Here is a 122,250-nt window from a genome sequence, read left to right as displayed (position 1 = left end):
TTTTGTTTGTTCTTTAGGACAAGTGGAAACAAGGCTGAGGGCCCCGGAGAACCCTCAGGCTCACAAGCAGGCCAAGGCTGTCTTAGTTGGCTGGGCAGGCTTCACTCATGGGTCAGAGTCATTTGTACCCTGTGGACAGGGGTACAAAGAGTCAGCAAATGGGGATTAAAGAGCAGCTTGGAGCAATTAGATCACATGAGGTCCCAAATAACTCATTTATCAGGAAGAATCCAAATTTGACTCCTATTGCTAAAAGAAGAAATAAAAAGCAAGATACATATTTCTTACAAGCCAACCTGGGGGCGTTATCACGCTGTCTATTATCAGCAATGAGCAGATTTGATTCCTTTCCAAACAAGATTGGCAGGGCCTGCGGGATCTGTCAGAGTCAAGCTAATCCTCCAATCATCCGCCTGCCCTGAGACGGTAATAGAAAAGTGTTGGTAATAAGGAGGTTAACCATCTTCTTGTCTGGCGCATTAAAGATAATTCCACACAACCCAGAGGGTCTTACCCAAACAGCCTCCATGGTGTGGCTCAGCATTACATATCACCGGGTGTCACTTCCGCCAGGGCTGCCAGCTGTCAGCAGTGCAAGTAAGTCACTAGGTCCCTGCTCCAGTCAAGACATAGGCCGGGCGTTAGAGTTCCCAAAGCATCGCGGGACAGAGAATACGCAAAACTCAGCAGCTAAAACTCGGGAGATGGTGCTGCACACTGCACATGCCAAGGCATGCTCGGCGGGCTGGGAGCCCGTTAGTGAGCCCAGCTTCCTGAAGGTCACCCTGCAGGTCCCCTTCATTTCATCGTATTATCTAGATGATTTAAATGTACTGTTTTGAATAACTCATGTATACACAGAGCTAAAAAATTTTAAATAGCAAAAAAAGATACAGAGGAAAGCTTACCACTCCTTATCTCCATTTGCTTCCCCTGGCAGGTGGCTTTCCTCAGAAATATTTCATTCTTTCAGAGAGAAAAAAACAAAAACCGGAGCCAGGTTGTGGTGATATATTGTGTACCCTAATAAACTTTGGCTGAAGATCAGAAAACAGAACAAGCCACTAGATTAAACATAGATGTCAGGCAGTGGTGGCACACACCTTTAATCCTAGCACTCGGGAGGCAGAGATCCGTCTGGATCTCTGTGAGTTCAATGCCACCCTGGACTTGATGAGATTGACTCAGTCTAGGAGAGAAGCAGAGCCAGGCAGCGGTGGCACACACCTTTAATTTGGGAATCACACACACCTTTAATCCCAGGAAGTGAGAGCCAGGTAGAGAAAGGTATGTAAGGTGTGAGGAGGCAGGAACTTGAGGCTTTCCAGGCTGAGGAGTCCTAGAGGTGAGAGGTGGCTGTGGCTTGTTCCTTTGTCTCTCTGATCTTTCAGCATTTACACCAATATCTGAACCCGGTTTTTTTTTTTTTTTTTTATTACAAGACCTTTAGAAATTAGAGTTACACCAGGTAACATCTGTGGTGCACATCTTTAATTCCAGCCCTTGGGAGGCAGAAGCAGAGGGATCTCCAGGCTCAAGCCTAGCCTGGTCTACAGAGTGAGTTCCAGGACAGCCAAGGCTACAGGAAGAAACCCTGCTTTGAAAAACTAAACTAAAAACAAAAACAAACAAAAAAATCCACATTGGGAGTTTGACTGAGCCCTGTGACTTCATGTTAAGCAAATTAAAGCTATTACAGAGAAGAAACATATGAAACATTGTACTTGCTTGGAATCCTAGAGTAGTCAGATTCCGAGTAACAGCAGAATGAAGGTTGGCAGTGAGAAACAACCATCCTCACTTGGCAAGAGTGCTGGAGACTCAGAGGAGCAGAGGGAAGCTGCTTGCTTATTTTACCCCCTGCACAGCTGAGGTGTCAGCCTAGAGAGAAGGCAGGAAAGGCTGGCATGTCCAGTTTTTTGAGAACAGTGGCCTTGGTATTCTAGATGGCATTTCCCTGCTCCCCGCATCCCTTGTTGGCAGAGTTCTTCAAGGAGGTACAATGTTTCCAGTTAGCTAATGCAGGTCCCACCTCAAACTCCCCATCCTCCAAGGGTTCAAGGACCTTCCCCTTTTCTACACAAGGGCTCAGTCAACATAACAGTTTTTCTGTATCTTTCCAACTCTACATAGATAAACTAAAGTGTCCACCCCAGCAGGCGGTAGCTGTGAGCTAGGGAAGACAATGGCTTAGGGATTCACTGATGAGCTCAATATGCACCTCATACTGAGGATGGACAGAATGATTTATCTCTTACAGCAGAGGCAAGGGAAGAGATGGGGAGGCCATGCTTCATGGAAAATACTTTAAGTTTGAGAAGGGAAAAGTTCTACAGGTAGATGCTGATGATGGTTACTCAACAATATGAATGTTCTCTCTCTCTCTCTCTCTCTCTCTCTCTCTCTCTCTCTCTCTGTGTGTGTGTGTGTGTGTGTGTGTGTGTGTGTGTGTGTGTGTGTGGTAAGGGAGATCAAACCCAGGGTCTTGTGCACAGTAAACAAGTATTTCACTCCTGAGCCCTACCTCCAACCCAATGTGAATGTAAACCATGTCCCAGAATTGTCCACTTGAAAATGAGGCTGGGGCTTGGACTCAGTTGGAGGAATGCTTGCCTAGAATACACAACGCCCTGAGTTCAATCTCGAGCATGGCATATGCCGAGTATGGTGGCGTATGACTATAATCCCAGCACTCAGAAGATTGAGATAGAAGAATAAATTCAAGGTTGTCCTCAGCTACATATGGAATCCAGTGTTTGGTCTACACAAGACATTGTTTCAACAAAGGGGAGGGGGAAAAAGAACTAAAGTGATCTGGTTTGTCAGGAACATGACAATAGAAACTATGAAACTCAGATTTTATTTCACTTTCCTTTTCAGTATAAAAAATGAACTATAATTCTTGGTGTGATGGCACACACTTTTAACCCCAGAACTTGGGAGGCAGAGGCAGAGGCAGGCAGATCTCTGAGTTCAAAGTCAGCCTGGTGTACAGAGAAGAGTACCAGGACAGCCAGGACTACACAGAGAAATCCTATCTCAAAAGAGAGTGTGTGTGTGGGGGGGGGGGGAATGGAATATAATGCAATGTATTGTTTTTTCTTAGTGACAATGTCTCGGAGAGGCTTTTACAAAACAAAACAAAAATACCTTAACAAGGCTGGGCGGTGGTGGTGCACGCCTTTAATCCCAGCACTCGGGAGGCAGAGCCAGGCAGCTCTCTGTGAGTTCGAGGTCAGCCTGGGCTACCAAGTGAGTTCCAGGAAAGGCACAAAGCTACACAAGAGAAACCCTGTCTTGAAAAACAAAAACCTTAACAAAAAGCAATTTAGGGGAGAAATGGTTTGCTGTAACTCACAACTCCAGATTACAGGGGAGTCAAGGCAGGGACTTGAAGCAGCTGGTCACCCCCAGCGCCGAGAGCAGAGAGAGCAACTGCCTACTGCTCCGCTGACTTTCTCTGCTCATACAACAGGGACCCAAAGCCGGGCAATGCTGCTGCCACAGTGGACCAGGTCTTCTGGCATCAGTTAACAGAGCCAAGACCAACCTCCCACAGGCGTGACCACAGCCTAGCTGGCCCACACAATCCCTCACTGAGACTCTCTTCCTAGATGAGTCTAGATTGTGTCAAGCAGAGAACTAACACTGGCTCAGTGGTTAAAATGGCTCTCTCAGAGACCTGGGTTCAGTTCCTGGCCCCCACATCAGCCAGCTCCCAACGGCCTTGCAGCTCTAGCTCCAGGGGATTCAAGTTCTTTTTATGACTTCTGAGGGCATGTGCACATATATGGCATATGTTGCTCGAATTTCTAAAGGTCTTTTAATAAAAAATTTTAAAAAAAACCCCACAGAGCCAGAAATTTGGGTAAATGCTGAAAGATCAGAGAGACAAAAGAACAAGCCACCTCTTAACCTCTAGGACTCCTCAGCCTGAAAAAGCTTTCTAGCTGAAAGGGGTTCCTCAGCTGAAAAGCCTTCTAGTTCCTGTCTCCTCACACCTTATATACCTTTCTCCACCCAGTCATTAAAGGCGTGTGTGTGTTTCCCAAGTGCTGGGATTAAAGGTGTGTGCCACCACTGCCTGGCTCTGCTTCTCTCCTAGACTGAGTCAGTCTCATGTAGTCCAGGGTGACTTTGAACTCACAGAGATCCAGACAGATCTCTGCCTCCCGAGTGTTAGGATTAAAGGTGTGTGCCATCACTGCCTTGTAGCTAGAGAGTTTTCTCTCCGGGTCATGCCAAGTCCCAGCAGTCCCGTAGCCCACTTATAAAATAAACACACAGACGCTTATACTATTTAAACTGTTTGGCCTAATGGCTCAGGCTTCTTACTAACTGTTCTTACATCTTAAATTAACCCATTTCTATAAATCTATACCTTGCCACGTGGCTTGTGGCTTACCAGCATCTTCACATGCTGCTTGTCATGGTGGCGGCTGGCAGTGTCTCCCTCCACCTTCCTGTTCTCTCAATTCTCCTCTCTGTTAGTCCTACCTATACTTCCTGCCTGGCCACTGGCCAATCAGTGTTTTATTTATGGACCAATCAGAGCAACACATTTGACATACAGACCATCTCACAGCACTGCCTGGCTTCTGTGTTTAATCTAGTGGCTTGTTCTATTATCTGATTTTCAGGTAAATTTTATTAGGGTACATAATATATCACCATAGGCATATATTTACACAAACACATAAATAAAAATATGTCCTTGATAAAAAATAAAGGATCCCAACCACGACATATGTGTTTTAGACACTATTGCAAAACACTAGTATACATAGAGATATTCAGAATTTTGTAAATTTTAATAAAATATTCATGGCAAATCTAGGGAAAGTACCTACATGAACTGAGAAAATGATTTTGGGCTTCATAGAAGCTGGGTTCCCTATCTGATTCACACTTTTTTTTTCCTTTGAGGGAAGGTCCCATTATATAGCCCTGGGTAGCCTGGAACTCACTATATAGACTAGGTTGGCCTTGAACACACAGAGACTGACCTGCCTCTGCCTCCTGGGTGCTGGGATCAAAGGCATGTACCACCATACCTGGTTCTAAGTCAAACTTTTTTACCCTGGTACACTTGGAAAACTATTTTCACACCATACATTTTTAAAAATAAGATTACAGCTGGGAAGTTCGCCTGTTTTACACAGTCCTCAGCTTAAAGTTTGCAAAATCCAGTTTTCACTTCTTTCTCCTCTTCTTCATCTTCTTTTTAAAAGCTTTTAACTTATTGACCTCAGTATTTTTGCTACATCCATTGCTCAGATAAAATCCTTATTCTTTTCAAAAGCATTCCTTTAACCTGAGGTCAAAACCAATGTGAAATATGAGGAAGTTATAAAAAGACTAAAATCTAGAACAGCCATAACCCTGATGTACTTTATCCAAATTTCTACAACTTTGAAGTGCACTGGCTACAGAAAGGAGGAGGGTTTTATGTTCCAGCCAGAGGAATGGAGCACAAGAAAGAACGAAGCAGTATCATTTCCCAATTCTGTGACCACCTTCTCAATCCAAAATTAAAAAACAAAACAAAACAAAAACAAGTGAGGGAGCAGGCAAGCCAAGCTAACAGAAATAAACTGTTGCCACTGTTTACTTAGAAAGCAATTCCCTGAGATCTCTTTTTTCCCAAGGGGGGAAAATCATTTTCTCAGTTTACTTTCTAGAAGAGAAATTTGTACGAACAACCAACAAGTGGACCCAGACAATCCCTGCACTCGGGGCTGTTGGGAAGTGGGACCATGCTAAGTAGCTCATGGCTGGCATAGTTTACTCTCTGGCATTGTCTGATCTTGTCCGACTTCTGTGAGATTCCCGAGGGCCATGAACTGTGTCCCACCTGAATGACCCACAGTGAGAGATTCCAGTTGCATGGGTGGAGATGATTGGCTCCTGGAAGATTCTATCCAAGCATAGAGATTTGACTCTGGGTGGGAGAGTGAGTGGATGGCTGTACCCACACTGTTTGTCATAGTCAGTATGGTGGCAGACTGCCTCTCCTTGACATTGGCTTTGAGCTTGGACTGTGTCAGTTCTGACTGTAGACCTGGAGGAGCCTTGCACACTTCAGTTTCTTCTGCTATCATTCCCGCAAGGAAAGCACGTCTCATCAAAACCCACACTGTTCAGGAGGAGAAAGAAGTCCATGAAGTGTTGCCACTCAGACCTGCAGGGGAACAGAACAGTTTCAACATCTTCAGCTGCCTCGGCACGGAGCCCAGGCCAGCCTAGGACAGTCCACCTTCTGCAGATACAAGATTACATCCGCAAAATTAAACATTGACTGCAGGAAGCCCTGGAGGTCCGGAGAGTGGTTATGCTGTTCTCTGAAGCTCAGTGTTCACCCCATAAGGGCTAGCAAGGGTTGTGTTCTATATGTCAGATGGGGAGGGACATCTGCAGGGTCTAGTCTGAGCAGCATGTTTTTCTTTGGAAATGCCTCTCTGGGACCCAGGCATGGGTGTATAGTCCAATTATGCGGAATCCATGTTGGGGGTGGAGCTGAGCACTTGGTGGACATAAGGTCTCTTCTCCCCTATGAACAGCACTAAAGACAACTGTAAGTCTGACAGCATTCCTGTGTAGACTGCTTTTGGGAAAGAGTTTGTGCAGGAATAAAGTCAATACAGGAAAAAAGCGAAGGCAAGATACAGAGGGAAAAGACAGGCATCGAGCGGCAGTGTTCCTCTCGGCTTCCTGACTGGGTGCCCTGTGACAGTCGCTTCATGCCCCTGCCACCACGGCTTCTCAAACAGGATGGACTACACCATAAAAGTGTGCGCCACGTGAAAGCCCCCTTTACGTTGATCTTCTCGGGTATTTTGTCAACAGCAATGCTTCCATGTGTAGCTGTGACCAGGGGAAAGGGAGGGAAGCAGCCTGTGCTGAAAGTATGGCTTCCATTATACTCCGGCCAGAAAACTAGCCAGAGAGGCAAAGACACTACCATGTTTGAGAGTTAGAAAGCATCGCGAGGAGCCTCTGCATGGTACGTGACTGCTAAAGATCAGGAGCTGTGATCTCCACTGACCATCGCCTAGCTGTCCATGGGGCTAGGAGACATCTTTTGACCTTCCTCTCTATGGGCTCTTTGACCATGACCTAGACAGGAACTTAGTAATTGGCAGCCCAGAACTAGGAGAAAACATCAAAACCTCGCATCCAGATCCCTTGTGGCAACTAAGCGTACCACTGAGTGCAACCAGAAGTAGTCAGAGCAGAAACAGACAGCAGGGCTCTGTCACACATGTGCAGAGGACACCTGGCTTGGAGCGTCTGCTTGTCTTAAGGATTGTTCACAGGATTGTGTTACCATGCTTCCCTGAAGTCTTCGCTTGTCCCTGCCTCTTCCTTCTATGGAAGAAAAGTTGTTCTGGAATATTCCTTTACACTGTGAGAGGATGTGTCACTGTGACTGTTTAAACAAAGAGCTGAATGGCCAATAGCTAGGCAGGAGGTATAGGCGGGACTTCTGGACAGAGAGCTCTGGGAGCAAGACATGCAGGAGGAGAGGTAAAATCCACGACTCATGCGGCAGCACGCAGATAAACAAAAATGGGTTAAGTTATAAAGAGCTAGCGGGCAAGCCTAAGCTATAGACCGAGCTTTCGTAATTAATAAGCCTCCATATCATTTTTTGTGAGCTGGCAGCCCAAACAAAAATCCATTATAAGAAGTAACTTGAATTGTGTATTTTCCTGATTGTAGTGGAGTTGTCCATGCCTGTGTTTCTCTTCAAATAATCCAGTTATCAGCAGAAACTGCGTCCTTGTCCCTGTTAACCTGAAGGAGTTTGTTTAATACACCATCAGATTGTCACCCATCTACATCCAGACACCAAATTAACTATAGGAAATCCTTCCCTGGGGTCAATCCTCAATTTTGAATAAAACAGACAAAACAGCAATACCCGCCTTTGCCTGAGAAGCTCCACACGCTCCACTTGGTGACAGGCTTGGCTGAGCATAGGTCTCTTGTAGTTGGACCAAGTCCTGGGACATCGATAACTCAACCACCTCTTCAGTGACCCCAGGTTCACGGAGACGGTGGTGATTTGACCTCTTGTCCTGCCCAGTGTGAGCATGAGACACAGGTGTGAGCTGAGGAACACAACTTGGGCACCTCTTCAATCCAGAGCCACTCGGCTGTTCAGACAGCAAGTGACACAGAGAAGTGGCCCAGTGGAGACAGGTTCATTGGGACCCTTGATCTCTACAAGTCCTACCTTCCATACACACCTTCTCCACTTGGCTGGTGGTCCCAGCCCAAGTAGTGCTTGGTCAACTTTGTCTGGTCAACATCACCATCTCCTTTGATGAACGGAGACTCAATCAGCATCTCAAATGGAACCCTCAAAGGGGACTATAGGTAAGTTCCTTCCGGGGTGCTGGGGGCAAGATGAGGTACACCAGAGGCTCCCACCTGTCAGTGAGCCTTGCCTCCAATAGCTTCTCCTTCCCACAATAGTCACTTCATGATTTTGAGAAAAAGCTTCCTTATAATGTCTAGAAAATCTAAACCTAGGAAATCTGGTAAAGTTGGGATAACTATTACAATATTGTGAGGGGCAGAGGCAACTGTTTCAGCATTTTGTCATTGGTTAACAGAATTTCACATGTATTTATTCATAGATAACTATAGCAACCAAAGGTTAAATATTTGAATGTAAATGCAAGTCAGAAAGGATTAAAGGTAATTTGCCAGTTTCTCAGGGCTTTGAAAACAGGCTGCATCTTCCAGGGTAAGGCGGCCACTCTTAGGCACAGCATGAGAATCTGCTCTTCCCTTAGGGGAGTGTTTACCCACTACCATCTTCAGTCAGGCTTGGGAGGTGCTAAGCCTCCTGTGACTTGCCTGGCAGGCATGGAGGATATATTCGGGCACTGCTGGGGCTTGGAGCCTGCAGGGGTACCCTGAGGCACTGGGGCACCTGTGCCTGAGCGTTACAAAGGAGCAATTGCTCAGCCAGACAAGGTCGAATCACCCCAAAAGCATCAGATGAGCCCCAACCCAGAGTCCAGATAAGGGAAGGAGGTGGATCTCAAAGGAGCAAACACTGTCCCATCAGGGGAAATAGATGGGTTCCCCCCTCCTCCACCCCCCCCATACCGATCCATGGACTGTTGTTACACAACCAGCGCATGTTACCCACTCTGACAAATATGAGGATGGCTAGCACGCTCACCGGAGGTAGAAATAAGCCATGATGCCTGAAATGAAGTTGTGAGGAGCTTGTGGAGTCGGGGAACCAGCCTGCAGATCCAGCAGGGAGGCACTGTCAGGGCAGGCACACCATGGCTAGGCGGCAGGTTGTTTCAACTTTGTTTCCCAGAGGTCATTAGTAAGGGCTACACTGGGGGGTGAAAGATGATCCGTCTATTAGCTGGGCTCCAGCAGTGCTTTGATTAGGGCCTTTGTCATCTGAATTGATGCTGGGGAGACGAGACATGGAGCCATCGTTTCTAAGTCAAATTTCTGAGCATACTCATTTCTTTCTCCCAACAGGTCCCAAGGTGGCCTCTATCACTTTCATGTTTACTTAATCCAAAAGGGTTAAATAAATGACAGTAATGTGTAACACGAATCTTTTTTTTTTAATTTATTTTATTTTACAATACCATTCAGTTCTACATATTAGCCACGGGTTCCCCTATTCTCCCCCCTCCCACCCCCTCCCCTTACCCCCAGCCCACCCCCAATTCCCACATCCTCCAGGACAAATCTTCCCCCCCACCCAGGACTGCGATCAACCTGGTAGACTCAGTCCAGGCAGGTCCAGTCCCTTCCTCCCAGACTGAGCCAAGTGTCCCTGCATAAGCTCCAGGTTTCAAACAGCCAACTCATGCAATGAGCACAGGACTTGGTCTCACTGCCTAGTTGCCTCCCAAACTGATCAAGCCAATCACCTGTCTCACCTATTGAGAGGGCCTGATCCAGCTGGGGGTCCCTCAGCCTTTGGTAACATGAATCTTTTTTTTTTTTTTTTTTTTTTTTTTTTGATTTTCGAGACAGGGTTTCTCTGCGTAGCTTTGCGCCTTTCCTGGAGCTCACTTGGTAGCCCAGGCTGGCCTCGAACTCACAGAGATCCGCCTGGCTCTGCCTCCCGAGTGCTGGGATTAAAGGCGTGCGCCACCAACGCCCGGCGGTAACATGAATCTTAAAAGGTCTTATTAATAAAATCAAACCCGGAGTCAGGTATTGGGGTGAATACTGGAAGATCAGAGAAGCAGAACAAGCCATAGCTAACCTCACCTCAACAATTCCTCAGCTGATCCTGTTTCCTCAAACTGGAAGCCTCTGAGTCCTCAAGCCAATGGCTCAGCTGAACTGCTGCTGAAAGGCCTAAAACCTTTAAAAAAGGCTCTAGTTCCTGGTCCTCATGCCTTAAATACCCTTCTGCTTCCTGTCATCACTTCCTGGGATTAAAGCATGTGTCATCATGCCTGGCTGTTTCCATTGTGGCTCTGAACTCAGAGATCTAGATGGATCTCTACCTCTGGAATGCTAGGATTAAAGGTGTGTGCTACCACTGCCTAAACCTATGTTTAATATAGTAGCTGTTCCGTTCTCTGACCCCCAGATAAGCTTATTGGGGTGCACAATGTATCAACCACAGTAATGCCTTGTCTGCACAATAAAAACTTCATTTCCACAGTTGCTTTTAAAACACGCCCACCAGGGCCCGAGGACTGGCTCAGTGATTAACAACACTGACTGACTGCTCTTCCAGAGGACCTGTATTCAAAACCCAGCGTCCACATGGCAGCCCACACCTGCCTGTAACTCCAGTTCCAGGGGACCCGACACCCTCACACAGATATATAAGCAGACAAAACACCAATGCACACAATTTAAAAATTTGCTCCTTAAAAAATTCCTACCAAGCTTGAAAATAAGTATTATTAATATTGTCAGTTAAATAAGAATCCAAATAAGAGGTGTCAAAAACCTTGGCTAAAAGGAAGGAGATTCAGTGTCTGGACCAACAACTAAGAGATCCTTAAGAGCAGTGTCTCCAGGAAATGACAAGAGTCTCACTTTTCTCTATATCCTATTGTACAATTTGAATTGTGTGCCATGTGCAGCAACTATCTCCTCCAAGGGGAAAATAAATGAAAATTAAATATTCAGAATCTAAGTTGACTATTAAAATACTTTTCCTTAAACCTTCACGATAAGAGGGAATGGGCTTGGCTCTGAAGAGCCCTCTCTTCCTCCCCAGTGTTCCAGGTTCTATGTGCAATTCCTTAAAGGACTGAGTAAGCGTGTGTGGGAGTTGAAAACACTTCTGATCACCTCCTCCCCACACGTTTGACGGCAGTGTAGCGAGAAGGGCCATCTGTTTTGTTTGAATGAGAAGTGACCCAGCATTCTGATTTCAATTAGCCTCTTTGTAGCTTTCTGTTCGGGCTGGTTCCATGGGTAATAGCTCAAGCCAAGTGTAGAGAGCAGCTGGCCAAGGTCTGCCGCTGCTGATTTGTTTTTAACAGCTGCCAATGAACGCAGAGCAAACGCAGAAGACAATGATACTGGATGCACATTAAAGTTTTCTGGAAGCAAAACAGCATGGTCTGGAGTCTGAGGGCTGAGAAACAGTGACAAGGTTCTTTTCAGTTAAGTGAACTTTTTAAAAATCAATATTCTTATCATTTAAACCCCAATTTCAGCCAAATGTATGCCTATTATGGAAAATATATATGAAGTATTGTGGTAGGGCTCCATGTTGACCTGCTGGTAGCCATCTTGAGTTACGCATGATTGCCCAAGGAGGCACGGTGTCCTCTGGTGTTTCTCAGCACAGACAGACAAGCCCAGCAGGGTAAGATACAGAGTTTATCATCACACTCTAGAGCCCCCAGCATCAGAGATGCGCTGAAGTCGCTCATGCCAGTGCCATTCAAACCAGGACCGTTGCTGGTGGCCACTGTATGGTCCCTCACTATATGAGCCTCTCTAACCTAGGTCCCCGGGGTCTTCCCGCCACCTTGACTGTGCATCTCTAAGTCCCCAGTCACTTCGTGAGTGACCTGTGGTCTCTTGTAAGGCTGTTCGTCAAGATCAAGGCCTACGCTAGTCTCTGCTAAAAGTGGCCACAAGAAACAACAAGACTTTATAAAATAAAGTAATTCATTATTGAAAAAATCAAATAATCATTGAGTCCATGTACAAAAAGGAGAAATGGGAATCAGAGATAAGGCTGTGACTACGGAGCTCCAGCAAGCAGGCAGAAGGGGCCAGGAGACCCCCGGGAGCTAAGGGAACAAGGTTTTTTTTTTTTGTTTTTTTTTTAACTTTTAATATTTAGACATAAAAAAATACAGTTACAAACAAAAGAAGGAAGAAGGTCCTATCAAAGAAAAAATAGAAAAGCAGGGGCTAGACGGAAGGCTCAGGTCAAGTTCTCAGCAGCCAGATGGCAACCAACTCACAATCATCTGTAACTGCAGTCCTGGAGGGCCCTCGGGCCTCCTCTGACCTCAGTGAGCACCAGGCACACCCTAGGTGCTCCCAAGATGACTCGGTGGATAAAGGCACTTGCTGGCAAGGCTGGGAACCTGAATTTGACCCCTGTGATTCACATGGTGGAAGGAGAGAACCATATTCCCAAAAGCTATCTTCTGACCTCCACACTTGATATTTGATGTACCCAACACACACATAAAGTAGATAATAAAATGTGATTTTTTAAAGATTTATTTATGTACTTTATCTATATTGGTGTTTTGTCTGCATGCACATTTGCACACCAGAAGATGGCATCAGATCCAATGGGACTACAGTTACAGTGGTTGTGAGCCACCATGTGGGTGCAGGGAATTGAACTCACGACCTCTGTAAAAGCAGCCAGTGCTCTTTACTGCTGAGCCATCACTGCAGCCTCCATAATTCAGAATTTTTAACCAAAGAAGACCTGCTTTGGGGTCTTTGTTTATTGTGGTGCTGGGGTTCAGACCCATAGTCTGGTGCATGCTGGGCAAATGCTCAGCCGCTGAGCTGTGACCCTGCAGCAGAAGCTCTTGGCTTGCAGGAGCAGAAAAATGAACTCTGTTGACACAATGAATTCTTTGCTTTGTGCCTGTAGATGGTAGAACAGTCTTGCATTTAATTAACATGCAACTTTACATTTTTAAGAAAATGTTTTTCAAATGTGTATTTTTCTTCCTATAACCCAAATAGTTGGTGACCATAATCTGAGCCTACAATAAGATCAGTGAGGAAAACATGCTTTGCTTTCAAAAATACATTTATTTTTAATTTTATGTGTATGAGAGTTTTGCCTGCATGTCTGTATGTGTACGATGTGCTTGCCTGGTGATCTCAGAGGCACTGGATCCCTGGAAACTGGAGTTATAGATGGCTGTGAGCACAAAGTCGGCCTTTATAAGACTTCGTAAAGTCGACCTTTTTTTTTTTTTTTTTTTTTAAAGAGTCCTTTAGGATCTGTAATGGTGTTGTGATTGTCAGTGTTTTGTAATTTTAGACACTGTCTGTAAGGATGTCTGGACACTGTAAGGCATGGACAGCATAGCCATGGATGGGTAACCTTTGAGTCACATAACTGCCCCAGGGCGACACGTCTGCACTGCAAACCTTCCAAGTATGACTGTCTGTGCTCACCTTCCTTGAAATTTTCCCATTACCTAAATGGCACACTGTGGGGTCTCTCCCCTAATTAGAGCACTTGTATCACAGGAGACCTAAAATGCAAGAGTTGAACAGTAGTGTTAAGTCCGTCCTACTTACTGGTATTGTTTAAATTATTAGTCTAAAGCTAGAGCTTAAAAATAGTGTAACTAGAATTTTGAAGTGACATGAAAAGATTCGGAGGCATTTATTTTCAATTCAGAATGCATGCGGTTGCTCCGTGTGCATGTTGCCATGGCAACCGACATGGGCAAATCAGAGAACCCGGTGCCCAAAGAGCTTACTCATAACTTCATGGGTGGTGGTGGTGGGGGGCATCTAACACATAACTGGATGTGGTTCCACTGGAAAAGATCTTTACAATGAGGGTTTATAAGAATATTTCCAAACCTGTAGCCAAGGTTCATTATTTTAAAAAACGAGGTGGCCAGGTGTGGTCACCTTTCACCCCAGCACTCAGGAAGCAGGGGCAGGCAAACCTCTGAGTCTGAGGTCAGCCTGGTCTACTTAGGGAGTTCTAGCACAATCAGGGCTGCATAGAGAGATACTTTCCAAAAAACAAACACAAACAACAAGAATAGCAAAATGAATCAAAAAGGCTGTCCATCTGCCACAGCAGGTTGAGGGTGCCCAGCACCAAGTCCAGCTACATGAATTCAATCCAGGGAACCAGTGACCCTCTTACCTGGACACACATGCAACCCTCCCCCATAAATAAATAAAAAAGTAGAGTCCTTCCGAGTTATTTTTGTGTGGTGTGTGGTTGTGGGTTGCACACCTGTGTGTGCCAGAGGCCAGATATCAGGTGTCCTCTGTTGTTTCCTACCTTTGTAGCTAGAGTTTTCCTGCCTTGCCCACAGTCAGGACAAATCTCTGTCACCCGCCAGTCCCACAGCCGCTCAGACCCAACCAAATAAACACAGAGACTTATATTGCTTACAAACTGTATGGCCGTGGCAGGCTTCTTGTTAACTGTTCCTATATCTTAAAGTAACGCATTTCTACAAATCTATACCTTGCCACATGGCTTGTGGCTTACCAGCATCTTCACATGCTGCTTGTCCTGGCAGTGTCTGGCAGCCTCCTTCTGCCTTCCTGTTCTTTTATTTCTCCTCTGTTAGTCCCGCCTATACTTCCTGCCTAGCCACGACCAATCAGGTTTTATTTATTGACCAATCAGAGCAACTTGACATACAGACCATCCCCCAGTACAGCCAAGTGCAGACCATCTCAGACACCTGCACTCAGGCCCATGGTCCTAATCATCCTCTATGCAAACCTGCTGGGTAACGCCACAAGGAACCCAAGAAGGGCTCCCACAGGACATACATTAACATCCCACAGCATACCTTATTATTTTTTTTTAAATATTTTTATTTTAGGACTGTTAATCCTGAGATTCGCCAGAGAAAAATCAGTTTCAGCATCTTGGGCCAAATTAAAGCAAGCTTTATTAAAATATTTTATACTGACCAAGATGGGATTTTGGTCAGGACCGCTCCTGGAACTATCCCAGATGAGTGGCCCTGAGTCACATGTTGTCAGGGCTTATAAAGACAAAACCCCTAGAAGCCATACTTTCCCATCAGACTGTTGTTATTTTCAAGAACTACAACTCCCAGCATTCCAGGAAGTTACCTGGTTCTTGGGCAGGTGGAACTTAGAGGTAGTTTGTGGTATAACAATGATGTTTTGCCAGCATATGTGTATAAACCTTACAGGCATGGCTGGCACCTGCAGAGTTCAGCAGAGGGCATTAGCTTCCCTGGAAATACAACTAGAAATGGCTGAGTCACCATGGAGACGCTGGGAACTGAACCCAGGTCCTCTGCAAGAGCACCAGGAGCACTTTACTGTTGAGCCGTCTTTTTAGCACCCTACTTTATTTTTTGAGACGAGGTCACTCCCTGAACCTGGAGCTCACCAACTGGACATCCTGGCTGGGATTCTCTTGTCTCTCGTCTCCCAGCAAGCAGGGCCAGCACTCTTATGTGAGTGCTAGGGAGCTCAAGTCCTCGGTTTGTCACGGAGCCATCCATCTCCCCAGGCCCATGCTGTTGTTTTCCTTTCTGATCAATGTTGGTTATGTCAGAAGCAGGACTTCACAGAAAAACAACAGCACTCCACCCCCCACCCGTATGTGGAAACACAAAGGAGCAATCTGGTCATGGAATCAAATCCAGCCCAGAAGCCCTTGACTAGTTGTCCAGAGGCCTAGCAATGTATTATGGGTACCCATTGCCTTTACCTCTAGGTTGTTTTTTTTTTTCCTGATTTTCCGAGACAGGGTTTCTCTGTGTAGTTTTGATGCCTGTCCTGGATATCCATCTGTAGCCCAGGCTGTCCTCGCACTCACAAAGATCCACCTGGTTCTGCTGGGATTAAAGGCGTGCGCCACCGCAGCCCGACTAGGCTGCTTTTATCAGATATGAAAGCCTGGCCAGAGGAGTGCCCACCTTTCATCCAAAACTGAGTTTCTTCGGGTAGTGGTCAGGCAATATCACCGGGGAGCGGTCAAAAGCTGGGTCTGCTCTAACACCCAGTGCAATGAACAGTGTTGAGCGCTCAAAGGATGCTGGCAGCAATAACAACAAAAACCCAGAACCAAACCAAACCAAACTAAGACCCACAGAGAGGGGTCAAGACGCTTGCTGCCAAGTTTGGTGATCTCAATGACTGGTTTACAACCATCCCCAACTCCAGTTCAATCCCCAGGTTCTACAAGGCTGTCCCTGACCTCCCTAGTACTGTAGCACAGAGCCCCCTCGCCCCAAGAATAAATACAAGTAAAAATGGGGAAAGAATTTGTACATTGTTCCCCTAGACGTAGCACTATAAAAATTAAGTGTATTGTGACGGTCTGAAAAAAACTATACTTGCTTACAATCCTGGACATCCAAGGTGTGATTCCTCAGCATGGGAAATAAACAGAAAGGTGACCACACAAGAGGGGCCTCAAGAGAAGAACCAAGTCATCTACAGACGTACACCCCAAACTCACCTCATCTTGTCCGATCTTGAGAGAACCTAGCCCAATGACACCTCCCCAGCACTGAGGAAGAACTCTCTGCTGTTTAAGGTGACTCTGTCACTTCACGTCCAGGCCATGGCGTTCTATTACAGCAGTCCTATCCAACTAACACATCCAAACAAAACAGACCTGTTTGTTTTCACATCTGAGAGTAAGACTCTGGAGAAAGGCATTAGAAAGTAAGCCTTGGGGGCTGGAGAGATGGCTCAGTGGTTAAGAACACTGGCTGCTCTTCCAGAAGACCTAGGTTCAATTCCCAGCACCCACACGGCAGCTCACAACTGTCTGTAAATCTAGTTCCAGGGGATCTAAAACCCTCACACAGATATACATGCAGGCAAGACAACAATGTGCATAAAATTAAAAAGAAATTAAGCTTGGGGCATCACACACACCAAGTTCTTGACCCAAATTCTACCCTGAGGCTGTTTTTACCTTTAATTTTGAGGTAGAGTCTTACTTACTAAGTTACGCAGGCTGCCTTGAACTTCAGTAGCCCAGGAAGGCCGAGTCTCTGCCTTCTGAGGAGCTGGGATCAGGCCAGCAGCACTGGGTGCTTTGGGCACTATGAGATTGATGGCACATAGAACTTTGAAGCAGATGTGTGTGAAATGCTTTTAGGTTTTCTGGTCACCAACCCTAATGCATTAGGATAAACAGTAGCAGAACAAATCCTCGTGCTTGGAGCTGAAAGGTGGTTTAGGTCTATAAACAGTTCTGTGTGTCTCAGAATGTTCATACCCGCTCTTTTGCTACACTATGGTGAGGGCTTTCTCTAATTTCCTAAATCAAAGGGTTCATGAGCTCACATAGTCGGCATGGCTGGGTGTCACAGAAGCCAACTGCTGCACCGGGTGCATGCGCTTGAGGCCCATTCTGTGGCAGGCATCGTATGAGGAGCAAGTGATGAGCCAGCTGGCTGCAGATGTCCTGGGAGGTGCCCTGCAGGCCCCAGCGGTGGAGGGAAAGAGGGAGGGACAGACTGGGTAGCAGGCACAGACCTTGCTTACTAACTGAAGGAGTGTCCCAGTGCCCTGAAGTTCCAGCTCAGGTAGAGCAGGTGAGAATCTCCATTCTCTGCAAATGGATTAGCTGGGATGAGGCAGGTCTAGTAGATGAAGTCCATCTATATGCAAACTGAGCTTGAGGGCTGTGAGAACCATTCAGGTTGTCCAGCAAACTGGTGGCTACAGCTGGAGATGGATGAAATGGTCAAAAGCTGAAATCGAAGCAAGTGCATTGGTGAGTAGAACAGACATGGAATGGGGAAGAACATCAACATTCCCTGGGCAAACACGGTCTCCTATACCATGCACTCCACCAGGACATGAGCAGGGTTGGCCACGTCTGTGACGTTGCTTTGGGATTCTATGCGGTGTCTCTTGAGGAGCAATGCTCTTGGGACAGTCATGTCTGTAAGACCTAAGAAAACATGGACCGAGAAGTACCCACCAAATGAGGTTCAAGGGGTACTGGAGGTCTCAGCAGCACTGCCAGCAGAATGCTAAGGATGCAACATGGCAGAGGGAAGGAGGAAAAGAGAAAAAAGTGGGTCCGAGGGATTTTTTTTTTCTCAAACCAAGCAGAAAATTAGGTATATTTAAAAACTGCAAGGAAAAGCACTGAACACAGAGAAGGGACCAGTGAGCGATGGGCAGTCTAGTGACTGCCGGAAAAAGCCTGAAAAGAGGGCCACCTTTATGTAACATTGGGCAAGAATATGGACTGCAAAGAACCACCTTCATCAGTGCTCTGGACAGCCTTGCCAAACAGCTCCATTAGACATGGACCCAGGGAGAGGTTTATCAAGCACACTTCCAGCAGGAACACATCTCAGACCTGTTACCAGGTCTTTACACACCCCCGGTCCCTTCACAAAGATGTCAGGCAGGCTAGCCCAGGGATGACCCCTGCACTCTCGGGCTCCGATCACTCAGAGGTCTATAGGTGCTGTGGGTTCACCAGCACATCTCCAACAACTCACGGCAGCTCACGCGGGCAGACCTGTCAGGGCTGCAGTTCCCCAGTCCTTCTTCATCGTTTTACTTCCTTACCATCCTCTCTTCATAACGACCCCTCCATGCTTTTTTTTTTGGGGGGGGGGGGATGACACAATCTCATTCTGTACCCCAGGCTGGCCTTGAACTCACAGCAATCCTCTTGCCTCAACTCCCCAAGGGATGGGATGACAAGCATGAGTGACCATGCCTGGCCCTAATGTTTTTTTCAAGGTTTGTTGAATTATCTGTGTATATGCAATGAGTTCAGGTGTCTCCAGAGGCCAAGGGAAGGTGTTGGCTCCTCTGGAGCTGGGATTATGGGTGCTTGTGTATCTCTTAACATGTGTGCTGGGCACCAAACTTGGATCTTCTACAAGAATAGTGTATGATTTTAACTGCTGAGCCTTTTCTTGTCCTTCAAATTTTCTTGTAACACTTTTATGGGCTAAACATTCCTAATCTGAAAACCTAAAATCCTAATTTGTGTGTGTGTGGTGCTGGGAACCTAAACTGGGACCTCAGTGTCTGTTAGGCAAGCACTCTACCAGTGTGGGTCTGAGGGTTTTTTTTTCTCAAACCAAGCAGAAAATTAGGTATATTTAAAAACTGCAAGGAAAAGCACTGAACACAGAGAAGGGACCAGTGAGCGATGGGCAGTCTAGACCCCCAATTCAGAATTTCAAACTTTTAGAACACTGATAATAGTTTTAGATTTTAGACGTTGAGACTAAGCAGCTTCAACTGGATAAAGGCGATGGATGCAAACATTCTTAAATCTGAAACCTTCCCATGGGAGTGTGTGGAACGTGCCTTGTTTATAAAGAACACCAAAGGCAGACCAAAACAGCCAGTTAATTGTGTTGAATCCTGATTGTTCACTGCAGCAAAATTAAAAGAAACTTTGCTCCACTAAAGCCAACCTGGTGTCTTTGTTGATAAAAATAGACGCTTCCTGTCTGGTCAACCAGCCTATTCTATGGTACCAGTTACAGTGTAAGAGAGCACATAACTGAGAACTTTTAAAACGCTATCACTTCACTGAACTTGAAAAGCAACAGGCTGTTCGGTTATGAGACAGGGTCTCAATCTGTAACCCAGGCTAGCCTCTGCATGCCATGTTCCTGCTGCCTCACTTTCCTGGGCTGGGATCCAAGTGTGTATTGAACACACTTGGTCCAGCTGGTGTGTACAATCTCTTCAGTAAGGCCCGGCAACGTGAGTGACAGCTAGTAATCTCAGTTTAAGTTTAAAGCCAATGTCTGATGTGTTCTCATAAGTAGCCAGCAATGAAGCCCTCAATACAGAAGCCATTTACAGACAGAGAGAGATTCACATCTTTAAAACCACCTCGGTTTTCTGTATAAATAGATTCCAATTTGCCAGATGTATGAGTATTAGTGATTTCCTAATCTAGGACAAGAGTTCTTTGTGAAATCTAAATTGAACCACTGCCATCGTGGGGACGAAGGTTGCTAACTCCTGCTAATGTGCTGAGAACATGGAGCCTAACTCACACCGTGTGCAAGGAGTCTGTAATCCAGGCTGGCTTCCAACTCACCATGCAGCAGGATAGACCAACATTATCCTCATGCCTCCACCTCCAAACCATTACATTACAGAGGTGTGCCACTACATCCTGCTGACTTAAAATAAGTCAAGAATATAAACTATTAATAGTAACAATATAAGGCGTGCATTTAAGTTCTAAATGTGTCATTTATCTGACCAGACAGGCATGACTACAATTTCTATCATCCTTTCAGAGTGGAAACTCAGATTTGACAAAACCCAAAAGACTGAAATTTCACTTCAGTGGAAAGTAAGAAAGCATTATATTAACAGTATTCAACAATTCCAGATAAAATATATATGCAAATCACTCCAAACATCTGTGGTCAACAGATTTATAGTCATAGGATCTCCTTAAACACGCAACAGGGAATAATGCAATGAAGACATTTTTACAATATTTATTAAGATAACAAATTTATAAATTCAAAGACTCAGAGGCACATAGTTTAAAAGGCCAATACCATGGGAATAATGAAGTCAACACAGAAGAGTAAGAAGATATGAACAATTACAACCAATACAAGATTTTTAAAAGCCACATTCCCCCCAATGAACATGTCATAGGAATCATCCTTCAAAATTACCATGATAAAAAGTTATTTCCTTCAAAGAAAAATAATTCTTTCCACCTACCGAGCCTAGAAAATCCTATTTACAAGCAACTGTCCAGTCTTTCATCAATATTATGGCCTCCTCTAATCTGCCATTAGAAGTATTGAAAAGTTTATAGCTATTGTATTTACAAATGCACATAATATTTAAATTTGCTCTTCATTGAGAACAACTGAATATATACTTAATCCAATCACAATACAAATGCTTTAGTGTTGAAATACAACTTGTGGGTACAGGTGTGTGGGGAGAGGTGTACTTAGAAGTATGTTGTTTCTGAAGGATTACTAGGCCAATAAGTCTGAGAAAACTCAAGGTAGTCACAAACCAAGTCTTTGTTGATGAAGATTTAGTTTATTTCTGTTTTAACTGGACACACTGGGCTTCCTCAGTCAACTTTCACCACACTGTATATTTTGGTGACAAACCAAAAGCATGCAAAGAAGCCAATTGTTCCTAGAAAAGAAAAAACAAAATAAATCGCTTTCAAAAGAAGTTCATTAGTTTATACCAAAAACCAGATGTAAAATGACTGGGTCTTTTAAAAAGAACACAATTTTTCAACTTTGATGGGCCAGGAATATAACACAGCTCGATGAGCTTGTTTTTGAAGAATATGAAACCACTTAAATTCCTTACAAAACCATGTAGAATTTCTTATATTGTAAAATTACCTAAATTTTCCATAATATACATTATTTTCCTTTTTTGGGGGTGGGGTGGGGAAGAATAGGGTTTCTGTTGTAGCCCTGGCTGTCCTGAAACTCTCTGTAGACCAGGCTGGCCTCGAACTAAGAGATCTGCCTGCCTCTGCCTCCCAAGTGCTGGGATTAAAGGCGTGCACCACCAATGCCCAGCTGTTTTCCTTTTTATATATATCACTGAATTAAAAAATGAAAATATATCAAGCCATGATTCCCATTTAAGACTATTTTTATAACAAACTGGAACTGCTACCATATTTTTACCAAATTCACAGGATAATAAGATTTTTGTTTGTTTGTTTTGCTTTGTTTTGTTTTCTAAGACAAGGTTTCTCTATTTAACAGTCCTGGCTGTCCTGGAACTTGCTCTGTAGACCAGCCTGTCCTCAAACTCACAGAGATCCATCGCCTCTGCCTACTGAGTGCTGGGATGTTTTCTAAGTATAGTTGCTAGGAATTAACAGCATGCAGTGAGCTGCAGTAAGAGAATCTAGATGTCTCTGCAGTACATGCAAAGTGATATGAGCAGGGTAAGAACAAGGATGCCCCAGCAGGAGACAACAGGCAGCGTGGTTCTGCACAGCACTCGGCTGTGACGCGCACACTGTGTATGGTGAAAGGTAACTGGCACCTCTGAGCCCACTGCTTTTTGTGTTGGTGCAAGAAGGGCTTGGACACGGCCCCTCAGACATTCTTTCAGCATGACCAAAACAAAGCTCAAAGGAGTCTTGTTGGAAGTATGGCCAAAATAAAATCTACTTTCTGTGATATGACATGTGGTATTCTTTCAAATCAAAGTTGTTGAAAAGTGACTTTTATTATGACTGTGCATGTGTGGGTTAGTGTGGAGGTCAGAGGCCAACTTTGGGGCAGTTCTCTCCTTCCACCATTGGTTCTGAGGATCAAACTCAGGCTTGAGTGGCAAGTGCTTCTATCCCTTGAGGCACCTCACCAGCCACAACAGAAGCTCCTTAAACTATGGGCTGTGGCTACCTGACAGCGATTTTCAACCTGTGGGCGTGACCCCTTTGGGGGTTGCCTATCAGATATCCTGCATATTAGATATTTATGTTATGACTCATAACATTAGCAAAATTACAGTTATAAAGTTGCAACAAAGTAATGTTCTGGCTGGGGGTCAGCACAACATGAGAAACTGTATTAAAGGGTCGCAGTGTAAGGAGGGTTGAGAACCACTGCTACATGTAATCATGCAATTAGGAGTATGATCATGTAATGGTAAGAAAAACTTGGTAACAGTGAAAGGTTTCCAAATGTGTAATGAGTGAAAATTAACCCAAGATCCAACGTGAGCCGTGGTAGCAGTGCTCGTCGGTGACGTGTCACACTCCACCGCAGCCTCACACACAGTGTGCGCATAGTACCGCGTGCACATGCACTATGCCATCAGGCCACACACCACCAACGAACGCTGCCTGGACACCCCAGCTACAGCACATTTGTGAACTGCAGCCTCTTTAATGTACGTAACAGTTTTCTCTTCTTAAAAGAATGCTGTTATTTCATCGTGGAAGACAGACTTTCAATGTTTTCTTACTATTATTTCTAGCATATCATATGAGTGTATCTTTGGATTATAGCACATTAGACAAACAAGCACATCTATTTCATTTATATGCAAATTTTCTTTAAAGATTCCATTTTTATTTTTAAATCATGTGTTTGTGTATGAGCATGGATAGGTGCCCTAGGACACAGGGGAGTTGGAGCTACTTTGCAGATAGTTTTAAGCCACCTGTCGTGGGTGCCAGGACCTGAACTCAGGGCCTCTGAAAGAGCAATATATGCTTTTGACCACATAGTGATCTCTCTAGCCCTCGCAAAGTTGTTTAATCTTTAATAAATGGTTAAATTATACACCAAAGAGTTATTCTAAAAGATTGTTCTTTATTATTAATCAGTCGATGTTGATTTGTATTCCTACTATATACAGTTGTAAACTGGGGGGCCACAGAAATGCTCTCCAGGCAGAAAAGCTTCAGAGCCCCGTGTAAACCACACTTGCACTTAGTGAACCTGACTCAGACTGCTCTACAGCAGCATGCATTACACTGTAAGACTCCCACAACGTTGTCAATATTGTAAACCCGTCTAAGAAATAAATGGAAGCATATTACTTTCCTTAGGAACAACTCTGGGAAATGCCCAATAAGTAGGGTACAGACACACACATACAGGGGACCCATATGGCCCCCGTGAGAGGCTTCTGTTTAATGTCCCAACAGGTTTTCATCATTATTTTAAATATAATACACAGAAAGTATTACACTTTCTAAATCTATACACAGTATTTGGAACAGATCTGGGAAGTTATAAACGTTCCCATATCCACCCTTACACTGGGCATATGGTGAGGAGGGGTTAGGTGAAGGTTGTGTGCTGGTGCAGAGCGCTCACTATCACTTTTTGGATCACCAAAAGGCTTGGGAAAAGGTCAGGCTTAATTTCACAGACCTAATGGTGAAAATACAAACGTCACATCACCATCACGGCAAGCCTATGGGCACAATGTCCATTCTGAAAAGGACACCTTTCCTTAGTCTACAGGCAGATATGTCTGTTGTGTAAACAGACTGGCTTTACGTAAAACAGGGTCAGTGTGGAGTTCCTCTGGATGAAGCTTTTGGAGTGCACCCCACACCCTCCGACAGATCCCTTCCTACAAAGCGAAGCCCACAGGTACATGACACTGCTGTTTTAGACATCATGTAGCTGACTAGGGTCTGGGATCGAGATCTGTCTCACAGCGCCAAGATCCACACCCAAGCCCAACCTGTGTGACATATGACCTCACTTCCGTTTTCACATTTTCACTTTCCTGAGCTGCAAACACAAGCTGGCATGCCAAACGACGCTGAACCGGGCTGAGGCTCAATAGGGGTGTAAGGAGCAGAGACATTCATGAAAGAGGAATAAACTGAATAAAAACACGTAAAAAGCCACCATTTATGTCTTACCTGTAAAAAGAAAGAAGATCAAAACCATTATCATAGTATAACCAAAGTACAGGATTGTACTTGCTGTTCCGGTGATCTGAAGTTTCGAAAAGAAGTAGTGTATGGCGTATATTAAGAAATAAACCGCAGTGAAGCCACTGGTGAGGAAGGAACGCCACTGCCAGTGATAATCCTAGGTGGAGAGGGAAGCAGGGAGTGACAATTACTTCCTAACATCAACAACACAGAGCTAATAAAATCACAAAGCCAGAGCGTTCAATGGAAGCCCCAACCTAACTGCTGCCATAGTTGCTGGCCGACTGAACTTTGTGTATTTCCCACCTCATTAAAGATGCTCAGAGGCACACTCTTATTTGTGTATGAGAAAATATCCAACAGTTTATGAATAACAAAGGATCAGATTATATTTGAAAGCTCATGATTCTGAAGGAAAAACAAAGTACAAAATCCCTTTGACAGTTCAAAATTAATATTCATTTTATTCAGCTTTACAGTTCAGTCAACTCTACACAAGAGCAATTTCCTATTAAGGCCTGGTTGAGATTTACTTCCAATTATGACACATAATTCCAACAAGGTAGGTGGTTAGGACAGCTATTCTCGCTTTACATAAAGTGGTTTATAGCACAGCAGAGTATCTTTAGAAAAAGAAAACTTTCCAATCTCTGCTACAATTGGGAATATGTGAAAAAAAAAATACTGTTTTTTAAAAAGCAAACTAAGAGCTGAGTATATCTATAATCCCAAACTCAGGAGGCTGAGACTAGCCTGTCTACATGGTGTATCCAGGCCAGACAAGGCTTTGGTGAGATAATGTCAAAAAAGAAAAAAAGTAAAAACAAAACCACCACAAACAAAATAAGCAAAACAAGATCAGGGGAGAAAAGCACACACAAACAAAACTCTAACAAGATCAGGAGGAAAAGCATACATAAACAAAGCTCTACTACAGTTGATCAAGAATTCATCAATGTTTCCGAGCACTGACACCTCCACACAAAACCAGGCAAGGGCACGGATGTGCACACACTAGGCAAGCGCTCTACGTCACTGAGCTACACTCTGGCCCAGGTGTGTTTACACACCAACAATGGACAAAGGACACAAAAATCCCTAGAAATACCTTTCAAAAGGGATTTCAAACGTTTATATGCCAAAAAGTATAAAACATCATGACATAAATGACAGAAAACCTAAATAAATGAAAAATATATGCTTGTGTTTGTACACTGGACAACTTAACAACTAAGATGCTACTATCTCCAAGATAGTCTGGATGAGTGCAGACCCCACCAACTGTTTAAAGACCCAGGCCAGATAGCACAGTGCTGGCTGCACAAGCATGGAAACCTGAATTCTAGCTCTCAGAGCTCATGTTGATCTTGCCCAAGTGTTGAGCTCCTGGTTCAGTAGAAGATACTGTCCAAGAGTTAGGTTGGGGAGTGGCAGATGGCATGTGACAAGCACCTGCAAATATAAGTTCATACACAAACACCAACACACACAAACTCAAAGATCTTTTACTGTGTCAGAAAGACTGGTCTTCAAATTTCAGATGGAATTACAAAGAATGGCAAAATATACTGATTTTACACACAGCCAGAAGACTCACCTTTCTCTAGCCAAAGCTTACAATGAAAACTATGATAGCACAACAGTATGGCATAGAACACCCTACAGATGATGACAAGAGAATGGAAAATCCAGAAGTGAACTTAAACATCTACGGCCAGCTGATTTTCAGCAAGGTAGCCACAGCCAAGACCATTCAATGAGGACAGAAGAATTTCTTTATCTGGCAAGAAACGTTATCATGACATTAAAATGCAAAAGCAACAGAAGAAAAACATTAGGTAAGTAAACTGGGGGAAAAAAACAAGCCTCTTTGGAAGAATATCAGGAAAGTGAGAAGCACCAAAGAATGGAAGAAATGATCTGAAGAAGGCTTAGTATCTAGGAACTTATAAGACAATTGAAAAATGGGCAGGACTGAACAGACATTTACCAAAGATACAGTATTCCTACTCAAGGAAAGATGTGCAACACCATCAGACACTGAACACAGAAATCCAAAGGAGACAGCTCTGCATACCCACTACACAACTATGCCAAAGAGCCAAGGAGGCACAGACTGGAAGAGCTGATGAAGACTTCGAGGACTAGAATCTGTACACTGCTGGTGGAAACATGAAGTGTGGCCTTCAGGACATGAAGCAAAGAATCATCACATGGCAAAGCATCTAGAAGAGCTAAAACACACTGCAGTACTGTGGGTGGGCGTTCACAGTAGCATATGGACATTGCCAAAAGGGGGAAATACTCACATGCTCGCCAGTGGATAACCGTATACACAGATGTCACACATACAGTGGAATATTATTCAATCACAAAAGGAATAAAGTACTAAATTATGCTAGAGTAGAACCCTTAAAAATTATAATTATTTCCTCTGCTTTTACTTTTTTAGAAATTTATTTATTATTACTGTGTATGTGTGGTGTGCATGGATACCTGGGTGTGCTCAGGCACATGTGTAGTGATCAGGACAACTGTGTAGAGTGGGTTTTCTTTTTGCACCTTTACTGTGTTTCAGGGACTCAAGTCGCCAGGTTCTTTATCTGGTTAAGCCATCTCCCTGACTCCAGAATCTTTTCTGCTTTTTGTTTTTGAGACAGGGTTTCTCTGTGTAGCTCTGGCTGTCCTGGAACTCATTTTGCAGCTAGGCTAGCCTCAAACTCAGAGATCTGCCTGCCTCAGCCTTTGAGTTCTAGGATTACAAACATGCGCCATACCATGTTCTCTTTTAGAGACAGGAAGCAGACTAGTTAGTGGTTGCCAGGGTCAGGGGAAGAAGGAAATGGACAGTCAATGCTTATGGGGTTTCTATGTGTACAAAGAGTGAAAACATTTTAGACTCAGACAAGAGGAGAGAGTTGCACAAACATGCTAAGTGCCAGTCATTTTTTTTAACTTTCAAAACGTGAATTAAACTTAAATGAACAAATAAAAGCAGAACAAAAAACTCAGTTTAACAGATTTTATCTGTATAGAAAGTAATTGAAAGAATGGATCTAATGATCGGCCAGGCTGTGAGCTGCACACAGCCAAGGACAGCTGCAAATGCAGCCCTTCACAAAACAGAAAACTGAGAGGAGCAGAGCATGAGTAACCTAAACACTTGGTTCTTGGCATGAATTTTGTAGATGACACCATGCTTCAATGTCAAAAGGCTGGACGCTCTAGAACCTTACCAACCATTCTATCTCTGATACAATGATGCTAACATTGTGGTGTTGCCATGAACCATAACTCATCACAATGTAATCACTGAAACTTTTCCATGAACTTTGCTACTCCGACTACTTATCTTTTTAGAAAAAAAATGGTTTTTTGAGACACGGTTCCTCTATGTAACAGTTCTGGCTGTCCTGGAACTAGCTTTGTAGACCACGCTGGCCTTGAATTCACAGAGATCCACTTGTCTCTTTCTCCAGAGATTAAAGGCATGTACCACCACCACCCAGCTTAGAAATATTAATTATATGTGTATGTGCCTGTCTGAATTGTGTACCACCTGTGTAAAGGTGCCTAAGGAGGCAGAGTCACAGGGGCTGGTTTTCTGTCACCTGATGTGGGTGCTGGGAACTGAACCCTGGTCCTCTGCAAGAGCAGGTGCTCTTTCCACTGAGCCATCGCTCCAGTCCCCAGTTACTTTTTTTTTTTTAACCAATTTTTAGAACTCAGAAACATCCATAAGAATATTAATTTTTAAGTCAGATAGTCATAAAAGTCAAATGCAGTAAACTATAATATGCTTGGGAAATTAACATTCTAAAATCTCTACTAACAACCTTTAAATAAATACAAGGAAAAAGAATATGATCTTGATTCAATCCTAAAGAGGCCTTCTTTTGATTTGTGAATAGAGGTCAATTTCTTTGATAATAAACATGTATGTAGAGAAATTATCTCAACAACACTCAAGCTGAACTATGCCAAAGTTACAATACTGCCTATAAATTAACATTGAATACTGCTAACACGTACCTCCGCACATAGGTGGAAATAGCAAAGAAGTATAGTTGCTTCAGAACATGTAATAACCAAAATGATAAACACCAGAAACAGGAAGCCAAACATGTAATACATCTGATGTGACCTGTAATCAAACATGTCAGGACACAATGATATAAATATTTTGACACAAAAAAATGACATATTGTTCATTCTATTTTGAACTAGGAAGGTTTTCTTTTTTTTCTCAACAAATCAAACAAGATAATCTTGCACAGGTTTGGTGATGGAGAGGGCTGAGACAGGAAGGATATGGTGGCAATGCCATCAAATTCTAGCCTCCTGTTCAGGTAGACCCTGAAACCACTATTCAGGAAAATGTGGCAAGCCTGTTTACCTACTAGTGAGTCAGAAATGTTTGAGAAAAACATGATGGAAAGACACAAACTAGGGGGAAAAAAACCACATCAGCACACAAGGCTTTAGAATGTGGAAAACTACTATAATAACTGGGAAGGAGAGAAATTCTAAGCACTGACAAAGCTCCCGTTTATTTCAATTTCACGCTCCCTCAGATCTTGGCACAACTGTAATACGTGTCCATACAACTAAAAGTGATCACTCAAACACACTGCAATACAGAGGCTCAAAATTACAGTAATTTTCCATGGCATGGAGGCACATGCCTTTAACCTCACCATTTGGGAGACAGAGGCAGACAATCTCTATGAGTTCAAGCCCAGCCTGGTCTACATAGCAAGTTCCAGGCCAGTCAGAGATCCGTCAAGAAGCCCTACTTCAGAAACAACTTTCCCACAGGAACAAGAACAGTGAGTACAGGATATGAGTAACGTACAGAACTTCCAGGTCATGCTAACCACCAGCCCTTTTCCCAACCTCCAACCTCTTCCCATGAGCACTCAAGCTCTTCTCTCTGCAGCAGTACAATTACTTAGAACATGGTTAGGAAGGACCTGGGCTGAGCTTCTGCCACACAGATCATATTCTGCGGGTACAATCACTCAGCCACCCAAATCTCATTTTCTTCTCTGGAATCCTGAAAGTTATGTAAGAATTAACAAGAGTAAGAAATGTAAGCTTCCAATCAGTGTTAGCTATCATCACTGCTCCACTCTTCCCCATGGAAAGGTAACCTTTTGGTTTGTTATCAGAGCTGTTTACACCTGGGACCCATAGACACCAACAGTCCCTCCACGTACAAGGAAAATGAGGAGGAGAGGACTCTGTCCTCAGCTTACCAAATGCTATTCAGAATGAAGAAAAGCTGTATAAAGATGCAGCCGAAGGGCAAAATCCCCCCCATGATGATACCAGGCAAGGGCTTTGTGTAGAATGACTGTTCAGGAATCTGACGAGGAATTTGATTGGTTCGAACTGGGTGTTCAATGGCCTTCACAGACAAAAAAAAAAAAAAAAAAAAAAAAGGATTCATAATCAAGTAGCTATTAAAATACTCTAAGCACATTTTTTTTTTGCTCCCTTCCATATTAATACTACTTGACATTGGAAGTCTATTTAAGTCATCAAATTGAAATATGTAATTAGAAGCACTGAATCAGACATTGCCAGGTATAGTCTGCCTACTGAACAGGCTAGGCCAAAGCTTTTTCTAGTGTTTCTTTACTGACAACGGCTTTACACAAAGTAAGAAATAAGAAAAGACAATAAAAACAGCATTAATAAGGCAAACTCTGGATTTTCATTTTAATTATACACTTACTGAAGAATACTGGGAAATGGGCAAAAATACACTTATTACACCCCTGCCCCCCAGTTTACTTGTTTAAGAGTGTAAGTGGGAAAACACTGCAAACAAAAACAAAGAAACCTTATGCCTGGTGTGTGGTGCATGCCTGTGTGCTAAGCATTCAGGAGGTGGAAGTGGGAAAAAAAGCTTGCTACAGAGAACTCGCCTTTAAAAACCCAACATTCCTGGGAACTAAATTCTTATATTTTTGGTTGTGAGCCTAGCTTTTAACGGTTAGTTCTAGTTAGCACCTAAGAACTCACATTCTTCTTAAAGCCAAAGTATGCACCAATAAACGTCAAAGGCACAGATATGCAGAACCAAAGGGCCAAGATGGCAACCAGCGTGCCAAAAGGAATGGCCGCTGAAGAGCCTTCCCCCCAGAGGATTAGGTTCATTATGAAGAAGTCAGCAAACACAATCCTGAAAGACAAAAGTCAAAAACAAAATCAACAAGGGACAGTCACCTGCGATTCATGTTACAACACTAGAGAGAGGACAGAGAATAAAAAAGGTGGAATTTCTAAGTCATGGGGCTCACAAAATTTAAAACTTTACTACAAACTGCTAAATGGATTTTTCGGCTGCTCTGACCAATTTAAACTCCAACCAGCAGCTGATGAAGGTTGCCTTTCCTCATATTTTCCTCACAGTTAGCACTGTTATAACTTGCATTTCTATGGACAACTGCAGTGAGCATCTGGCCTCGCTGGCTCTGGCGTCACTTTTGCACGTGCTGGCTCGGCCCCCTGCCCACTCTTCATCTGGGCTCCACGTTTTCTGCAAAGTGCCTGTGCATTACTTCTATACTCCAGTCACTAATTCCTTGCTAAACATCACGCTTCCCCTTGAGCTTTCACTGAATTGAAACATCTAAATGTGTGCAGTTATACTTCCACCCAGGCTTTCTAAGTACATTTCTCAATTAGCAATAATTGTGCCTTGGATAAATAGCACTGCCTATGATACTGCCACTGCTCAAAGCTCCCAAGTATATTTTTTAAAACAAGGCTGTTAATCATAAAATATATTCTTTACACTATCTTTCCACACTGGGGATGGAACCTACATCCTTGTATGTAATACTTATCATATATAAGTATGTAGGTTCAATGCCCAGCACAGAAAAAAAAGGTCCGAGCAATGGCAGTAAGAGCCTGTTCTGCCCACCTCCCCTTAGTTTTTTTGAGACAGGGTTTGTGTAGCTCAGGCTGTCCTGGAGCCAGCTCTGTAGATCAGGCTAGCCTTGAATTTAGGGATCCGCCTGCCTCTGCCTCTCCAGTGTTGAGATTAAATAAAGGTGTGCACCACTGCCTGGCAAGACCCAGTCTTCTAAAACAGTATAAATCCAAGAAGAGCTGCGAGAGACGGCTAGAGAGGGACTAGAGAGAAGATACCGACAGCCCCGAGGACAACCATTTCCAGATTTGAAAGCAGGAATGCCACTATAAATTTCAGTGAGGCAATGGGAGAAAGTACTGATGACATGAGTTTACACTGCACCATGTGCGCAGGGTAAACGAGAACAGGAGTGTAGACTGTCTGCTGGGGTGGAAAAGAAATATGCACCAGCAGGAAGATACTCAGGGGAGCTCTCTCAGGAGCTGGAGAGCTAAGTGTCTTTCTAGGAAAGAGTCATATGCAACAACACAACAAGGGGAGCAATAGGGGGCGTCTGACTGAAAGACCCTGAGGGAGCAGACGGACGGTATTGGTGAGCCGGCCACAAGGTGGTCACAGAAGCAGCCATGACGAAGAGTGAACTTGAGAAGAGCATGCAGACTGGATCAGAACACACATGGCTGAGACGCATGTGGGTCTCATGGAGGTCAGTTACTAAGGGAGTGTGTGCTTCCAGTGCTGGTCTATGAGACACTGCTACCATCACGCTTGTTTCCTGGGGAACAGCCCTTCTGCCAGGCCCTTGTGTGCTCTCACCGCACTGCGTGTCCCCAGAAACGGGAAGACTGGCGCACACCAGGTGAGAACAGAAGCACCTCTCAGAAAGCCGAGGCTGCTTTGATTTGTGGCGTTCGTTAAGTTTTGGGACACGTCACTCTACATAATGGAGTATACCAAACACTGGCAATACATCTGATGAAAACCCCACACCGGCCTGTCTGGGCACCCTGCAGGGAGAAGCCCTCCCTGAGATCAGGTCAAAAGCTTTACTGCAACCTTATATGGCAACATGTCAGGACAACTGCTGCAGACTAAGAGACAGACAGACTTTCTGTCAAGGGAGGTGCTAGCTAGCCTTTTCTCCCTCATACAAAAGAAAGCAACTGTTTGCTGTATCTAAAGATAATTTTCATATATAAGGTATATGGTATCACTCAGCACAGGTATACTAAATATTCATGTTATCAGTTTTCAAAACTTAAATGCTTTCTTAGATACCTGACTTAGAGACATAAGGGACTGAAAAGGCTGGAGGAATAAGAGATGATCATTAAGAATTACTGAAAAACTCACTTACCCAGGACAAAGAAATGATGTCAACAAAACATTTGTTTTCCACTTCTCGCCCCCAAAGGCTAAGGAAGAAAACAAAACATAAGCACAGATTTTCCTTCAGAGCAAACCAGTGCTCACACCCCAGATGTTTGTCAGGCAGAGACCCTCGCACATCTCAGTGCATGGCAAGAGGCTAAGCCACCCAGATCTGCTCTAACAACCCCTATGCCAGCGTCAATGAACTGCCTGGGTGTGGAAAGGCCACAGGGGACTCTTGCCCACCTGTGCTCAGTTCTAGAATCTGTTCCACAACCCTCAAGCCTAACTTGCAACATCTTTAATTCCACAGTAGGTCTGAGTGCCCGGGGCTCTCTAGTACTGTGGTTTCTGGGGCGTGGGTGGGGAGAGGGTTGTGGCATCAGGAGACCAAGAGAAAGGGCCAGAGCTTCTGACAGAATGAATTTGCTCACACAATTTTTAACTTTCCTTTACTTCTAATTTTTTCCTTTCACTTAAAAGTATCAAATCATGAACTGTGCAGAGTAAAAAGTGACATTTCTTCTCTGTTCCCAGTTTAAACTGGGTGTGAAGAGTTCTCTTTTTTATTTGAAAAACATTTTAGTATCATTTATAAGCAAGTGTGCATACACTACTTACCTTAAAGGAAAATGACAAAATTAAATGAATTATAAAAATCTCATATGACTGTGAATTTACTGTTGAGTTCAATAAGAAACACAACTCCAAACTATTCTGTTTTTAATGTATTTTATGTCTACGAGGGCCTTGCCTGCATGTATGCATGTGCACTTGTGCTCACGCCTGGTACCAGACACAGAAGGTGTTGGAGCCCTGGGTCTGGAGTAGCAGATGTTTGTGAGTGACCGTGCGGGTGTTGGCAACAGAACCCACATCCTCTGTAAGACCAACAAATGCTCTTAACCACTGAGCCACCTCTCTAGCTCCTCAAAACATTTTTAAAGCACAAGCAACCACATAAAAAGTGGTTTAAAAAAATCCTTTTAGCATTCAGAGTTCTTCTGCCGGGGCCTATGACACCAGCTCTCAGTAATGTTCTTACTGTCTAGTGAGACTCTGACCTGAGCAGGGAGGTGTGAGGGTGGAGAGACATTAGCAGAAGGTCTAGGAGGGGTGATGTGGATGGAGAGAGAAAGGTATAAAGGAGCAGAGTCTGCTTGAGGAACTCAGAGAAGCCTCTGTGGCTGAAAATAAGGCTGGTATGAGAGGCAAGCAGGGTTCTGACTGTATCTCACATGTACTAATATGCCTAGGTGCCATGTCCTTCAGTGAAGAGCACAAGGAGATAAGGACAGAAGTTGGGAAGTAACCCTGAACCCCACCCACCCCCACCCCCACCCTTAACAGGACCCGACGGAATCAAGTCTAGCTTGAGGTCTCCCAACCCCACCCTATGGTCACCCAGGCAACTCCACAGTGTTTCACCTCCAATCTTCTTCCCATCAGCAGACCTCAGGGAACTAAAGACAGGGCTTCAGCATGCCTAGGCACAGCTCACTGCCAACCACACCTGTGGCCCTGACCCTTTGTTCTCTGGACTCTGCTTTACCTCTGAAGGGAAGAGACAGAAACTAACGACACAATGCTACTTCCTTCAGGGGCTCCCCCAAAATGACATCTTTGTTTACTTTAGTTTATAAATGTTAAATTGGTATGCGGTTTTGTTCCACCCCAAAAGCTAACACTTTCAAGGAAAAGAGAGAGGGACAGCAGGTAAGCAGCATCACAATAGCTTACGCTACTGTCAAAGCATTTGACAGACAAATCTGCAACAGCCATCCATGTAACTACGAAACCACTACCCAGGTTCCTATCTAGAAACCTGTGATATCTGCCCAGGCAGTGCCACCCCCACCCCCACCCCGTGGGAGCCACAATGGCGGCAGACTCAGCTGCAGTCCTTACGGCCTTTACTTACACTTGTAGAATCTGGCAGCAACATAGCCAGCAGGTGTGCCCAGCAACACCCACAGCACCACAGCACACGTCATCAGGGCTCCTCGGTTGGCAGGAGACAAGAATCCCAGACAAGCAAAAACTAAGAAGCAACCATTAAAAGTGGAAAATGTTATTACTCTGCTTCCTTTGTTATGAAATGGTAGAATACTTTTGTTTTTTCTATAAGAAAACAAATACAACCTCATGAAAAATACACAGCCCCACGCAGCTAGTGATGGGTGACATATGCATGAATATGATCCTGAACGGAGCTAGCTCCACTGTGGAGGCTCCCATGGGTCCAGAAGATTCCATCTAGGTAGTTCCTGATAAAACGCTAATTCAGAACAACATCCTCAAGTGCCATTTCTGGGATGAGTCCATCTTGGTTCTCTGGTGGCATCATGCTAGCCCCTGGCTTACTAAGATTTTTTATGCTGCTTTCTCCAGGCCTACCTGGAGAATACTAAGTCTAAGCAGTCTAATACTCTTAAAAATCCTATCTATCCTATCAAAGCCATCATCTCCTTAGTTGTTATTACATTAAAACAACAACAGCAAGTACTACCTAGTCTTCAGAATAAGCCTAGCGACCTGAGTGTAAAGCCTGAAGGTGTGAACTGTGGCTTTCCAATTTACTCAGATATCCGGCATTTAGAAATGTAGTTATTCCCACTACAGAATATGCAGGCAGGCGGTAGTGGTATACACCTTTAATCCCAGCCAGAGGGAGCCAGAGGTAGGAGGATCTCAAAACAAACAAGCAAACCAACAAAATAACAACAAAAAGCCATCATTTTACTGACAGAAACTTACTACTATTGATGGTGGCTCACACTGTATCCCACACTGGGGAGCAGGAGCAGGAGCAGGAGCAGGGGCACTACTGTGAATTTGAGGCCAGCATGCCTACAGACTGAGTGTCCAGGCCAGCTCAGGTTACAAAGGAAAACCTTGTCTCAAAAAAGTAAGACTAAACAAAAGACTACATACACTATTACATATTTGACCTGTAACCAAACAAGAAAAAATTTAAAAGGTCATCTGTGGATTTTGTTGGTTTGTTTGTTTGTTTGTTTGAGACAGGGTTTCTCTGTGTAACCCTGGCTGTGTTGGAACTCAAATAGGCTGGACTCCTCTGCCCCCTGCTGGGATTAAAGGCTGTCTGTGCTACCACAGCTGGCCCTGGGGATTCTTTCAGTAACAACATTTGTTACTTGCCACCAGGAGCTGAACTCAACAAGTAAAACTACGGCTTAAAAATACACACACAATGCAGAAGAGTCCATTCATAAATAGTTTCTCTTACAGAAAAGAAAAGAGTATTAATGAACCCTAGGGAGCGGTCTCAGAGTGACCTGCAACTGACCAGTCCCTCTAAGGAGATTTATTTCACCGATAAAACTTTCTGCAATAAAATTTTTCAAGATCCCCAGGTGGCTCAAGAGATGGGAATGGGAACATTGCCAAAAAAGAAGTTACTTCCTAAATTTCCCCCATGAGAAAACACTACAAAAACTCCCTTTTCACCCCTAGTTCCCTCTCTTTTCAATCCTGGATGCTGCAGATCCGGACTCCTAGCTGCCTGCTCCTTCCTCTGCAGCTGGATGGAACAGCCAGACTGAGTGGTGCTGGCTCCAGTTGGGTCTCTAAGGACCTGCATATCTGTAGCCCAGTTGGAGGGAGACACCCCATCAGCCTCTGGGTGAATCTAACCTGTCCCCAAGGTGCTCAGAGACAAAGTACACAGAATTTTAAAGTCAAAGACTCTTAGCACAGCCACTTCCCATAGGAAAACTTAATTATTCAGACAAAGTATTTTCTTTTTCTTTTTTTTTTTTTTTTGAGACAGGGTTTCTCTGTGTAGCTTTGTGCCTTTCCTGGAACTCGCTTTGGAGACCAGGCTGGCCTCGAACTCACAGAGATCCACCTGCCTCTGCCTCCCGAGTGCTGGGATTAAAGGCGTGCGCCACCACCGCCCGGCCAAAGTATTTTCTTTTTAGTCTTCATTTAAAACTTACACAGAGTGACAAAAGTCATAATTAAGATCTGTGTCCCGGATCCTAGAAAGACTGACAGCAGCATCCCCTTTCTTGGAGGGCGGAATATATCACCATGAACTAATTTCCAGCCAAATTCTTCCTGGGCGTCCTCCTACAAAAACAAAAAACTCAGTTCAGCACGTCACATGGAACATTTTGATCTGTTTACCATTGGATATGCTGCTATACACTTTTCAAACTTATGTTAATTACTTCAGTTATGAAGAACAGAACGTTAAACATGGAGTTTTAAACAGCTTTCTAGAATTGTTTCTAAAGGAATGTTATATACTGAAGTCTTCGGAAAACTGCCTACCACACACAAGGCCCTCTGTAAGATCCTCAGCACCGTCAAGGAAAAGAGACTGAGGCCGGAGAAACTTTACACAGACAACATGATTCTGTGTAAACAACGAACTGGGGGAGTAAACCTAGCTCTAACATGTTTGTACTGCACGCCCAAACTGCATCTGTCATACACGTATGTACTGAGTCAACAGCTCCCCCCGACTGCTTGACAAGACATGATAAACACAACTACAGAATCCTCATCCCACCAAGTCTCCTCTAGATGACAACACCACCTGCCAACTGCTCGGCCTCCCAAAGCCCGAGTCATTCTCCTCTTGTGCCTCAGCATCACAACATGCCCACATGTCACACTCCCTCCTCCTCTTTGGTTCAGCTACACTCAACAGGCCTGTTTCTGCGGTTGTTCCTGTTCAGCTGACCCTTAGTACAGCCGTCAGAGGGGCCCTTCTAACCAATTATAAGGAGCTGGACCAGAAACCTGGGGGTCATCCACTGGCCCTCTCTGGCTTCTGTCTTCTCTAGTACCAGCTCCACCTACTTCTTAAATACCCCCTGGATGTATCTGTCCCTCCTTTCATTTTGGGGAGATATGTAACACTCGCTGGACTGGTCTCTGCATTTCTAATCTCATCCTGCTCCAAACAATTCTCCAGGTAACATCCAAAGCTGTTTTGCTAAAATACAAACACAGCACATTGCGGCTGTTACAAATTTTTCAGCCGTTTCTCAATGACCTTTCTTCACTGCAGCTTCCTAGTCCTGTAGAACGTGCTCCACTGGCTACTTCAGCCATTCCTCTTGACAGTCCTCTAGGTTCATCTGAATCCCTCTCATAAATGCCCATTTAAACCCTCTATCCTTTTAACCAGTGGGCAGTGCTACTGCTAATACATCATATTTTTGTTTTTAGTAAACATAAAACAACTGAAACTCAATATGTCTTAGAGTTGTATGTAGATAGGACTCTAGCTCAAAATAACAGTAATGAACAAAGTATGTCCTTTTTTGTACAAAACACTTGACATGCATTTTGGTCTTACTTCCAGGACATTACACAGAATACAAAGCTGATGTATTACTAGACATACATGGTCTTTTAAGAGATTAAATAAAATTTAACCTGGGATTGGTTTAATAAAAACTGGAGGATGGGGAGGGGAGGTTAGAATCTATAGATCAATCATGTCTGAACCTGAGTTGGCAGATGCTGGGTTTACTGATTTCTTTGCTTTGTAAATGTTTGTTTAAAACATAGGTGCCGGGCGGTGGTGGCGCACGCCTTTAATCCCAGCACTCGGGAGGCAGAGCCAGGCGGATCTCTGTGAGTTCGAGGCCAGCCTGGGCTACCAAGTGAGCTCCAGGAAAGGTGCAAAGCTGCGCAGAGAAACCCTGTCTGGAAAAAGCAAAAAAAAAAAAATAAAATAAAAAAATAAAATAAAACATAGGAGGCTGAGACACACACACACCTCTTTCCAGCTGAGCTAGCGTTAAATAAAGGACTGCTTCGGGTTACTTTTTATTTACTGAATAGATACTTGGGGACTAGAGAGATGGTTCAGTGGTTAAGAGCACTGACTGCTCTTCTAGAGGACCTGGGTTCAATTCCCAGCACCTACATGGCAGCTCACAACTGTCTATAATTCCAGTTCAAGGAGACCTGACACCCATGGCAAAACACCAAGGCACATAAAAAAAAAAAAAAAAAAAACACCCTGCAATTAAAAAAACAAAACAAACAAAAAAACACAACTAAGTGTGTGTGGCACAGACCTCAAAGCCCAGTATTAGTGAGACTGAGTAAAGATTACAAATTTAAGGCCAGCCTGGGATATATAACAAGACACTGTCTCAAAAACAAAACAAAACAAAACAAAAACCACAAAACAACAAAGAACAGCTAAATTTTGTCCAAAGTGCAAGGGCTTCTTTTTCTGGGGAAAAAAAATCTATGTGACCTAGGTTCTTATTATCCCTGTAGAAACAGTTTACTATTACTTACACACACACACACACACACACACACACACCTTGCAACTTTGCTTCTTTATTCTAATACCATTTTGAAGCTTCTTTTCATGCTATATTTAGTTGGCTCACTGTTGTTATTAAATGTTTAGTATTCTACTGTGTGGATATTCCATAATTTGCCTTCCACAGGGTGCACCGCTCTGCATTTTCACTGGCCATCCAAAGTGTATGTGTTCTCTCAATCATCCAACATGGGTAAAGAAAAGGGGAACAAAGAACACGTAATGTGTGCCTTCCTTATTGTGAATGATCACCACCTGGATTTTCTAATTACAGAAATAATTGTATTACTAGTCTGTGTGTCCATGTGGAGGTCAGAGGACAGCTTTCAGGAGCAGTTCTCTCCTTCCGCTGTGGGTTCTGAGGACTGAGCTCAGTCTATCAGGCTTGCACAGCCAAGTCATCTCCAATGTTTCATTAGGGACATTTCTTATGTCCTTTGCCCAGTTACTTCTTTTCCTTCCAGAGGAATACCTATGCTATCCTAATACCATTCATCAAATAATCTGTCCATGTTCATGTCCTTTAAGCCTTCAGTTTCGAAATGGTACAGAAAGTATTTCCTTGTCAACTCTTCATCCATCTCTCTCTGAACTGTTTCCAGTTTACTGTTTACTCACAGTCTGCGAAGTTATCTCCGCAAAAACTGCTTCAGTGTAGATCTGTTTGTGGCCATGTATTTTTGTTCATAGACAAAAGCGTCTCTCAGTTCAAATAAGCAAAGAATTCATTTTATTTATATGTTTGGGAAACACTTGAATCTATGGATTTTCTGTTTTGGAAAAATTTTAGCTCTTATTTTTTCATATATTTCACATTCTGCAACTGAAGGTTTCCACATCTGAAATTTCTGTGGTATCTAAAGACTAAATGAAATGTTTCCACTTACCGTAGAGTCCATCTGGTTATACCTGGCAATATCTTTATGTAGCGTGCGTAGCATAATCATGGCTACCATCCCAGATAAGAAGAGAACAATAACCAAGGAATTCATTATGCTGTGGGAACAAGCACATCAGGATGCAACTGCAGCTTAGTCACAGAACAGTGGACATGAAAACAGCTCAATCAGGGCGGCCATGGTGCACGCCCTTAATCCCAGCACTCGGGAGGCAGAGGCAGGCAGATCTCTGAGTTCGAGGCTAGCATGGTCTACAGAGTGAGTTCCAGGGCTACACAGAATATATAATATACAAAACTGTCCACATTTAATCACACCTCTTCTCCAAAAACACCAACAACAACCCCCGCCCCAGCTCAATCAAAATAAAATAACCCCATCTCTCCATCTCTCCATCCCCCCACCCCACCCCCAGACAGGCTTTCTTTGTATAATAGGCCTAGTTGTCCTGGAACTCGCTTTGTAGACCAGGCTGGCCTCGAATTCAGAGATCCGCCTGCCTCTGCCTCCCGAGTACTGGTATGAAAGGCCCGTGCTCCCTCCCTCGATCTCTCATCCTTTATCACTCCACTCCCATGAGCTAAACATGTCTAGATGAAGAAACAGATGGCCCGCCTAGACAAACACCTCATGGCTTAAAGCAGGGACTCTCAACCTGTGGGTTACGACCCCTTTGACAAACCTCTCTATAAAAAAATTTACATTATGATTCATAACAGTAGCAAAATTATAAAGTAGCAACAAAAATAACTTTCTGGTTGGGGGTCACTCCAGCATGAGGAAGTGTACTCAAGTGTTGCAGCATCAGGAAGGCTGAAGCACTGGCTTCAAGTCAGGATCTGAACTCTAGTCTAGACCACCAAACACACTAAACAGGTCTAGAGAGGGAGTGAAATGCTCACAGGGACAAGCAGAAAGCCAAAGGCAGACTATCTGCACTCTTACCTAAACCACTGAATGTGGGTATGAGGCATAGACTCCAAAATATAGTCCCATCTAGATGCCCATCTGATGTTTTTCTGTTCCTGGAGGGGGAAGAAAGAAACTCTAAGCATCTTCAGACAAGGTACATTAAGAATCTGAAAATTCTCTTCAATAGTTCACCCTCCTATTCAGTCAACACTTGCAATTTTAACAGCAGTACCTGAGTTACTAGTGAGGATAAGGTAGTTTTAGATTTATTCAAATCTAGTGCAAACAGAATGAAACTAAGCCATGAATTTAAAACAAAAAACAAACCCAAGAGGCCTGGCAACAATTGCAGCAATAACTACATGTTTGTATTTTAAAAGTCCAGCTCTAAATTATAGCTAGTACAAGTCGATTTTCAATGCCAAAATCCAGAGCTGTATTTAATTTCTTGCGAAAATAACAGAACAGAATGAGTTCTTCTTTACACTGTACCTATGGGATAACTAACAAGACCACGGTTAGAACCCAGGTCCACTAAACATCTGGCAAACGCCACTCACACTGGGGTTTTACCTAAAAACACAGACTGCTTATTGTGCTGGCCTTGAGAGTTAAATACTACACATGGGGAACACTGAACATCACAACTATATTAGCTAGTCAAGGTAAATATTTAAAAGCAGAGGAGGAATTCTTCCCCACATTTTTGACAATCACCTTCTCTTTCGTCCTAAGGAACTTGTCCACTGACAAAAACATCTCTTAAAAAAACCTCCCAACATGCCACTCTCCATTTAAATTGATACCCTCATGCTCATTACGAAAAGGATGGTGCCTCCCACAAACTTCTAACATACCTGGCATTTCATATCACCTTCTATACCTATTTCTTGCAGCTTGTCTTACATGCATCTCTTAGTTGTAAGACACACTAAACACAATTAATTCTCCAACTTCCTCTATCTTTTCATTTAAAACAAAATTTAGTTTTAGAAATGATTATGTTGTTTGGTGCACTGACAGGCTATTCTAAAAAGCAGCTCATTAAAAGCTTATCTATTCATTAGTATTTTTAGTTAGGTTAAGTGGTACATATTTAAAACCAATTTCTGAATTATACTAAAGATTAAAAACAAACTTACCTCAAAACTAATAGAGTAAGTATAGGCAATTTTGATCTCCCCAGAAGCCTTGTTACTTATATCCATGGGGGGTCCAGAGCAGTCTGGTTTATCTATATGAGTATGTTTGAAGCTGTGGGAAGAAACATTTTGGCAAGATAATGATAAAGTTCAGTTTAGAAAAAGAGGTAAAATACAGGTCATAAATTTTCTCTATATTTCAGAATGCACTGACCATTAAAGATGACATCATTCATACCATATTATAAAACTTGTCTCAAATTTGACTATTTGTGTGTGTGTGTGTGTGTGTGTGTGTGTGTGTGTGTGTGTGTGTGTGTGTGTTGAAGTTGTGGAACACTTTTGAGGAGTCAGGCCTCTCCTTCCACCATGGATTTCCTTGGAAAACACTTTTACAACTGAGCCATCTCATTGGTCCTCACATCACACTTCACAGCATATTTACTGCATGGAAATAATGGGATTCAATTATAAACAAAAATCTGAACCCTTTCATTTAAAAGAACACAGAAGCCCCACTCCTCTTTTAAGATAGGATCTTACCACTGGGCAGTGGTGGCGCACGCCTTTAATCCCAGCATTTGAGAGGCAGAGCCAGGCAGATCTCTGTGAGTTCGAGGCCAGCCAGGTCTACAGATCGAGATCCAGGACAGGCAACAAAGCTACACAGAGAAACCCTGTCTCGAAACACCCCCGCTCCCCCCAAAAACAGATAGTGTCTTGCCATGATGCTTATGCTGGTCTTGATTTCTAGACCCAAGTGACCCTCCCACTTCAACCATGTGCTGGGACTACAGGCACATGTCACGGGGACTTTTAAATTAACTGCATTTTAGTATGCCATGCATTGCTTTACCACTAATAGCATGAAAACACGGCTAACTCAGTGGCAAGAAAAGTCATGGGAAAAATACAACCCACAACCAAAACAAGTGCTTTATTTTCTTTCTTTCTTGAGACAGGATTTCTCTGTGTAGCTCTAGCTGTCTTGGAACTCACTCTGTAGACCAGGCTGGCCTCAAACTCAGAGATCCATCTGCCTCTGCCTCCCGAGTGCTGGGATCAAAGGTGTGCACCACCATGCCTGGTTCAAAACAGGTCCTTTTGCCCTAATACTGGGACAACCTCAAAAGACTTCCTTGCAAAGGCTGACATGGAGACTTTCAAATGATAGTTCCAACAGCCACATGGGCCTCAGGGCAGGAAAGCTTTCTGTCACTGAAGAGATGCTTTTCTACCACAAACCACTCAGTGTGAAAAAGCTGTGAAAATTTCTGAACAAAAAACAAAACAAAATGCAGAAAGGAAGGCATCTCAATCTGACCACTTCCCTATTACAGAGAAATAATAATTGCTGTTTCTCTGGGCAGCCTCTAAAAATCTCAGAAACATTATACCGAATGAAGGGAGTTCTCACTGTAATTAATTTGTAAATGTCAGAATGATTAAGAAATAAGAGCTTGATCTCAAAATAATTATTCTTTAGATCTATGTTTCACTTGTGTCTGTTTTGTTGGGGTAAGGGGAGTTATTGAGGCCAGGCTAGCTTAGAACTCACAATGCTTTGCACTCATCTCAATCCTCCTACCTCAACCTCCCAAAGTGCTAAGATTCTAAGTGTGAGCCACCACATATGGCTGCAATAATTTTTGTTTCTTTAACCTACTTGTGTATTTACCTTTTTGGTTCAAGTTTAGCAGCTACTAATCTTGCTCCCATGGACCCAGTTTCAACAACATGATAATGTATTTTGATGTCAACATGATTGAAGATGTAGAAAGTATCTCTTTCATGGAATTCTGACTGTGAAACAGAACTTAAGGTTAAAGACAGAACACTGCCCAAGGGAGAATCAAGCACAGTACTTCACAATGACTACAGTAACAAACGGACACTTAAGTTCAAATGAAATTTTAATCCTTCCCTATTAAAATGCTAAGGCTTTAAGTCTGAAGTCCTTATAAGCCAAAATTAAGTGGAGAAGGTAAATGATGCTTTCTAAGGTTTTAATTTTACATAAAACTATTCTCTGCTTAAACTAGGTAACTAGTATTTTATAGCTTTTCAATTACAGTAACATGTTAAAAAAGAAATACTATGAATATACAAAACTGTCCACATTTAATCACACCTCTTCTCCAAAAATCTGTAATCTGTTTAAATAAATAACCTAACCTACTCAAGTACCTTTGCTCAACTTTCACAAGAGGATTAATCAATATAATGAGATTGATGCTAACTTACCAGGTCATATCCATTAAGAAAGTACATCAGAGTGTCTGAGTATACGAACACCTCATATACCCAGTGTTAATAATAACAATACAGAATTAGTGACTATTACATATTGATCTTAGTAACAATTCCATATCAATGCCCCTGCTCTTAGTACTCCAATTTCATCATAAAAGCAGGACTTAAGACAAACAGGTCTTAAAAAAGTATATTCTCAAGCTTTTGTGAAATAAATTCATTAACTTGGGGAGAAGCCTCTGACACCCCAGGATCTACAGGGTTTAGTGCAGAAGATTGACGCATCAGAGGCTCCTCCCTCGGAGCCCCACCACCACTAGCAGTTTTTCCTTGCTTCCTTAATCACTCTACCTCCGCTCTAAAAGTGTTTTATGGCTAGACCTTTTTAAAAGTTACATTTTATTGTATATGTGTGGGAATAAGTGTGGAGATCTGAGGAAAACCTCGGGGGTCAGTTATCTCCTTTTTCCATATGGGTTCTGGGAACTGAACTCAGGTCATCAGGCATATTTACCTACTGAGCCATCTCACCAGTCCTGAGTCTAACTTTTTTTTTTAAATTAAAAACATTTTTTTAAAAGATTTATTTTTAGCGGGGCATAGCAGTGCATGCCTTCAATCTCAGCACTCAGGAGGCAGAGACGGGCAGATCTCTATGAGTATTTGAGCATTGTGTGTCTTGAGTGCCAGTGTTCTTGCAAGCCAGAAGTCTCCCGGAAATGGAGTGCTAGGCTTTTGTGAGCCACCTGACATGGGTGCTGGGACTCAGACTCAGGTCCTCTGCAAAAGCACTATGCAGTCATTAGAGGTGAGCCGTCCCTCCAGCCACAGAATCCAACTTTTAATTGAGTTAGAATAAAAAGTTAGCCTTTAATACACAACTATCATAAGAGACTGTAAATGTTGAACTGAATCTGAATTATTTTAATTCTAGAGTTAAATTTGCAGTTTTAATCTGCCTTAAATTTAAGATCTAAGTAATGTGCTTGAGAACATCTAACTGTATTCATTCTATGCCTGTAACAATTTTGTTTAAAGATCAAATTCTCCTTCTAAAAAGCAGTGTAAAGTTTACCACAGACTTACACTAATAACACAGGCATCTTTTGCATGGCCTTTATCTGTAATGTAACAGCCAATAGGAAATCCAGGATTACAGAATCTCTGACCATCTTCGACATCATAACACCACGTTACAGGCATGTTATCCACAATCCTGTGCACGTAAATACAAGTCAAGTTAGAAGAGAACCTAGTAAACACAACTTAGCAAGTATTGCTTAAATTAACGTCATCATTTTAGAAAATGTAAACATTTCTAAATGTCTTTTTTGTTTTGGTTTGGCTTTTATCGAGACAAGGTTTCTCTGTGTAGTCCTGGCTGTACTGGAACTCACTCTGTAGACCAGGCTGGTCTTGAACTCAGGAATCCGCCTGCCTCTGCCTCCTAAGTGCTAGAATTACAGTTGTGAACCACTACTGCCTGGCTTCTAAATGTCTTAAGATTCCAAATTCAAAAATGTTTTGATGAAATCTATGATATACTGTGTAAGAACAGATTTTTCACAGGCTTTGAAACTATAAATGCATGTAGGAGTTCTATCAATCAGCCTATTGTAGCTGTGAATTTAATGACATCATCTAGGCACTTGAGCATAATTTTTACCTTCAGCAAAGCACTTGAAGCTTGAAACAGGTGCAGAGCAATGAATGTATCTGGCTCCTTAGGAGCTTATTAGATAAACATAAATGGTGTTTATTACAGCATCTCAACAGAAAGGCAAAGAATATAGCTGCGAGATGAAATTTAACTAAAGAGCACAGAATATAAGTGGAAATTACAGTATTTTCTCTTAAAACTTATAAATCCAAGTGATTTATAAAAGAAATACTGCTATAAAGCAAAAGAACAAAATCTTTCAAAGTTTATAGTGAAAAAGCATTAAAAGAATAATGAAGTTCTGTAGCATTGTGAAGTTGCATTATAGTCCAGGCATGTGGTCCTCTATGCTTAGAACACACTGCAGGGTACAAAATAAAAAATTAGCCAAAATATACTAGCTGTATTACAGTCATAAGACTACACTCCAGGGCATGTTTTATTTTTTAATTAATGTGTGCCCTAGGAAGTAAAATTATGACTCTATATTCACCCAAGGTGTATGTTAATGACCTAATAAAACATGCCTTGTCATATTTAAGTGCTACTTAATAGCACTCTGTGTACCAAATTTTAGAATCACCTATACTGTTAAGCTGTTTATTATTATACCCCAAAGACTATAACATTATAAAATATTAGAAACATAAAACAATGCTATATAAATAATTCAGAGTTTTGTGGGGAACTAAATAATCAGTCAGTTGCTTTAGACAGAATGAAGTATAACCAGTGAGTGCATACAGCCAACACAGAATGTCTTTATGCTAGCCAACTAGAAAGAAAATGCCATAAAAATCAGAGTGCTAGCTGCAGTAAGGAAGTCAGAGGCAACTGGGGTTTTTAAAAAAACATTTCACTTATTTGTAATTTATTTAATGCCTTGATGTTAAAAGCTATTTGAGTTATTAGAATGTGCTAAACAGAAAGAGAAAGCCTTAGAAATCAATGTAAGAAAAATTTAAGAATATCATTTAAAATGACTGCTTTCCTAGGTATGTCAGAAAGCAGTACTTAATTTCTAACACAAAATAATTCAACCCTATTTCCAATTTGCCACAGTGCAAAAGAGTGTGGAAGAAGAATGCAAGGGTAACAGTGGGTGACTGGTCTAACGGTCTACAGAAAGAACTCCTTCAGTGTAGAGGAAGCTTCCTCCCCACATTCCAGGGCCACTGTGGGAAACACTGCCACCAACAGTACTTCAGTATAAAGAATTTAATTTCTCAACAATTCATTTATAAAAGCTGTTCATTAGACTGGAATAGCCAAAACTGTAGCAAAAAGGAGTGAAACTTGGCAATAAAGTCCTACTGTGTGGTTTAACACAGCAGATTTACATTAATGAAGACTGTGCACATCACTCCCCTTTGTTGGACCGGTAGGATCTGAGGTGAAATGTGCTCAGGTCAGCTTCAAAGTCCCTTTCTATACCATGAGCTGCAGTGTAAAGGTTCTATGTCATTGAACTGAAAGTACTAAGGCAACTAGTTGAGGATGACTGTATTTGTAACACACCACAAAGGGCTGGGGTGTGGCTCAGTAGTACAGTGCTTTCTAAGCCTGAGTAAGACCCTATACTTGGTCTTCAGTCACACACGTGCCCCCCCCCCCCCCAAGGCAGAGGGACAGCTGAAGGGAGTTCAGGTACCAATGTGGGGATCAAAACAGGCCCTGCAATGACAGAGCTGCTCCAGCTATGATAAAGTCAGCCCCAAAGATCTCAAACCCACTGTTAATGACCCAAGTAAAAACAGAAAAGTACGCAACTCAAATAAGAAAACTATATCCCATTAACCTTTCTCTATAATGAGAAAGACGAAATTATGTATATGGTTATAATGTTCTGTAGGAGAAAAAAAAAGGAATCTGACCTGGGAAAATGCCTAGTGTTTCTTTAAACAAGAGAAGCACGTAACAGAATAAAGAGCACAGTGGTATGTCAGCTTTGTTATTTTCTAACTACATCCGCCCTTTCACATACCCACAGATGCAGAAGTCTGAAAACAGGCAGCAACATACAGTGCTACCCAGGAGGGGACAGAATAATAGCTGGCAGTGCCAGACAACTCTTACTTGCTATTTAATATTTTTCTGTACCACTTGTGGGTTTTTTTGCAAGCATATACTGCTTAATAATTTAGAAAATAATCATAGCCTCCCTAAAGCAGCTTGGTACAACGAATAAAATGAAATGAACTACAAATCACAATAAGGCTCCATAAGAATTCAGTACTTCTGAAGGTCTTTCAAATTCTGAGAGACACATTTAATTTCTGCCAGTTCTGCTTAAAGTTAAGTTATTTAGCATAAGCCTTCTAAAATAGAAACATACTCAACTCAGTTTCAGTAAACTCACCATTGAGAATCAATGTTTCCAAAAATAGAGTGACCTGGGGCTCAAGGACTAAAGCCTAGAATTACTAGTCTCCAAATTCCTGTTCATGATGCAGACTTGATATCACAAACTTTCCAATTCAACAGCAAAAACTATTATTAACAGTACTTTTCCAGCTGACTTTTTAAAGCCGTCATTTGTTGGCAACTGCCTTTACAAACTGCTTAGTAAATTGTACTAGTGAACACCTTGAACTCTGTAAACTACTTTACACAGCTTTTCTTCTCAGTAACGTATATATCCTGGCATTGAAATAGGACCTAGAGCAATTGCAAAGATTAGCTAGATTTCTCAGTATCTTCCCGTATGGGTGCTGCTGAGGATCAATGCTTCTGTTCTCTCTCTCACCTACAGAACTGGGACAGAACCATGTAAGGAAGGGCCTTGCACATTCTGCCACCAAACCACACCCCTAGTCCCTGCTTCCATTATCTCCAGGACCCAGAGTCTAAGCAGTACGCTCAGAACAGAATGGTACAAGAGAGAGCTAAAATAATCACAGGCTTGAGAGGTCTGTGCTTCAGTCAACAAATGAACCACTAGAATAGATGAAGGTGAGAAGGGCTAAGTGAAACAAATACTAAAACAGGACTTTAAATATTCTTTTAAGCATAAAGAATACTTTGAAGGAAAGAAAGCAACCAAGTAAAAATGGCTCCCAACTCCCACTGGTCTAGCGCTGTGTCTGCATAGCAGCTTAGGTAGTGAGGCCTCGGTACCACGACGGTCGGCGCCACTGATGTGGTGCACCACACGCTCCTGGCAGCACCCCTTCCCTCCCTCCCTCCTTCCTTCTCCTCCGAGGGCCCTGCTTGTCTAAGGACACTTACTTCAACAGGGCTCAAGGCCCGGTGTTCATCAGAATAAACCAGCTGACCAACAAGCTCATGAATGGACACATGCTCCAAGACTTCCCTGACTAGGAATCCTTTGCTCTGAGCCTGGCACACAGGAATTGAGCAGACAGTGGTGAGGGGCCATAGTACCCCAAGTCTGAACTGGGGTCCAGAGCCCCTCATCTTCCTAGGAGTGTATAAACTTTCCAGCTTGAGACACCAATACCATATTCAAGGCGTGAAGAAGAGAGAATGCTGGTAACCAGTAGCAACCTGGTTTCTATAAAGGAAAAACGCACATGAATCTACACAAAACACAGGCATGTGTAAGTAAAATTATTTTGAAAAAGGTGGATTTGGAGAGCCTTTAAAGTGTTTTACATTTGAATACTTGATGGGGAAATGTCATTCTGTAGGCTGCAAACATGTACTGCTCTGGTTGGTTGATAAATAAAGCCATTTGGCCTATGTCAAGACAGTTTAGAGGCAGGCGGGAAATTCAAAGAGAATTCTAGGAAGAGGAAAGCTGAGTCAGCAGACGCCAGCCTGACGTCCAGGGAGCAGCATGTAATGACAAACAGAGGGAAAGCCATGGAACGCATGGCGACATACAGATTAACAGAAATGGGCTGAGTTTAAGTGTAAGAGGTAGTCAGTGGTAGGGCTGAGCTAATGGCCGAGCAGTTTTAATTAATATAAGCTTCTGAGTGATTATTTTATAAGCAGCTGCGGGGTCCGTGGGGCTGGGCATGACTGGAGAAAACTTCAGCTACAAATACTGGATAACAAGTGCATACTACTCAAAATCAAAATGAAATGCTTTTTGGTTTCAACACACACTGTTAAGAAACTTGTTAATGTTGCACCATGGTTACAAAACATGAAATAGATTTGATCTGTAAGAAGATACTACTTACAAATTTGGTTTTGCTAATGTTCCTTCTCTTGGCCCACAGAATGAACTAATTGATGGTTTTTCTCTTCCCCACAGCATAAACTTACTCCCGTGCTAACCACACACGACTAAGGAAGCAGTGCCGCGGGGCTGAGTAGGGCACCTGACACAATCGTGATCTATGCACAGAGGAGCGACAACACTTTAAACTGCATGAGGACTGCTCTGGCAGGGACAAGTCAGTTAATCTGCTGTATTTGATGCACCTACAAGTGACTTTAATAGACAATGAAATTGAAATTTCATCGTAAAAGCCCCGAGCGCTGAACCTCTGTCTCACCAGTGATGCTGATAGTTCAGTAGCATACTTTTTTTCAAGAAGTCTAACTTTTGTTTGTCTTCAGCCTTCTCCGTATGGTATGTTTTTGTGCAAACAAGCTTGCAGGTTTCCATCTTATTAAATGTGAACTGTACAAAAAGAAAAAAGTAGTATATTAACAAAAATTATCCAAAAAGATACAGGTTTTTCCTAAGACAAGAGAATTTCTTAGGTCATCAATACTGGCTGGCGATAAACATCTAAAATCCACTACAGCTCACTCAATTACACTGAAACTTCAATCTGCTTCTCCATAAAGTTAAGTCTGCAACTTTTCTTATCACAAGTTTTTCTTTCATGTTCTGACGATCTAGAAGAAAAAGGTAGAACAGTTTCCCCATAGGCACATTCTAAACTTCTGGAGCTGACAGCTTCTAGTAACAAGGACCCAAGGTTTCTATGCTGGCGTCCAAGTGGACAGGTAACAATCAAACAAATGTTCGACAGGAGACTCATCAGCGACCACAATGTCATATTTGAACATGTAAAAGCAAAGCAGACATGACCCTTTACACAAGTTTAAAGACTGCTCATTTTCAGAATTCTATTTATAAAAATGGTAAAATAAAGATTAGTAATTTTTAAAATCAAATTTAAAAACTAGAAGTTCCTCCAATTTTGAGCCCAAAATTTACTTCATATATATAAATAAACAACATTTGCAGAACATTTTATGATAGGTTCACACTGATTTACTATGAGCCCTTTAAGTGTTAATTTTAAAATGTTTTCCTGGGCTGGAGGGTGGGGGGCAGAACACACTGGCAGAGCACAAGACCAGCAGTGAGCATGAGGCTCTGGTTCACCCTCCAGAACCAAGACCAAAACCAAATATCCCCTATACAGACTTCTTTGTATTTTTAGAAGCCTGTGACCTATCAACCATATAAATAAACCATAATAATCTGTGATGAAAAAATTACGTTTCATTTCTAAATAGCCCACTTGACTGCCACTTTTGTTGTTGTTTTTTTGAAACAAGGTCTTACTATGTTACAGTCTGATCTCACACTGAAGATCCTTCTATTTACCCCCGCCTCCCAGATGCTGGGATCTCTGTAGGCATGCACTACAGCACCTGGCTAGTGGTCTACTCCTGCATATGTTATTTACTAACACCCCACACCAGCTGCTGTCCGTTAGCTGATGGCGAATGTTGAAGTGTAGTCCACTGCTGCCATCTGTCAGCCAACAGTTTAATTTTCACCAGCACTACTTCTAAGACAGAGTATTTATACCATTATTTTGACCTTAAGGTTCATTTTTAGTAAGTGAAAGGTAGTAACACAAAAGCATTCATACTACAGAATCAGAGGCACAGATGTCAGAATTAAATAAACAGAGACAGACATTACCTCTGCTACCAGTCATACAACAGTCAATCCCACGCCTTAACTCCAGTGGTAACTGGAGTTAGCTGACCCAATTTCTGTGTTCAACTGTAAAGGAAAGTAAAAAGACCAAAGGAGGGGTAGGGTGTGCATGCGTGCGTTTGTGTGTGCTCACCCCATTTTTGTTTTTTCTGCCTTAGGAAATGAAAATCCCAATCTGTACCCTATTCCTTAGCTAATTCTCTTTTTTGTGATTTTTGTGTCTATGCTTTGCCTGCACATGGTGCAACCCAAGTATGCAGTGCCCACAGAGGCCAGCAGAGGGTGTCAGATTCCTGAAACTGGAGCTACAGCTTTGAACCGCTATGTGGGTGCTAAGAAACTGAACCTCTGTCTTCCAGAAGAGTGTTCTTAATCACTGATCCATCACTCTGAGCCCTCTGGCTCCACTTTCAAAAAACAGGCTGATTCTAAGGGTCTAACTACTCTACCATCTCTTCCCTTCTAGCCATCCCTAAGGTCTAAAGTCCTATCTGGATGGCTATAAAATCTCCTAACTACTTCCCAGCTTTTCTCCTTACATCAAGTCTGTTCTCAACATGTCCCCTACAGTGGGTGACTGGTAAGATCCAAGCTTATGCAAAAATCTCCAATTCTGCTCAGATGTGAAGGGCCCAAAGTTTTTGTCATTGTTGCTTCTGATGATGCTAAGGACTGAACCCAGGGTCTCAAGCATACTAGCAAGTGCTCTACCACTGACCTATGTTTCCTGTATCATGCAGCCCCATAACTCTTTTGCCTTAATCTCTCATACTAGTCTCTGTATCACTCACTTGCTCAAGTTGTACTGGTTTATTTGTATACCCTGAATACTCCAGGCAAGTTCACACCTGGGGACTGGCATTTGCTTCCTGCCTCTAAAATACTTTCCCTAAGCATTCACGTGGCTTACTCTCTTACTTATTTTTAAGGTCTTTTATTCAAATGTCACCTTCTCAGTGAGGCTTTTTAAATTTACATTTTTAAATGTCACCTCTCAGTAAGTATTTAAAATTGCAAATTCTCTGTCCACATTCTGCTTTATTTTCAAGAGTTCTTTCCAAGTAATGGACACGACACACTTTAGTTGTCTCCGATCTCCTCCTTGCCATCAATACAGAAGACCTACTGTTATATTCTCCATCTGCAACAGTGCCTGGGGTACACAAAAAGCAGCTAACCAACAAATGCTTAACCCAGAAAACGAATGAGTGCGTGTTCAGTTGTGAAGGAGGCTTTATGACCCCATATGTCTTATGCTGTGTTTTTCTGACCTAGACAGAGGTTACAGAAAAGAAGTGGCAAAGCTGAGGAGCGAGGTGGAGTCTCCTCTGCTACTGGTCGTCACTGTTGCTTTTACATGTGCACGCAGATCTCAATACCGATGGCTGGTTTGGAAAGAAAAAGTCCATCTCCCAACACCATGTTTTCATATGCCCGAGTCTTCAAGAATCTCTTTCAACTTGGGACTGAAGAATCTAACACTTTTTGGTTTGGGGACAGGACCTTGCTATGTAGCCTAGGATGACCTGGAACTGCCCTTAGCATCCCTACAGGAACATATGCCTCCCGCCCTGTTTAACACGGACCTTGTCTAAAGGTTGAACATGAAAAATGTTTGGTGCATGTCTCTCTCTATCCTTCTGTTCTACTTTTACCTCATCTCCCGGATAAGGGATTATCACACTTAGGAACAGAGGCAAACTACAGACACTGTTGAGAAACAGAAGGTAACAGATAAAGAGTGACAGAGACAACCTTTTCATGACTAGAAATAAGGCATGCTGCAAGGTGGACAGAAGTCTCCATCCTGTGTCACAACACTAGCTGTGTCAAAGCTCAGTAAGGAAGACCTATCAGTGATACGCTAAGAAAAGAAGAAGGGCCTTTCTAAACCATGACTTTAAGAAATTACTACTGGGGGCTGGAGGGATGGCTCAGTGGTTAAGGGGACTGGCTGCTTCCAGTGGACCAGTTTTGACTCCCAGCACAACACGGCAGCTCACAACAGTCTGGAGCTCCAGTTCCTAGGGATCCTTTTGGGAAAAATCAGGCACATTAAGTAGTGCACAGACATACATGCAGGCAAAACACCCACATACATAAAATAAACTTTAAAAAGAAGGAAGACAAACATTACTCCTGGGTACAAAACAAAAGAATTGCTCCTTACCTGTGAGGTCTAAGTTATTTGAGACAGTTTCAAAAAAGAACCTCCCCCCCCAACTATGACCAAATAATTTTTATTTAATACTAAATACAAACCTTATATGGTGAAGGTTCAATTCTTTCCCCGAATAATACCTGACCAAGATTTTCAGATGGGCGTTTTCCTTCTGATGCTTGGCAAAAATCAAACCTAAGGAAAGAGCATTAACATTTAAGTAGACAAGAAACCGTGAGGGAAGACCCACTGGACGGTCTTCAGAGAGCCTTATTTTAGCAGCTCCTTCAATGAAGAGTGCCAAGCATCACAGTTCCCACCAGAACCAGAAACTTTCTGTATTATATACATCTAAAGATTTAATAAATTTACACATTGTAGCTTATTCTTGTGAAGTTTAATTATAAAATTATTTATAATATATCCTTATTCTTCAGGCATTTTTTTTTTCCAGGATTAATCTTTTTCTGTTTTTTTTTTTTTTTTTTTTTTTTTTGAGACCTGGTTTCTCTGTTTAGCCTTGGCTGTCCTGGAACTCTCTCTGTAGACCAGGCTGGCCTTGAACCCAGAGATTTACCTGCCTCTGTCTCCCAAGTGCTGAGATTAAAAGTGTGCACCACCAATGCCTAGCTTGTTGTAACTTCTTAATTGAAATCTTTCCATAGGATGACATTTCCAGAAAATGTACCAATTTATATCTACCTCACCCAGGTATGGTGACCACCCATTCCTTCACTACGAGAACTCAGAATGGTGAAAAAGAACAGCCAGTCACCACAGGATTCTCTTCTATCATTTCTGTGTATTACAGGCCTGCTTTAGTGATGCTCTGCTTCAATGTGACAGCCCAATTTCAATTTCGATAACGAACTGTAGGGCATTCTGTGTTCACTGTGAATAACGTGGGGAGCAGGTGAAACTAGTACCGTGACAGTGACAGGACAGTAAGGTCCCTAAGAGGAAGGAGAAGTTCAAGTGAGGAAACACTTAGGCTATGCTGCCCCAGGCAAAGCTCATCTTCTGGAAGGATCAGATCCACTGAGTTTTCCTAACAGAACAAAGAGTCAAGTAGACATGCTGACTCCTTAACAGACAGACACTAGAAATATCACCAGAGGCTCTGTGAGGCAGGCTGTCAACTCAGGGCTTCTGTACTCCTTTCATATATCTACCTTAGACAGAGAGATTCTTTTTTTTTTTTTTTTTTTAAAGATTTATTTATTATGTATACAGTGTTCTGTCTGCATATACACCTGCAGGCCAGAAGAGGGCGACAGATCTCATTACAGATGGTTGTGAGCCACCATGTGGTTGCTGGGAATTGAACTCAGGACCTCTGGAAGAACAGCCAGTGCTCTTAAACGCTGAGCCATCTCTCCAGCCCAACAGAGAGATTCTTAAGGAGTAATATTTTTTGTATATGCTTTTCAGCATAGTAAATTGTCCTTTAGAACTCTTTAAGCCATGAAGAAAAAAAAATTTATGATTTATTTTTATTTTATATACACTAGTGTTTTGCCTGCATGTGAGTCTGTGTGAGGGTGTCAGATGCCCTGGAACTGGAGTTACAGGTAGGTTGTAAGAAGCTATGTGGGTGCTGGGAATTGAACTCAGGTCCCCTGGAAGAACAGCCAATGCTCTTAACCATGAAGCCATCTCTCTAGCCTGAGCAAGAGAAATTTTAAGTCCATTAGAATCTAGGAACTATGTAACAACCAATATAGGATACAGTAGTTAAATGATTATGGAGGATTTATGCAGCATATTTCATAACACAACAAATACCACATCTTAGAAAGCCAGAAAATGGCTCACTGGGTGAAGTATTATGTACAAATCTGACAACCTCATTATAATTAGCTAAGCCCACGTAAAGGTGGACAGAGGCCGGGCAGTGGTGGTGCACGCCTTTAATCCCAGCACTCGGTAGGCAAAGGCAGGTGAAATCTGAGTTCGAGGCCAGCCTGGGCTACAGAGTGAGTTCCAGGAAAGGCGCAAAGCTACACGGAGAAACCCTGTCTCGAAAAACCAAAATAAATAAATAAATAAATAAATAAATAAATAAATAAATAAATAAGTAAATAAAAAGGTGGACAGAAAGCACTGACCCCACAAATACACCTCATACATGAGATAATAAGAAACAACAACTTTAAAAATCTGGACAATAAATCCTTATAAATAAGTAACTGGAAAATAAATGGGCTATTCATAATCCCTACAAGTTACAAAAAAAAAAAAAAGACTAAAATGACTGCATATTGACATGAAAGATGTGATAACACTGTTGAGAAAGGTGCAAAACAAATACAAGCTTACCCTTGTTTAAAATAGAAGTACATGAGTATGGTTATACACATTGAACTATTCTGAGAAAAAGATGTCTCAGAGACAAAACAGTGGTTCTTTCTGGGGACAGTGTGAAGCAGAACTCTCTTTTAAAATGTACAGAAGGCAGGATGTGGCGGTACATGTGTTTAGTTCCAGCACCTGGGAGGCAGAGGCAGGCAGATCTCTGTTGAATTCCAGGCCAGCCTGGTCTACAATGTGAGTTCCAGGACAGCCAGGGCTGTTACACAGAGAAACCCTGTCTCAAAAAACAAAACAAAACAAAAAAGTATACAGGAGAGGCGGAAGAGATGGCTCAGCTCTTTCTCAGGACCTGGGTTCAAGTCCCAGCACCCACATGGTTGCTTACAACTATCTCTAACTCTAGGTTCCAGAGGATCTGATGCCTTCTTCTGCCCAAAACCCAGGCATGTGTGGGGTGCACAGATATTGAGGCAGGAAAAAACTTATACACATAAATAAAAATTTAAGCCGGGCGGTGGTGGCGCACGCCTTTAATCCCAGCACTCGGGAGGCAGAGCCAGGCGGATCTCTGTGAGTTCGAGGCCAGCCTGGGCTACAGAGTCCCAGGAAAGGTGCAAAGCTACACAGAGAAACCCTGTCTCGACAAACCAAAAAAAAAAAAAAAAAAAGAAAAAAGAAAATAAAATTATGTTGTTGTTTTATTACAGTCAATTAAAAAAGGAAAACTGTTGTTTGGTTGTATCTGTTATGCTGCAAAGCAACATAAGAAGAACAGCCCATTTTTCCAAGCAGAATCTGTATCTGTGTGTGCGCAAGATGCCACCACATGTGTGCAGGCACCCAGGGCGGCCACAAGAAGTGTGAGATCCTCTGCAGCTGGAGTTCTAGCCAGTTTCCAGCCACCATGTGGGTGCTGGGAACTGAGCTTGGGTCCTCTGGAACAGCATCATGTGCTCTCAACTACTGAGCTACCTCTTTAGCCCCAGAACAACATGTTTCATCTGAAAGTGTTTTTGAGCTGGGTGTGGTGGCATATTCTTGTAATTCCAACACCTGAGAGGCTGAGATTTGCAAAGAGTCTGAAGCCAGCCAGTGAGCCCTTGTCTCTACCACCTCTACCCAAATCTTCAGGCCCTATGCATTTAGGAAATGAATACAAATTTATTTCTGTAGAAAAATTAAAAGTTCTATATACAAAATTCCGATGCGTCACATAAAAGTTTAAATAAAACCAAGCTGGAGGATCTCTCTTTGGCTGAGGATTTCTAATGGTTAAGAATGTGACTGGCTTCTTTCTGCCTCCCTGATCTCTCACCTTTTAACCCAATATCTGGCTCTGGGATTTTTTTTTTTTTTAATTTAATAACCATTTAGCAATTCATCTTACAGAACCTCTGCAACTGTAATCAAGCCACTTCAATTAAATGTTTCCTTATAAGAAAAAAAAAAAAAAAAACAAGCAGGAAACTTACGCTGTATATTCATAAGGAAGAACAGATTCCACGGAGTCAAGCCGGTTAACAAACAGCTCTATCTCAGCCTAAAATAAGGAAGCACAGGATTAGAACATGAACCCTGAAGAAGACACAGGTCATGCTAGTATTAAACCACTCTCTTATAAATATTCAATTAATGAGTTATATGCATTTAAAACATAGCTATATAACTTTTACAGATGTGTCTCCAATATTTCTAATGCTTTTTAAATTCTAAATTTTCTAAAATACTGAATAAGGTATTTTAAAAAGCATTTTTCTCATTGTTTTTAAAAGTCTGATTTCCAAATGCAGCACTTCATTCGACAGCACAAAAGTAGTTTCTATTTGTAGGGGATGGAGAGGTGGTTAAGAGGGTGTACTGCTCTTGCAGAGGACCGAGTTCAGTACCCAGCACCCCTGCCAGTTTAGCTCACGGCCGTATCTCCAGCTCTAGAGGACTGGATGCCCTCTTCTAGACTCTCAGAGCAAGCGCGCGCGCGTCGCGCACACACACACACACACACACATTCACACAATCCTAAATAGAAACAAAATTATCTCTTAGAAAGTAGTTTCTGTTCCAGAACAACCAGTGCTACAAAGACCTTGTCTCAATAAACAAGCAAGCAAGCAAGCAAGCAAACAAACATAAAAAAAACTTTCACTGAGCATACACTTTAATCCCAGCACTTGGGAGGCAGAGACAGGTGGATCTGTTGAGTTTGAAGCCAGCCTGGTCTACAGAACAAGTTCTAGGACAGAGAAACTTTCTCAACACAAAACAAACAAATCAGCAATCTCTCCTTTAAAACACACCACAACCAAGAAATGCTGCTACAGTGGTTCAATTTTTTCAATCAACCACACTGTGAATATAATCCCATGCATATGTGCTCTCTTAAACAGCCAGGAGATGACCACATTGTCTAGAGTTGGAGGACAGTTATGATCAATCTGAGAATGGCACACTACAATTAGTAACAGTGAAGATCGTTTACAAGGACTAGATCAATTTTAACACCAAGGAGAAGGAGAAGTGCTGTGGGATGGTCTGTATGGCAAATTACTCTGATTGGTCAATAAATAAAACACTGATTGGCCAGTGGCTAGGCAGGAAGTATAGGCAGGACTAACAGAGAGGAGAAAAGAAAAACAGGAAGGCAGAGGGAGACACTGCCAGCAGCCACCATGACAAGCAGCATGTGAAGATGCTGGTAAGCCATGAGCCATGTGGCAAGGTATTGATTTATGGAAATGGATTAATTTATAAGAACAGTTAGTAAAAGTCTGCCACGGCCATACAGTTTGTAAGCAATATAAGTCTCTGGGTTTACTTGTTTGGGTCTAAGCGGCTATGGGACTGGCGGGTGACAAAGATTTGTCCTGACTGTGGGCAAGTCTGGAAAACTTTAGCTACAAATGGTGCCCAACGTGTTGGCAAGAGATTCCACTTAAAACCTGAGTGAAAAGATTCTAAAACGGAGCTAAAAACAGTTCCTAGTTGTCTCTTTCAAGCTAGCTGCAGCCTGCATGTTTGAGCTACTATCTACTATGGCGGGTTCCTGGCATGTGCGCTTGACCTGCAATATGGCGGGAATGAGGCCTCTGCAAGTGGCACATTAAGCTGCGTGGTGGATTTAGCCTTTGCTAGTACAAAACAAAAAAAGTTTTCTGGGGCTACACACTGCTTTGATAGAAGCATAGACCCACTATTTCTGAGAATTGATGGCTCCCAGAGCTGGCAGAAAACGTACCTCCGCCATGTTGGGAAGCTGAAGTGGGCAGAGCCAGCAGCCACAGCGCCATTTCAGTCTTAAAAGGCTGCAGTTTAAAGCAATAGGCTCAAGGTAATATAAAAAATAAGCCACGTAAAGATGGCTACCACAGAGAGAATCTGGATTATGTTCTCTTTGATATTTGTAACTGAAGAAAAACATTTGATTACAAAAGCTGTTGAGTTATGCCAAAATGTGTATTTTTAAAGGCACCTTGACTTCAAAATTTGGATGTAAGGATATGTTGCTTTGGAAAGGAGGCTCTGCTTTTGTTTCCACAGAAAGCCAGAGGCTATGGATTTGTTCCAGATTAAGATACATCAGGTTTGACCAGCCAAGACCCCCTGAAAGGTCTCCGATGACACCATGGCCCAGATGATCCAACATCCAGAATGGTGTGAAGGCAACTGGCTCAGATGATATAGCCTCACGGACTACTCCATAATCCTAAAATTTTCTTTGTGTCCCCATAAGATGCAGCGCCCACCTCCAGCAGGAAGTAGTAAGAGAAGCTACGCCCAAATTCCCAAATTATATGTAATTTTACTTTGTTAAGGTTAAAACCTTCCTTTAAAAAAAAAAGAAAGAAAAAAAGAAAGAAAAGGGGAAGTGCTGTGGAATGCTCTGTATGGCAAATTACTCTGATTGGTCAATAAGTAAAACACTGATTGGCCAGTGGCTAGGCAGGAAGTATAGGCAGGACTAACAGAGAGGAGAAAAGAAAGAACAGGAAGGCAGAGGGAGACACTGCCAGCTGCTGCCATGAAAAGCAGCATGTGAAGACACCGGTAAGCCATGAGCCACGTGGCAAGGTATAGATTTATAGAAATGCATTAATTTAAGCTATAAGAACAGTTAGCAAGAAGCCTGCCACGGCCATACAGTTTGTATGCAATATAAGTCTCTGTTTACTTGGTTGAGTCTGAGCAGCTGTGGGACTGGCGGGTGACAAAGATTTGTCCTGACTGTGGGCAAGCCTGGCAAACTTTAGCTACATAAAAGAGCTAACTCAACTTTTTAGGAAACATGGACTAAAAGGCATCTTTGTACTAAAGCTTTCAAAATGTCTCCTAGATACAGATGAAGCTTCCCAGGAAGCCATATGTGTCCTGAAATACTTTTGGTGCTAAACAAAAATTGAAAGAGAGCTAATGGGGCAAATATCTTCACTTAAGACTGAGTTGAGACTGCTGTGGCTTCCTCTGAGACCAAGAGGCAGCCATTAAAAGCCACACTGCCGTTCTGACCTCACCAGTACTCAACACCTGCTAACACCCCACTCACCAAAAAGCAAAACACGATACACAATGTGCAATATAACAGGCCAAAAGGGCCGACAAGACAGCTCAGCAGGAAAAACTGCTTGCTGTGTGAGTCTGACGACCTGAGCTCACTATCCAGATCAACTCCTGAGACTGTCCCTGAATTCTACATGCTTGCCTCTCCCCCACTAGAAAACCTTAAAAATTAAACTAATAATTAAGTACACTGTCATTAGAGGTAAAACAGAGCAGACCAAAGTATAAACTGTGGGCCAGACTGCCCGGGTTCCAAACCTTGTACAATCACTATTAACTGTGTGATTTGGGCCAAGTTATGTAACATGTCAGTTTCCTCATGGGTGCTCCAGTTTTCTTATCTGCAAAATGGTGGTAATCTTTATCTTGTAGGGCTATGCTAGATTACTGGTTGCCATTTATAAAGTGTCTAAACAGTGTCTAACACAATGCTAAAATACAGACAAAAAAATTGATACTACAAACAGGTGGAGTCTAATAAAATTACTGTGTTCATCTGCTAAACTCCTAAAGACATTATTAGCCTTCATAAACAGTTTCACAGGCAAACTCTATACTTCTACTCAAGAAATAGCACCTCAATAGCCACACTGGCTCCAGCCACCCAATATGTCTCTTTACATAAAAATATGCCATTGGTCATTTCAGCAAAAAAGATGATGGGACATGACGTTTCAGCACCACAGAATGTTTGAGTAATTAAAGACAAATATATACAACTGCTGTGAAAGCAAAACTTCTAGATGATGGGTTACTTGGTCAAAGGAATTTTCGCTAACATTGTTATGAAGACATACCTGAATACAAATACTCTGACATCTAGTAAAGAAAGAAAGGTCTCGGTAGACAGGCCCGGTGGCAGAGACAAGCAGACGCAGGTAGGCCTGCGGCGGGGGCCGGTGGAGGTAGACGGGCCCAGCGGCGGCAGCCGACAGGGATATTCAGACCCAGCGGCAGCCGGCAGAGACATTCAGGCCCAGCGGCGGCCCACAGAAGTAGACGGGCCCAGCGGCGGCCCGCTGAGGTAAACGGGCCCGGCGGCAGCGGCCGACAGGGACATTCAGCCCCGGCAGCACCCGGCAGAGACATTCAGGCCCAGCGGTGGCCCACAGAGGTAGACAGGCCCGGCGGCAGAGACAAGCAGACGCAGGTAGGCCTGCGGCGGCGGCCCGCGGAGGTAGACGGGCCCAGCAGCAGCCCGCTGAGGTAGACGGGCCCAGCGGCGGCAGCCGACAGAGATATTCAGGCCCGGCGGCAGCTGGCAGAGACATTCAGTCCCAGCGGCGGTCCACAGAGGTAGACAGGCCCGGCGGCGAAGACAAGCAGACGCAGGTAGGCCTGTGGCGGCGGCCTGTGGAGGAAGACGGGCCCAGCGGCAGCCTGCTGAGGTAGACGTGCAGCGGCCGACAGGGACATTCAGGCCCGGTGGCGGCCCCCAGAGGCAGACAGACCCAGCGGCAGCTGACAGGGACATACAGGCCCGGCGGCGGACCGCAGAGGTAAACAGGCCCAGGGACGGAGACAAGCAGACACAGCTTGGAACAGGGACGCCCCTAACCCCAACATCTGGGGAAGAAGCTATCTCCGTGGGTCAGAACCAGAACGAATCTGAACACTCCGTCTGAGGACAACCCAGGGCCCAGCTGCTGATCCTGTGAAACCCAACAACTTGGAGGTGTTGGTGAGACTACCCTGCTCAGCTGAAACCCATCTGGGAGAGGATTCAGATGCCTACAGTTTAAAGTCTGAAGAAACAAGATCAGCTGAGGAGTTGACAAATGAACAAAAAGTGACCTGAGAACACAGAAGAAGGCGCTACCCAGACACCAAACCAGATCACCAGAATCATAAGTATATAATTCACCGATCGAAATCAGCTGCCCCTAAAGAAATAGCCCAAAAGCACCAATTTAACCAAGAACCCCTACTAAACCAAGACTAAAAATTAGAACAAGAGAGGCACTCTCAGACACAGACACCACCTGCACCTCACAGAGGAAGAGATGAGTAGGCGCCAGTGCAAAAATACAGGCAACAACATAAAGACCTATATGGCAACATCAGAACCTAGTGATTCTACACCTGCAAGACCTAAACATACCATGACAGAAGAAACAGAAGAAATCAACCCTAAAAATGACATTAAGAAGATGATAGAGGCCCTTAAAGAAGAAATAAAACATTCCCTCAATGAGGAAATAAAAACTTTCCTTAAAGAGGAATTGAAAAACTACCTTAAAGAGGAAATAAAAACTTTCCTTAAAGAGGAAATAAAAAACTCCCTTAAAGAAGAAATAAAAACTTCCCTTAAAGAGGAAATGAAAAACTCCATTAAAGAGGAAATAAAAAACTCCCTTAAAGAAATGGAAGAAAAAACGAACAAAAAATGGGAAGAAATCAAAGAAAGCCAAGAAAAAGCAATTAAACAGATGAAAGAAACATTCCAAGATCTGAAAAATGAATTTGAGACAATAAAGAAAACACATGCTGAGGGAATGCTGGAAATAGAAATCCTGACAAAACGAACAGGAACTACAGAAACAAGCATAACCAACCGATTGCAAGAGATGGAACAGAGAATCTCTGACACTGAAGACACGATAGAGAAAATAGATTCGTCAGTCAAAGAAAACAATAAAGACAAAAAAGTCCTAACACAAAACGTCCAGGAAATTTGGGACACCATGAAAATACCAAACCTAAGAATAATAGGGATAGAAGAAGGAGAAGAATACCAACTCAAAGGCACAGAAAATATATTCAACAAAATCATAGAAGAAAACTTTCTTAACCTAAAGAAAGAAATACCTATGAAGATACAAGAAGCTTACAGAACACCGAATAGGCTGGATCCAAAAAAAAAGTCCCCTCGCCACATAATAATCAAAACACTAAACACACAGAATAAAGAAAAAATATTAAGAGCTGCAAAGGAAAAGGACCAAGTAACATATAAAGGCAAACCCATCAGAATAACACCAGACTACTCAATAGAGACTATGAAAGATAGAAGATCATGGACAAACCTCATGCAGACACTAAGAGACCATGGATGCCAACCCAGACTATTATACCCAGCAAAACTCTTAATCACCATAGGCGGAGTAAACAAAATATTCCAGGATAAAACCAGATTTAATCAATACCTGTCCACAAACCCAGCCCTACAGAAAGCACTAGAAGGGAAAATTCAACCCAAAGAAGCTAAACACATCCATGAAAAATCAAGCAATAGATAATCCTACACCAACATACACCACAGAAGGACAACACAACACAACCAAAAAAATAACAGGAATTAACAATCACTGGTCATTAATATCCATCAATATCAATGGTCTCAACTCACCTATAAAAAGACACAGGCTAACAGAATGGATTAGAAAACAGGACCCATCCATATGCTGCATACAAGAAACACACCTTAACTCCAAAGACAGACACTACCTCCGAGTAAAGGGCTGGGAAAAGGTTTTCCAAGCAAATGGACCTAAGAAACAAGCTGGTGTAGCTATCCTAATATCTAATAAAATAGACTTCAAACTAAAATCAATCAAAAGAGACCAGGATGGACATTACATATTCATCACAGGAAAAATCCACCAAGATGAAGTCTCAATTCTAAACATTTATGCTCCAAATACAAAAGCACCCACATTCATAAAAGAAACACTACTAAAGTTTAAAACACACATCAAACCCCACACATTAGTAGTGGGAGATTTTAACACACCACTCTCACCAAAAGATAGATCTACCAGACTGAAACTTAACAAAGAAATAAAGGACCTAACAGATGTTATGACTCAAATGGACCTAATAGATATCTACAGAATATTCCATCCTAACACAAAAGAATATACCTTCTTCTCAGCACCCCATGGAACCTTCTCAAAAATTGACCACATGCTTGGACACAAAACAAATCTCAACAGATACAAAAAAATTGGAATAACCTCCTGTATTTTATCAGACCACCAAGCCTTAAAGTTAGAACTCAATAACAACAAAAATTATAGAAAACCCACAAACTCATGGAAACTGAATAATACCCACCTGAAACATCAATGGGTCAAGGAAGAAATAAAGACAGAAATTAAAGAGTTCCTAGAATTCAATGAAAATGAAAGTACAACATACCCAAACTTATGGGACACTATGAAAGCAGTGCTAAGAGGAAAATTCATAGCTCTAAATGCACACATAAAGAAGATGGAGCAATCCCATACCAATGAATTAACAGCACAACTGAAAGCTCTAGAACAAAAAGAAACAACCTCACCCAGGAGAAATAGACGCCAGGAAATAATCAAATTGAGGGCTGAAATCAACGAAATAGAAAACAAGAGAACAATACAAAAAATCAATGAAACAAAGAGTTGGTTCTTTGAAAAAATCAACAAGATAGACAAACCACTAGCCAAATTAACCAAAAGGCAAAGAGAGAACACCCAAATTCACAAAATCAGAAATGAAAAGGGAGACATAACAACAGACAATGAGGAAATCCAGAGAATCATCAGATCATACTTCAAAAACCTGTACTCCACAAAAATGGAAAACCAGGAAGAAATGGACAATTTTCTGGATAAATACCAAATACCAAAATTAAATCAAGACCAGATAAACCATTTAAATAGACCAATAACCCCTAAAGAAATAGAAACAGTCATCAAAAGTCTCCCAACTAAAAAAAGCCCAGGACCAGATGGTTTCAGTGCAGAATTCTACCTGACTTTCAAAGAAGAACTAATACCAATCCTCTTCAAAGTGTTCCACACAATAGAAACAGAAGGAACACTACCAAACTCTTTTTATGAGGCTACAATTACCCTGATACCCAAACCACACAAAGATGCAACAAAGAAAGAGAACTACAGACCAATCTCCCTCATGAACATTGATGCAAAAATACTCAACAAAATATTGGCAAACTGAATCCAAGAATACATCAAAACAATCATCCATCACGACCAAGTAGGATTCATCCCAGGGATGCAAGGATGGTTCAACATACGGAAATCAGTCAATGTAATACACCATATAAACAAACTGAAAGAAAAAAACCACATGATCATCTCCCTAGATGCTGAAAAAGCCTTTGACAAAATCCAACACCCCTTCATGATAAAGGTCTTAGAAAGAATAGGAATACAAGGAACATTTCTAAACATAATAAAAGCAATTTATAGCAAGCCAACAGCAAACATCAAATTAAATGGAGAGAAACTCAAAGCGATACCACTAAATTCAGGAACAAGACAAGGCTGTCCACTCTCCCCATATTTATTCAATATAGTACTAGAAGTTCTAGCTAGAGCAATAAGACAACAAAAGGAGATCAAAGGGATACAAATTGGCAAGGAAGAAGTCAAACTTTCACTATTTGCAGATGATATGATAGTATACATAAGTGACCCCAAAAACTCTACCAGGGAACTTCTACAGCTGATAAACTCCTTCAGTAAAGTGGCAGGATACAAGATCAACTCAAAAAAATCAGTAGCCCTCCTATACACAAATGATAAAAGGGCTGAGAAAGAAGTCAGAGAAACATCACCCTTTACAATAGCCACAAATAATATAAATTACCTTGGGATAACACTAACTAAACAAGTGAAAGACCTTTTTGATAAGAACTTTAAATCTCTAAAGAAAGAAATTGAAGAAGATATCAGAAAATGGAAGGATCTCCCATGCTCATGGATAGGTAGGATTAACATAGTAAAAATGGCAATCTTACCAAAAGCAATCTACAGATTCAATGCAATCCCCATCAAAATCCCAACACAATTCTTCACAGACTTGGAAAGAAAAATACTCAACTTTATATGGAAAAACAAAAGACCCAGGATAGCTAAAAGAATCCTATACGATAAAGCAACCCTTGGAGGCATCACCATCCCGGACCTCAAACTCTACTATAGAGCTATAGTAATAAAAACAGCTTGGTACTGGTATAAAAACCGACATACGGACCAATGGAATCGAATTGAAGACCCTGACATTAATCCATGCACATATGAACACCTGGTTTTTGACAAAGGAGCCAAAACTATACAATGGAACAAAGAAAGTATCTTCAACAAATGGTGCTGGCATAACTGGATGTCAATATGTAAAAGATTACAAATAGATCCATATCTGTCACCATGCACAAAACTCAAGTCCAAGTGGATCAAAGACCTAAACATAAATCCAGTTACACTAAACTTAATAGAAAAGAAGATAGGAAGCACTCTTGAACGCATTGGCACTGGAGACCATTTCCTAAATAAAACACCGACAGCACAGACCCTGAGCACAACCATTAATAAATGGGACCTCTCAAAACTGAGAAGCTTTTGCAGGGCAAAAGACACAGTCAATAAGACAAAAAGACAGCCAACAGATTGGGAAAAGATCTTCACCAACCCCACATCTGACAGAGGATTGATCTCCACAATATATAAAGAACTCAAGAAACTAGACATCAAAGCTCTGAACAGTCCAATTAAAAAATGGGCTAAAGAGCTAAACAGAGAATTCACAAAACAAGAACTACAAATGGCTGAAAGACATTTAAAGAAATGCTCAACATCCTTAATCATCAGAGAAATGCAAATCAAAACGACTCTGAGATACCACCTTACACCTGTTAGAATGGCTAAGATCAAAAACACCAATGACAACCAATGTTGGAGAGGATGTGGAGCAAAGGGAACACTCCTCCACTGTTGGTGGGAATGTAAACTTGTACAACCACTATGGAAATCAGTATGGCGGTTTCTCAGAAAATTAGGAATCGAACTACCTCAAGACCCAGCCATCCCACTCTTGGGCATATACCCAAAGAATGCTGATACATACCATAAAGATACATGCTCAGCTATGTTCATAGCAGCACTATTTGTAATAGCCAGAACCTGGAAACAACCTAGATGCCCATCAACGGAAGAATGGATGAAAAAAATGTGGTACATATACACAATGGAGTACTACTCAGCAGAGAAAAACAATGAAAGCATGAAATTTGCAGGCAAATGGATGGAACTAGAAAAAATCATCCTGAGTGAGGTAACCCAAACCCAGAAAGACAGTTATGGTATGTACTCACTCATTGGTGGATTCTAGATATAAAATGAACAATCAGACCACAACCCATAGAACCATAGAGGCTATATATATAGCATGGAGGTCCCTAGGACGACTGTGGCATATAATAAATTTCAGTTTTACTCAATTATTGAAAAAAAAATAGCCAAATGAATGGAAACACATGAACTATGAACCAAAGACTGAGGGGCTCCCAGCTGGATCAGGCCCTCTGAATAGGTGAGACAGTTGATTGGCTTGATCAGTTTGGGAGGCATCTAGGCAGTGGGACCAAGTCCTGTGCTCATTCCATGAGTTGGCTGTTTGAAACCAGGAACTTATGCAGGGACACTTGGCTCAGTCTGAGAGGAAGGGACTGGACCTCCCTGGACTGAGTTTACCAAGTCGATCACAGTCCTCGGGGGAGGACTTGTCCTGGAGGAGGTGGGAATGGAGGGTGGGCTGGGGGTAAGGGGAGGGCGTGGGAGGGGGGAGAATAGGGGAACCCATGGCTGATATGTAGAACTGAATGGTATTGTAAAATAAAAAATATATATCACAAAAAAAAAAAAAGAAAGAAAGGTCTCTAAAAATCTAATTCAGTTTATCTCTAGATTTCTCTAGACTTATTATATTCCATGTAACTTTCTATGTTTTCACTTTCAAAATCTGCAGGCCTACATTGTAATCACATAATACAAGTCAACCGCTATCATTAGGTGTATCCTTTCTCACCCTTGTCTTGGGAAGCTAGGCTGCCCAAGGCTTAAATCCTAACTCTGACCCCAGCTGAGTGTCTAGGCAGGTTCCTCTTTCCTGTGTCTAAAAGAATGAAAATGATAACCCCATTTTCTAGCAGTTCTTGAGAAGCTTCACCAATGGCAGGTCCAAGGTGAAAGCAACGGCTTACTACTGTGTAGCAACGTCCGACAGAACTTGAATGATGGAGTGCTCTTCGTCTGCACTGTTGGATGCAGCAGTCTCTAGGCCACTTGAAGCTATCGGGCACTTAGGCTGTACTAGCCACTTAGAATGTGGTCGGTTATTGTAGCTCAACAAACTGAATTCTTAGCTTGTATATAATGCTAGCTAAATTTAAATAGTCACAGGAGGCCAATGGCTCCTGAATTGGGCAGAAAAGTAATAGAATATCAAGCAGCGTGGTGCCAGTTATATAAATAACCTCTTTGTATATTTAACATTTTTATTCCAGTTACTATAGCCTTTCTGTTCCAGAAAAAACAACTCTCATTTTATTAGTCCATCCCAGGGGTTGCAAACTTTTCCTATAAAGAGAGAGTAAACAGTTTACGTCCTGTAGTACCCACTGGCTCTATCCCTGTGGTATAAGAGCAGCCTAAACAACTGGTAACTGAGGATATGCCTGTGGTCCAGTAAGCTGAATGGGCTTAAAAAAAAAAATCAGATGTTCATGTAATTTTCAATCATTACTGAATAATATTCTTCTTTCCTCCATCTAAAAGCATAAAAACAATCTGTAGCTTGACAGCCTTCTGAGACCAGGCAGTGAGCTGGGTTGGACTTCCAGTTTACCTGTGAGCCTTACTTTTAGACACTGCTGTTCTTCAAGTTTCTGCACCACCATATCCAACTCTCTGTTCCTATTTTCTCATCTCTGGTGTCTTTGAGTCAAAACCCTTGAAAACTGAAAGGCTGCAATCTTTCCCACTGCCTATCTTCATCACGCCAGCTGGTTTTCTTGGGACTCTGCTGCACTCATATGTAGCAGGAATCTTAAAAGTTCTTATTAATAAAAACAAACCTGGAGCTAAGTATTGGGATGAATTGGAAGAACAGAGAGACAGAACAAGCCACAGCTAACCTCACCTGGCCAAATTCTCAGCTGGTCTTTGTAGCTAGAGTTTTCCTACCTTGCCCACAGTCAGGACAAATCTTTGTCACCCGCCAGTCCCACAGCTGCTCAGACCCAAACAAGTAAACACAGAGACTTATTTTGCTTACAAACTGTATGGCCATGGCAGGCTTCTTGCTAACTGTTCTTACAGCTTAAATTAATACATTTCCACAAATCTATACCTTGCCACATGACTCAAGGCTTACCGGCATCTTCACATGCTGCTTGTCCTGGAGGCGGCAGGCAGTGACTCCTTCTGCCTTCCTGTTCTTTCTTTTCTTTCTGTTAGTCCTGCCTATACTTCCTGCCTAGCCACTGGCCAATCAGTGTTTTATTTATTGACCAATCAGAGCAACACATTTGCCATACAGAACATCCCACAGCAGGTCTTGTTTCCTCAGACTGGAAGCCTTTGAGTCCTCATCCAGAATGAATCTCAGCTCAACTGCTGCTAGAAGCCTGAAAGCTTAACTAGCCACATGCCTCTAGTTTGTGGTCCTCATGCCTTATATATCATTCTGCACTCTGCCTCACTCCCTGGGATTAAAGGCTCACTTTCTGGGATTAAAGGTGTGAGTCACCATGCTTGGCTGTATCCTTGAACACATGGATTTCTGCCTCTGGAATGCTAGGATTAAAGGTGTGTGCTACCACTGCCTATCCTCTATGTTTAATATTGTGGCTGTTCTGTCTCTGACCCCAGATAAGTTTATTAGGGTGCACAATATTTCAGGAAACACAATACCACCTCACTCATACACACTTTTAACAGATATGTCATCAAGCAGAACTAGAGCAAAGTTCAAGGTTCAAGCACCAAAGTATCCTAGAATTACAAATGCCAATGTTACTTTTCAGTACTGTCCCTGTGTATAAATTCTCTGTGTATAAATACTCATCTCTCTCCTGTGATACTCAAAGCTAAGGGCTCATCCTCAAATATACATTCTTCTCAAATGTTCTTTCTAAACTTGTTCAAGACCAAATTAATTTACTTTATTTAGTCCAAATAAACTTAATGGACTCAATTTTGCTCTCTCATATGAATTGTTTTTGGAACTGGGTCCCATGTAGCCCAGATTGGACTTGACCTGCCTGTATAGCCATGGATGACCTTGAACTTCCTGCTCCCCTCCCAAATGCTGGGATTACGTAGAACATCACGCCAGGCTTCCCATGTAATTTTAAAAAAGCTTCTGAAATTGTAGTCCTATTAGCATTACATTTATAACAGATCTAATACTACCAATAAGTTAAAACATTTCATGTGTTCTCCTTGCTACAAACACCCTAATTAGCTTCAGATGTCAGTTCTGAAGTCTACAGAAAAATATACCCACCATCCTATAGCTACCCACTCCCTTAAGCTAGCCCATACCTGTCTTTAAATTCCAATTTAAAAGTCTTAGAAATCAAGCTTACTAGCTCCTTCTAAAACTCTTTTTTTTTTTTCTGAGTTAGGGTCTCACTATGGAGCCAAGCTGAGCCTGAACTCACGATCCTCCTGTCTCTACCTCCTAAGTACTGATCACAGACAAGTGCCATACCCCTGCCTCAGAGTAGACCTTTCATGACTTCTCTCTTCTCGAAACCATGCTAGCCTTCTGTTTCCATGACTTAGTGTCACTTAAACCAACTGTTCCCATCTCACTGCATCTACCTCTATTGCTCACTAGGCTTCACACCAGTTCTTGTCCTACTCTAGAAAATTATATTCATTTTATTAGTTTTTGCTAAGCTTGCATTTGGCATTTTATCCAATTAAATCTCCATTAAATTTACTTTCTCCGTTAACTTTCCCTGATCTAGCAAAGTAGCCTCAAATTGTACACATAGAAAAGGTGTTACAATGCCTCCAGATGGTATGTGTTGGCTCTGCTCTGTGGCACACAAAAAGTCTGTAATTACCAAGAGCTTTCCATAAAAACTTCCAACAATAGTGTTTTTCACAAATCTTCCACCTGAAAATGAAGTTCATTTTAACATTGCACATAAATTAGGAGCACAAGATCAGTTTGGCAACAGCAGAGCATAAGACTGCTGTGGGGGAAAAGATTAGGGGCTGGAGACACGACTCAGGAGCACATGCTCTTCTTCCAGAGGTGTTGATCTGATTCTTCTTCGGACCTCTGCAGGTACCCATAGCATACCCACACATTAAACAATTAAATTTTAAGATTTTAGGTCTAGTCTCAACAAACGTGATCTTGGGCAATTAATAACCTTGAATGTAGACTAGATGAGGCAATAACAAAAGAAAATGGTACATACAGTAGATGGCCCATAGCTCTATAACTGGTATGCAATTAAGTTAAATGAATAACTATGTGTACTTGCTGTCTGTTAGTTTACAAAAGCTGAACAATCTTGAATTTGGATGAAGATTTACTAGCATACGGGTAACTCCTTGGGCTTCTGCAAGAGGTCCTCTAGCAGTGGAAGTGGCAATGACTACATGCTGGGTGGGCCATTGCTTCTGCACAGCCATTGATCATATCGCAGCTACTCAGCTGGGTTTCTTAAACTTTTCTGCTTGTGACTGTAGCTAGGAAAATTTTTACACAGTTCTGAGTAATGGATAAAGAAAATAAGAATACAAATCAAACATTAATTGACATAACAATTATTTGGAATAATGTAATCATGCCAATCACTGAAAATGAAAGCAAATTTGCATACTCATAAGTAGAGGTGTTTGTCATTTTTAACATAAAAAAATAAATCATGTTGGCTGGAGAGATGGCTCAGAGGTTAAGAGCACTGGCTGCTCTTCCAGAGGACCCAGGTTCAATTCCCAGCACCTATTCAGCGGCTTACAACCATCTGCAACTACTACATTTGCATTTGTTAGGGAGAGCTATTGAGTCTCTATGGGGTTTAAATTTCTTATTAAAACAGCAAGCACTATAATCAGTGACATTTAGGTAATGGGGATGGGATAGGATGAATATGACCAAATTTTATAAAATGAAAATGTCATATATATTATAAACAAGTATGAAAAGCCCACTGTGGTTGGGTATGGTGGTGCACACCTTGAATCCCAGTGCTTGGGGGGCAGAGGCAGGCTCTGCGACTTAGAAGCCAGCCTGCTCTTTGCAGCTAGCTCTAAGCCAGCCAGGGCTACAGAGATTCTGTCTCATAAAGAGAGAAGAAAAGCCCACTGTTTTCTGTAATTAACGTATGCTAATAAAAAAAAACATAAAAGTGTTGAAAATCCTTTTTATTCCTTTGAGGCAAGGTCTCATGTATCCCAAGTTGCCCTTGAACTCATTCTTTAGCTGAGGATGACCCTGAACTCCTGATCCTGCCTCCACCTCCCAAGTGCTAAAATTCCATGTGTTTGGTGCCACCAAACCTGGCCTGGTATTTGATTTTAAGGTCATCATCTTCTGCTCTAAGCATCTTTATTCCCTACTCAAAAGTTAAATCCATCCCTTTAAACAGGGACGGCCAACTCGACAACGAGTGGCCGGAGAGGGCTTCAAAGACTGCTTCTCTCACCCCACTCTCAAACCTGGCTTTGTCATCACAGGCACACACAAAGCTCAACATCAAAGAGAATCCTACATCACTGAGACAAAGCAAGACTGAGTATAAACTCACACTAAGAAATCTGTATGGCAGAAGTGTGCCAGGAGCCAAGATGTCGAGAACTGATCTCCCCAAGAAGCAAATCAAGCACTTGAGCACAAGGGCCTTGCTTAACCGTGAGTGTGCGCTTCCGTAAAATGACCCCAAATGTAAAGGGTGTAGATGTAACCAACTGTCTTATTAAATAAGAAACACAGAACCAATGTAAAAGAGAAAGCCGAGAGGTCAGAGCTCAGAGCTAAAATCTCACCCTTCCTCCTGCGAGCTCCTAGCTTCCCAAAAGAGAGCTATTTCCTGTGTGTATATCTTTTTATAGTCTTTTGTTCTGCCTTCTCATTGGTTGTAAACCCAAACACGTGACTGCCTCGTCACTGTCTGAATGTACAGCCCCCCAGGTCTTTAAGGAGTATGTCTCCAATGCTGGCTGTATCCCTGAACACACAGAGATCTACTTAGCTCTTCTACCAAGTGCTGGGATTAAAGGTGTGCGCCACCACCACAACGCTCTTGCTATGGCTCTAATAGCTCTGACCCCCGGGGATCTTTATTTATTAACATACAATGAAAATCACATTTCAGTACAATTAGAATACCACCACAAAAGGGCACACTGAAGATCCTGCACATGGGACCTACGCAATATCAGCAAATGTTTATCCTCATTTCAGACCTACTCCTGAGAACTCACTTTTAGGAGTTGTGCTGAGAATTGGGCTGTTCTTTTCTAGTACTATGTTTTCAAAACAAACTTATCCAGGAAGGAAAATGGGACCAAATATTTAATCTTTCCTATTAAGTTTAGCCAGGATGACTCTATTTTTGCATTAAAAAAAATCTTCTATTAATCCTTGAAAACAAAATTTGCATGGCAAAATTTTTTATCTAGCGTAGAGTTCAGGGGTATCTCTTCTAAGTCATCTTCCCAGTGCATGTTTTTACTTTCTGTTTCAATCAGCCCACCCTGTGTGTGACCCCAGCTGTGGTCTGAACTGTGTCACTGCTTTGGACACACGGGTCAAGCTCAAGTGCTATGGTCCCTCTAGGTCCCTGCTCCTGGCTTCTGCTTCCCCCACTGCCATCACGTCAGCTCCACCTAACACCTACAATGAGGAAAGGGCCTCAGGGAAGGGCACAGCTTTGTACAAGGCCCAAAGCAAACAGCCAGGCAGTCACAGAGGGGTCTAAAATACAATAGCACAGATAGAAAGGAAAAGGGGAAGGCTACGCTGAGACTGATTTGAGAAAGTCTTTATTCTTATTTTATGTACATTGGCATTTTGCCTGCACATATGTCTGTGTAAGGGTGTCGGATCCCGTGGAACAGCAGGTACAGAAGTTGAGCTGCCATGTGGGTGCTGGGAACTGAACCCAGGTCCTCTGGAAGAGCAGCCAGTGCTCTTAACCACTGAGCCATCTCTCCAGCCCCGATTTGAGCAAGTCTTAATGCAGACATGATAAAATAAAAAATCTTAGCAGGAAGTTGTTAAACAGGAACTCACAGTACAATAAAAGGTAGGAGTGTTTTATTGTTCACATTGATCTTTTATTCAGGGCTCTTTCCTTATATCTCTGAAAAATAAAGTTTCAATTTTAGAGTGTATCAAAAAATGGAGTATAAATCTGACCTTGGGCAGGGGATGGCACACACTTGTAATCCTAGCATTCGGGAGGTAGAAACAGGAGGATCAGGAGTTCAAGGCCATACATTGGGATTACAAGGTCAACCTGGACTACACAAGACCCGGTCTAAAAACATTCCCAAAAAGAAAAAAATTTCCAAATTCTTATATAGATACACAGCTTTCTGGGGGACTAACACATCAATTCTGGATGTCTCGGTTCCCAGGAGGCAGGGCAGCAAAGCAGGAAAACAGAGGGCATCCCAGAGTGGTAAGAGGCTCGAGTGTGGAGTCAGGCAGTCCTGGGCTCATCTGCTTGGCTGAACTCTTACTGCCTCTGTGAATTTGAGACAATCGCTAAATGGTACTGAGCTTCCATTTCTCCTTAAAAATCCCAGAACAGTTATGGAGATTAACTGAGTTACTATGTGCCCAGAACACACAAAAGCTACAAACTGCAGTCACTATCATTAGCAGAGGACATTTAGTAGGCCTGAAAGATGACAAAGGGAAATTTTTTTTTTACAAGTTTCACCCAAAGCCTGCTATGGAGATTGAATTTTCTTCTTTCTTTTAATTTTTTTTTTTTTTCCTTTTAAGATAAGGTCTCACTATGTAGTTCTGGATGGTCTGGAACATGCTATGTAGGTACAGTAGGCTGACTGCCTCTGCCTCCCAAATGCTGGTATTAAAGCAGTGCCCCACCATGCCCAGCAGTTTACTTAATAGGCACAGAGAAGGATCCAGTTGCCACAGGAACTAGAAAACTTACTGAGAAGCCAGGATGGTAGGTGTCTGCCAGGAAGATTGGGAACAGGTAGTTTAAGGAACTTGGTGTGATAGTAAAGGCCAGCAAACTCCTACAGGACCCAGGGTACACTTGTAGGTTTACTTTGCTGTGATGTGGCATACATGCCTGAGACTTTGTTTCATGTACTTAGTTACACACCTTTGGAAGGAAGAACTGGAAGAATGTTTACTGACTGTAAAGTGAGTCTTCCCAATGCCAATACACACATTCCCAGGTTTCCAGAAGGTAAGAATCCACACTTTTATTCTAGAGAAAACTACGAGGGTATAACACTAAATAACAGTAAAGGCTAACCACTTGTAACAATAAATACACACATAAACTAATTTTTCTTTCAATACTTCAAAAATCTTCATATTACATCAGTCAAATGTTAGAGACACTCTGCTCTGTTCAGAGCAACACACAGGCCTGCTTTTTAAAATCTGACTCATTCCATGTTTGAAAGCAACTGCTCCTAAAATAGCAGACACAATTTATAAAAACTTCTAAAAATAACTATCAAGAAAGGAAGGTTAAAAGTATGACTGAGTAAGCTTTCATTTTATCAGGGTTGCTGAACTAAAGTATTTGAGTTTTGCTGTTGTTAGCTACTAGGGAGTGGAGTTAAGTCATCTTTCTTCCTTTTTTTTTTTTTTTTTTTTTTTTTTTTTTTTTTTTTTTTTTTGAGACAGGGTTTCTCTGTGAAGAGTCCTGGAACTCACTCTGTAGACCGGGCTGGCCTGGAACTCACAGAGATCTGCCTGTCTCTGCCTCCCAAATGCTGAGATTAAAGGTGTGTGTATGTCACCAAGTCCAACCCCAGGGAAGAAATCCTTACTCTTTCCCCTAAGAATAGGATCTCTATATTAGTCAGTAAAAAGGTGTCCAATGTTTCGAGAGCTTGTGCTATTTTAGTTCTTAGGTCTGAACTGACATTAAGAAGCCAAATATTGACAGTTAAAATTGTAAAGGTGAACTGTCACTAATCTTCAATTACTAGCTACTACAATACCACTCACTCCACTTGAGACCTGGTCCAAAGCTAACCAGCACACAGCAGCTAAGTGAGAGAGTCAAAACTTTTATATTAATGGGAACTGTACATTTCACACTGTGCAGATCTACTCACTCTGATCATACAGCCACATATCCCTGGATGGAGCAGAGGCTACAGGAACAGAACCCCATAGTGCATGCCTTCATTGTTATGGTCTTAAAAACTAACAAAACAAGGCACAGAAATGGGAGGAACACCAGACACCTCAATGGCACTGAAAGCTCCATGTGAAACGTGTTTCCAGGAATGGGGGTGTAGGTCAGTGGTAGAGCACATGGCTGGTATATTCAAGTCCCTGGGTTCAATCCTTAACACCACAAAAATTAAAAGAAAGTATCTCAGGTATCACCTCATAGTTCTTAATATATAACTAAGCTGAGACCTGGTAACAGCACACTCCTATAATCCCAACAGTAGGGAGGATAAAGCTGAACTATTTTGTACTTGAGGTCAGGAGAGCAAAAGACCATTTCAACAACCCAAACCAAAGCAACTGGGAAACAAATATTAATACTGGAATGCCATTCTTGCTAATGACCTGAGTTTGGTTCCTAGTACCCATGTCAGTGGCTCACAACCTTTGGTGGTATTTTATTTGTACTGAAATGTGATTTTGATTGTATGTTAATAAATAAAGTTGCCCGGGGGTCAGAGCTATTAGAGCCATAGCAAGAGCGTGGCGGTGGTGGCACACGCCTTTAATCCCACAGATCTCTGTGTGTTCAGGGATACAGCCAGCATTGGAGACATATGCCTTTAAGACCTGGAGGGCTGTACAGACAGGCAGTGATGAGGCAGTCATGTGTTTGGGTTTGCAGCCAATGAGAAGGCAGAACAGAAAGACTATGTAAAGACATACACACAGGAAGTAGCTCTCTTTCGGAGAGGTAGGAGCAACGCAGGAGCAAGGGTAAGATTTTAGCTCTGAGCTCTGACCTCTTGGCTTTCTCTTTTACATTGGTTCTGTGTTTCTTATTTAATAAGACAGTTGGTTACATCTACAACAACCTTTTGTAACTCGACCTCTAGTGGGATCTAAGCCCTGTCCTTCTCAGGCATGTGCTCGCATGCACACAAAGGCACACTAAAAATAGGGGCTAGAGAGATGACTTAAGACCACTGGCTGCTCTTCTAGAGGATTCAGGTTCTATCCAGCATCCACATGAAGCTAACAAGTGTCTGTAAGTTCAGTTCCAAGATATTCGATGTAGACTCCCTGGGCACATGATACAGATATACATGAAGGCAAAACACTCATACACAAGAATAAAGTTAAAATAAAATTAACATTTAAGAATATACAAATAGGAGCTGGAGAGATGGCTCAGTCATTATGAGCCAGCACTGTTCTTCTAGAGGACCTGAGTTCAATTCCCAGTACCCACCCATCTGGTGGCTACAACCACCTGTAACTTCAGCTCCGGGGATCTGACACATCTGGCCTCCACAGGCACCCATACTCATATGCATCTACACACAGACACACATAATTAAAAGTAAAAATAAATCTTTAAAAAAACAGAATGCACAAATAATTCCTGCTAAGCACATTCCAACAAAACTAATTACAACAGAGAAAAACTGAAACCAATCTAAAGCCTGACAAGCATAAATGGTTAAGCAATCCAGATAGCATATTGTTAAGAATAAAATGCTCCTGCCTCTAACAGACACAAGAATGCACACACATACATTTAAATGTATGCACATGCAATGGTATTATGCTCAAAAAGAGTAAGCCAGGAAAAATCAGTATTTATGAAGGCTAAGATCATTAACCAGAAACTAGAGGAACATAAATAGGATTTTATGTTCAGTGGACTCCTGTTTCTCTGCTAGAAAATTAAACATAAAACTTTGTTGTTGTTGTTGAGACAAGGTCTCTTTTCATATCCCTGTCTGTCCTGAAACTCATTATGTAGACGAGGCTGACCTCCACCTCAAGAGATGAGCTTGTCTCTGCCTCCCAAGTGCTAGCATTAAAGGTGTGCAAGGTGACAAAGTAGCCAAACCCTCAGTCTCTCAAATCCACCCTGAGACAAGGCAGAACGAGGATGTAAAAGACTGATTGCCACATACATGAACGGAGCTGTACTTGCTTCACTCCGCACTCATCCAGCACAAAGACAGTGCTACCCTATGAAGTCTAAAGTACCTTCCAAGGGGGGCACATAAGAAGCCAGCATGACTATCCTTGTGTTATAGAGGGGAAGGACCAGAAATAATAGAAACAGTATCCAAGTCCCTTCTGCCCTCCTTAAGAAACATGGGGTAGTGTGGTCTGAACCTTACGTTCTCCTGTCCCAATTCCTGGGTTGAAACATAGACCCTTAGGAAATGGTACTATGAAGGAAAGCCTTTTAGGGGATGACCAGGTCCTAGGGGCAGAGCTCCCATGAATGGTTTAGTGTCCTCAAAAAATGGCCTAAAGAAGTTCTTCCATTCCTTCCACCACATGAAGACATACCTGCATATAGACCAGGAAGAAAATGAAACCTCACCAGACTCTGAATCTGTGGGCACCTAAATCTTAGATTTCCAGCCTCCCAAACTGTGAAATAAATTTCTGTTAGGAAGAGAAAGGGAAGGAGTATTCACAAACGAGCAGTTACCATCCTGACTGATGTAATAAAAATTTAAACTGTTTACTATGCAGAGTACCTCCCCACTGGGAGGAAAGGGAAGAAGTGTAAGTTCTCCACACAAGCAAGCTGGAGGAGAGGCCAGCAACACACCCTTGTTTCTACTGGCCAATGCGGAGCAGCTGAGAAGATGAAAACTGAACATTCAGAAATATGATGTCTTGCCTACTTTATCCTTACATCTATCAAATTGAAAACCTCAAAGGGCCCGGTAAATTTTCAAAAAGATACTCAAAGACTTTGTGAGAGAAACCAAAACAAAACAACCACTGAGCTTGCAGACCACCTATAAATTCACTCACTCTCATCTCTAGTCTACTATGTCCTACGACACTTCTCTGCAGCTTCCCCTGAAGACTCCAAGTCACAAGCCTTTCCTCATCTGCTCTTGAGGTATATGTGGACACAATATCAGACTTCATTAATTTCTTCTCTAGTGGTTGCTAGAGGAGCTGGAAATGTTATTTTTCTCTCTGAGGAATTATGAATACAACACACATTCACTGTTCAGTTAAAGGCTAAGTACTCATTTGTAAAAGCTAGCTACTGGAAAATTACAAGAAAAAATCCAGTGTGCCTGCAAGACTGGACCTCACTTTGGGTCTGGAGGCAGAACTTTCTGCTCTGCGGGGTACCACAGTTAAAGACTGAACTGTTAGCCTGGGTCAATCTCATAGACTGAATCTTGGAGATTCATAGGCTTTTTTTTTTTTTTTAAAGATTTATTTACTTATTATGTACACAGTGTTCTGTCTGCATGTATGCCTGCAGGGCAGAACTCATTACAGATGGTTGTGAGCCACCATGTAGTTGCTGAGAATTGAACCTAGGACCTTTGGAAGAACAGCCAGTGCTCTTAAGCGCTGAGCCATCTCTCCAGCCCCTAGATTCACAGGCATTTTTTACAGATACAGGTTTGTTTGTTTCTTTTTAAAACTAGTGTGATTGTGTCAACACAACACAGGATAGCTGACAAATTTAAATCTAAAGAGAAACAGCAAAATGCAGTGGAAACTTTAATAGCCTCCCTAAAGGTCTAAAACAACCTCAGAGTTCACAACTGTGGTAAAGCTAGCAGTCATAAAATAAACACCAGCTTAAAAAATTTAGTATATCAGCCTATTTACAGATTGTAAACGTTTTCTGAACTATTATTTGAACTGTTAAAATTAACAGTTTCAAGGAGATCCTCGGTCCTCCAAATGGTTAAGTATTAGTAACTTAACGAAATAAAGGTGTACTGTGATGCTCTACACCTAATAACATGAAAGCCGCTATCAGCTGTAAACTGAAAAACATGTAGGCGAATGTTCTACGAAGCCAACATTTTCAAGATGGGTTCTTTCTTCCGCCGTATGCTCAAGTGTTTAAAACCATCCCGGAGAAACTCACTTGGAGTCTCTTAAATATGTTTATAGAGATTTTAAAAATACCATTTAAAGGCCAGGAATTAAGTGTCTCGATAACCAGTCTTACTAACGCAGTTTTTATGAGCGTTAGAATGTGTCACAATCCACAGGTTAAAATCAACTGCAAACCTTGAAGTTACGTATCAAAGTCCTAGAGAGAATGAACTGCGGTGACCAGGAGTTCCAGGAAAGTACAATGAAACGGGAAGCAATGAAAAGAAAAGTTACTGGAAGTTGTCGCTCTGCTGGGAGCGCCCTACGTGGGCAGCGGGTCACCCCGGGGAGCTGCGTGCAGGCCGGTCCGAGGGCGACCCGCTCGCCGCCGGAGTCCCGCCTGGGGCGAGTCCCGCCTGGGACGAGCCGCCCGGGCGCCCCGTCAACCCTTCCGAACGCAGCCCGGGGGACGCGGCCCCCGGCCCGCCACAGCTCGGGAATGCGACCCCACCCACGGCTACGCCCCCTCCCGGGCCCGACCCGCCGCCCCCGCAGGCCAGGCGGCCCGCCGGGCCTCCCCCACCTTGCACTCGTCGCTCTTCTTCTCTTCGGTGCAGAAGTTGACCGGCGCCAGGCCGGGCAGGTAGAAGGCGCTGCCCGGGTGCGGGCCCGGGACCGTCCCCAGCAGGAGCAGCGACAGCAGCAACAGCCGTGGGCCTCGCGCTGGCGGCGACGCGGGCGGCCTGGCGCTCATGCCGGCGGCTGCGAGAGGAGGGCGGCCGAGCCGAGGGGGGCGACGCGGGAGCAGGGGCGGGGGGCCCGGAGATCACCTGGAGGCCCGAGCGCCGAGCAGGCCGGCTCGCAACGGCTAGTTCCGGTTGCGCCGGGAGACACCGCGGGCCCCGCGACAGAAACCGAAGCGGGCCTCGACGGAGCATGCGCGGCCCCGCGTGCACATGCTCAGTGCGGGCGCCGCCCGCAAGCGCGGCGGGCTGCTTCCGGGCGGGGCGGGGCGGAGGTCCGCGTTCCGGGTTGGCAGCGCTCCGGCCGGATGACTTCCGTCTGCGGGCTTCCGGCTCGCGCCGTCCGGCTCCCGGGGCCGCTCTGACCCCGCGGAACGCCTGGCTTCTCGGTAACTTCCTGGTACACGCCCGTCAGCTCAGGACTGATGAGCCCAGTACTTACCGGTGGGGACCGAGTCGGTGGATGAAGGAAAGTTCCCACATGTTCCCAAGGAGTAAAAAACAATTTGACCATAAAAAGCCGATGGACCCCCACCGCCCCGGGGAGCCTTAGACGCCAATCGAGTTCCTCCCTCGAGCGCATCATTGTAGAGTATTGAACATTAACAGCCCTGGTGACCGTGACCAGGTTTAAGGAGGGGCAAATTCAGGACGTGGGTAAATTAGGAAGTCTGGAGTCCCGCGGGCTGTCATCTACTTGTGGGTGTTCATAGACTTCTCCCGCTGGTCCAGCACCCCAGAGAACCCCCGACGGGCCCGGCAGAGCGCTCCGGCTCTGGAGCGCCGCCATCGAGCATCGGGACCCTTGGAGGCCCCTGAGCTCGTCAAGGCAGAAAGGAGACTCGGAAGGACCCAGGAGGGTGCCCCTCTTCCTACAGACCTGTGGGACACCGTCGTTCTCCCAGAGGCTCCCACTTTTGTAACACAGGGAGCGGGGAAGTGTGTCCACACACTCAGGTTTGGGCCGGGCGGGCCATGACAGCTCCCGCTGCGCAGAGAAGCAGCGGCTGCTGTCTACAGGGGGTAGACAGGGGGTTCACACCCCATTACTTATTTTTCTGACGCTACCAGACTTGACCTTCCCTGGCGCCGCCTCCGCTCCAACCTTGTCGTTACCATTCTTTCTTCCTCAGGTAACAGCACCCTGCCTCAAACCTCGTTCCCTAGAGCGCACATGCTGTGCGCGGGGCCACCCAACCATGGGCTGGGTCCTTTCCGTGGTCCCCAAGCGCAGAACTACGCCCGGGCTACCGGGCTGGTCGTCTCGGCTTCTCCTTGTGAGAGGGACAATGTACAGTGTGGGTGTCCCTCAATCCCGCCGGTGCCCCGCGGTGTCTACCCCTTCGGGAACTGTATTTATTGGTTCACTGTTTGCCCGGTCTCTGCATCTTCCGCCTCCATAACCCGGGCCCGGAGAACCGAGGACGAAGCGAACTAAACGGACGACACACGTTCTAGATCTGAATTTAGAACCGCAGACTCGGGGCGCTGAAGCTTGAGGTTTCCCAGACGCATTTCACCCGCCCTCTTTCACAGAGCAAGACCGAGAACGGCCTCCAGGGTGGCCTGGACCACTCGGTACTGCTGAACCCACGGGACCCTAGGTGTTTTCCTCCAGTCCCCGCCACTGTCATACTCTGGGCAAAGTAAACAACAACACCCGGACACGCGGAGTCTGAGAACGAAAACGGCGTCGGGATTGCTGACAGAGGACTCGCCCGGAGCGCAGCAGGGACAGGACTACGCAGAGCCGGTACGCCAACGCCTATTTTGACACGTCACCGCGCTTGGCCGCTTTTTGGTTGGTAGACCTCTACTTCCGGATCCGGTCTCTCCTGTATAACGCTCCACCTGCGGTTCCCTAGGTTACCTGATGGCGGGGCGATCCAGGGCTGGGGAGCGCCTGGTTGGTGAACACAGATGGGCGGAAACGCGAAAGGAGTGGAGAGTTCTCTTCCAAGCTGGGAAAAAGGGAACTTTCCTCTGCGTTTTCCCCACGGACCGCGATGCTCTTTTCCGCACACTAATGATAACGCTGGCTGGAACAAAACCTGAGGAATGTGATTTTCCTCTGTGCTGCAAACTGCATTTGTCAATTCGGAGAAGCTGAGGAAAGGAAGGGAAGGGGTACTTTTATTAATAATGGATGCGGAGTTTCAGTACGGAATGATGAAAAATGTCTGGGAGGGATGAAGAGGTGGCTGCATAATTCAATATACTATGTCTCTGAGTTTTACACTCAAAATGGTTAAAATGATAAATTTTATTATGCATAGTTTACCATAGTTAAATAAAAAATCCAGAATTCTAACCCCCCCCCCCCGCACTCTTCTCTATTGAGATATTTTAGACGTCCATTTCTGAGTTTCTCACATGGTATGAATAGAATGACCAGATTTAGCAAATAAATATACAGATAGCCATGTTAAGCGATTTAATTTCAGATGGTCAATGAATACAATATTACACGGGGCATACATGTATATTATCTGATCATCCTATTCATGTGTCAAGTGTAAATTATAAGTGCCTTACATTTGAAAAAAAGTGTGCATTACCCATTATTAGCTATATGTCTGTAAATGAAAGCATCTTCAATATTTTTCTAGAATGGGGGAAAATAAACCAAAAGCGGGTTGTCTTTCAATTTCTGCCAGAGAACGTAGTCAATGACGGGTCAGAATATCCTACCCAAGATATGCCATTTCGGGAGAAAGATAGTTCTGGGTTAAAGGCAACAGAAAACTACTGGCACAGGATCGCCTCCTCTTCTGTCTAAGCAGTACAGAGATTTTCCTTTTTAGAAGTAGCAGTGGAGCCGGGTGGGCTACATGGGAGACTGAGATAAGGATCACAAGTTCAAGACCTGCCGGAGTTGCAGATCCTTGAATTCCGGGAGAGTTTGAGAGACTTAATGAAACTGTGTCTTTAAGACGTTAAAAAAAAAAAAAAAAAAAAAAAAAAAAAAAAAACACAGGGTGGGGTTTATGGTATCTTGCTTGCCTGTGTGTTAGGTCCTAGTTTCAACCTTTAGAACACACACACACACACACACCAGTAGCAAGCAGGAGATGAATTATTTGGCCAAGAAAACCGAACTTCTCCTAACTGGAAAGACTGAAGACAATACCAACAAAAATCTTCATAATAAACCTTAACAACCAACCCTAATCTATCACATATTTCCTCATTGCTGTTCCAATTTACAGCCTGTGACTCAAACCCCCTTTTAACTAGTAACTTCTGCTGCTGCTTTTACACAGTAGATATTCTTGTAAGAACAACTGCTTCTTTTGGTTTTCATTTCTTTTCTGTGAAGCCCCCATACACATAAAAACAAGAATAAATATGTCTTCTGTCAGATGACTAATTTTTAGTTGTTGGTTAAAGAAAATCCATTTTCTATAGTATAACTTGGAAGTAAAACTGGCCTTGGAAAAATAAACTACTGATCAGACAGGTCATTTTTCAAGTTATGAGATCTTGAATGGGGCAGGACATGGTGGCGCAGGCCTTTAACCCCAGCACTCGAGGCAGAGGCAGGCGGCTCTCTGTGAGTTCGAAGCCAGCCTGGTCTACACCTGGACTACCTATCTAGACAGACCTTGTCCCAAAACAAACAGACACAGGATGGTCCTAGTGTTAGTCTTGTTTCCAATGCTATGACAGAATTCCCGAGAAGATTGCGTAATGGAGGAAAGATTTATTTTGGTTTATGCCTTTGGGGATTTGTCCATGATCCACTGGCTCTGTTGGGTTTAGTGTGGCAGAGCATCATGGCAGAGGGCATGGTGAAACAGGAGTTCTTCACCTCATGGCAGCAAGGCGGGAGGGAGGGAAGAAAGGAGAGGGAGGAGAAGAGTGGGAAAAGGAGAGGAGAGACATCAGGAAAGGATAAAGCTCTCAGAAATATATTCACTGGGACCTACTTCCTCCAAATAGGCCTCATCTCCAAAGGGTTCCACTGCCTCCCACTGATGCTATCACATTAGTCACTCACTCCCTTAGAACAGTTCAGAGCTCTCATTTCCAATTACCTACCTCTCAATGACTGTACCCACCAAATCTTCAACACATGAGCCTTTGAGAAGATGCTTCAAATCCAAACCATAGCAGTTCCCAAATGGACTCTGTAGTGATTTGAATGACAATGGCCCCCATGGGCTCATATATTTGACTACTTGGTCCCCAGTTAGTGGAACTGTTTGGGAAGGATTAGGAGGTGTGCCCTTGTTGGTAGAGATGTATAGCTAGAGTTTTCCTGCCTGGCCCACAGTCAGGACAAATCTCTCTCACCCGCCAGTCCCACAGCTGCTCAGACCCAACCAAGTAAACACAGAGACTTATATTGCTTACAAACTGTGTGGCAGTGGCAGGCTTCTTGCTAACTGTTCTTTTTTTTTTTTTTTTTTTTTTTTTTGGTTTTTCGAGACAGGGTTTCTCTGCATAGCTTTGCGCCTTTCCTGGAGCTCACTTGGTAGCCCAGGCTGGCCTCGAACTCACAGAGATCCGCCTGGCTCTGCCTCCCGAGTGCTGGGATTAAAGGCGTGCGCCACCACTGCCCGGCTGCTAACTGTTCTTATAGCTTAAATTAATCCATTTCCATAAATCTATACCTTGCCACGTGGCTCGTGGCTTACCAGCATCTTCACATGCTGCTTGTCATGGTGGTGGTTGGCAGTGACTCCTTCTGCCTTCCTGTTCTTTCTTTTCTCCTCTCTGTTAGTCCCGCCTATACTTCCTGCCTAGCCATTGGCCAATCAGTGTTTTATTTATTGACCAATCAGAGCAACACATTTGCCATGCAGAACATCCCACAGCAGAGATGTGTCACCGAGGGTGGGCTTTGAGGTTTCAAAAGCCCACCCCTTTCCAGTTAGCTCTCCCTCTCTCTGCCTCCTAATCATGCATAAGGATGGAAGCTCTCAGCCACTTCTCCAGCGCCAGGCCGGCCTGCCTGGCACATGCTCCCCACCAAAATGGTTACTGTGAAATGGTGAGCCCCAAATTAAATGCTTTCTTTTGTAAGTTGCCTTGGACATGGTGTTTGGTCACAGCAATAAAAAAGTACCTTGGTGCCTTGTAAATCAACATGGGACTTACACAGAGGGATTTATTTGGTCAGCATAACCTGGAAAACTGAAAACCACAGGAGCAAACCAAAGTGTCAGGGAGGACAGTGGTGGAGTGCTATGAGGTAGAAGAATATAACTTATCCCTGATACTAATTCTGTTCGCTCTGCCTTTGACTCACTGAAATGTCTGTTTAAAATTTAGAATGCTAAATTCAAGCAGCTCTCCTCTCAGAATGTCTTTGTTGTGAACAAGTTTGTTAAAATATTACTTATTTGTGCAGGGTAGTGGTGGAGCACACCTTTAATCCCAGCACTCGGGAGGCAGAGGCAGGCGGATCTCTGTGAGTTCAAGGCCAGTCTGGTCTACAGAGTGAGTTCCAGAGCAACCAAGACTACACAATGAAATTCTGTCTCAGGGGAAACAATATCACTTACTTATAAACTACTTTTAAACAAGTTTATTGAGGTATCATGCAATTCACACATTATAACTGTTCAGCTCAATGATTTTTACTAAATTTAGTTGTATAGCAGTGACTGCAATCAGTTTCAGGACATTTCCATCACTCCAACAGGATCCTTCATGCTCTTGGACACCTTGTCTTCTTTTTGACACACAGTACCAGGAACCACTAACTTTCTGTCTCTATAAACCTTTCTGGGATTTTCTTTCTTTTAATAAATTAATAAGTTGTCATTGTATTTATCCATCAGTTCCAATGTGTAGCTCAAATAAACTCAGAAGAAGTTGTAGTTGGACTTTCTTTCTTTTGGGACTGCCAACCCCCAAATAATGACATGGAGACATTGCTAATTTTGAAAGTTTGGCCTTTAGCTTAGGATTGTTCCCAACGGCTCTTATAACTTAAATTAACCCGCTTCTATCAATCTATGTTCTGCCACGTGGCTTTCTACCTCTCCTTCATTCTGTTTGTCTGACTCCCTCCCTGTCTCCCTGCCTCCTGTGTGAGATTCATCCCCCTGCAGTCCTCTCTCTGCCCAGAAGTCCCGCCCAGTCTCTCCTGCCCAGCCATTGGCCATTAAGCTTTTTGTTAAACCAATCACAACAATACATCTTCACACAGTGTACAAATATCCTGCAACAAGAAGTCAATATGTTTTTAGTGTTTGACAAACTCATAGTCTGACTGTCACATGGTCCCCAAAGTCAAGGCACTCCAGACATCTGGAACATCCTGTGGTTCTGTTGTTGCAGCTTGCAGACGGAGAGACTCTTGGTCAGGATTGGAGCCTGAGCTGCATGGGCTGGGGGACTACTTTAGGAAACAGAGTTTTGCTGTAGATTGGCTCTTGTCAAGAAGCAGGTGGAATTCTTAAGAGTTCTGACATTATTATCCATTGCCATACTTACAAGACAAACCATATGCCACTTAAAAATCTATTCCGATCTGAGGTTGAGTGTTGAAATTTGCCCAGCTGTAAGTAACACATCTGATCTAAACGGAAGCCAGATGAGCCCAAGGCTGCCACTGTGATTGGTTCAAAAACACCAGCCTACAAGGGATGGTGTCTGTTGATCATTTGTGCTTTCGATAGTGTTGAGAGTTTTGTGTGCTGCTTAGGTATGATTACAGACAGTGTGTTTTGGTCTTGACTCATCAAGGTTAGAGTGACATTGTCTGATGTTCATGCCCTGTGGGATTGAATAGAAGGGAAGAACTTCAAGACCAACTGGCCAATCCAGATCCTCACAGCAGTAACTGCATTTCTCTCTCAGCAAGATATTACCCAGGTAGCACCTGGGCAGGAAACTCATCAGACATTCAGTCCTGTGTACTACTAAAACTGATGCCTTTTTCTTTGTACTTTTTGAGGGATAAAGTATGTAGATGAATTCAAGGCCTCACACACCCCGAAAAAAATGTTCTACAATTGAGGATCACACCTCAAAAGTCCATGTCTTTTTCTTTCCTTTTCTTTTCTTTCATTTTTTTTTTCTTTTTGGTTTGTTGAGACAGGGTTTCTCTGTGTAGTCCTGGCTGTCCTGTAGACCAAGTTGGCCTTGAACTAAGGAATCCTCCTGCCTCTTCTCCTGAGTGCTGGGATTTAAGACATGCACTACTACCACCTGGCCCCATGCCTTTTTCTTGATGCATCTAAAACCATCAGACCACTGAATTAATGCCAACACTCAATCTCAGATTGGGATCGTGTTACAGATTTTTAAATAATTCATCTTATAAGTGAGGCTGTGAGCGGTAACATCAGTATTCTGTTTGCATCCTCCTGTGACCTTAGGAATCCAATCTTTTAAATGCGCTTCAGCAGTATAACATATAATTAATACAACCCCTGTGCACAAATCAATCTATTTCAAAATGACCACCAAGAAGAAAACAGCAAGTCATTAGGACCGTCTTATCACAATTACACTGTCAGTGTCAGTAAAAACAACACGCTCTACCTCATTGTTCAGCAGAATTACAAATTAGAATTTCACTGACAGAACTATAGAACCAACACAACTAAAATATTTTAAGTATTTGTTTTATTTTTAATTATGTGTACATGTGTGTGGATGGGGGTATGCAGATGTGAGTGCAGGTGCCTGAAGATGGCAGAAGAGGGTGTTGAATTCCCCGGAGCTGGAGTTACAGCAGCTGGGAGTGATCCTCTGCAAGGAAGGCAAGTGCTCTTAACACTAGGTCATCTCTCTAGTCCCATAACTAACAATTGAAAGACTGATACACCAAATGTTGACAAGGGCGTAGAACAGAAGCATACACTATGAGTGACAATGTAACTGTGAATACTGCTAGGGATACAGTTCAATGGTAGGGTGCCTGCCCATCAAGAGGATACACATCTGGAAATTTTGCTTGGCATGCATATTCTACAACTCAGAAATTCTATTCCTCCCTCTAAAAGCTTATTACTTCACCAAAAGATGTATTCACCTAAATAGAACTCAGACGTTCATCTTTAAGGTGGATAAAACACCAGACAGTGAAAGAAGAGATTACTATTAAATAATACAACACACATCAGGCTCGCCAGCATTGTTGTAAGACAACAAAAACACTTGCAGGCTTATGTAAGGTTCAAAAACAGGCAAACCTAAACTGTGCAGTCACCTTAAAAATATTTGTTACTTACTTGTATGTGTGTATCTGTTCATATCTCTGCATTGGGAACGTGCTACATGTATGCAGGTAAGGGAATTAGACCCCTTGGAGCTGGCATTACAGGCAGTTGTAAGCCACCTGAGATGGGCGCTGGGAACCAAGTGCTCTTAACTGCTGAGCCATTTCTCCAGCCCCAGGAAGTTACTATTTGAATCAGAAAGAGGTAGAAAATAGGAGGGTGGGAGGCCTCAGCTGCTGCATTGTTGGTGATGCTTGTGTCTAGACAGACATCTGCCACTCTTCTCAAAGTGAGTAAGATGCACCTGTCCTAGGGTTTCTATTGCTGTGAAGAGACACCATGACCACAACTCTTATAAAGGAAAATATTTAACTGGGACTGGCTTACAATTTCAGAGGTTTAGTCCATTATCAAAGCAGGAAGCATGGTAACTGCAGATACGGTGCTAAAGAGGCAGCTGGGAGTTTCCCATCTGAATCCACAGGCAGCAGGAAGAGACTGCCACAGTGAGCCTGGCTTTAGCGTCTGAGACCTCACAGTGACATACTTCCTCCAACAAGGCCACCTCCTAATAGTGCCGCTCCCTATTGGCCTATTGGGTCATTTTTATTCAAACCACCACACCCTCCCTCCCTCCACATGGGACATGGAGGCATGCAGGCAGACATGGTGCTGGAGAAGGAGCAGAGCTATACATCTGGATTGGCAGGCAGCAGGGAGAGAGAGAGAGAGAGAGAGAGAGAGAGAGAGAGAGAGAGAGAGAGAGAGAGAGAGAGAGAGAGAGAAAGAGAGAGAGAAAGAGAGAGAGAAAGAGAGAGAGAAAGAGAGAGAGAGAGAGAGAGGATCTGGCTTGAGCATTTCAAACTCCAAAGTTCACCCCAGGAGCACACTTCCTCCAACAAGGCCATATGTACTCTAACAAGGCCACATCTCTTAATAGTGCCACTCCCTAACGACCAAGCATTCAAATATATGAGCCTATGGGGGGGCATTCCTAACCAAACCACCACAATACCTGAGACCACAGCAATGCTAATAGATCCATGTCGTTCTTTTATAACTGATAAGGAAATTAACATGTGTTCATTTCTGTTAGAAATGAATGGCATGTGCCATTCACTCATGATCTATGTTTAAGAGAATTGAGTACAACATTCTGGATTGTTTTTCTTGGACTCCTGGCTGTGACTTTCAGAAGCTTCACTGGAGTAGCTGCACTATATGGATTTCACTGGAATAAAATGCCAAGCACAGTTTTCAGAACAGCATCTACAAAGAGAGGCAAAGACAAAGGGCACATAAACCCGGACGCTATTGCCCAACGCAGGCAGTGAGGCTCTTTACCACAGCTGCCACAGAGCATCAGCTGGAAGACCCAATGCATACAAGTCCCCAGAAGAAAAACACCTTGGGGTAGGGCTGCAGAGATGCCTCAGGGGTTAAGAGCACTGACGGCTCTTCCAGGGGCCCTGGGTTCAATCCCCAGCACCCACATGGCAGCTCACAACCGTCTGTAATTCCAGCTCTAGGGGACCCAACACCTTCACACAGACACACATTTTTTTAGTTTTGTTTTGTCTTGTTTTTTTTAATTTTTAAAAAAGAAAAACACTTCGGAATAATCAGGGAGTAGAATGTTCATAGAAAATCAAATCTCAATTGGGAGATCTAGGAAGATCTCTAGGGAGATCAATAAAGGGCAACCATAAAACACTTCCATGGAGTCACACACAGCCATGTTTTTCTTGAGCATAATATCTGTGTGGAGTGATTATCACCTCTGCATCTTGCTTACCCTTCACAGCCACCACACAAGACTTTTGTAAACCTAACTTTCCTCCCCTTTCTCTTCCCCTTTTCTTCTTAGTGCTGGGCTGAACTAGACCTTTGAGTTCTTCATTTCCCATCCTCATGCCTACTGACACAAGAGATGGTTTAGATGACGTTTAACCCTTGGGAGGGTTCTGAAGTTCACCGTGTGTGGTGGTTGGAACAGGAATGGCTTCCATGGACTCATATATTTAAATGCTTGGCCATTAAGGAGTGTTGCTACTTAAGAGGGGTTAGGAGGTGTGTCACTGGGGGTGGGCTTTGGGATTTCAGAAGCCCAAGCCAGACCCAGTGGCTCTTTCTCTGGCTTCCTGTTGCCTTTGAATCTGCATGTAGAACTCTCAGCTACCATATCTGCCTGTGTGCTGCCATGCTCTCCATCATAACAATAATAAACCAAACCTCTGAAACTGTAAGCGAGCCCCAGTTACGAGCTTGTAAGGCCTGCCGTGATCATGGTGTCTCTTCACAGCAACAGAACACTGACTGAGACACTGGGCTTAAAAGTACTACCATATGGTTGAGTGGCTGAACAGCACACTGGAAGACTGTGCTGATGTTAGGAGTTGACACCCACTTCAGCCACATTCCACTACAGTTGTGGGCCATCAGAACACAGAGATAAGAGCAGCAATCTCAGTGACTCTTACACTTCAGATAGAGGGGACTGGGCTCCTTTTCAAGTGCTATAAGAAAAAAAAAATGCACAGAAGACAAAAAGAGAAAAAGTATTCAACACGCATTCATATAGAGCTTTCCTGCAAATAAAAAGTGTATACTTTAAAAAAGACCAATAAGTACGTTTTTAGGATGCCAGGAAAGCAAAGTTAGAGTGCTGTGCATGTGGCTCAGCTGGCAGGAGGAGTGTTTGCCTAGCACAGAGGAGGCCCTGAAGTCCATCCCCAGGCACGCACAAACCAGCATGGCGGCTCCCACCAGCAATTCCAGCATTTGGCAAGTGGAGGCAGAGGATCGGAGGGTCAATGTCATCCTCATCGACGCTTGAGCCCAGCCTGGGATACATGAGACTGTGCCTTAAAAAGAGGGGGAAGGGGCTGGAGAGACGGCTCAGCAGTTAAGAGCACTTGTTGCTCTTGCAGAGGACCCAGGCTCAATTCCCAGCACCCACGTGGTGTCTCTCGGCCCTCTGCAACTCCAGTTCCAAAGGAACAATACTCTTTTCTGGCATTCTTGGGCACCAGGCACACATGCAGGCAAAACGTGCACGTACATAGAAATGAATATATATATTATGTTATATAATATATATATAAAGTAAATGAATATATATTATATATATAAAGTAAAGTTACAAAGTCTGGAGAGATGGCTCAGTTCTTGCAGAGGACATGAGTTTGGTTCTCAGAACCCACATCATATAACTCACAAATGCCTGTGACTCTAGTTCCAGGCAGTCTGATGTTCTTTGGCATTTTCAGGCACCTACATGCACATGGTGACATAAACTGACAAGACACACACACCCACATCAACTTAAAAACGTAAAACAAAAAGACAATGACAATATTCAACCCATTTCACACTCTGACGAGTGCTCCCAGCGTCTGGAGGATGGTTCCCATATTCTTTAAATGCTTTATGAAAGTATAACCTGCAAGAATAATAATTCTAACTTTCAGGATCTATTCTTGAGAAGTATTTTGAATGTGAAAGAAATCTAGCTCTAAGTATCACTTAAATTCACTTAAATGCCCAACATAGAAATTTGCTGAATAAATATGGTACCACAGCTGGCAATGGAATGGTACTCTGCAGGCATTACAAGTACAGTGAGGAGAACTAATAACATGAGATGTGTTTGAAATAACATTGGAAAATGAAAAACTACATCATAGAAGAGCATGCACATTATGACCCTAGCTTTTGTTCAAATGTTGTCAGGGTTGGAAGTATGGTACAATGATCGAGAACTACCCTAGTGTGTACAAGATTCTGGGCTCCATTCCCAGCTAACACACAAACAGAAAAGCAATGGAAGAGAATGAAGACACAAACTGGAAGAAGACATCTTTGAATTTTCTAAACAATATAGGACTTGTGGATATATATATATATATATATATATATATATATATATATATATATATATGACTTTAAAACTCTATAGGAATCCAGCACTTAGCTGAGGCAGGAAGATTGCAAGTTTCAGACCAGCATACAGGCTATAATGCTACATAGTGAGACCCTCTCTTTAAAAAAAAGTTAAAGACTTGAACAGATGATTTTTTCAAAAAGGGTGTACAGATGGTTCGTAAGGTCAAGAGAGGATGATCAGTGTCACTAAATAACAGGAGTGCAAACGAAATCACTGTGAGATGCAGAAGAATGTCATAATAACCCACCCGTTCTATAATTTGTATATGCAAATCAAAATAGCTTTAAACCTGATGAGCTACCTTTATGTACTTGTTAGAATGCTGACAACCAAGTGATGACAAGGTTGGAAACACCACAGTCTCATGTATTGCTGCAGAGAATGGAAAACAGGATGGTAGTTTCTCACAGAGTTGCATATGCACTTACTATGAGACCTGGTAATCTCACTTTAAACCCCAGAGAAACTAAAACATATGCAGGCACAAAATTTACACCAAAGATATGTGGCAGCTTTACTCATAACCACCCAAGCGGAAGACAATCAGAATCTCTTTTAAGTTGTAAATAAATTACAGTGTATTAATATAATGCTATTCATTCATATATTCATATAATGCTATATTCGTTGTCTTAGTCTGCTTTCTATTGCTGTTATAAAGACCATGACCAAAAGCAACTTGGAGAGGAAAGGGTTTATTTTATTGTATGGCTTACAGGTTAGACTATCATCAGCAGAAGCCAAGACAGGAACCTGGAGGCCGGAACTGAAGCTGAGACCATGGAGGAATAAGTTACTACATTGTCCCCACGGCTTGCTCAGCCTGCTTTCTAATAATCCTAGGACCACATGCTGAGGGGGTGCTTCACTCCCAGCTGGCTGGGTCCTCCTCTATCAGTTAGCAATTAAGAACATGCCTCTCAGATTGCTTTCAGACAGTCTGAAAGCATTTTCTCAGCGGAGGCTCCTCCTCCTGTTTGACTCTAGCTTGTTATCACGTTGACAACAGCAACCAAACAAAAAACTGCTGGGACATTAGTCACCAATAAAAGGGTCGACCATCACTGCACACCACATCCTGAGATCTCTCAGGTACACTATGGAAAAGAGTGTGGTCCAATCCCAGTCACATGATCTCCCCCCTCCCCTCCCAGGACCTCACCATGTAGTCCTGGCCTGCCTGGAAATCTGTGTAAGTAGGCTGGATTCAATTTCATAAAGAACTGCCTGCCTCTGCTTCCCAAGTGCCAGGACTAAAGGCATTCACCACCATAGCTGACAATATGCTAATTCAATAAACTTGAAACTGTCACAACCAGAGAGCAGATGAGAAGTTCTTGGAATGAGTCCTTCTCTGCCCTGCCAGCCAGCTCCCAAATAATGACCAGAGACTTATTATTAATTATGAAAGCTTGGCCTTTAGCTTGTTTTCAATTAGCTCTTATAACTTAAATTAACCCATACTTTTATTAATCTACATTCTACCACATGGCTTTGACCTTTATCCCATTCTGCATGTCTGACTCACTCTGCGTCTCTTTAGTGCCTAGATCCACCTCCTTCTTCCTCTCTCCGTGCCCAGAAGTCCCGCCTATACATCTTGCTTAGTTATTGGCTATTCAGCTCTTTTTTGTTTTGTTTTGTTTTGTTTTGAGACAGGGTTTCCCTGTGTAGCTTTGCGCCTTTCCTGGAACTCACTCTGTTGCCCAGGCTGGCCTCGAACTCACAGAGATCTGCCTGACTCTGCCTCCCAAGTGCTGGGATTAAAGTTGTGCACCACCACCACCCCGGCTAAAGCCAAATTTAAAGCAGGCTTCAATTAAATACTGGCCAGGTGGATGGGTTCTGGCTAGCTCCATACGCAGGTTTCTGGGAAACGACCCCAAATCGAGTTTTGCAAGGGCTTAAGAAGGAAAACTCATGATTCATTGCATTTCCCATCAGATCCATTCAGGGGCAAGCATACAGCCTGACGTATTTCCTGCATGTGAACCTCCTGCCCACATGGGATCAAGCACATCTGGTGCAGATGGGTCAAACAAACTTGTTTAGGGGAGTGAAAACATGTGGCCGGCTATTTAGCTCTTTAATACACCAATCACAGCAATATATCTTCACAGTGTACAAATATTCAACACTTGCCCTTTCTTTTCTAAATAAAAAGGAAAGGTCTTAACTTTAACATAGTAAAACTATATATATTAAGAACAATTACCAAGCAAGAATTACATTTATAATGTCCATTTATATTTGGCAAATTTGGAGAAATTACTTTATTATCTATCCTACCTTGCTGAGTCAAAAGTTTTGTACCTAATTTACTTTCTATCCTAATTTGTATTATCAACCCAAAACTATCTTTTTAGACCTGAACTTTTTTTTAGATAAACAACTTAAACTTTTATGTCTCTCAACCTTATAAACTTTATATCTCTTTTGTGAGTTTCTTTTCTGAATTTGGTAGCAAGGAAAACTGTAACTATAACTATCTAGTCTTTAACTCCATCAAAGACCCCAGAAAGATATATTACCTGAGTAAACAGAAAATGCGGAGCAAGCAACTTCCAAAACCAGGAAACGACTGAGAGATATGGCAGCCTGAACAATCACCCAAAGTTCCTCTGTAACATTGGGGCATCAATCTTCAGCCTGCAGGTCTCGAATATCTGATAGACTTTCTTACGAAGCAGGAATTTTGAAGGATGGTCCTACCTTGTCTTGGCAAAGTTTGGCAGTCATTTTCCTTTATGTCCTGCTCATCCAGCTTGGGCAGCAACTGTCACCAGTCAAGGAAAGGGCAGATTCTTGTCCAAATGGCCAGCTTTTTGGAACTTCTTCAATGCCCATCATCCTTTTTTGAAATAAATTGGTGCTGCTAAGAGCAGAAATGTCTCACTCTCCTGAAAAGTCTTGGGTTATTAAAACATCCTAAATGCTATATTATGTAGGTTTCTGAAGTGTTTGAAGACTGTCTATATAAAATATATCTCTGTTTGACCTTGAAAACATACCTACCATGGCCACAGATTTGATTGTTAGATGACTACCAATCTGTCTTTTTTTTTGTTTTGTTTTGTTTTGATTTTTTTTTAAAGACAGGATTTCTCTATGTAGTTTTGATGCCTGTCCTAGATCTTACTCTGTAGACCAGGCTGGCCTCAAACTCACAGAGACCTACCTGGCTCTACCTCCCGAGTGCTGAAATTAAAAGTGTGCACCACCATCATTCGGCATTACATTATATTTTTAAATGAGCTGCATAGGTACAATACCTTAAACAAAAGTAGAAATACACACACACACACACACACACACACACACACACACACGTAAAGTAATAAAAATAACCTCAAATTTGTATCAATATACAAAAATATCTTAAACAAGAATAGAAACAGTATGGGTTTTTTTGTCCATTCTCTCTTTTTTTTATTTTATTTTTATTTTTTTTATTAAAAGATCTTCTATTCATTTTACATATCAACCTCAGATTCCCATGTCCTCCCTCCTCCTGTCCCCCAGCTTCCCCCTGAATCCATCCCCCATCCCCTCCTCCAAGGCAAGGTCTCTCCTAGGGAGTCAGCAGAGCCTGGTACATTCAGTTGAGGCAGGTCCAAGCCCTTCCTATTTTCTTTTCTATTAAGTTTAGTGTAACTGGATTTATGTTTGGGTCTTTGATCCACTTGGACTTGAGTTTTGTGCATGGTGACAGATATGGATCTATTTGTAATCTTTTACATATTGACATCCAGTTATGCACCATTTGTTGAAGATACTTTCTTTTTTCCATTGTATAGTTTTGGCTCCTTTGTCAAAAACCAGGTGTTCATATGTGCATGTGTTAATGTCAGGGTCTTCAATTTGATTCCATTGGTCCATATGTCGGTTTTTATACCAGTACCAAGCTGTTTTTATTACTATAGCTCTATAGTAGAGCTTGAGGTCAGGGATGGTGATGCCTCCAAAGGTTGCTTTATTGTATAGGATTCTTTTAGCTATCCTGGGTCTTTTGCTTTTCCATATGAAGTTGAGTATTTTTCTTTCCAAGTCTGTGAAGAATTGTGTTGGGATTTTGATGGGGATTGCATTGAATCTGTAGATTGCTTTTGGTAAGATTGCCATTTTTAGGCCGGGCGGTGGTGGCGCACGCCTTTAATCCCAGCACTCGGGAGGCAGAGGCAGGTGGATCTTTGTGAGTTCGGGGCCAGCCTGGGCTACCAAGTGAGTTCCAGGAAAAGGCGCAAAGCTACACAGAGAAACCCTGTCTCGAAAAACAAAAAAAAAAAAAAAAAAAAAAAAAAAAGATTGCCATTTTTACTATGTTAATCCTACCTATCCATGAGCATGGGAGATCCTTCCATTTTCTGATATCTTCTTCAATTTCTTTCTTTAGAGATTTAAAGTTCTTGTCAAAAAGGTCCTTCACTTGTTTAGTTAGTGTTATCCCAAGGTATTTTATATTATTTGTGGCTATTGTAAAGGGTGATGTTTCTCTGACTTCTTTCTCAGCCCTTTTATCATTTGTGTATAGGAGGGCTACTGATTTTTTTGAGTTGATCTTGTATCCTGCCACTTTACTGAAGGAGTTTATCAGCTGTAGGAGTTCCCTCGTAGAGTTTTTGGGGTCACTTATGTATACTATCATATCATCTGCAAATAGTGAAAGTTTGACTTCTTCCTTTCCGATTTGTATCCCTTTGATCTCCTTTTGTTGTCTTATTGCTCTAGCTAGAACTTCTAGTACTATATTGAATAAATATGGGGAGAGTGGAAAGCCTTGTCTTGTTCCTGAATTTTGTGGTATCGCTTTGAGTTGAGACTTGGACAAAGGCATTTTTAAGCTGGCCATGGAGGTACTGGCCTTATTTATAATTCCAGCACTCGGGAGGCTAAAGCAAGATCATGAGTTCAAGAGCAGCTATACCATGTAAGGAGACTGTCTCAAAAAAATTATAAATATATATTTAAAAAAGACTGGAAGACAATATGCATGAAAATATTCACAGAGGAGTTTGGGGGGGGCTCTGCTGGGGATCAAGTGCAGAGCTTTGTGCATGCTAGGCAAGTGTTCTACCACTCAGCTACACATACAGCCCTGACAGAGTTATTTCTGTGCAGTCAAATAAAGGTGATTTCCTTTCTGATGAAAAATAATGAACATAACCTTCCCATGTAAAGATTTTTATACAGATGGCTAATAGGCATGCCTTTTTGTATATGTGCACATGCGAGTATATCTTGTAATAGGAAACTTGAGTGATGCCTGGGATTTTATCCGTTCAGCTTTTCCAAACAATAGAGTATCTCTGCATTATTGAAAAAAATGCCTTCTGGGAAGGTTGTTCCTTTTACAGTAATAAGGACCACAGAGCTATCACCTCTGGACATCTCGTGCTTTGCTACAGGCCAGAGTGCAGAGGACACCAGTCCTGACTGTACCACTGGGGTTGTCATTAGCATCCATTACCGCGCAGGCGTGACGACACAATGGAACACTAAGTACCTGCTTCGCTTCCTCTCGGCCCCACGTGGAGTTAACACTCTCATCAACTATGAAGCACCAGGAGGCTGCCAGAGGCCACAGTGGCACTGGCCTATTTGATTTCACTTGGTGAACGAAATCAAAGTTATGCTAGATGCAATAGACAAATTGTTGTACTCGGAGACCTAGAGGGAAGCACTTAAGCCATATTTATCGGGCTTATTTCACTATTACTTCAGCTTTCATGACTGAAGTCTGAGATTCTGGGGGTAAACCTCTCCTGGAGAACAGCTACCCCGGCTACCACTCACTTTCAGGGTCCCAGCCTCCTCCTGTTCCAGTCAGGACCACCAGCAGAAAGGGAGACCACAGGGATTGGACAGGCCGATGATGCTTTCAACAGAAGCACAGTTAATAGCAGACCTCAGACTACAATTTGGCAGTTTGGTGGTGAGCAACTAGTCTGTGCTCCGGAGGGCAAAGCTGTTATCACATGAGGCTCTGAGATGGGGATTGCCTTGGTTCTCAGTAACAGTTCTGGAACTCAAAATGAAAGCAAACAGTTTCATGTGCTGACCTCCACCGTTACCCAAACAGATACATATGTAAATGCACAGAAAGTGGAACAAACACTTAGTGAAAACAGTTAAGACTGGAGGCAGGGAGTCCTAAGTTCATCAGAAATCTTAAGTTTTTTATTTAATTTTTAAAATTACATCCATGTGTAATGTAGGGGTTGGGCACACGGGCCCCTGACCGGTTTGTAGAGCTCAAAGGACAACTTGCAGGAGTCAGTTCTCTTCTTCCATCGTGTGAGTTCTAGGGCTGGTGACGGAACTCATCAGGCTTGCTGGCGGTTACCTCCACCCTCCAAGCCGTCGGCTGCCTGGGGTGGCTTGGGCCGCCCGGGCTGGGTGTTTATAAACACCGGTGTATATGGCTCACCATTCTTGCACCTGGGAGGTCCAGAACAGGTGTCAGGCACCTGTGCAGGGTCCCCATGTTCTGCTATATCATGACAGAAGAGAAAGAAAATGAGACAGGGAAGGAAGAGTTGGGTCCACTCCCCTAGAATAACCCGTGCCAGGCATAAAGGACAGAGGTCTTGTGATTCAATTGCCCCTTAAACAGTGTACCTCTTAATTCTGTTACAAAAGCAATTCAGCATGTGCTAGTGGAGACATTAAAGCCATAACATATTCCGACGGATTTCACAGGGGTTCCAGGGGTGCGGGTACATGCGGTTTATGGAGCCACTGTCCTTAAGAAACAAACTCGTGCCGGGCGGTGGTGGCGCACGCCTTTAATCCCAGCACTCGGGAGGCAGAGCCAGGCGGATCTCTGTGAGTTCGAGGCCAGCCTGGGCTACCAAGTGAGCTCCAGGAAAGGCGCAAAGCTACACAGAGAAACCCTGTCTCAAAAAACCAAAAAAAAAAGAAAAAAGAAAAGAAACAAACTCGTGAAGGCGGAGAAGTGGGACACGACAAAGCCCAGCGACAACCTTTGTCGTAGTTACTTTTCTATCGCTGTGACGAGACACCATGACCAGGACAACCTAGAGACTACTTGGGGTTTACAGTTGCCGAGGGGTGGAGTCCATGAAAGGGAGCGTGGCGGCAGGGAGGCAGGCCTGCACTGGAGCAGAAGCTGAGAGTTCATGTCTGGATCTACAAACAGGAAGGAGCCGAGAACACACTGGAAATGGCTCGATCTTCTGAAACCTCAAAGCCCACCTTCAGTGACCTCCTCCAGCAAGGCCACACCTCCTACTCCTTCCCAAGCAATCTCATTACATGGAGACCAAATGCCCAGAAATACGAGCCTATGGGGGCCATTCTCATTCAAACCACCACAACAAGGTGGTGCACGCCTTTAATCCCAGCACTTGGAAGGCGGAGGCAGGTGGATCTCTGTGTTTGAGGCCAGCCTCGTCTACCTAGTGAGTTCCAGGGCAGCCAGAGCGACACAGTGAGGCACTGTCTTAAAAACCAATCACACAGAACAGAAGGAGCAGCTCCCTAGGAAGAGCACCGCACGGGACGGCAGCTTGAGATTTGGGGAAGCAGCCCACGAGATGATGCAGCTGGGTGAGATGGGCGAGCGGTGCCCAAACGGCTGTCAGGTGGGATTAATCTGAGGTAGAAGAAGCCCATTCTTCCTGCTGAGTAAATGCAGAGTAGAAACATCTAGAAACAGGAAGAGATCTGGAAAGGAACCCGTGGAGAACCTGGAGACCGGGAGCCAGCTGGGACCAATGCAGGTAGGATATGGATTCAGAGCAATCCGCACCCAGGTCATGTCCAGATTTCAGGTGAAGGATTAGGAGAGCCTACAAGGCTGCCTGAGAAAGAACCTTGCTCAACTTGTGAGTCCTCCAAAGGCAGGCGGCAGCATTTCCTGAGTAGAAAGCACCATAAAGGGACAAGCTTAGGCTTCAAGAGCACCTGTTCAGGAGGGGCGAGGTAAAGACACGGTTCGGTGTCTTTGAGGAAGCCGGGCAGGATGGTGGTAAGTCAGCATAACAAAGTTGTTGTTCGAATCCTAATGGTCTTATAATAAAAAAATACCCTCAGAGCCAGATAATGGGATGGAAACTGAAAGATCACAGAAGCAGAGCAGCCACAGCCAACCTCACCTTGTCAACTCCTCAGCTGATCCTGTTTTCATGAGTCCTCACCCAAAAGGGTCACAGCTGAACTGCTTTAGTTCCTGTTTCCTCACACCTTATATACCTTTCTCTGCCCTGCCGTCACTTCCTGGGATTAAAGGGGGGTTGTGCTTCCCAGTACTGGGGGATTAAAGGTGTATGTGCCACCACTGCCTGACTGTGTTTCCAGTGTAACCTTGAACTCACACTGCCTCCTGAGTGATAGGATTAAGGGTGTGTGCCATGACTGGTCTCTATGTCTAATCTAGTGGCTGGCTCTGTCCTCTGATCCTCAGGCAAGTTTATTAGGGTACACAATATATCACATTTCCCCTTTTTTGTCTAAAATAATAAAAGAAGGTTATAACTAATACAAGAAAAACTATATACAATAAGTATATATAATATATACAATCAAGAGTTACATTAACAATGTCCAGTCCATAAACATTTGACAAATTCAGAGAAAATACTCCATTATTTATCCTATTTTTGTGAGTCTAAAGTGTTGTACCTAATTCACATTCTATCCTAACTTGTATTACCAACCAAAAATATCTTTCGATATCTTTCAGTCTTATACACTTTACACCTCTTCAGTGAGTAACAAGGAAAACTATAACTATCTAGTCTTCAACTCCCTCAGAGACCCAAGAAGGAAATAACATTACCTAAGTAAACAAAAAGTACAAACAAGTGACTTCCAAAAAATGTGAGAAATGACAGAAACAGCTGGCTGCCTGGACAGTCACCCAAGGTTCCTCTGCAACGTTGGGGCACCATCTTCGGTCTATAGGCCTAGCATACCTGACAGACTCATCTGTGAAGCAGGATATTATGAAGGGCCTGTCTTGGCAAGGACCGGCAGTCCTTTGTGTCCCGCTTGTCCATTTGGACAGCATACTGTCAGCAGTTGAGCTAAGGGCATTTTCTTGCCCAGTGTCTAACTTGCCACATTGAAAGCAAACTCCATGTGGAGTTTCTTCAATGCCCATCATCTTCTCTGAAGTAGATTGGTGCTGCCAGGAGCAGATGTGTCTCATAATCATAAAAAAGAAAAAAATCTATATGGCCTCGAACTCACAGAGATCCGCCTGGCTCTGCCTCCCGAGTGATGGGATTAAAGGCATGTGCCACCACCAGGCGGAACCAGGCAGATCTCTGTGAGTTCGAGGCCAGTATGGGCTACAGAGTGAGTTGCAGGAAAGGCGCAAAGCCACACAGAGAAATCCTGTCTCAAAAAGACAAAACAAAACAAAACAAACAAAAAAACCCAAAAAACAAAAAAAACATCTTAAATACCATATTCTGTAGATCTCTATCTAAAATACATTTCTGTTTAACCTTGAAAACATACCTAACCTGACTATAAGTTTGATTATAATAGGTGATAAATACTAACTTACATTTCTTTATATCCTAATTAGTTGGTAATATTAACTTTCAAGGACTAGCAATTTGTATTACATTGTTAAATGAGCTATATAGGTACAACACCTTGAACAAGATTAGAAATATATGTACAGTATTTTCTAACAAAATTAATCTCAAATATGTATCAATACACAAAGTTTGTATACAATATACCAAAATCCAATCTAATGTAAAATATTTAAAACCAATAGTTGCTTTTAAAAAGTAGATTTAGCCGGGCGGTGGTGGCGCACGCCTTTAATCCCAGCACTTGGGAGGCAGAGGCAGGTGGATCTCTGTGAGTTCGAGGCCAGCCTGGTCTCCAAAGCGAGTTCCAGGAAAGGCGCAAAGCTACACAGAGAAACCCTGCCTCGAAAAACAAACAAACAACAACAACAAAAAAGTAGATTTAATAATCTACCTTTTATATCTATATTCCTGTTTTTTCCTTTTCAGGGTAGATTCAATAATCTACCCTGTTATCCTATCATATCTTTATCTTTTTTTTTTCAGAGTAGATTCAATAATCTACCCTTTATCCATAATTTCCATCATTTCTATCTTTTTTCAGCATAGATCCAATAATCTACCTTTTATCTTATCATATCTATATCCTCTGTTTTTCTTCTTAGAGCAGATTCAATAATGTACCTTTTATCTTATATCTATATCTTCTTTTTTTCCTTCTTTTTCAAACAAAAACCCTAAATCTAATTTCATTTGTTTAGCCTTTTTCCTGACCATTAACAATTCAACTTGTAACCAACCATCATAAACAATGACAATTATCCATAACCCACTGAACAACCAAAAACCACCCATCCCACCTTTTGGGAATGTGGGTATCGTGTTCTTAAAATTACTTCCTGCTGTCTGGGGTTGAAGGCATCTTTAGGGAATCCTGAAAAAGAAAATGTTTGGGTTAATTGTCAAGTCTCAGGACAGATAGCTCTATCATTTGTCCAGTCTCTACATAATGGGAAAGTGTAGGGCTTGTCTCAAGTCCTTGCTTGAGTAGTCTGTGAGGCTGGATCATCTCAGCTAGCCATCTCAAAATTGTCCTGAGCAGTTTGTAGTCCAAAGTTGATCTTTGGATGGTGTTTGTCAGCTTAATGGCATTATCATTATCCTGATGGAATCTTCGTTTTAGGGTCCCATTATCTTTTTGGAGACTTCAAAGTCGCTATTAGGTGTGGTCATGGTTCACTGCAGAAAATCTTTTTCATGGGACATTTTTTCTGGATGATTTGTCCTTTTTCTTCAGATGTCTCATTTGTCCACTGTTCTTCAGATTCTTTAGCCTTCATTCTCCTGAAAGACAAAAATAAAACCTTTCCCCAACCCTAACTTTGGGAAGTTTCCAATCTAATCTTTATCAATTTTGATTTATGGTTTCTACTTAAATTTTGTTTTATTTTCTAAAACTGTTGTTCTATCACCCAGAGCAGTATGATTTCTTACAATAGGCATTAGGTTCTTTAATTGTTCTGGGAAGGGGCTTCTTCCATGATAGCAGGAAAGGGATGAACCAAATTTGTCATGGCGGCTTGTGAGACCCTCAGTGACTTTCCTGATGGCAAAGGCAAAGGGTTACCTTGTCTTTCCCTTGTTGATCTACATCCATTAGTTCAGTGTTTGCCTTTGCCACACCTTCTGCTTAATCCAGAAGGGAGGGGCATTCTGTTGGAACTATTCCTTGAAAAAACATTGTTTCTAGGAATGCCCTGTTTACAGTCCCTTTTTAAGTGACCTTGTTTACCACAAGTGAAACATCTGACATTACTATTTTTCTTCAAACCTCTGGAAATCACCTCTCCTATCCAAGCATCATCATGATCATGAGATTCAATATTCATTGTATCTCAGACACATTCCTCCAAAGGTGCTGATCTTGCCTTTAACGGTCTAATTATCCTTTTGTATTGTGCATTAACATTTTCAAAAGCCAGAGATTCAGTTATTATCTGTCTAGCTTCTGAATTTGGTATCATTCTATTTACTGCTGAAGTCAGCCTTTGTAAGAAATCAGTGCAGGTTTCTTTTGGGCCCTATATAACTTTCGTAAGTGACTCAATTTTCTTTCCTACTTCTTCAATTCTGTCCCAAGCATTCAAGGCTGCCATGCAGCATAAAGCCAGGGTGTGGTCATCATATAGAGATTGCCTTCCTACATTAGCATAATCTCACTCTCCAAGATGTCAATCTTGGGAGATTGTCATACCTCTAGCCCTTCTTTGTTGTTCAATGGTCTTAGCCTCATCTTTCCACCAGGTCCTCCATTGTAATTGGGGGACCAGACTCTAAGACTGCTGTTACCAAATCTCTCCAATCTTGAAGGATAATTCTATTACAAGTTGACCATGAATTTAACATCTACTTCACAAAAGATGAGTGAATGCCATATGAGACTATTGCTTCTTTGAATCTCCTCAAATTTAATATTTGCACAGTAGTCCAGTCAGCTCTTACACAGCCTTGAGGATATCTATTACTGGGCAGTTCCTGTAAGGTTACTGGATAGATTAAGGCTAGCTGTTTGAAAGCCTTAGACTGTTTCTCTGTAACTGTATAATGCAGTGCTGAGATTGGTTCTCCTTTAAATTCTGTTCTAGCTCTGAGTATGTCTACTTAGCAAAGGAGATGGACAGTCATCACTGGATGGGTTGACTAGCCCAATGACTCTATTGAATCATTTTCTGTCTCACTAAAAATGACCTTTGCTCACTTGATGGAAGCAGTGACTAGTAGTGCTGATATGTAGGTAGCACTACCTGTCCTGGAAACAGCCAACCCAATTCAAAAGGGTGTTTTCAGAAAGTATTTCATATTTTTGTCAGGTTTAAGTGGACTCATTAATGTAGTGTGAGCAACAAACAGTAAGTATGACATTTTACACTCAAGTTCTTCACTATACAACATTTAAAGAATGCTTCTTCAAACATAATACAACTGTCATAAGCACCTACAGTAAAGAGTACTCTGGCCTCACACAGGAAATCACTCTTAGAAGTTTCAAGTCTCTTCATTGCCTTCTTGCAAATGTGGTCCTCACGAAAATGTGCTCAAGTGCGGAAACAACATGGTGACTGCTAAGAAGGCCAGGTGAACTGAGCCCTGGGGTACTTTACAGGTATGGTTTACCGAGTGTCCATGACATCCCAAAGGTACTCTCTGCACTTGATACAAAAACAGTGCTTTTAAAAGTGCTATTTTCTTTCTCCCTGTAATGAATATTCCAGAATAAACTTTGTTATTCAATGCTATACGTTTTTATTTAGCTAACGGGTTTTGCTTTGCTGCAGGCTGACTCTCCCCCTATGCCCCTCCCCCACCCACCACAAGACACTGTCTCCTGTAGCTCAGGCTGGCCTTAAGTTTACTCGGTAGTGGAGGATTCCTTTGAACTACTGATCCACCTGTCTCACCCTCCTGAGTGCTGGGATTATGGGCCTGTACCATCTTGCACAGCCTGACTTCCCTTCTGACAGGTTTCAAACTCAGGACAAACGGCTGAGGTGCTTATTTAATGTATCAAAGCAGACCTGGCTGCCAGGTCCTTCTGGCGTCCCTCAGCCCCCACCCATTACAGGGTCATTCTGGCTGGCATGCCGCACCCCCTACCCGAAACTTCTCCAGCCCATGGGCTGGGCAGCCCTTCCCTATATTATCCAACCATTTTGGTTACCTGCTTTTTTGTCTACTCTCTTTTGGGCCCATGGCTGCTGCGCCTAGTTCTCCTCTCTCCCCTCTCTCTTCCCCTCCCCCTCTTCACATGGCTCAGGGTCCGGTCCACTCCAGACTCTCCGATATCAGACGTCCCTGCCTCTGGCTGTGCTCTCCCACACATCTATAATAAACTTTCTCTTTCCCCACACCTAGGAGCAGTCACCTCTTTCCTTCTGTGTTGTCTCCAGGATTGACTATTAGAGTTGTGTCTAGGAAAGGGGAGCCTTTTGAACAGTGTCACACAGGGTCAGATGAACAGGCTTCGGTTGACTCAGATTAGCCACCCAGCTGGCAGAGCCAGTGTTTGCTTGTGGTTAGGAAATCTCCTATTGACTTAGACATTCTGGGTTTGTTTTTTTTTTTTTTTTTTCATTCGCCACCTGTTTGCGGGTGGCTTTTATGACTGACGTCAAATTCCTTATTTTACATATTAACTTACATTTCACACTTGATATTTGATGAAGGAAATTGAGCTGTTCTTTCTCTTGATCAAGAGCAGTAGCTCTGAGGGTAAATGGAGCTGTGTGATAATCCAGAGTCAACAGAATCAGTGGAGAAATAAGCTCTGAAAAGGCAGGCAATTACCTAAAATTAGATCAAGCCAAAGCTGCAGTTAGGTAAATCCAGTTGCTAAACTGCCTCCAGCAAGCCAAGCATGGGATAGTACTATGTTCTAGAAAATTAAAAACAAAAAAGCAAAGCTTTTGCAACAGGCAAAATATAGCCAATTTCTAAGGTTTCTAAGTCCCCCCCCCCTTTCACTTTTCTTGATTACTTTTCCAGTTTGGAAGAGGACATGACAAAGTTTGAGGACAGCTAATTCAGGGCACAAGTAAGGACGACCCAGTTTTAAAAACTGTCCTCCCAAATAAACAGATGTCACTTTAAGATCACTAAATGACATCTGAGAAATTAGTGACTTTATTCCGGGACATAATGGGCAGATATGTTCCCAAAACTAACAATCTGTTCTGGATGCCCTACTTTTTTATTGCAGCTTCAGGACCTCAGCAGAAAGCTCAAGCATCCTGGGGATTAAGCTTCCCCAAGCAAAGGGCAATAAAGCAAACATCTGGAACTAGAGCAGCTATGGGGTAGAGGTCTCGCAGGTTACCGGAAGTCCCTCTTCAGGACTGGGAGATCAGCCCATTTGGAGGACCTTGTCTAGTTACCTGACGCCTGTTGGGGAAATTTACGAGACTGAACTCCATGTTTACATACATATGGAAACAGGGGCTCACACAGCCCAGGCCAGTCTTCAGCTTGCTATGTCGTCCAGGCCCCCAGGCTGACCCTCAACTACTGGCTCTCCTGCATTGTACGTGGCTTCATCTTGACAACTGGACCCTAATGAGACACAATACTTGTGGTGTGTCCTGGGTGGTTTTCTGCTGCTGATAAACACTAACCGAAACCAACTCAGGGAGGAAGGGTTTATCTGGCTTAACATGTCTTGATCACAGCTGGTCATTAAGGGAGGCTGGGGCAAGAACGCAAGCGGGAGCAGGACAGAAATCGTGGGGACACAGTGCTCGCCTATTGGTCCCAGCCCCCTGGCTTGCTCCCTTACCTTTCTTATACAGCCCAGGACTGCCTGCCCAGGCGTGGTGCCACCTACTGTGGGCTGGGCCCCACCACATTATTCATGAATTAAGATTCCTCAGATCTGATGGGGGCAATCCCTCAACTGAGATCCCTCTTCCCAGATGACTGGAGCTTTGTCAAATTAGAAAACAAAAACAAAAACTAACCATCACATAATGCCCCAGCATTGAGGGAGAAGGAGGCAGGAGGACGAATGAGGCTGGGAGGCTTACAGCCTAACAACAACAACAAAAGCTCACCAGCTCTGGGTTCACTGAGAGACCCTGCCTCAAAGAAAAAAGGCACGGAGTGATACAAGAGGGGACTTGATGCTACCCTCTGACCTCCCTGTGGACTCAGAATGCATACGGGCACACACGAGTGCACATACCCCCCCCCCCCCCGCCCCCACACACATAAAAACTGAGTTTTGATGTGATCACAACTGTGTGACAATCACAGGTATAAATGAACAACGGCCCCATATGGAGGCATCTGTTTTTTGGTGAGGATGTTTAAAACAGCTTACACTAGTTTTGCTTTAATTTTCTTAGTTGGAGGAAGGGGTAGAAGTAAGCTGTATTTCTGCAGCATTACAGAGGGTCCCTGAGGTAAGTGAATAAATACCACTTTAGGAAACCAAGCTGGCATTTTCCCACGGGGGTCCAGAATGACCACTTCCTCTGGAGGGCCTGGCCCCATTCTGGGAAATTAATGGAGCTGAGAGTTTTGGAATTTAAGCAGGTAACCGCTGAGGATGTCCTCTCTGGAGCCAGAACATTATTTGGGTGGGAACAGACATCCCTTAGTTACCAGCTAGGACTGTAGCATTTCTGTACTTAAATAAGTGGGCCAGCTGTAACAGTCCGGTAAGTGGGTAGAAGCCCAGATTAAGGAGAACCTGACGGGAATGAGAGCAGCTTGCAAAGGCACTGCTTGCTATGACGTATCCCACAGGGGAGTGGCTCCACAAGGGCTGCCATGGCAACAGACACACTTCTGCATACCTTCATGTGTGACCAGCAGAGGACACAGCCCAGAGCTCCCCGGGGCAGGATGGAAGCAGGGCCTGACCACAGCCCCCACTGGGACGTTTGTACAGATGGCGACTTCAGTTCCTCATCCTGTCCCCCCTTCCACTTCTGCCTGCCAGTGGACCCTCTGGCCTTGGGGACAGAGAAAGGATGTGGTACTTTGATATGGGCGGTCTGTTCAATCCCTAAATGCCTTGTAGTATCCGTATTTTACTGCTACACAACACTTGTAGAAACACATGCCTATCCACAGAGGGCAGGATCCAAGACTTCAGAACTCGCTGGTGAGAATGCCAGGCACCCTGAAAACCGAACACAGCATTGCCCTCATTTCAAATGTGAGAAGACCTAAACTCCAAGAGAACAAGCGTTTTCCTCAGCTTGCTAAGTTGTTGCTTTTTTATAAATATATTTTTGGGTCTAGTTTGACTTACTGCATAAACTAGGTACCTGTTTCTAGTTTGTTAAGAATGTGATATAAAAATGGGGGCGTGGTAAACAGGAAAGGTTTAAATGAAGATGGGGGTCAACAGGAAAGGTTTAAATGAAGATGGGGGAACAGGAAAGGTTTAAATGAAGATGGGAGGGTGGAGAGTTAACTAAAACTAAGGATATGGGGAAAAGGCTCCCAGAAACCCACTACTTGGCAAGGCATGGTAGCATACTACTTTAATCCCAGGAATCAGGAGGCAGAGGCAGGCAGACCTCTGAGTTTGAGGCCAGCCTGGTCTACATAGTATTCTAGGTCAGCCAATGATGCATATTAAGACCTTATCTTAAAAAAAAAAATCTTACGAAGTAGTAGTTTTTTTCTCCTTTTAACTAAAATATTTAACTTCAGAAAGGTTTAATGGTAGTATCTTGCATGGGGTGGATAATGCTATTCCCAGAAAACAGGTGTTTAGATGGAAGTCCTAGTGCTAGGTGTGATTAACCTCCCTATGAGCTGTCTCAGAGGCCCCAGTCAATACAGGCTGGTGTTGCCTTTGGCTTGTGCACCAGAACCAAATGGCAAGACGGACTGCTGGAGATGCCACACACCATGTTTACAGGACATGGACAAATCAAGCTGAAACTGAGCTGGAGCTTCTCTGTTGGCTATCTTTGGGAGTACTGGAAGGTGCGAACAGGCCCTTGGGGGAGAAATGCCGTCAATGATTTCACTCAGCTGGGTTCAAATCCCTGTCCGGGTGCCAGAATAAAGTAGTCTGGGGGAGGCCAGCTCCAGAGAACGGCTCCGGGGTTGTGGAATAGAAGACCTCAGAGTAGCTGGGGCTTTAGGAAACTTTTTTCCCACTAACAAGAATTTTATTAAGATGAGGAGAGATGTGATCAGGCCTGCTGAAGGGACACATGTCTTTAGGAAACTTTTTTATCTGAGGGTATTTAGAAGTAAGTTTCTATCTATCTGACAGGTAAATAAAGAAATACACACGCTCTCTGGTGGTAACTTTCTCTTTTACTTCATCTTAAAAATTCCTCTCTGAAAATTTCTCTTACTTTCTTACCTCTTTTGCACAGCTACATCTCTTTTCTATAGCACCTCATCTTCCTTGTCTCCACACAGTTACAAATCTCCACACAGCCACTGCTATAATCTCATTACACAGCGTTCTTACCACACAGCTGCATCTCCTCCTGCACACAAATATATTTCTATACACAGTTATGCTGTGGGATGGTCTGTATGTCAAATTACTCTGATTGGTCAATAAATAAAACACTGATTGGCCAGTGGCCAGGCAGGAAGTATAGATGGGACTAACAGAGAATTGAGAGAACAGGAAGGTGGGAGGAGACACTGCCAGCCGCCGCCATGACAAGCAGCATGTGAAGATGCTGGTAAGCCACGAGCCACATGGCAAGGTATAGACTTATAGAAATGGATTAATATAAGATATAAGAACACTTAGCAAGAGGCCTGCCACGGCCATACAGTCTGTAAGCAATATAAGTCTCTGTGTTTACTTGGTTGGGTCTGAGCGGCTGTGGGACTGGCGGGTTAGAGAGATTTGTCCTGACTGTGGGCAAGGCAGGACCAGAAAAACTCTAGCTACACAGTTACATCTCTTTTCTTTATAGCTGCATAAGCTCTCTCTTCTACAAAGCTACTCATCCTCTACTCAGCTCCCTGTGCACACATCTTCTGCTCTCACAGCACACACACACACACACACACACACACACACACACACACACACACACACACACACACTTTCACCTCTGTAAGATGAATCTTAAAAGGTCTTATTAATAATTAAAAAAAAAAGCCTGGGGCCAGATATTGGGGTAAAAACTGAGAGATCAGGGAAGCAGAAAGAAGCCAGCCAGGTTCTTACCGCTAGAAATCCTCAGCCCAAGAGAGAGCTAGTTCCTGTATACTCACGCCTATATCCTTTCTGTGCCCTGCCATCTCATTTCCTCTCTCTGCCCAGCTACATCACTTCCTGTCTGTCTGTACAGACCTCCAGACCTCTATGGCTAACTAGTGCAGGGATTAAAGGCATGTGCCACCATGACTGGCTCTGTTCCCAGTGTGGTCTTGAACTCACAGAGGTCTGGATGGATCTCTGCCTCCTGAATGCTAGGATTAAAGGCGTGTGCTGCCATTGCCTGACCTTTATGTTTAATATGGTGGCTGTCTTTTTCCTTTGATCTTCAGGTAAGCTTTATTGGGGTGCACAAATAAAATACAACTACAAACCTCTGCCCAGCTCTTTACACAGATATGCCTCTCAGAATCTCTTTCTGAAAACCTCTCTTTCTCTCTTTCTCCTGTCTAGGTACTCATCCTTTCTCCTCAGCTCCCTCTGCACACCCACACATGTTATATAAAGCCACGAGAGTCTGTTAAAGGGTCTCAAGAATTTATTAAAATATAAAATGGGGATAATACACTCACTGATACAGAATAAGGAAGATGCAGCTGCTGATCCAGTAGCCGAATCCTGCTGTCCTGCCCAGGGAGCTGAGGACCAACCACAAACTGCACCACATCACCTGACACAGTCCTCACCACCCAAGAGAGTGCTCCACTCCTCTCTCTAAGCTCTTAAGGGGTCACATATGCAGACAAAACCATGCCCTGGGGCTTGTACCCCAAAGCCATTGGCTGAATGGAACGAATCCTCACAACACACACACAGACACATTCACACACACACACACACACACACACACACTCACACACACATACACACATATTCACACACTCTCTCAGTCTTCCTACTTGCTTCTCAGACAAACTCTGCCCCATTATATGTTACATTTTCAGGGTCCGACCCTTTCTCCTAACACATGATAAGTCACACCGTTTTTCTCAGGCTAGGGAGGTCGTGCTGACCCACCAGTGAGTAGCGCTTGGCTAAGCATGTAGCTCTAAGTTGGTGAGGGTTCCCAGACAGAAAGTAAACAATTGGCTGAACTTTGAGTCTGCAACATAAACTGGGGCTAGGACTGTGTGCAAAAAGTCAATTGCTGCAGGGGGTTATGTCTACCAAGGTTGCTTCAGTTCTGACCTTGATTCAGCAACAAAAACCGGAACTTATCTTTGTGTATTCTCTATAGGAGCAGCCAGTCTGTTTTGAATTTGTTCTGAAGTCCAAAATTAGCTCTTTGTGAATGAAAATACTGTTACTTTCCTGTATCAGAATTATTATTATTAGAATTACACAGTTTAAACAGAAATCATCTTCCTGACCATCCACAGCAGTATGTGTGCCCAAAGATGTAAAACACACACCAGTGGGCTGTGGCAGGACCCCACAGCTGCTCATTTTAGGGCGGTGAGTGGCAGCACCTGAGAACGTTACAGACAGAAAACAACCGGTTTCACAGCCAATGACCCCACAGACTTTGCCTAGTAGGGCTCCTCAACAGAGTTATTTGTGGTGGTATTGTGTTCCCCAAAATATTGTGTACTCTAATAAATTTATCTGGGGTCAGAGAACAGACAGCCACTAGATACAAAGGCTAGAAAATGGTGGCACTCACACCTTTAATCCTAGCATTCCAGAGATAGAAATCCCTCTGGATCTCTGTGAGTTCAAGGCCACACTGGAAATAGCCAAGCATGGTGACACACGCCTTTAATCCCAGAAAGCCAGCCTTTAATCCCAGGGAGTGGTGGTAGAAAGCAAAAAGATATATAAATCGTGAGGACCAGAAACTAGAAGATTTTGGCTGGTTAAGCATTCAAGCTTTTGAGCAGTAATTCAGCTGAGACCCATTCCGGATGAGGACTCAGAGGCCTCCAGTCTGAGGAGACAAGACCAGCTGAGGATCCAGCGAGGTGAGATAGCTGTGGCTTGTTCTGTCTCTCTGATCTACCAGCATGGACCCCAATAACTGGCCTCGGGTTTGATTTTATTAATAAGAACTTTTAAGATTCCTTCTATAGTTATTCACCTGAGGGGTCGACTTGTTAAATACTCATTGTCACCTGCTGTATACCCCCACGGCCTCCTGTAGTCTACCCCCTTGAGAAGTTCTGTTTGTATCTCTGTTAAAAAGTCCCATCTATTTCATGTGTGTGGATAAAAATGTGTGAACAATGTAGCCACGGTATGCTTGTGTTTTGACTGGTTTTGAATGTCTGAATTTATGTGTCCTGTGTGTGTGTCTTGCTAACAGCACAGTTATGCTCACTAGCTGCTTGGGCTCAGATTTTGTAATGACAGAAAAAGTTATTTTATGCTGTTCTACGCTATTATAAAGAAAAACAGCTAAGAAATTGGGTATGGTTTAAAATCTGTAAGGCTTGTGACTCAGAAAGAAACTACCCTGAAGAACATCACATGGTCTTCCACTACGCTAAGCACAGCCAGCCATGTGGGCAGGCGCCATCTGGATAAGATCAGAGACAGAGGTCATATGACTTCACCATCTTTAGTGAGGGTGACCACATGGTTTGCCATCACCTTACAACTCAGGGGCCGTCACCATCTTAGCTAAGGTTAAAGAGAGTGTCATATGATTTCACCGCCATCTTTAGTGAGAGTGACCACATGGACTGGCCCCAACAGGAGACATTAGGCTGTGGCAAGCCATAAGAATATGATACGGGGAGTCCAGCTGTATATAATAAGCTATACCTTGACTGACCAAGGGTCTTTCAAGTGGGAAGCCATTTATCATGGAATATTTGGTGTTATTCAGCTTTAATATCCAGCCACTCCTCTTTATGAATTTCTTGTGCTCATAATTCCCACAGAATGTGTATGTGTGAGCATCCTGCTCGGGCCAGTACCTGGATACGGTCTGTAGGCAGGGCCTTCCGCCTCTGAGCTCCCTGCTCCCTTTTTAGCATTTGATTGGGTATCTGCCTTTTGCAATTTTCCCCTCTAGCTATGGCCAGCCCCAAACAAGGCCCTGAAGGACTAGCAGGGAAGAGAATAATGGAGACCATACCTTCCTTGCCTTCAGGCCTAGTGGCATTCCAGAGCAACTGACCGAGAACAAAGGAGGTTTTTACATATCTGGGTGGTGTGAAAGGTGGAACAGGATTCCTGAGAGACAGAACCGCATGGCCAGAGAAAAGAGAGGAAGACAGAGGTTCTGTAGAGGGTAAGGCAGATCTCCTGTAGAGTTTTCTGAGAGCCAGGAGTGAGGAGCCAGGAAGGAGAGATGGAAGATGAAGGAACAGAGGATGTAGATGAGGTCAAAAGCACAGGAGCTTCCTAAAACTACGAGGACAGGAAAAGTGGGCTGTAGCTAGAGTTTTCCTGCCTTGCCCACAGTCAGGACAAATCTTTGTCACCCGCCAGTCCCACAGCTGCTCAGACCCAACCAAGTAAACACAGAGACTTATATTTCATACAAACTGTATGGCCGTGGCAGGCTTCTTGCTAACTGTTCTTATAGCTTAAATTAATACATTTCCATAAGTCTATACCTTGCCATGTGGCTGGTGGCTTACTGGCGTCTTCACATGCTGCTGGTCATGGCGGCGGCTGCAGTGTCTCTCTGCCTCAGCCTTCCGCTTCCCAGAATTCTCCTCTCTCCTTGTCCCACCTACTTCCTGCCTGGCCACTGGCCAACCAGTGTTTTATTTATTGACCAATCAGAGCAATTTGACATACAGACCGTCCCACAGCAGTGGGCTTAGAGAGGAGCTGAGTGTGAGGACGGAGCTGAAGCTGTGTAGATAGAATTTTGTCACAGGAATGGAGTGAATGGACAAAGAGCTTGGTGTATCTAGACTCGTTCCCCCGCCATTGGTAGTGTCTTTTCTGGGCCCCTGGGAAGAATATTATTAAGGCTGGTACATTAATAATATTTGAGATTATGTCTCAGTTTGTTACTTTTGGATTAGGATAGATTTCTATGTGATAATTCCTGTCTTGTCCTAAAAACAAGGTTTATAAAAGATAGAATTTAAGACAATGCTGGTTTACTGAGGTATTAAAGTTACACCTCCACGCATTCATGTACAGGGATGTATTTTGCTGAACAGCCAGATTTTATAGCATAAGAGTAAATCCTCAATATTAACTTTAAAAAACACTAAATTGTTTGCAATATTAAAACTTGGTTTTGCCTATGACTATATCTTAGGACCACAACTGAAAATTAGAGACTGAATCTTCTTGCTTTTACCAACATTGGTAAGCTGTAACTAATTGAAAAACTGTATGTCCAGATTTAGCTCATTAGTTAAATAATATTTGTCTAATTCAGATATACCTAACAGATAATTATACCCTGATCCTCAAAAGCTTCAGGGATCTGAGAATATGGCTTTTTAATAAAAAGTTTCTCATAGAGACATGCCAGCCCCTAGCAGTATCCTGTTCCTCCTCCAAGGAACATGGAAGAATTTCCACCTGGAAGCTTGCTTTAAATATGGCAAGGTCAGACATGCAGCAAAAAAACTGCTTTGCACTTTAAGCCAGAGTCAGGACCCTGTCCAGACTAGAAAGTAGGATCCTGGGGGATCAATTGCCTCATATTGCCACATCAGGGTTGGTCAGTCTCCCCAGATTCCTACCCCACAGGAAAGTCTGTCAGATCTGGGGTTGGCAGCTGAAGACAGGTACTGCCTCTGGACTTCTGTCCCCAGACAACCACAGAGAACCTGGGACAGTTGCCCTGGGTAGCTGGGAATCTGTCTCCCTTCTGCTTATTTATCCTCCTCAGATCGGATGGTGTTAGTGACTAGGGTACTAATAGCTTTGCCAGTTTAACAGCCCTCCCGCACCCCAACCCCAAGGCTACAAGCACCTTGGTAACTCATTAGTTAAGTCCCTGTTAAAAGTACAGACAGGCAGGTGTGCCTCATTCACAGACTTTGTGGTACAGGATAAAATGGTTTCAAATGTAACTTCAGAGGTTCAGAGTTTTAAGACTAATAAATGCAGTTTTCATAAACTGATAAAGCACCGACTACAAACAGTTTTCAAGAGTACTTAAATTTCTGTGGATTTTTAACCCAAAGCCATAGCCTTTTACTATGACACCAAGAGGTAAATCTGTTCCAGTTGTTTTACAGACACCTGCAGGTTCCTGCACATGTCCAGTCCTCTCCTTGTGCCAAGGCCAACACACAGGGGATTCTACAGAAATGCCAGCCCCTGCACCAGCTCTGAGGATACCAGAGTGAGTACAGACAGTCCTCACTCACGAAAAGTTCCATTATCTCTTAACTCTTATTGACACCTTTACAGGTTGGGTGCACTCCCAGCCTCCAGGGAAACCTCCTGTACTCCTTGAACACATCACTCTTAGATTGGAGCCATTTCCCAAGCTCCTGGGACATCAGCGCTGGTGCCACCTCTCCAGACTCAGGGGCACATCCTCGCCTCTTCTGTACAACCAGGGCACATCTCTGCTTCCTTCTTTCTGGCCGCCACACCACTCTTCCCGTGGCTAGCCCCGTACATACGGCCAGTGTTAGTAATCTGTTTTTAGTCCTAGCAGCCTGCCCTCCCGCCTCCTCAAGAAACAGGTGCCCGAGGTCTCCAGGATGGCAGTTAACCAGATGCTTCTCCACCCATACCTCCTGCTGAGTGTGAGCCCACTGACACCCCGGCTTCCCTCCCCACATCGCCCCATGTCCGCAGGAAGCAGCAAGACATGAACCAGCACCCATATACCCAATAATTCTGGAATGTTCTGGTGGAAGCTCTATCTCAAACCCCATGCTCCATTTCTCTCACCTCAAACCCTACCTCATCTCAGAAAGCCTACCAAACATGGCTCCTCCCCCAGATACTCAAGATCACCTCCAGAAGGTATCTGGTCCAAGACTTCCCCACGTGGTTTTCCCTCATGGCTTCTTCTCATCCCCTGGGCCCACCCAGGAATGCTCTGCTCAGATTAAACCTGGATTTACTAATTAGGCTGATCTGACTTATTACATCAGCAGCAATATCACTCACTACTGGGGGATTTACACTTTTCAGTAGGTATCCCGGATACCTTCCCTTCACAGCTGTAGGTATAGCCTGACTTCTGACTGTCAGGATACCTTTATCTTCAGAGCTGTAGGTATCCCGGATACCTTCCCTTCACAGCTCTAGGTATAGCCTGACTTCTGACTGTCAGGATACCGTTCCCTCCAGAGCTTTAACACTTGAACATCCTAACATTCTCCTCCTCTGAACCCTCTCGAGCCAGTCCCCCCCCCCCAGTTGAAATCACACCCAGCACTGTAGGGAGCCGCCATTCAAAGATGGCACTGGCTTCCTGGTAGCCTAGCTGTAAACAACTCCATATTTGGCTATGATGCACGAGTATGGTAATTGGCCTTATGTCCTCAGCCTATCCCGTGGCTCCCCGTGTTCGCATTCTGGCGGGACCCAATCACAGTACGGCACGTTTGCCTGATTCCCTTTATAAGCAGCGGCAGTTTAGTCCTCGGGGCCCCTCACCTCCCGCCCTCCCTTAACCAAGAGGCGCTCCAATAAAGTGTGTTCTGAGAAGAATCCTCGCATGGTGGTCGTTCTTTCTCGCTGGCCGAGGAGCGCGCCGCACAGCACCTCTGCCTTCCACGCTCTTACTAGGGTGGCCCATTAAGCAGCACTTTAAGTGTTCAACTCTTTTCCTAATCCACAGTCCCAAGGTGCTTATTCCTTCAAACAAAACATGGTCAGGCCCATCACAGGTCCAGTCTATCACCTGCTTGAGCCAGATCAATAACATTGGGCACATCAAGAACACTCTGATGTTTCTATTGCTTTTGCATCAAGACTGGACAGGGCTGGAGTAGGTAATGAATGTCCTGTCATTCCTCAAGCAAAGGCAGAGACTTCCTGAAGCCAGGCCTCCTATTAAGCACATGGACACGAGAAGGCTCACACCCAGAAAGCTAGCACTGTTGTTTTCTTCCCTGATGCCCCTTTCCTGGCTGTATTCCCCTCTGTTAGCACTGCTGTATTATTCATTTGAAAGTCACATTCATTTTACAAAGTGCCCTGGGATTGGGATGCCTTTCCAATCCATTTTTGTTTGGATGACTCTGCGTCAGTAAAGTTATGCCCCAGAGTGCTAATAAGAACAATCTTGCACTGGGTAACAAATACATCAGATTTAGAGGGGCTGAGTCCTGCTGTGACCTTTGGGAAACAGCCCAAGCTGTCTATGTGAAGAAAATACAGTCCACACTGAGCAGATGACCTGTGCAGTTCATAGCTATTGGTGTCTGGTATGTTTCCAGAAACAAAGCTGGACTCACTCCAACACTACATCAGGCTGATATAGGGTCATCGGGACACTGTGATTCACACAGACAATGATGGCTGCTACCCTGCAATCCTGTGACTACAGTCTCTGCTGTCAGCAGGGTGTGCTGGTACAAGTCTGCAATCCCAGAACTTGGGAACAGGTGAATCGGGAGTTCAAGGTCATCCTAAGGTACATAGCAAATTTGGGGCCACCCTGGGCTACCTGAGACCCTGTCTCAAACAATAAAAAGGAAACTTACCTTTGCTCCATTTAAAAACAAAAATTTTAGGGTGGAAGATGGCTCAGTGCACAGGAATGCCTGCTGTACAACAGAAAGACCTGAATTCAGCCTCCACCCCCCACCCAGACTTGAACAGAATGTAGCACGGTTGTGTGTGCCTATAACTCCAGTGTTTCAGGATAGAGTGGAGATGAGAAGATTGCTTGAGCACACCTGTGTTGTGGGGTTCCCACAGAGAAGACCATGAAAACAGTTATGAGTCAACTGAAAGTCTTTATTACGGCTGGTTGGTGACTACACCTGGGTATTCAGGACTCAAGTGCAGTTTCAAGCCTTTCTCGGGGTCCATACTTAAACAAGAAAACCACATCCTGGTTGAGAAGTCCCCAAGGTTCCCTTCCCACACATGCAAGCTAAGCAGATAGTTCCAAACCCCAAATGTGCAGTGAGGGAAGACAGTGAAGTCAGGTTGACCTGCAGTGAGGAAAGACAGTGAGGTCACAGTGACCCCTGCAGTGAGGGAAGACAGTGAGGTCACAGTGACCCCTGCAGTGAGGAAAGACAGTGAGGTCACGCTGACCCTGCAGTGAGGAAAGACAGTGAGGTCACGCTGACCCTGCAGTGAGGAAAGACAGTGAGGTCAGGCTGACCCTGCAGTGAGGAAAGACAGTGAGGTCAGGCTGACCCTGCAGTGAGGAAAGACAGTGAGGTCACAATGACCCCTGCAGTGAGGAAAGACAGTGAGGTCACGCTGACCCCCGCAGTGAGGGAAGACATTGAGGTCAGGCTGACCCTGCAGTGAGAAAAGACAGTGAGGTCAGGATGATCCTGCAGTGAGGAAAGACAATGAGGTCAGGATGACCCCGCAGTGAGGAAAGACAGTGAGGTCATGCTGACCCTGCAGTGAGGGAAGACAGTGAGGTCAGGCTGACCCTGCAGTGAGAAAAGACAGTGAGGTCAGGCTGACCCCTGCAGTGAGGAAAGACAGTGAGGTCAGGCTGACCCCTGCAGTGAGGAAAGACAGTGAGGTCACGCTGACCCCCCGCAGTGAGGAAAGACAGTGAGGTCAGGCTGACCCCGCAGTGCGGAATGACAGTGAGGTCAGGCTGACCCTGCAGTGAGGAAAGACAGTGAGGTCAGGCTGACCCCTGCAGTGAGGAAAGACAGTGAGGTCAGGCTGACCCCACAGTGAGGAAAGACAGTGAGGTCAGGATGACCCCTGCAGTGAGGAAAGACAGTGAGGTCATGCTGACCCTGCAGTGAGGAAAGACAGTGAGGTCAGGATGACCCCTGCAGTGAGGAAAGACAGTGAGGTCACGCTGACCCCCTGCAATGAGGAAAGACAGTGAGGTCAGGCTGACCCCGCAGTGAGGAAAGACAGTGAGGTCAGGCTGACCCCACAGTGAGGAAAGACAGTGAGGTCAGGATGACCCCTGCAGTGAGGAAAGACAGTGAGGTCACAGTGACCCCTGCAGTGAGGAAAGACAGTGAGGTCACAGTGACCCCTGCAGTGAGGAAAGACATTGAGGTCAGGCTGACCCTGCAGTGAGGAAAGACAGTGAGGTCAGGCTGACCCTGCAGTGAGGAAAGACAGTGAGGTCAGGCTGGCCCTGCAGTGAGGAAAGACAGTGAGGTCACACTGATCCTGCAGTGAGGAAAGACAGTGAGGTCAGGCTGGCCCTGCAGTGAGGAAAGACAGTGAGGTCAGGCTGACCCCTGCAAAGAGCCTGCAGCATACACTTGAGTTGTTCTTAACTCCTCCCCCCCTACAGATAAAGCTCATCTCAGGTACCAATATGGAGTCAGCTCAGACAATTTCCAGCCCTTCTCACATTTCTCACAGTTCTACGGGCAGGGATCAAGTAGTAGACTCTTGCTGGGGAAGAGGACCACATTGTCCTTAGGACTAGCAGTTTCACTGAACTGATTCTTTTTTAGACACAGCTAGCCATACCATTAAGGGTACAGGGCCAACTGTTAGGGCCAGGAGGAGGATTAAGAGGCCAGTGAAGGCAGAGACCAGGGTGGACACCAGATGCCAATTATTGGACTCGATGTCTTTTCTTTTCCCTCTCCTTTAGATTATTTCTGACCACTGCTAGGCTTGGCTTTCCTTGATGTTTCCAGGATGATTAGCACAGAAGTAAGTTTCTCCAAAAGCCATGGAAAGATCTCCATGTTTCATAAAAAGGTCTAGCCCCCTTCCATTTTGTAGGACCTACCTCTATGAGGGAGTCAACTTGGCTCTTCAGCATGGAAATACAGTTCTCCAAATGGCCAGGTCTAAGTCTGTCTGAGAACTGAGTTCCCTAAAGTTTTAGTTCCCAACAGGGCTGAGATGCCTATGGTAGCCACACTATTCCTGCCCCTACTAGGAGCAGGACCAGAAATGGAGCTCATTTAATCCTCTTTAAGACAGAGTCAAAGCCAATATGAGCTCTATTATAAACACATACCTGGGGGATAACAGACCAGTACACATAGAATGGGGGTGTGGTTTCCCAGTGAGTGGGAAAGAGGCATATTTAGTCAAAACATTAGTACAAGCAAGTCAGGTAGATTCAGAGGTGTCAAAGAATACACACTCTTTTAGGCTAGCATTTATTTGTTGGATGTTAGAGCAAACCTTATTATAAGGTTAGAAAGCAAGATTATAATGTGACAT

The 122,250-nt window shown here is 43.4% G+C and overlaps 2 protein-coding genes across 2 annotated transcripts; one reads left to right on the top strand and one right to left on the bottom strand.

Moving 5' to 3' along the window:
* Positions 1–20,644: 20,644 nt before the first annotated feature.
* On the bottom strand, positions 20,645–83,081 carry Tm9sf2 (transmembrane 9 superfamily member 2). The gene is made up of 17 exons (XM_006978775.4): positions 81,510–83,081; positions 57,850–57,917; positions 54,166–54,259; positions 50,492–50,619; positions 45,449–45,578; positions 43,788–43,912; positions 42,110–42,221; positions 41,001–41,080; positions 40,044–40,152; positions 36,794–36,926; positions 34,753–34,872; positions 32,818–32,875; positions 30,602–30,761; positions 29,830–29,981; positions 28,604–28,715; positions 24,557–24,728; positions 20,645–21,330 (listed from the first exon to the last, which is right to left on the bottom strand). The coding sequence occupies exons 1-17, from the start codon at positions 81,678–81,680 to the stop codon at positions 21,263–21,265; spliced, it is 1,992 nt and encodes a 663-aa protein (XP_006978837.1). The 5' UTR covers positions 81,681–83,081; the 3' UTR covers positions 20,645–21,262.
* On the top strand, positions 81,555–83,250 carry LOC143267471 (uncharacterized). The gene is made up of 2 exons (XM_076545599.1): positions 81,555–82,058; positions 82,803–83,250. Exons 1-2 carry the CDS (start codon positions 81,863–81,865, stop codon positions 83,105–83,107), a joined length of 501 nt encoding a protein of 166 aa, XP_076401714.1. The 5' UTR covers positions 81,555–81,862; the 3' UTR covers positions 83,108–83,250.
* The last annotated feature ends 39,000 nt before the right edge of the window (positions 83,251–122,250 follow it).

The sequence above is a fragment of the Peromyscus maniculatus genome, chromosome 9 (genome assembly GCF_049852395.1).
Source record: "Peromyscus maniculatus bairdii isolate BWxNUB_F1_BW_parent chromosome 9, HU_Pman_BW_mat_3.1, whole genome shotgun sequence".
NCBI classification, from domain to species: Eukaryota; Metazoa; Chordata; class Mammalia; order Rodentia; family Cricetidae; genus Peromyscus; species Peromyscus maniculatus.
This window is presented reverse-complemented; position numbering and strand designations above follow the sequence as displayed.

Coding starts and splice junctions, on each gene's coding strand:
- Tm9sf2 (XM_006978775.4), bottom strand. CDS start 81,680: ATGAGCGCCAGGCCGCCCGCGTCGCCGCCAGCGCGAGGCCCACGGCTG. Junction 30,762..32,817: donor ACATCATTTCTTTGTCCTGG/GTAAGTGAGTTT, acceptor TTTGTCTTTCAG/GATTGTGTTTGCTGACTTCT. Junction 28,716..29,829: donor TTCATTCTGAATAGCATTTG/GTAAGCTGAGGA, acceptor GTTTGATTACAG/GTCACATCAGATGTATTACA.
- LOC143267471 (XM_076545599.1), top strand. CDS start 81,863: ATGCGCGGCCCCGCGTGCACATGCTCAGTGCGGGCGCCGCCCGCAAGC. Junction 82,059..82,802: donor GCGGAACGCCTGGCTTCTCG/GTAACTTCCTGG, acceptor TTTCTTCCTCAG/GTAACAGCACCCTGCCTCAA.